Source organism: Suillus discolor (assembly GCF_016758755.1).
Source record: "Suillus discolor strain FC423 chromosome Unknown F5147scaffold_87, whole genome shotgun sequence".
Classification (NCBI taxonomy): Eukaryota; Fungi; Basidiomycota; class Agaricomycetes; order Boletales; family Suillaceae; genus Suillus; species Suillus discolor.
The window spans coordinates 41,814-180,305 of record NW_024541334.1 but is presented as its reverse complement, the minus strand read 5'-3'; the positions used below and the strand labels follow the sequence as shown (position 1 = coordinate 180,305).

Here is a 138,492-nt window from a genome sequence, read left to right as displayed (position 1 = left end):
ACCAGAGGCAAATGCGAGTATCTTTGACGCAAAGTTCAATATATGACCAAAGTCTTGATGCAAACTCAGAATGATAAGTGCAAGAGCAATTTAATTCTCTCCAAAGGTCTTGACTTGGTTGAAGAAGAAGAGCAGATCACACATCAAACTTTCAAGTTTGATCCTAATGATCTGGGGAATGAGAAAGAATACACATCTGTCAAGGCCGAGATTCAAAAGAGCCATCTGGCCATCATTCACTTATGTATAAGATTGAAGTGCACTGTATTTGAGACCTTTCATCATCATGTTGCTCTCCTCTCACTTTTTGAAAGTGCTGTATTGCAGTCTGTATTCAATTCATCTGTTCAGCTGAGGGAAAACATTGCAAGTGACAGGGAACAGTAGACTTGCCTCGCAGATTCACTTCTGAATGCTTTCTTTAAAGATGGATCTAACTGCTGTTGGTCAAACAGTTGCTACAACAGAATCCAAATCTGTTTCAAATCTGTGTGTGTGGGTTCAAAACCTGCTAAAGATGAAATTGCCAGTGATTATCAGAGTCAAAATCTGTTTCTCTTGGACTGTGCAGGTTTGAAACCTGCCAATGATAAAATTCATGTTTTATGAAACTGCACCTTGAGACATGCTCATCAGAGTTGTGTTTAGCCAAGGGGTTGTCCTGACAGAATCAAAATCTGTTTCTATTGAAATACAACAGGTTTGAAACCTGTTGAATGTTGCATTGTTTCCAGTAAGAACATGTCTTGAATATATGATCATAGACAGTATCTCAGACATTGATCTTCATTGGTCTTTAGTTGAGTTGTCACCAGAGTTAAAATCTGTGTCTCTTGGACTTTGCAGGTTTCAAACCTGCCAATGGTAATATTTTTATTCTATGCAATTACACCCTGACATTTCCTGATGTAAGTACAAAATATGAAAGCTCAGCATCCAGTGAATTTACTGCACTCATGATACAGTGGTCTCCATCCATGTCATTGCTCACTGTTACAAGTAACATTGGTCACATGGCTCCCCTATCATTTTCCCTTCATCCTCGCCCTCACCATCTACTGGCTCGTCCTCTTTTACTGACTATCTGTTGACTGGATCCTCACATCGCCCGCCTCTATGCATGTGCACGCACGTTCCTCTTATGACTCGACCACCAATGTGGTCCCGCACCTCTGACTTGGTCTGACTCATTGTAAGACCTATGGTTTTTGTGGCCTTGTATAGGCCTTTTCTGTGTTGTCCCTCTGGTTCTAATGCAGTACACACTACCCTTGGTATAGCGCGCATGTCTTCCATCGTCGGCCGATGGCCGTGGCTCTTGTGCACACTTCGGCTAGTGTCAGCTTCTCTTTGGATCTGTCGCACGTCCTCCATCCATCCTATCCATATCCTCTGCTGGTTCATTGGTGCGTACATCACTTGTTTCCCACTAAAATAACAACAATTCCCAAGCTATTCTGTTTATAATTTCATTAAATGTGTCATGGACCCTACTTACATACGTCTCGCTACCTACTTGGTTCCGAATATTGCTTATGTGCACATACATATATCGGATACTTAGAATTTTCATGTAACTTCTCTCTCCCATCAGAATTCATCACCTGTTTACATGCAAAAACTACAAAGCCTTGACTAAAAATGTAAAACCTTCGGTACTCTCTCAGTGCACGCACTCCTATCGGCAGCATTTGTCTTGTGTTCACGTGTTTATAATATCCAACGCTCTTGGCGCTTGTCATCGCTTGGCTCCGCCCTTGTGTCTTCAGTACCTCTTCGCAACTCACCTTCGGCTAAACCGCACACTTTCGCATTTTGTCACATCGCGGCCGCTCGCACTCGCATTGCATTGCATCTTATTGGCACTTCACCTACGCTATATCGCATCGCATTTTTGGTGGCTCGCTTGCACTCGCATCACGTTGGCTTCAGCTTTCGCATTTCCTTTTAGTCTCAGTCACCCTTATTAGTTTCTACGTTTCCCCTCACACTTTTACTTAGAGGAATCATTCTCAGGAGCAATCCCCTTGGGCCGAATCTATACTCGCATCCAGAGGTCTATTTGAGTTTTTACCCCACTTCCCCCTTTCTCCCCATTTCACCCCTTCTCATCTAGCTATCATTCCTCGCACATATTGTGCCACCAATGTGGCTTTCCTTTCTTGTTCTCTTCTGACTGCACTTCCCGCACAGTTGTATTCTTACTGTTGGATTGTTCCAATGTTTCTCAGTCTCATTCCACATTCAACCATCCACCACTAATCCGGCTATGTTGCCAATGCACCTATACCATTCTCACTTCCCCTTTACCCTTACCTAAAGTGCAGTAACCTTGCCCTTAACCCTCTCCACTTAGTATAAGTAGTCGGTCACTCTGTATTAGATTCTCTAACTTGAATCTACTCAATCTTCCCTGGAACATACTTCTCTCTGAAGCCTCTCAGCTTCAGTCTCTAGTATCTTTTCTTAAGTGCTCTTCGCGCTTAAGTCTACCTCGATCAACACTCATCGTTCGGACAAGACTGTCCTTACTTTGAGCCTGGTGACTTCACAGACATCTGTCTTAGAAGTCACATGACATACATGTCTGTGATTGCTGCTGACTCAATGTCACCAGTCTCACTCGTTACACTGGATCCTTCCGGTTACATTATGAACTATTAGTGGACGACGCCCCTCTTAGGGCTCCGCATAACAGACCTATTTGAGTGCATAACACTCACCAAGTTACATATATTTAACCTCTGTTTCTAGTTTTTGTAACTTAGCTTCCTACAGTGCACTACCACTGTATCGTTCCAAGCACTCCCATAGCACGATGTGACTCATATTGTATTCAGCGCACACTCACTAGCATATGCACTTTTGCTGCACATCAGTGTGTGCACCTTTGGCTCAATCACTTATCCATTGTCTGTCTATTCCATGTATTTTTTGGTTTGTCAGCGCATATTTCTATTCTATTTCTGTGTATTCTGACAACATCTCTGGTGCTATGTGTCTCCTGGACTATGCATGTTCAAAACCTGCTGAATGATACATGTTTTGTCTATTAGAACAAACCTTGACATTGACTCATATGCACTTTTCTGAGAGTTTCATCACATTAGTCAGAGACAAGTAGTTGTTGCAACAGAGTCAAAATCTGTTTCTTTCAAACAATTTTATCCTACTCCATGAGTGGAATCCATAGATAAGAACTGTAGCAATGAAAATGAGACAGATAAGTAATGTGTAATAAGTGCATGCCGCATGCTACATAGAATACTATACTTCCCTTCCCTCAGATGCTACCTTTGTGTTGTGGAGTCACCTTAGATGTTGGACCAGGGCTTCCAAGGCATAGACAGAGAGAAGTCACATGAATGAGAAGCAGTCAGTCCCTCAGCGATCTCTATAGCTTAGTCAGTGACATGAGCATGCAGCTAGCTCTGTTCATAGTGTAGCACATCATCATCCACATACCATCACTTAAAGTTCAACAATTGCATCATTGCACAACAACAGAGCAGTAAGAACATGTCTTGAATATTTACTCACAGACAGTATTGCAGACATTGATCTTCATTGATCTTGGTCAAGTTGTTATCAGATTCAAAATCTGTTTCTCTTGAATTGTGCAGGTTTGAAACCTGCCAATAACAACATTTTTGTTCTATGAAATCACACCTTGACATTTCCTTATCAAGATCAATGTCTGAGATGCTGTCTGTGAGCAGATATTTAAGACATGTTCTAATAGCAAAAATGCACCATTCAACAGATTTCAAACTCCATGAGGAAATGTCAAGGCATATTTTCATAGAAAATAAAATTTATCATCGACAGGTTTCAAACCTGTCATGATTCAGGAGAAACAGATTTTGAGTCTGGCTATCACTTGTGATTTCATCTTTAGCAGGTTTTGAACCTACATAAACAGATTTAGACTCTGTTCTATTAACTGCTTGGCTAATACTAGTTGAATGCACTTCTAATTAACTCGTTCAAAAGTAAATCCTCATGGCACATTTATTTGCATTTTGTCAGTTCTTTCAATACACATCATTATGAACCTGCTTAGTTTAAGAGAAATATATTTTGACTCTGGCAACCACTTGAATAAGCACAATAAAAATATCAGCCTTGACAAATTTGTATTTTTTTTCTCCCTCCCTGGGTCATTAGGATCAAACTTGAAGGTTTGATGTGTAATCTGCTCTTCTTTTTCTTCAACCAAGTCAAGACCTTTAGAAAGAATTGGATTGTTCTTTTACTTATCCCTCCAAGTTTGCATCAAGACTTTGGTCATGAATCAAAATAGTGTTGTTGGGTTTTTTATTTGTTTTGTGCGTGGGAAGGTCTGAATTTGCCATACTGGTACAGAAAGGCAGGGGGTCTGAGTGATAAATCATGCAAAGTCAGCTAATGCTCAAAGGGATTTGCGATCAACAAAGACAGACCTTCTGAGCATGTAGAGTTTAAAAAGTATATAGACCAAATGGTCTGGAAGGGGACACTAATTCAGACCACAAAGAGTGAAACTTACAATAAAAGTGGATCCTGAAGGAATCAAACCACACACTTAAAGCTGAAACAACATATGAGTAACAGTGTGAGATTTGAGACCATCACTTTGGGCCCAGACATTAAATTCTACCTCATCCAACTGGGTTTGACCCTTGCATTTGGATATAACCACCTTGAGTCCAGCTGTGATATTTCATCTCATTACACTAGGTGCAGACATTAATGTTTAACATCTCCCTTGGATTCAACTGTGTGATTCTTTTATTATCAGTTTTCACTCATGGGCCCACTGTGATGGTCTGCCATCAGCACTTTTTCAAGGAAATTGTTAGGTAAACAAGTCTTGAAGTTAAGAGCCCCAGCAGAAGTCCATGTCTTTTGCAATAAGAGCAGTATAGAAGAATCAACAGTGATCATGCTATTGAAAGAGCTGACAAAAATGCAGATAAATGTGTCTTGAGGACTTGCTTCTGAATGGGTTCATTGGAATTGAATTCAACTGCTCTTAGCCAAGCAGTTAATATGACAGAATCCAAATCTGTCTGTGTGGGTTCAAAACCTGCTAAAGATGTCATTGTCAAGTGATCACTAGAGTCAAAATCTGTTTCTCTTAGAATGTGTGGGTTTGAAACCTGCCAATGATAAAATCCATTTTGTATGAAAACACACCTTGATACATGTTGATGGTCGGTTTGCTTGTAAGCTGAGCAAAATTGTGTTTGGCCAAGTGGTGGTCATAACAGAATCAAAATCTGTTTATATCAGAATGCAACAGGTTTGAAATCCGTTGAATGCCACAAGATGAGTTTTTGAGAAAAGTGGGAAACAAGTGATGTACGCACCAATGAACCAGCAGAGGATATGGATAGGATGGATGGAGGACGTGCGACAGATCCAAAGAGAAGCTGACACTAGCCGAAGTGTGCACAAGAGCCACGGCCATCGGCCGACGATGGAAGACATGCGCGCTATACCAAGGGTAGTGTGTACTGCATTAGAACCAGAGGGACAACACAGAAAAGGCCTATACAAGGCCACAAAAACCATAGGTCTTACAATGAGTCAGACCAAGTCAGAGGTGCGGGACCACATTGGTGGTCGAGTCATAAGAGGAACGTGCGTGCACATGCATAGAGGCGGGCGATGTGAGGATCCAGTCAACAGATAGTCAGTAAAAGAGGACGAGCCAGTAGATGGTGAGGGCGAGGATGAAGGGAAAATGATAGGGGAGCCACTGTGACCAATGTTACTTGTAACAGTGAGCAATGACATGGATGGAGACCACTGTATCATGAGTGCATAAATTCACTGGATGCTGAGCTTTCATATTTTGTACTTACATCAGGAAATGTCAGGGTGTAATTGCATAGAATAAAAATATTACCATTGGCAGGTTTGAAACCTGCAAAGTCCAAGAGACACAGATTTTAACTCTGGTGACAACTCAACTAAAGACCAATGAAGATCAATGTCTGAGATACTGTCTATGAGCATATATTCAAGACATGTTCTTATGGAAACAATGCAACATTCAACAGGTTTCAAACCTGTTGTATTTCAATAGAAACAGATTTTGATTCTGTCAGGACAACCCCTTGGCTAAACACAACTCTGATGAGCATGTCTCAAGGTGCAGTTTCATAAAACATGAATTTTATCATTGGCAGGTTTCAAACCTGCACAGTCCAAGAGAAACAGATTTTGACTCTGATAATCACTGGCAATTTCATCTTTAGCAGGTTTTGAACCCACACACACAGATTTGAAACAGATTTGGATTCTGTTGTAGCAACTGTTTGACCAACAGCAGTTAGATCCATCTTTAAAGAAAGCATTCAGAAGTGAATCTGCGAGGCAAGTCTACTGTTCCCTGTCACTTGCAATGTTTTCCCTCAGCTGAACAGATGAATTGAATACAGACTGCAATACAGCACTTTCAAAAAGTGAGAGGAGAGCAACATGATGATGAAAGGTCTCAAATACAGTGCACTTCAATCTTATACATAAGTGAATGATGGCCAGATGGCTCTTTTGAATCTCGGCCTTGACAGATGTGTATTCTTTCTCATTCCCCAGATCATTAGGATCAAACTTGAAAGTTTGATGTGTGATCTGCTCTTCTTCTTCAACCAAGTCAAGACCTTTGGAGAGAATTAAATTGCTCTTGCACTTATCATTCTGAGTTTGCATCAAGACTTTGGTCATATATTGAACTTTGCGTCAAAGATACTCGCATTTGCCTCTGGTAATTTGTCAAGAAAAAAAGCAAAATAAAAGAATCAACAGTGACCATGCTATTGAAAGAATAAATGTGCCTTAAGAATTTACTTCTGAATGAGTTCATTGGAAGTGAATTTCACTGGTCTTAGCTAAGCAGTTGATACATCAAATTGCCAAATGATTACCAGAGTCAAAATCTGTTTGTCTTGGACTGTGCGGGTTTAAAAACATGTCAATGAATCTACCAATGATAACATTTTTATTCTATAAAATCACACCTTGACATCGACTCATGCATACTTTCCTGAGAGCTCCATCTCACTGGTCTTAGCCAAGTAGACATTACAACAGAGTCAAAATCTGTTAGGAGGATAATGATGCATGAACTGAGCCTGAAAGTGAGTTGTAAATATGGATCCTATGAGCCTACAAAGATATGAGTCTCTATAACATTTTTTTTTCGCCAGCTGATAGCTGAGGCACGAGGCTAACCAAGAGTTTAGTCTATGAGCAAATTAGGTGAGGTGATGCATGCTTCTTGCTTCTGGATATTCCTCTCAAAAATTCTCATTTGTGCTCAGGATGTGGAGCCACACCACATGGAGCCCAAAGATGTTCTTGGACACAGAAAAGTGCATCCACAAACACCACATAAAGCAGATGTTTGGGAGCGTGAGCTGCAATGTGAAAGTAGACATGAGTCAATGTCAAGATGTGTTCTCTCAGGAAAAAACATATGTCATTCATGAGGAAATGTCAAGGTCTGATTTAATAAATCATTTTATGTTATCATTGGCAGGTTTCAAACCTGCACAGTCCAAGAGAAACAGATTTTGACTCTGGTGATTACTTGACAATTTCATCTTTTGCAGGTTTTGAACCCACACAGACAGACTTAGATTCTGACATATTAACTGCTCAGCTAAGATCAGTTGAATATACTCGCAATGAATTCATTCAGAAGTGAATCCTCAAGGTACATTTATCAGCATTTTGTCAGTTCTAACATTAATTTCTAACATCCCCCTTGAGTCCAACCATATGTGATCCTTCCATTGTCAGTTGTCACTCATGATCCAGTTGTTAATCCAAAAGACATTACAAACATCATTGGTCCACCATGGTGGTCTGCCATCAGCACATTTTTGAAGCAATTGCTGGATAAATAGGTCTTGAAGTAGAGGCCCAGAAGAAGTCTGATGTCTTTTGTGATAAGAGTAGAATTAAAAAAATCAATTTCAGCGACCATATTATTAAAAGAACTGACAAAATGTAGATAAATATGCTGTCATATCCTGCGTTATGGACCTGGATGACAGTTCACGCACTCATCTCCGGATGTCCAGATCCGACCCGCTTCTTACTTCTGCTTCTTTCCCCTTTCATACATCCCTTTTCGGTTAGCCCCTTTTACTGGTCCTCCGGTTATTTACATATCCGACTGTACTCATTTATCCGGACCTTGTTTCATTTCCGACTTCATTTTATTATGTTCCATGATACTATTGATAAGCTTTCCACATGCTTCGTACATAGCCTCGCACTGTGCTAACTGATCCTCTGTTTTCCGGTAGTATATAAACCCTGTAAATTCTCTGTACATCCTCAGTTCAAATATCATATTAGATTCTGCTCATTCCTGCCTCCGTCCGACTTGAGTTTCTCCTCTTGTCATCCTCCAATAGTCTTAGGATTGATTCCTATTGACTTAACATCTCTGCCTCTACCTTTGGTAGTCTTCCGCTGTTTCTTTCTAGTCCGGACGACATCCAGATTAGTCTTCTCTTTTGTTTCCGAATGTCTGCCAGAATTCCTGTGCATCAGACTTTGTCCTATAGCCTTCAGAAGTTAAGGGCACGTACTCAGGCAAGGGGTGCAGCATATGAGCTGAAGCCAAGCCCTTCAAATCCGAACCCTTGAGCACGTTCTTAACATATGCCTTGAGAATTCACTTGTGAATGGGTCCATTGGGGGTGCATCTAACTGGTCTTAGCCAAGCAGGTGACATGATAGAATATAAATCTGTCTGTGTGGGTTCAAAACCTACAAAAGATGAAATTATCAAGCGATCACCAGAGTCAAAATCTGTTTCTCTTGGAATGTGCGAGTATGAAACCTGCCAATGATAAAATTCATTTTGTCTGAAAACACACCTTGATACATGCTGATGGTCGGTTTGCTTGCAAGCTGATCAAAGTTGTGTTTGGCCAAGTGGTTGTCATAACAGAATCAAAATCTGTTTCTATTGGAATGCAACAGGTTTGAAACCTGCTGAACGTCACATTTTTTTCTATGAGAACATGCCTTGAATGTTTGCTCAAAGACAGTATCTCAGACATTGATCTTCATTGGTCTTAGTCAAGTTGTCACCAGAGTTAAAATCTGTGTCTCTTGGACTTTGCAGATTTGAAACCTGCCGATGATTATATTTTTATTCTATGCAATTACACTCTGATATTTTCTCATGGATAGTTTTCTCTTTTCTATATCATTGCCATGATAGATTCAAAATATGTTTCAATCAAAGCCTACAGGTTTGCAACCAGTCAAATGATGCATTTCTTTTTTATGTTGCAACATGCTCATGGAGGTTTCAAACCTGCTTAGTCCAGGATAATCATATTTTGAATCTATTGTGGCAATAACATGGCTAAGACCATTTAAGATAAGTTTTTGACAAAACTATTCACAAGGAAATGATTCATTATCCTCACTTAGACTGCTATCTTCCTGCACCAGTATGGCAAAGTCAGACATTCTCATGCACAAAACAAATAAAAACCCAACAACACCATTTTGATTCACAACCAAAGTCTTGATGCAAACTTGGAGGGATAAGTAAAAGAACAATCCAATTCTTTCTAAAGGTCTTGACTTGGTTGAAGAAAAAGAAGAGCAGATTACACATCAAACCTTCAAGTTTGATCCTAATGACCCAGGGAGGGAGAAAAAAAATACAAATTTGTCAAGGCTGATATTTTTATTGTGCTTATTCAAGTGGTTGCCAGAGTCAAAATATATTTCTCTTAAACTAAGCAGGTTCATAATGATGTGTATTGAAAGAACTGACAAAATGCAAATAAATGTGCCATGAGGATTTACTTTTGAAGTAGTTAATTAGAAGTGCATTCAACTAGTATTAGCCAAGCAGTTATTAAAACAGAATCTAAATCTGTCTGCATGGGTTCAAAACCTGCTGAAGATGAATCTGCAAGTGATCACTAGACTCAAAATCTGTTTCTCTTGAACCATGACAGGTTTGAAACCTGTCAATGGTAAATTTTATTTTCTATGAAAATATGCCTTGACATTTCCTTACAGAGTTTGAGATACATTGAATGGTAAATTTCATTTTCTATGAAAATATGCCTTGACATTTCCTTGCAGAGTTTGAGATACATTGAATGGTGCATTTTTGCTATTAGAACATGTCTTAAATATCTGCTCACAGACAGCATCTCAGACATTGATCTTGATGAGAAAATGTCAAGGTGTGATTTCATAAAACAAAAATATTATTATTGGCAGGTTTCAAACCTGCACATTTCAAGAGAAACAGATTTTGAATCTGATAACAACTGGACCAAGATCAATAAAGATCAATGTCTGAGATACTGTCTGTGAGCAAATATTCAAGACATATTCTTACAGAAAAAATGCGACATCCCATAAGTTTCACACTTGTTGCACTCCAATAGAAACAGATTTTCATTCTGTGATCACAGTCACTTGGCTAAACACAACTGTGATCAGCTTGCAAGCAAACCAACTGCAAGTAAATTTCAAGGTGTGTTTTCATAGAAAATGAATTGTATCACTGGCAGGTTTCAAACCTGCACAGCAGATGTTGACTCTGGTGATCACTCAGCAAATGAATGCATCTTCAGTAGGTTTTGAACCCATACAGACAGATTTTAATTCTGTTGCATTAACCACTTGGCTAACACTAGTTATATGCACTCCCAATAAATACATTCAGAAGTGAATCCTTAATGTACAATAACTTCTATGAAATCCAAAATGGTGGAATTTGATGAATCACGAGTTAATGCAAAAGACACATCATTATACAGATCACAAACCTGCTTAATTCAAGAGAAATATATTTTGACTCTGGCAATCACTTGAATAAGCACAATGAAAAATCTCAGCCTTAATATATTTGTATTTTTCCTAATTCCCCAGGTTATTAGGATCAAACTTGAAAGTTTGATTTGTAATCTGCTCTTTTTCTTCTTCAACCAAATCAAGACCTTTAAAAAGAATTATATTGTTATTGTATTTATCCTTCCGAGTTTGCATCAAGACTTTGGTCATATATTGAACTCTGTGTCAAAAATACACTGTGTGATCCTTTCATTGTTAGTTTTCACTCATGGACCCACCATGATGAGTAGGATAAAAAGTCAACACTGAGCATGCTATTGAAAGAGCTGACAAAATGCATATAAATATAGCTTGAGTACTCACTTCTGAATGGATTCATTAGAAGTGAATCTAACTAGTCTTAATCAAGCAGTTGATACAACAGAATCTAAATCTGTCTGCGTGGGTTCAAAACCTGCTAAAGATAAAATTGTCAAGTGATCACCAGAGTCAAAATCTGTTTCTCTTGAACTGTGCAGGTTTGAAACCTGCCAATGATAAAAATGTTATTCTTATTCTATGAAGGCACACCTTGACATATGCTTATGGTCGGTCAGCTTGCAAGCCGATCAGAGCTGCATTTAGCCAAGTGGTTGTTATAACAGAATCCAAATCTGTTTCTATTGGAGTGCCACAGATTTGAAACCAGTGAAATATTACATTTTTTTCTATAAGAACATGCCTCAAATATTTGCTCATAGACGGCATCTCAGATATTTATTTTCATTGGTCTTTAGTCAAGTTGTCACCAGAGTCAAAATCTGTTTCTCTTAGACTAAGCAGGTTTCAAACCTGCTAATGATAATATTTTTATTCTATGAAATCACACCCTGACATTTCTTCATGAATCATTTTCTCAAAAACAGTCTTGGCCTTGTTATTGCCACAATAGATTCAAAATCTGATTATCCTAGACTGAGCAGGTTTGAAACCTATATAATTACATTTGTTTTCATTGAAACATACCTTGAACATTTGCTCATGGATGGTTGTCTCAAAAATTCATCATAACCAGTCTTAGCCAAGTGGATTCATTAGGAGTGCATCTAATGGGTCTTAGCCAAGCAGTTGATGCAACAGAATTCAAATCTGTCTGCGTGGGTTCAAAACCTGCTAAAGATGAAATTATAAAGTAATCATCAGAATCAAAATCAAAATCTGTTTCTCTTGGACTGCGTAGGTTTGAAACCTCCCAGTGATAATATTTTTATTTTATGAAAAACTACTTGGCTATGACAAATGAGATGAAACTATCAGGAAAGTGCATATGAGTCAATGTCAAGGTGTCAAGAACTTGCTCAAGGGTCAGATTCAAAGGGCTTGGCTTCAGCTCATGCACTGCACCCCTTACCTGAGTACATGCACTTAACTTTTGAGGGCTAAAGAACAAAGTCCAGAAATCTGTAAGTCCATCAGTCCAGAATCCAGATGCATGGGAATTCCAGCAGACCTTTGGAAACAAGAGGTCAGGCTACTTGGATGAAGTCTGGAGTAGAAACCAACATAGGAGGACTGCCAGAGGTAGAGGCAGACATGTATTGTCAATAGGAATCAATCCTAAGACTTCCAGAGACCAACAAAAGGAGAAACTCAAGTTGGATAGAGACAGGAGTGAGCAGAATCTAAGATAACATTTGAACTGAAGAAATACAGAGAATGTTACAGGGATTATATACTATGGGAAACATAACAGAAGTTCAGTCAGCACAGTCTGAGGCTATGTACAAAGCATGTGGAAAGCTCGCATACTGCTTGCTTTCCCAACAATCACTATCAGTCCTCGCCATAGTTTCCCATAACCTGCAAACCCGACACCCACTGATCTGCTAACCTAAGAATATCAGATCCAACACTTTGGTGTCGGACATCATAGTTATACCTTTGGACATTGCTTCACACTTCTGGATTATTGATCATCCATGATATCACCAACATTTAGACTGCTTCCAAACAGCAAACTCCTTGGGTCAAATGCACTTGTCTCTAAAGTATAGCAGACTAGGCTGTGCAAGATCACAACACTATATTTGGCTGAGTGCTTACTAGTGCTTACTTTGTGTAGTGTCCAGCTATTGTTGTATTCTTACAATGAGTTGGATGCACTCCCAATGAATTCATTCAGAAGTAAATCCTCAAGGTACATTTCTACATACTCATACATAGCCTTACCCCTCTGCTTACCAATCTGCTTGGACTTGTCTCCAGTATATAAACTCCTGTACTTCCTTAGTCTGAATTGTAGTGAGTACACCGGCTCAGTTGTTTATAGCAGTCACTGAGGAAGGAACTTCTACATCGAGTGCAAATAAAAATACACAGGTAGCTTACGTAATGTATAAACAGGTATAGCGAGGTTAGAATGTGCAACACTTCCCCTCAAACCGAGCGGAGTCTGAGAGCAGTAGCAAAGTGTTTAGCCTTGAGGCTAGGAAGGGGCTTGGTGAGAGTGTCTGTGATCATATCATCTGTAGGGCAGTATTCTAGCAAAATGGAACCTTTGTCAATTGAAAAATGAATAAAATGATAACAAATATATATATGCTTGGTGCATGCGTGAAACATGCTGGAGTTTGCAAGTGCAATAGTGGACTGATTGTTGCAGAAAAGGGTGGTTGGCTGCGTGAGCAGGTGGAATACTTCTGAAATGAGGTGCCAAAGTCAAATGGCTTCCTTTGCCATATGCATGGCAGCAACATACTCAGCCTCTGTTGTGATGAGTGTCACCAGCTCCTGCTTCTTCGAGCTCCAGGACACAGCTCCACTGTCTAGCAAGAACATGTAGCCAGAGATGGCATGTCTATGATCCTGCAAGGCACCATCAGCATCCACATAGCCTTCAAGGCCAGGTTTGCCTTGACCAAAGGTGAGGGCCAACTTCTTTGTGCCTGCGAGGTACCAGAAGATCTTTTTGACAGCCTCCCAGTGAGCCATGCTAGTATTGGCGCTGTATTGTGTGATGGTTGAGATGGCGAATACTATGTCTGAATGGGTGCCACCAGCGAGGTGCATAAGTAAGCTGATGGCCTTACAATAAGGGATGTGCTTCATGAGTGTTGACTCAGTGGGAGTCTTGGAAGATTGCGATTGGGTGAGTGGGGAATTAGGATCTATTGGGATGGAGGAAGGTTTAACATCTGAAAAATTGTACTTAGCTAGAATGTTGTGGGAGAAGGAAATGGTCCGCGCGACTCTGTTGCATGTGACCTTCATGCTGAGCAATGATGTGATAGGGCCAAGGTCCATGAGCTTAAAACAAGCTGCTACATCAGACTTGAACTTAGTGATGAGGTTGCTGTTGCTGCCGGTGAGAGTATAGTCGTCAATGTGAGACACGAGAACAAGAATATCTACGCCTATGTGTTTAAAAAACACTCCCCAATCTGTGAAGGTAGGCAACATGGTGTTTGTACTTGTTGTCAACATTGAGTTCAGGTGGGAGTTCCATGTAGATTACCTCATCAGTGTCTAACTTCCCATTTAGGAATGTGCTGTGGAAATCAAAAATGACAATGTCCCAATCTCTCCTGGCCGCAACTGCAAGGATCATGTGAAGGGAGGGGAGACGTGCCACTGGCACATAGGTGTCATAGTAGTCGAGGCCATATACCTGTGAGTACCCTTTTGCCACTAATCTCGCTTTATACTTCTCAACCTTTCCATCACTGTTCCTCTTGATCCTGAAGACCCACTTGCACCCTACGACATTGATGTTGTCCGGCCATTCAACAACAGTCCAGATACATACTTCTTCCAGCATGTCTAACTCCTTGTTGATTGTGCCTTCCCATTTAGGCCAATCAATCCATGCACTGGCTTCCTTGACCGTCATGGTATCAGTCCCTTTTACAGCTGCTACTCCTGCTACCATTGTGAAGACTTCTTCGTCATTCTCCTCCATCTCACCATACTCCCCCACAGGCTGCATCCCATGAGGTAAGTCAGTGTTTCTGCTGTCTGTGGTACCTGTACCATCGTGCAGACTCTTGATGTAGGCTGACTTAATTCTTACCCTTCCAGCTCATTGTGGTGGAGCGGGATGGTTCGAAGTGGTGACCTAGATGGTCTGGAGGTTGGTTGGGGTTTTGAAGTAGTCCTTGGCCAGTGAGTGTTGAACCGCCATCATCGATTCATACCATTTGGTTTACTGATTCTTTAGATGTTGAACTGACATCATCGGTGTGTACCGTGTGGTATGTTGGTTCCTTGCCTGCTCCTATGGGCAACTCAGATAAAGGGTGCAGTGCATGAGCTGAAGCCAAGCCCTTTGAATCTGACCCTTGAGCAAGTTCTTGACACCTTGACATTGACTCATATGCACTTTCCTGATAGTTTCATCTCATTTGTCATAGCCAAGTAGTTTTTCATAAAATAAAAATATTATCACTAGGAGGTTTCAAACCTACGCAGTCCAAGAGAAACAGATTTTGATTTTGATTCTGATGATTACTTTATAATTTCATCTTTAGCAGGTTTTGAACCCACGCAGACAGATTTGAATTCTGTTGCATCAACTGCTTGGCTAAGACCCATTAGATGCACTCCTAATGAATCCACTTGGCTAAGACTGGTTATGATGAATTTTTGAGACAACCATCCATGAGCAAATGTTCAAGGTATGTTTCAATGAAAACAAATGTAATTATATAGGTTTCAAACCTGCTCAGTCTAGGATAATCAGATTTTGAATCTATTGTGGCAATAACAAGGCCAAGACTGTTTTTGAGAAAATGATTCATGAAGAAATGTCAGGGTGTGATTTCATAGAATAAAAATATTATCATTAGCAGGTTTGAAACCTGCTTAGTCTAAGAGAAACAGATTTTGACTCTGGTGACAACTTGACTAAAGACCAATGAAAATAAATATCTGAGATGCCGTCTATGAGCAAATATTTGAGGCATGTTCTTATAGAAAAAAATGTAATATTTCACTGGTTTCAAATCTGTGGCACTCCAATAGAAACAGATTTGGATTCTGTTATAACAACCACTTGGCTAAATGCAGCTCTGATCGGCTTGCAAGCTGACCGACCATAAGCATATGTCAAGGTGTGCCTTCATAGAATAAGAATAACATTTTTATCATTGGCAGGTTTCAAACCTGCACAGTTCAAGAGAAACAGATTTTGACTCTGGTGATCACTTGACAATTTTATCTTTAGCAGGTTTTGAACCCACGCAGACAGATTTAGATTCTGTTGTATCCACTGTTTGTCTAAGACCAGTGAAATGCACTTTCAATGGACCCATTCACAAGTGAATCCTCAAGAAAGTTCTTTCAATAGGATGGTCACCATGATTGATTCTTAGGCCTGTTTATCTAGCAATTGCTCTGAAAAAGTACTGATGACAGACCACCATGGTGGGCTGATGATGTTTGTGATGTCTTTTGGATTCACAACTGGGTCATGAGTGACAACTGATAATGGAAGGATCACACATGATTGGACTTAAGGAGGATGTTAGAAATTGGTGTTAGAACCAACAAAATGCTAATAAATGTACCTTGAGGATCTATCTCTAAATGAATTCATTAGGAGTGCATCCAACTGGTCTTATAGCCAAGCAGTTAATATGACAGAATCCAAATCTGTTTGGCTGGGTTCAAAACCTACTAAAGATAAAATTACAAGTGAACATCAGAGTCAAAATCTGTTTCTCTTGGACTGCCTCCAATCCTGTGGGGTTTCTGTAGCTTTCATCCCACTGCCATGTGGTACAAATGTGTTTTCCATCTTTGATCCACAAGGCTTTGTTGATGCATATTGATAGCTACAACTGCAGCAAATTGTTGCATCAAAATGACAAGGATGCCTGACAGCTGATGAACAAGGTCATGGTGCAGTGGGTGTGGGAGAGTGAGGGCAACAAGCTAGTGAGTGAAAAGTCAATAGAGGATCATAATTGTCTAGGAACAAGTCTGACATCAAGGTAAGTAATGTCAAAGTCAGAATTGACAACAATTCAGAATGGTTCAGTAAGGTTCAAACCAAAATGAAACAGTTCAGGAGGACCTAGAACCAAGAACCAATTTCCAATCTGGTTCTGGCTGATATGAGAACCATGGACCAAACTGTGCAGAACTGGTGTAGGTGAGGAATATGTAGTGATGAATAATGGGTGATGTGAGATGTACTCAGATGGTCCTCTGTGCATGAGCTAATGTTGGCCCAAGGGTATTGCTACTGAGAAGGTTCCTCTATGTATATAATGGAGGGAAACACTGAACCAGGTGCTTAGTCAAGCCTGGTAAGGCACATGATGATGTGCAAATATAGGAAGGTGAAAGCACTACAAAGCGCTACTGAATGGTATGATGTGGTGGTGCACATGTGGGTGGTTGGAGCACAGCGACTCTAAATGAGTTGAAAGACAATTAGAAGAAGTCCTCATAAGAATGCGATGATTGGTGCTGAGGTACATTCAGGTGCTTAGTGTCGGTCAGCAGCTAGGAATGTATACTTAGACTTAGAGTCTAATAGTGTGTGAGAAGATGGTGGTTACTTGTTAAGAGAGAAGAGAATACATGAAAACTATCTAAGTACCACTAAGCACTGTCAAGTGCTGAGGTGAACTGGGAAGTGAAGCAATGTAGCACTTGAGCTTGCACTAGGCTCGCATTCTGCTATTTTCCAATGCATGTCAAACACCTGTCATACACAAATCACTTCCCAATGTTATCTAACACCTATCCGCTCAATCCAACACTTACCCGCTCAATCCAACACTTACCTGCTCAATCCAATGTTTATCTGCTAACCCGATGCTAACCTGACAAAAATGTTCTCCCAATGTCATGTCCTGTCATATCTATCCCCACTAGGTGCACAGTTATTCATTTTCACATCGCTAACATTGTAGACCGTGTTATTACATGTCCACAGTACTGCATGTCTTATTACATAGGACATCAGACCCCAAAATTACCGCTACTACTTTCACCTACAGCACTCCGAAATTCTACATAGACACTATATATTTTGCATACCTCCTACCTATTTACTTACCTTTCTACCTCTGAGTAGGAGGAGGTCATCCGATATTTAGTAGTTCTTTACTGAATTCCAAAACATCATCCTTTCCTTATCCACAACTCCCCAACATTTGCTACATTCCCAACACTAAGCTGACACAACCCGAGGTAACCTGCTAACCCAAAAACATCGGACCTGACATTTTGACATTGGACTCATAATTATACCTTCGTACTTTGCTTCCCACTGTAGAGACTGACATCTCTGTGGCCTTGTAGAGCTAATTCTACAACACCCTAATCACCTTCCAAACACAGCGCGACCCATATCTCATTTCTGCGCACTTGGCGCTTCATTGGCCACTCGCGCATACAGGTGCTTTTGTCGCGCATTGGCGCATGTATCCTCGGTTCCGTTGCTCGTCCTCCATCCATCCATTCCATGTCCATTTGGTTTGTCGGTGCATATTCCTATTTTATTCTCATGTATTCTGACATATCTCTGGCACTTGCACACATATTCCGTATGTTTCGTCATGGACCCTTATTACTTATCATCACGCACTCGCTTCGCTTTCCGGCTCGCTTTAGCGCTTGACAGCGCTTAATGCTACTTAGAATATATATACTCCTGCCTCTATGTATAATGATCATCTTCTTCTTCCCGCACATTGTTGGACTCTAAATCTAAATCTCCGTCATATCCACTGACCAACACTAAGCGCCTGAACTCGTATGAGCGCCAGTCCTCATATTCTCAATACAAACATTGCATTATCCGTCTTCCGACTCACTTAAGAGTCGCTGCACTCCACCACCCGCACGCGCACCTCACATTCACTCAGCGCGCGTTATCGCACTTGTCACTCAGTAGCGCTTCATCGCGCTGTCACTTATCGCACTTTCGCTCATCGTCGCGCGCCTCGCCAGGCTTATCCGACAGTCCGGTTCAGTGTTTCCCTCCACTATTATACATAGAGGAACCTTCTCAGTAGCAATCCCCTTGGGCCAACATTAGATTCGCGCACAGAGGACCATCTGAGTATATCTCATACCACCCACTTTCTATCATTCTACATTCCTCACCTACACCGCATTTCAGACTATCTTCCTTTTTGTATAACTAATTATTCTAATACCAAATAGCAAACCCCTTGGGTTGAACACACTTGTCTTGCAAGTATAGCAGACTAGGCTGTGCAAGACCACAACACATTATATTTGGCTGAGTGCTTACTGCATGTTGTGCTCAGCCAAAGTTGTATACCTACAGCGAGTACATGATAATATGTAATGTAAGGGTCTATGACACAAGATACGGAATGTGTGTGCAAGCACCAGAGATATTGTCAGAATGCATGAGAATAGGATAGGAATATGCACCAATGAACCAAGCAGACATGGAATGGATGGACAGAGGACGAGCAACAGAACCGAGGATGTGTGCACTGATAAAGCTGTTTTTGGAAGGTATTCATGCTATGGCCAACATGGCTATCAAGCGAAGGCTAGAGATCCAGCTAACTTCTCACCATCTGGATGACCCATATGTGCTCTCTGACGTATATGCAGCCATATCTTTCTATTACCTAGCATCATGTCAACTGCAGTTCCACTACAAACCTCAACACCGTGCGCTATGACCTCGTCTCCGGCATACCCACCACAAGCTATGCAGAGCACACCGGTTCAGCAACCTAGTCAAGGTGTGGTAGTCAAACAGGAGTACAACGTCCAACAGCGGAACAATGACTGTTATTTCTGTAGCGGAGAACACTTCGCCCATGAATGTCAGACACGCAAGGACTACGTACACGAAGGCAAGGTAAAATGGAATGAGGACGGAAAACTCGTTATGCCCGACGGCCACGATATCCCATACAGAAGGGAGGATGGTAACTTCCAACAGCGCATTGACTGTTTCATACATGAAGGACCCACTATGGGTGCCAATGCAATGGTTCTAGGGAGTATGTTTATTCACGCCTTACCATCAGTTGAATCCGCGCTGGGTATTGACTCACCCACATTTATGCACACCTGCACAAGCCACCAGGAAGAAGACCAAGATTTGGAAGACGAAGAATTGAAACATTTAGAACATGAGGTAAGCGTGAGAAGTGTTTGCCATGGTCAAGGCAGATCGTGCGGCCCACAAATCTGACAAGGGAAAGAATGTACGGTTCGATGGTGTTGATGTGCCCGCGCACGCTAAGCTGGGGCCATCTTCCAAAACGACTGATGTGGTAGAAGAAGTGGTTTCTCCTCAGGTAAAGGCTTCCATATCAAAGGCAGCCAACCCACCAAACCCAGGCGCTACAATACTGAAACCCACAACCACTACAAATATGCCTAGTACCTCATCTCATCATCGGCAACCACAACTTCATCGGCATCTCAGCCCACCAACCCCTCTTCAACTCAATACTGGTATTCCTTTCCGTTGGAAGACAAGGATGTGGATAAGCATGTGGTAGATCGCATGCTTGATTCGAATATCAGCATACCAATGCATGATCTCATCACTGTGTCCACAGATGTCCGGAAGGTGTTTAAGGACATGACAATGACGAAGCGCGTCACTATTGGTGCGCTCTTGGTCAATGAATTGTCAAGTACGCCAGAGGTGGAGGACATCTTGCGGCGTTACGACAGATGTCTATGAAGGAGCGACGACGGCCATATAGTTGCGGAACACTTTGAGTCCCTGTGGTGCATTAAAGCGGTAACCCATCAAGGTCAGGTTCTTACCTGTGTGCTGGATCAAGGCGTGGAATGCATTGTGATGCTGCAATCGGTTTGGCAATTGCTTGGTGGAATTCCGCTCCGGCCCAACCACAAATTGGTAATGGAATCTGTGAATACCTTGTGCGATGAAACACTAGGTGTTATCGGAAACCTGCCGCTAGATTTTGGCACGGCAAGATGTTATTCCAGGTACAAGTGGTTCCGCGCGCTAATTTCGAGATTCTACTAGGACGCCCATTCTTTACGCTGACCAGTTGCAAGATGGAGGATCTGCCTAGTGGCGATCAGGACATCGCTCTCATGGACCCAAACACAGCAAAGGTAATCTGTATACCCACCAATCGATGGTTGAAGAAATGCCCAGGATGCAAGAGTGGTGCGCATAGTCTGCCGGGTTCATGCAAGAAGGGTTTTAGGTATTGATGATCCGCATAACCCGCGGGGAGATGCAAGGACTAATTCTCTCCTGCCTATCTCTCCGAACATTTTGGACTATATTGTACCTATCCCTAACCCTAGTCTCACGCTATCCACGCATCAACTGCTCTTACAGAGCAATAATTTTTCATTTCACCCTTCCGTCCCGCATTATTCTGCAGATTATACTCGTCTAGTTTCTACTCGCTCCGTTATTAACCGCGCATCCCTTGACGCTTTCTCCAGTGTATATTTTTTTGATGGGACCCAAAGTGCGCTGGCATACAAACCAGTCGCGAAGAAGGTCCGCATGGTACAAACCTCTATGCCCGTGGAATACAGAATAATATGGCTCTTACCCAACGATCCCTTGGCCGGTATTCCTACACTGCTAACCCATCCGCCCGACTTCGTTCTGGGTGTCTGCTTTATTCAAGAATGTGCCAATAACCTAGACCTAGATCCTGCTAATTGGTTATGGCCCAAGAAGCTTAAGCTAGTACACTGGCTTGTTTGGGTTCACGAATTAGTGTTTGTGTGGGACACAACTGAGCATGGCCGTCTAAACGAAACCTATTTCCTGCCGTACAAAATTCCTACCATCCCTCATGTCCCCTGGTCAGAATGCAACATCCCTATTCTGCCAGCAATCCATGGAGAAGTCATCCGCATCATCAGAGAAAGATTCACTCCAGAGTATATGAACCATCAACCGCGGCCTACCATACCAGTTGGTTCTGCGTAGTCAAAAAGGATGGAAAGTCACTGTGCTTAGTGCACAACCTCCAATCGCTAAACAAAGTAACTATCCATGACTCATCTCTTCCCCCTTTAGTCGAGCACCTAGCCTCACTTTTTGCCGGATGCTTGGTATTTGGTCTTATGGATTTGATGGCAGGATACAATCAGCGCGTGCTGCACGAAGAATCGCATGACCTGACAACCTTCAGGATGCCTTTGGGTCCGCATCGGCTAACCACACTCCCTCAGGGTCACGCAAACACGGTTCAAGTATATCAAGGCAATACTGCATTTGTCTTACAGGATGAGATTCGGGATCATACCTTTCCGTTCATTGATGATGTTCCAGTCAAATCAGTTAAAACCCAGTATCAACGAGCTGACAGCTCTTATGAAACCATTCCAGAAAATCCAGGCATCTGCTGATTTATATGGGAACACCTAGGAGTTATTAACCACATTCTACAGAGGCTTGAAAATGTTGGCTTAACTGTATCCGCTAGTAAATTTGTTCTAGCTGCGCCTACCGCTGTCATAGTAGGGCACAAGTGTACCTTCAACGGACACGAACCCGAAGACTCTAAGGTGCAAAAGATCCGCGATTGGCCAGAATGCTGTACTGTTACACAAGTATGCAGGCTTTCTAGGGACATGCGGAATCCTGCAGCATTTTATTTGTGACTTTGCCAAAATAGCATGGCCACTGGTTAACCTCACCTGGAAAGATGTTCCCTTCAAATGGGGCAAAGAACAACAAGTAGCTATGCAGACGCTGAAGGACTTAGTAGCCAAGTCTCCCACACTCCTTCCGATTGATTATACCTGCGAATGTGAGGTCATTCTCACTGTTGACACCTCTAACATCGCTATAGGTTATATTCTCATGCAATTCGGGGAAAACAGAAAGTGCTACCCCAGCCGCTTCGGATCCATATTGCTCATGGAAGTCGAAAGCCTCTACTCCCAAGCCAAATTGGAGCTTTACGGTCCTGGTCCAGAAACCCTTTAGGGTCGCATAGCAGCTAGGTTCTGCAAGACCCAACATTGTTCAGACTCACCATCTGAATTGTTGTACTTTCAACGGTTTGTTCCGCACACTTCGTGCAGTACATGTTTATACCTTTGGCATCACCAACTTTACAGTTGAAATCAATGCGAAGTACATAAAAGGAATGATCAATAACCCAGACCTACAGCTGAATGTGACCATCAATTGGTGGATCGCAGGTATCATTTTGTTCTCCTTTACACCTGTTCACGTACCTGCTACCAAACATACCGGAGCCGACGGACTCTCAAGGAGACCGCATGCTGACCATGACCATGAGGACTGGCTTGACCAATCATACTCTTTCGCCTTTGATATCCTAAATGATAGGATGTACAGAGTGGAATCTGCAGGGGTTGACATTACCCGCGTTCTGAACCTCATACCTGTACCATCCATGCTAACCTGCTCACCTTGTATCATCAAATGTTTATCTTCAGTCCCGCAAACTAATGAGCCACTGCATACCTCGCTCGGATACTGTGCGCACACAAGATGTCAGGATAACGGAAGTACAGCACTTTTTAGAGCATCGGAAAAGACCTGTGGATTTGTCAGACAAGGACTTTGAAACCTTCGTAGCTTTCGCTGTAAGGTTCTTCCTGTTCAAAGAGAACCTATGGCGGAAGCACTCTCAAGGCAAACATCAATTGGTGGTACCGGAAGTGAAGCGCTTTCGCATCCTGAAGGAAGTGCATGATGACCTCGGACATAAGGGAGTATTTAGCATCCGAAACCATCTTTTCCTATGTTTTTGGTGGCCGATGATTACTGACAATATCAAGTGGTACAACCTGCACATGCCATGAATGCCAGATCCAACAGCAGCACAAACTGAAAATACCTCCTACCATACCCATTCCAGGCGGGATATTTAGGAAAGTGCACCTTGACTGCATGATGCCCAAAGTGGGCGGATTCGGTCGCATAATCCAAGCATGCTGTGCGCTCACCAGGTACCCAGAATGGCGCATGCTACGGAAGGAAAATACTAGAACCCTAAGCACATTCATATTTGAGGAAATCCTTTGCAGGTGGGGACCAATTATGGAAATTGTGACTGACAATGGACCCGCATTCGTAGCGGCCGTAGACGAGTTAGCCGCACACTACCAAATTCACCCTATCCACATATCACCATACAATTCCCAAGCCAACGGTATTGTAGAATGCTGCCATTACGATGTCTGGGAGGCCATCATGAAAAGTTGCGAGGGGGACGAGTCGCACTGGTACCAATGTGTGCATATGGTATTTTGGGCCGAGTGCATTACGGTTCACCAGGCTACAGGTCTAACGCCTTATTTTACTGTCCACGGTGTAGAGCTGATCTTTCCGTTCAATCTTGCTGAAGGAACATTTCTAGTAATGCTACCGGGACAAGACAACTATTCTATGACAGACCTAATCGCATGGTGCGCCTGCCAACTCCAGAAGCGGCAGGAAGACCTCAACAATATCAAGGAGAAAGTCCTGAAAGCATGGTATAAGTCGATCCGAAATTTTGAGGAGTGCTTCTGCAACTTGATTAAGGATTATGACTTCGATCCGGGAACCCTAGTTTTAGTGCGCAACTCCAGAGTCGAGTACGAGCTGAATCGAAAGACGAAGCTGTGGTATCTCGGGCCTATGGTTGTTTTGTGTCGTACACAGGGCAAATCATATTTTCTGGCAGAAGTAGACAGATCCGTGTCTAAACTTCGCTATGTGGCCTTCCGCTTGATCCCTTATTTTCCGCGCAGTGAAACTAAACTATTGGTTACACATATTACAGGTCTAGGCAACGAGGCATTGAACAATCTAGCAGCAGAAGACGTAGAAGAACCCGACGAGGAAGAAATCAAGTACAACACTTAAACCCATGCATTCCTTATCACCTGCACACTCATTTGATCACCCATGTTCCTTATCTGCACCATTCACTTATGTTTCCGATTCAAAAAGAGAAAAACGCAAAAACATACCTCAGTATGATAGCTTCAGTTTTACCCCAGGTTTCGATCGGCGCTCTTAGCTTTTCATCTTTCCAATACTCACCTATGGGTATGGTAAAGAAAAGGGAAAAATATCTAGTTGTGGCGGCACCTCTTCTCATCAGGAAACCGACATGAAAATGCTAAAAGATTACAAAGCTTTATCAAAAGTAAAATTCGAACAATATCTATCATAATTGTACTTCAAATGACAAAGCTTTGAATACCTGGACTAAGTTGGATAGAAACTGCCAAATGGACATTTGTGCAGTCTCATTGCAACCATCTGTCAGCTCGTCCACAGATTACAATACCTACCAGCCGTGAGAATATATTATTAAGTTGCTCAAAGTCTCCCCAGGTCACCTAGTTGAGTACTAGTGACAATGCACTATCATCCTGACTGTGACATGTGACCTTAGGCCGTTGCGCAATTTTTAGATGAATGGTAGCATTAGATAAAGTCTTATATGGCCGGACTGCTTCGGATCAAAGCTGCCAACAGCCCAAATTTGTGAGGTGATTATAATGCAGTTTCAATATGTTTGTTACATGTAATGTATGCTTACTAATGCAACCTCGACAAATCCTCCCTGGATGTTGGCATTAGGTAGAGTCTTGTGATGTGAGTTTGTTCTGGATCAAGCTATCTTTGGTACAAGGATGCCAGGTAATGGCGACACGGTACCATCTACTAGCTTACTGACATGGCATGGTCATTCGGTACAAGGTGAGTCAGTTAGTCTATTCTTTACAAACTCTTGATAAATTCTGGCGCTAGATAAGGTCTTACAACATTAGCATATTCTGGATCGAACTCCCTTCATCACAAAAAAGCTGTGTGATGGTGACATGGTACCATCTGCTATCTTACTGCCAAGGTATGGTCATTAGGTGCAAGGTGAGTCATTCCATCTATTCTTCACAAACTCCTGATAGACTCTGGCACTAGATAAGGCCTTACGACGTTAGTTTGTTCTTGATTGAGCTCCTTTCATTACAATGATGCAGAGCCATGACAACAGGGTACCATCTGCTAGCTTGTCACCAAGGTGTGGGCATTACATTCCATCTTGGCTGATTGTTGTCGTTATTGGCTGTAGATTTGTCTTCTGATCACTCGAGTGTTCTAGCTGGTCATAACATACTTGTATTGTATTTTATTTATTATACAGAAACATGCTTGTAGGGATACTATGAAGATATCACGTTCAAATCTGTGGCTTGCTTGGTCGCAAGGCGTTTGAGTCGAATTTTTGATAAAGTGCTGTTGGCGCTGATAGGTCGCTTGGCAGCAGAGGAATTAGGAAACACTTGGCTAGATACATAGCAATACATGAGCCTCAGTGATATAGCGAAGAGCAATAAAAATACCAATTCCACCAAGTGAGCAGATCATCAACTTCCTTAGACTCGTCAGGATCTTTGAAGAGGTCAAGGAGGCTATGGTAGAATGTTTCTGAGTCTGTTGTTGTATTGGTCCATGAGAATATCAAGGAGGAGCTTAAAGCAAATCAGACCTTCGGTTGTACGTATGTAAGAGCCATTCAGCAAGAAAGACATGTGTCGACAAACCTGAGTTGCGATGTAAGCTATGGACACGATGGTGACGGAATTCATGCCATGAAGGCGAGCATTTCTGGACCGCGTGGCTTTCGGTTCTTTGTTGACTGAACTTGGAGATGTAAAGACATGCTTGTAGGCCCAATGTCAAAGCAATTAGTAGTGAAGAATTACTACATGAAAATACCTACTCACACATACCAACAAGCGACTCCTAAGAAGACTGGACCATGGATCTTCAGCATCAAATGTATGGTAGGTGTACAAAAAAATGGGCCACTGATCTCCATGGACCAGCATTTCGCCACTTTGGAGGTTCTCTCTCATCCTGTTGACAATCAAACGCAAAAAGGTTGTCAGGGCTGCCAACACTAGAAAAAAGGAAACATACTCTGCATCCTTCCAGTCCAACCCAGCAGGACAAAGGAGTGATCCAGTAAGTTCATGATTGAATCCTTGATCAATCTTCAAGTTCCTGTGTAAAGGGGGCTGGATTGCTGCCCCCTTCGGAGAAATCCAATCGAGCACTGCAGACTTTAACGTTTTTGTATTGTCGCCTCTCGCGCCTGCAGCTCCCTTACCAATCTATGGATTGTAAGCATGAAATTTAGCCACACAGAAAACAATGCACCAATTCTCCAACATGAATGATTCCCTCCTTGGACCTGGTTTTTAGTCGCTCCAATAGACCAGGATAAGAGTCTAAGAGCTGTTCAAAAACTCAATGTTCTCGTTGTTCACTAACAAACACATCAGACAAACAAGTAAGCCAATAGAGACAATGAATTTCACTCAGCAGAGAATTCCTCCAAAGGAGTATCCTCCATTTGCTCCAATCTGAGGATACCATTGGTGAGTAGAGACAGATAATTGCATAGCGCAAATACTGTTCGACTAAAATGACGCCCGTGCGATATAAGAGGGTCAGATGTAGAGCTAGGCAACAGATCAAGTCTGCAAAACCTGCGTCAAATGAGGGCAGCTTACACTTTTTGCGGGGGCCCATTTGGAGGGCCGAGGTAGCACATTTGCTCGGAATGGTAGATGTAGTCTCTTTGGTGGTCATGAGAGTTCGCAAGTCAAAAGTAGCTCGATCTTGGCAGACACTAGAATCTAGCATTTTATCTCTAGCAGTGCATCATGTGGTATTCCAGTAAGCGACATACCTGATAGCAGCCAAGCAGTGGCCAGGGTGGCTGGCGGCTAGGCAGTGGCTGCAGTAACTATAGGCCAGGGTGGCCTGCTGGAGCTGAATAATCTTTCGTCAAATTGCAATGTACCTGATGGCAGTCAAGCAGTGGCCAGAGTGACTGGCAGCTAGGCAGTAGCTGCAGTGATGGAATGGCCTACTGGAACTGAGTAACCTTTTGTCAAATTGATGGTGATGAGATCCACGGTCCAAAGAAAGTGCTGGTCAAGAATAAAAGCTTTCTTGATGTTGTATCTTCTTGTATACCACCGCTAGACTACGATCACCTACTATGCTGAACCTGGATATGCAAAAATCATCCTATCAGATGTCTGGACATGTTATTACTTTGAACCTCCGGTAAACTTGATGACCCACTTATCAAAGACTGGACTTGCTAATTCTGTACGTTAGGATCGAGTTAGCGCACAATATCACTGACAATCAAAGGGGCGAGCCCAAGCCTGAGGAACTCACCAGCATAAGGTAAATGCCAAACACTGTCATCGATTGTTTTCGAAGCTTATCATAGATCAGAGAGGTAGTTGTCGACAAGAATGACCCTAAAACAGAGAACAATGAAGAGTCCCTGGCCGATGTCAAAGAATGACTGTGATATGCAGAGTTAGGCTGCTCGAGACTTGAAGAGCTGTACAAAAAATACAGATTGCATTGGCTAGAAGAAAATTATCGTGTCAGAATCTTGGAGAAATATGTACCAAATGTAATCAGTACATCTCCTGGTCAGATCACATGGGACGCCCCTTCTCCTATTACATGTATGTTCCATGTGCGCTGCCCTTCGATGAACTAACTGTCTTCCTTAGCGGATGTTGATGAGGAATTCGAGGACCTAATTAGAGAAAAGATACCGTAGTGTTAGCATGTCGCATGATGTTGCCGTGCAGACAACGTTGGTGACTCCTACCTTTGTAGGGCAATTAGTTCTATGTGACTGGTCATTGATATTTGGTGTGGTGATGCAGAATTGACATAACACTTAATCGGAATTGTGTGCTGCATGAGTTCACAGGTCAGTGTCAACCAACCTTTTGAAAATACCCAAAAAATTTGAGCCAGACAAAGAATAACTCAAGTATCTGAGGAACTCGACAATCAGGAAGTGGCATCGTCAAAAGACTCTATGGCCAGGCTAGGACCATAACTAGCAACCACCAATACAATTAAGGAACCCACCACAACACCGAGCGTGGTGAAGCACGCAATCATTAAAGGCGTAGATGGCCTAAAGTTTGAAACAACACCTGCAAAGAATCCAAGGATGGAGGTTATCACACTACCGAAAATTTCATGAGTGACACAAATAACCATGATCAATGTTTGCTTACCTCAGTACACAAAAAGAAGTAGGTATACTTGTAATGACGATGAGCATCGCCGTTCTCTTCTGCAGGTAATATACCTGTCCAGTCAGCAATGTTAGGCATGGTTTGCAGAAAAATGGTGTGAATCGAACCACAAAGTCAATGGATCTCATTTTCTCGCCAAAATGCCATACTATTGTGCCCACAAAGATGCAGTTGACACCAAAAAGTAAAGAGCAAGAACATAATGTTTGTGATGCCATTGTTGCGCCTAGACCTGGAATGGCGAGGATAGTGATGTCCAAGGCCATGGAGACACCCGCCTGTAGGAGAATAAGTGGGTGGATACCCTCACTGATGTAGTACCTACCAGAGTAATTTGATTTTTCATCTGAATGCTAAGGTTGTCGACAAAGCTTTTGACCTCCACTCCATTCACGATACCATCAATGGAAGTCCTCTTGATGCTTTCAATCGTGACCGGCATGCAGAAAACTGTAGCTGCAGTATTGCCCATGGAAAAAAAAAGTTTACCTTTTCTATGCTTTTCTTTCACTGCATGGTTGCGAATAAGCCAAGCTTCTGGTTGGTTGTGGTGGTGAAGATATTGATGGTGCCCTACAACTCCATGTACTTGGCGACACTAGGTTTGTGAGAAAGCAATGTACATATGATATATAAAATTCTACCTGTCAGATGGGATATCAGTAGTGGAATTCAATTGTCCAAGCTCACGTACAACAGAACACAATGCCTGTTTCATGTATAAACCCGTTGTCTGCAAGGTCTTCTGTTTCTTTGCTATAAAGATGTTATGCATGACTAGACAAGAGCACGTACCGATACTGGCTAGATGGCTGATGATCTGATTCATTTGGTCCAGGGTCCAGAATATGGAACTGGCTGTGGATTGACTCAATGTTATCGCCTCTGTGTCTGCTAAGCGATTCTGACCATTCCTGTGATAGAAGACTTACCTCCAAGGTAGCAAATGACTTCTCTCTGTATGCTTCTCACAACCAAAAAATTCATCAATGACTGCTGCAAAAAGAATTCGAAGTGTTTTCTGCGGACAGTGAGAAGTGTTTGGGTCAATCAGCTTAGTACATGCTTTATCGACCACTTACCAATACTGAGCCTCAAGCTCGAGTCCTACATGATTGCAATCAGTCACAAAGAAAAGGTGATCTCAAGGGTGACATTCTTACTTTTATGCTCCCATTGGCTTGGCTGGATACAGTCTCGGAAAAGAAGGTAACTGTTCAGTTCCTCTGTCCAGGCAATGATGTGCAGGTCCAGAACCACGAAGTAGTATTGAAATTTTTCTTCTCCCCTGAATATTATTGGATGGACAACCAGTATCCACCCATCTTCTTGCGCTATGGCTCGTAATGCATGGATAAAGTTGTCGATCTTCTGTAGATCCGTGTAACACCTTAGGTTTACCGAAGTATACATTCTCTAAATTTTCATTCAGTGTATCACTTACATGACTAGCTGTACGGCACTCACCTTATCCCTATTATAGTAGTATGTACCACCTAATGGGTGAACAAATTCCTCCCAATGACCATATGTTGAAGGCCTGTTGATGGTGTCAAAGTGAATACATTAAGAAGAAAGGCGACCAACCTAGGGACATCAGTTTTCTTAATACGAACAGATGTATCTTCACATATATCACCCCTACTTGTAGGTAGAAAGAATCAATTGAATGCAATATTATTCGTACATGCGTAGTACTCACAGCATCATCACTTCAGCGTACCGCGGAAGTTGCATTGGCCAAATACTGACCGCATGATTGAGAATCTGTTGCTGAAGACTGGAAGTTGTCTATACCACGTTAGACTCCAGAGGAGCGCGTTCAGAAGGCACAGTTGAACTCACCATCAGTTTCCAGGAACTTGTGAGGAGGTTGTTTGTGCTGTAGTAATGGTACATACTAAGTACTACATACTCAGGCTAGTACAAAGGCGATATCCTGTGTTCGAACCAAACTTCCTTTTTGGAAATTTTACAGTACTAGTTGTCAGCAGTCGACGAGTAGACAAGAAAGCGACCACAATAACAAGCTTCAAAGGTCTCATAAATAACATATCTTAATACAAGATACACAAATAAATTTATGCTGTGGTCCAGAAGTTCAGATCAGAAACTACTGCCCCTACAGCAGCCCAAGTATCAAAAGAAAGTGTTTGATATCAAAGGATGGCGCCCTATCGCAGCACTGAGCTCAATACCAATGCGATGTGTATGATGTTTAGGTCAAAACACTCACATTTGAATTCAGTCAACCCTAGCATCCCTATACATACGCTATTGAACACCTGTCAGGCTATAGCTGCTGGAGACAATCTGACATGTCCTAACAACCAGTTGGAAGTGACCTGAGACATTCCGCCTCATCTCCAAGTAATGACAGAAGCTGCAACAGGAATGATCATTACCCCAGCCTTGCTCCAATGTATGATCAAAAGTAGGTAGACAGGAGGAAACATTAGAACTCATGTGCATCGCCAGTACACCAGTTGCTGCCAACACAATAATCGGTACTAACATCTAACGGGAGACAGACTTCAGTTTAGCTGAATATAAACGAGCCAATGCCGATGGCCATCTGTGAATCAAATTGTGTAAAAGTTGAAGAACATGATATGTTCTAGATGCACCAAAGAAACACTATACATCCCACTTTGCTGGAATACAGGGGAACACTGAAAAATCAACAGTGGGTATTGGAGCAGGAAAGGGTCTGAGGGATTGAGATAAGTGCAGAAGTAGAGTCTATGCTCAACTTCTTCCATGACAAACGATTCGGACCAGAACACATAATAATGGGTTGCAAGTAGCTCAACATCACTGATATGGCGGCTGAGGATAAGATGGCATTGAACTGTGAAAGCACAAACATTATCAGAACAAAGAAATACAGTAATGAGTTGGGTCGACTGACTGCAATTGCAGGCCCAAAGTAAGCGCGTGATATGATATATCCTATCAAAACACTACTCCATACACCCCAGTATAGTGCTTGGAATCGGTTCAAGGTCACTATCCAATGAAAATGCATTATTTCGTGTGAGCGCAGAGAATAGTCTCGAACTTGTAGTAGATGTCGTGGTTGTAGCCATCACTCGAGAAACCATTATCCCAACCAGATACATTTGTGACAATCGGGGCCCAACTGCATCATAGAAGAGTTGAGTAATCAGAATGGTAAATGTGGTGGCCTAAACAGAAGAGATATCCTGAACTGCGATAAGAAGTGCAAGAAAGTATGCAAGGCCGATCAACCAAGAACCTGCGATGCCACCAACTACAGTGAGCAGAACCAGGATTTCTGCCCGTGCAACTTCTTCCGCTACTTGAGCTGTTATCTTGCACCCCTCGAGCATGTATGCACCCTAGGTTAAGGTTGTACTGTGAGTCATTAGTACAGCATGTAGAGCTGATCCTCACCTAAAAAAACCCAAGAAGCATGCCAAAGCTTTGAGATTACCAGCCAGTGAAGTTAGCTGACCAGTTGATGAATTTTTTAGTCTAAGCTGAGGAATAAGTACAGACCAGTCAGCCAAGCCAGATTGTTCTTCACTGCTGTCTTTATCAACTGTAGCACTCCAACAAATACGCTCCCGATTATAGCATGCAACTGAGCACCACTAACACCTTGTTGTTGATGTACCGTAGGCTGAAAGATACTCCATAATCATCTTCAACTTATTCTGTTTGCTGCACTTGAACATCATGTCGAGAATGCGGTGCATGGTGACTGCACATAAATCGAGGTCATAATGAGGTGTTGCTTTTTCACAGTCTTTGCGATGCCTTTGCTGTTGCATCCTCAAACTGATGTAAGAAGAGGTCACTGAGCCAGTGTTCGAGTAGTGGTATGATGGCTCACATGAAGAAAAGCTAGCCACGCCAGCCAGAAGGAAGTCATTTCCAGGACCCTTGCCAATAGGGCCAGTATTAAATCGGTAGTAGATCAAGTGCTTGAGATCTTTTGTCATACGAACTTGTCTCATGAACTGAATGAGTGAAAATCAACGAAAGAAACTTCATCTATAACAGTAGTTATGCAAACCTTGTACTTGTACCAGGACCAGCACATACTAGTTACTAATGCACCGATGTGTGCTAATATATCTTGTAGTGCGTCTGCGAGCTAGGAAGTATCAATATGTTGCCAAGGCGGAACTGAACATGGACATCAACGACAAGCTTTGTAAGATGCAGAATCTTGCAACACGAGTGGAAGGAGTTTCTGCAGCGAAATTTTTTGTGCTCCTTTGCAGTCAGCGTCTGCACTGGCTTCAAATTCATAGTAAGTATGATGGTCGAGATGCACATAGTTCAAGTTCTGAACATGTAAATCAGCTTCCATGTACCCCTGCGGTCTTTATAAAAGCTTACCTTTCTCTGAATGAGGAGGTTAAGCATGTTATACCCTTGTCTGTACTGCAAACCGGCTTCTACCTGGTCATTTGCCATCTAGAAGGACTTCGTCGCTGTCAACTGCTGGAAGTGATTCTTTTTAGTCATCACCTTCTCAGGTCGACTCTTAAGCTTGTCGGAGATGTAAAATCAATTGATGAAGATGAAAATTTCCTCTGGATCAAGCTCACAGAATCGGCTAAGTGGATGGGTATTTGTGATACTGACATAGCACTTACCAGATTTCTGGTTTTCAGCACCCATCTGCCTTCTTGCATTGTAACTTGTGAAGGTACACTACATGCTGTTGAAAACTTGAAATTGCCCAGAACATGATAGTCTTGAAGGAGTGTCACAGGCCCCATGAATCACTGCGAACAAGAAGGTTGTCAAACCGCTCGCACCATCGCAGTCACAGTGCACATATTGTTCCCTTTTTTGGAAGTGTCAAAATTTCAATTGGCTCAAGCTTGGAATACATATATTTCAAAACATCGATCGGTTCCGATCTTTTGTAATTCAGAATTGAGCAGTGTAAAAACTGTAAGGACAAGGATCTTTTAGTCCAATACAAATAGCAAGATAGTAGCAAAATTTGAGCAAGACGATACAGCTATCCATGTGAGTTGATGAGATTTAGTACTATGTACTGGTAGTATTTGTACTACAGTCTACTGTACACTATGTTCTATTCTGTTACAATATTAAGTGTTGTGCTAAATCTTTTATGTGAGATGGCCAATTATGATACATTCCTGCAGCAATGAGATGGGTAAGATGGGCATGGTAAATCATGGAGTGGTAGTAACATTTGCAGTCCAAGCTTGCACTTCATCTCTGGAGCTCTAAAACATCTTAGAGGAGCTTGAGACTAGTAAATAGCAACATAGTAAAGAACTCACCCTCTGTATGGCTGATCTTATGTGTTGCACCACACGAATGCAACCGCCGGCGAAACGGCACATCAATTGCCTCATACGATCACATAGCAGCGTCCATGGAGTGGCAGCCTCGGGTACAAAAAGTAAGGTAATTCAGTGACACGGTACACAAAATGCATACCAAGTTTGCCAAAAACTCTAATTGTGACTGTTGAATGTGAGATTTTACCGTCCTACTTACATGAGAAACACTTACAATGACATTGTTTCTTGCGTTTTCTGGGCTGTATACGACACAAGACATGTTCTAGCGAGTATGTTAATAGATCCAATCAGAGGAGATTTAGCTTAACAGGCTTACCGTAACTATGCCTTATTGGGCCTTTGACAGTAATTTTTGATCGATGAGCGATAAAACATATCATATACATACTTATACATACCAAAATAATGACAAACAACTTCGTCAGCGACCTTAATTCTTGAAGATCAAATGTGAACTTGAGGCGCAGTGAAAAGTCCTTCAAGGTGGAACAAAGCAAATCGTGAGAGATAGAGCTTGGTGACCATGTCAGACCTCATTCAACTCACCATACTGGTATCACGATTGCATACAATGTCAGTCGAGCGACATCTATGTTCACCAAGGATATTAGTTGACACAAAGATTGTGCTCGATTTTGTTCAAACATAGAATAGTATAGAATCGAGTTCAATTGAAGGGAGTGAAGAAAAGTATTGGATTGTGATACACAGTGACAGATGCAGTAAATTTTTAAACTTACATCCCCCAAGAAGTCTGATGGTGACTTTGTACAATGTTGAGCTGGTGTCGTACGGCCTGAGGTAAGGAAGCATGTACTGAATGGAACACATGGTGTCTCTGGATGGTGCCGGATGTTCACTAGGACCTTGGCATCTGCAAGATGGGACTTTGAAAAAAATCTCAAGTTATAAATCACGTGATGCAGCTGCATCACAAACTCCAAGATCTCGACCACCATTCCCATTGTTCTAGCTTGAAGGACTTTCGCTGAGCTTGAAGCAGTCACATTTTGCACGAGTTTTCATATGATAAGAATCAGCCTACTGATCGTGTCGGATATGTAAATAGAAAAGTAATTCATTGTTGAGATACACATGTACGAGAACATTCAAAAGGCATACCATTCGAATCACAATGAGTACTATATTCAAGTTGATCAAAGTTAAATAGTTGACTTCATGAAGTATGAGATATGTATTGGCGCCATGGTAATAGCCGGAAAGGCAAATTCTGCATTAGGGACTTCAGAATCTATGATGGACTTAACTTCTATGGGCTGGAGGTCTTCAAGGGTCTTCCTCTGGCCGTCTGACATTACTTTAGGAATTATGTGCTTAGGCTCCAAAATTAAGACATTTTCCTCCCTAAATGGATGAGATGGATGAGTAAGATTGAAATCTTGAGGAATACTGACTGTAGAAAAAGAAGTTCATGGGCTTCCCTGAAGAAGATGTCGAAGTCAACTGGACATTTGTACATGTCATTGAGGGCAGCCATGATTATATGATTATAGGAAACAATGCAGGAGCCTTCAAGTGCAAGTTATCCTGTCTGGGTGAAGTTAACCCCTGATATATCTGATGAAGAAGCACAACTTCGGTCATCAATGACCAACGAGCAAACAAGTAAAAGCTCACAAGGGTACTGAGTACACCCACAACGCCTTTTTGTAGATAACTGGACCAAGATTGTACAGCATCAGGGTATAGATCTGCTAATCTGACTTTTCCTTCAGCTAACTCGGCGATGGGTCGTAATAATGAGGCCCAGAGCACTTCCCGGAAGGCCTGCATGATAATAAGCTCCACCAGGGCTCATTGTACCTGACAGACAAAGCCTTGAGTCTCCACTTTATACAGATTTACAGGTTCTTACCAGGCTTTGGTTCCCTGAGTCGAACAGATTAATCAAGGCTTCTGTTTCCGCTGGTTCTTGTAGGCCACGAACCCATCTGTTACATTCATGCTACCTCTGGCAACTTTACATAGCTCAGAAGTAAAGTCATTGTGGCAGTCTACTAACTGCAAATAACATTTATTAGTGAATGAAGGTAAAGCGAGAAACGAGCGTACTCTATTGCGTATATATAACCAATCTATGAGAATCTCCTTCCCAGCTCTGTCATCAATCCTCACTAACTGCAATGTTAGTTGATGGTGTTGAAAATTGGAGGCAGACACTCACATTTCTCATTACTTAATGATTCATATGTTTGATTGTCGAAAACCAGAGCTTTCAAGAAACAGGTTGTTATCAACTGCCTCGACACTTCTGAAGGTATATTGAAGGGGTTGGCAGGCAGGCCGACCAACAAATACCCTATATAAAGGTATCTTGCCAACTTGTATGGGCGCCCCCAAGGTGACTGCGCCAACCAATTTTTATATGTTGTCCTCTGATGACTGTCTAGTGGATCCTCTCGTACAATTTGCCTCCAATGGAGGTCCTTGTGAAAAGGTTGTGTCCCATCGAAGGAATGACCAACAGGCAGGATCACAGCATTTGAGGAACCGTCACCTTCTTCCTCCAAAGCAGGTGTAAGTGCGCCAGAAAAAGTTGACGCCGTAGTTACGTCAAATATGGAAGGATCATAGTCAAAATCCAGCAGCAGGTAGAGCAACGTGTTATGAAACAATGGCTCAGGGAGTGACTGCCGAGTAATCTGACCAGAGTGCTGCCAAGGAAACTCCTCTGAAGGCTTGATGGGAGGAGGGAATCCATATGGGAACATTGCAGGGGAGAACTGAAAGTCGTGCAACTCATGAAGCTATGTATGAGGCGCATTGAGTCCGACAATGTGCTAGGATTCGAGAGGCACTTACCATCCACATGGGCACAAGTTTCATTTGTGTGCTGGCCCCACAATAAGGGGTCCTAGTATTCTCGAGAATTGCGGCACCACCATGCTATAATGTTCATCTGATGAAAATTGAACTCAGCTGCATAGAATATCTCTTACCTCAATAACCTCATAGATTGTGTATCTACTAGTGTCATTTGTGATGCCCAACAATCCCACTTGTCATAGGAGCCCATCTGCAAGACTGCGACATTCTTCAGGCCACTGTAAACAAGTACAATTATATGAAAAGAATTGACTTTGAGAATGACAAACAGACTCATGTAGGTTGGGGACAGATGATAAGCATGCATGACGTAGCCAAGAAAAGAGAATTGACCAGAAAGACCTTGAAATGGCTGAAAACATCGGTCAATTAGAGTGAGGACTGATGGTTGATAGTGAACCTCATCAATCTGCAGAAAGCAACCATCAGTGATAATGCGAATAATGTCCGGCACTGATGTACTCACTTGAAGCGGAACAAGTTGCATGACTTCGCTCATAAAATGCGCCCAGTGTAATGAGATGAAATATCACAGCTGGACTCAAGGTGGTTATTTACAAATGCAAGGGTCAGGCCCAGTTGGATGAGGTAGAATTTAATGTCTGGGCCCAAAGTGATGGTCTCAAATCTCACACTTTTACTCATATGTTGTTTCAGCTTTAAGTGTGTGGTTTGATTTCTTCAGGATCCACTTTTATTGTAAGCTTCACTCTTTTGTGGTCTGGATTAGTGTCCCCTTTTAGACCCTTTGGTCTATATACTTTTTAAACTCTACATGCTCAGAAGGTCTGTCTTTGTTGATCGTAAATCCCTTTGAGCATTAGCTGACTTTGCATGATTCATTATTCTCACTCAGACCCCCTGCCTTCCTGCACCAGTATGGCAAATTCAGACCTTCCCATGCACAAAACAAATAAAAAACCTAACAACATTATTTTGATTCACGACCAAAGTCTTGATGCAAACTTGGAAGGATAAGTAAAAGAACAATCCAATTCTTTCTAAAGGTCTTGACTTGGTTGAAGAAAAAGAAGAGCAGATTACACATCAAACCTTCAAGTCTGATCCTAATGACCCGGGGAAGGAGAAAAAAAATACAAATTTGTCAAGGCTAATATTTTTATTGTGCTTATTCAAGTGGTTGCCAGAGTCAAAATATATTTCTCTTAAACTAAGCAGGTCTGTAATCTGTATGATGATGTGTATTGAAAGAACTGACAAAATGCAAATAAATGTGCCATGAGAATTCACTTTTGAACGAGTTCATTGGAAGTACATTCAACTAGTCTTAGCCAAGCAGTTGATACAACAGAATCTAAATCTGTCTGTGTGGGTTCAAAATATGCTAAAGATGAAATTGCAAGTGATCACCAGACTCAAAATCTGTTTCTCTTGAACCATGACAGGTTTGAAACCTGTCAATGATAAATTCTTTTTTTCTACAAAAATATGTCTTGACATTTCCTCATGGAGTTTGAAATGTGTTGAATGGTGCATTTTTGCTATTAGAACATGTCTTAAATATCTGCTCATGGACAGCATCTCAGACATTGATCTTGATAAGGAAATGTCAAGGTGTGATTTCATAGAACAAAAATGTTGTTAGTGGCAGGTTTCAAACCTGCACAGTTCAAGAGAAACAGATTTTGAATTTGGCGACAACTTGACCAAGATCAATAAAGATCAATGTCTGAGATACCATCTATGAGCAAATATTTAAAATATGTTCTTACAGAAAACATGTGACATCCCACAAGTTTCAAACTTGTTGCGCTCCGATGGAAACAGATTTTGATTCTGTGATCACAGCCATTTGGCTAAACACAACCATGATCAGCTTGCAAGCAAACCGACCATGAGCACATTTCAAGGTGTGTTTTCATAGAAAATGAATTGTATCACTGGTAGGTTTCAAACCTGCGCAGTCCAAGAGAAACAGATTTTGACTCTGGGGATCAGATGGCAAATCCATCTTCAGCAGGTTTTGAACCTGCGCAGACAGATTTATATTCTGTTTCCATTAACCGCTTGGCTAAGATCAGTGAGACACACTCCCAATAATGCATTTGTCTTTAGGTACAGTCAATGTCACATAGCAGTTCTCTTCTGAACTCTGAGCGTTTGTCTTTAGTTCCATTTCCTACAGGTTATGAGCCCTGGCTCGTATCGAGCCCTCAACTGAAACTACTAGATGAAGCTCCTGCATTCATTTGCTGCTCACCTATTCTCTTCCTATCTTGTCATCCCTCATGGCGGTATCATCATGGGGAAATTTGATCACATCCCTGAACTGTTAGGGTCCGAAAACTATGTCGGATGGTCAACCAAAATGCAATATGCCCTCGCATGTGAGGATCTGTGGTGCCATGTTAATATGATTGTTGACCCTGCAGACCTCCTTGGGACACCATCCATGTTACCAGTTCCTGCTGACCCAGTCAATGTCACGGCTGCTGAAAGAGCAGAGATGCGTGAATGGTTATTAAACGATAAAGACCTCATCACACGTTGTCTCAGTGCATCAGTTGGTGTGCTAGTGTCACAATCGCACGCTGTCACAGCCCATAAGGCATGACAGATGCTCACGGAACATTCTAACAGAACTGACACAAGTGCACAATATCAGCTATGTCAACGTCTTGATGTGCTTCGCATGAAGGACTCAGCTGACACCACGAACTATGTCGGTCAACATGCCGTCCTCTGTGAACGTCTCCATGATTCTGGAGCCCCTCTCAGAGACAGTGACACTATCTACAGCCTGCTCATTGGACTGCCTCAAACCGCCATATGGCAACAGTTCAAATTCATGGTGGAACAACGCATGCACGACGAGATCATGACCACAACTGCTGCCAACCCTGTGACATTCACAGTAGACAGCTGTGTATCTCACATCACCACAGAAGCCGTATGCCATGTGCATGCTTAAGCCATTCATTCCGCTTGTCCCAGGTCTGAATATGCAAATGCTGTCACTGCACCCAACACAGGTGGCTCCAATGTCAACTCCATCATGGGTCTATGCAAGCATCGACACAATCCAGACAGCGTGTTCTGTACAACACTGGGTTGCAATAAAGGTAATCACAATCATGCACACTGCTATGGAAAGGGCAGGGGGATGGAAGGCCAAGCCCCTTGGATGTGGGGGAAGAAAGGTAGAGATACTCCCACAGCTGCAGCCGTCATTGCACCTCCCATGCCTATGGCCCCATCTACGGCACCTACTCCTGTCATTGCCGCCGCAGTTACCAGTCTCTACCAGGATGTCTCCTTTGCGTCCATCAGTGAGATCCCAGATGAGGTCTCATGCGCAACCTCACTTCCCTTTTCCACCATCCTTGACTCTGGAACAACCGTGACACTGGTGAAAGATCGACATTTCTTCCATACGTACTCAATGGAAGACTCAGTGCCAGTTTGCATGGCAAACTATGGCATGCTTGAAACCACGGGCAGGGGAATGTGCATCAGCTGGATGACCATCGGGACTCGTAGACTACGTGTCAAGCTCTCAAATTGTCTACATGCACCGAGTGCAATGCTAAACCTGCTCTCTGTGTCCAGCATGAACACCAAAGGCTGGGATGTGAACTTCAAGGCGAATATGACCTGCGAACTCGGCTACAAGGGTGATGTTCTGGGAGCCATCCCAGCGACGGGGAAACTGTATGCAATAGAAGTAGACTTCATTCCCTTCACCGAGTCCCCTGCTCCTCTTCCAATTGTACCCGAGATCACCGCATTTACTCAAACGCCCCTCACACTAGATCTCTGGCATGCATGCTTAGGACACCTCGGCCGAAATGCTGTTACATGTCTCAGTACTGTAGCGAAGAGCGTATCCATTGACTCAAACCTCCCACTATCCACATGTGAATCATGCATCATGGCAAAGCATCCGCACCTCCCATTTCACTCATCTGAGACAGAGCATACATCCAAGTTCCTTGAACTTATTCACTCAGACCTCTGTGGACCAATTCCAGTCCTCACGCCACACTTGAAGCGTTTCTTCATCGTCTTTCTGGATGACCACACTCACGTTCTCAATCTCCAGCTTCTGGCATCCAAAGATCAAGCTCTGACCGCTTGGACGATGGTAAAAGCAAAATGGGAGAACTTGTCGGGTCTGCATGTGAAAATGTTTCGGTCGGACAACGGGGGAGAGTTCACTAATGATGCGTTCACCTTGTCGCTGGAATCTGAAGAAATAAAATGTCAACGTTCAGCGCCCTATGCACATCAGCAGAACGGCAAGGTGGAACACATCATGCAGACGATTGAGGGACGCATGTATGCAATGCTCGACTACGCGTGCCTCCCCAGGACCTTATGGGGAGAAACTGTGCTTACTGCAGTGTACTTGTTTAACCAGTCAGAGTCTCGCGTGTTACCGCTGGGGAAAACTCCATATGAAATGCTTAACGGGACCCAGCCCACACTGACCCACCTCCACATCTTTGGCGCAGGATGCTTTGCTCACATTCCAGCTGAATTGCAGGAAAAGTTGGGTCCTCGCTCTTGTGAGGCAGTATTTATGGGGTATCCTCCAGGCATGAAGGCCTGGCGTTGCAGAGACACTGCCACTGGTGCCTTTTTTAACTCACAGGATGTCATCTTTGACGAATCCTTCACTAATTGGCCTTTCCCCGATAGTGAAGATGACAACAACAACAACCCACCTTCAGCGCGACCTCCCAGTGCGACCACAGTTAACGCACCAGCTGCGTCACAGACTCCAAATGCTCTGCCGCCAACGGCTACAGCTCCACCACCTCATGTTCATTGTTTGTCTTGTATTCCCATCCCCACTGCAAAAGGGGAGTTGTTCAAAAGCCATATCACAGCTGACCAATCACGTCTTGTGCATCAGCGAGACATTCGCACAGCCAAGATCACAGGAACACCTCCACCCCCTGCTCCACTGGCAGAGGTTCTGACAATGCTGCCTGACGATTCAGTGCCTCCACCTGAGCCAGAAGCGGACCCTGATGCCATCAGGATGAGTGATGATGAAATCGGATTCCCCCAGGTGATAGCTAATCTAATTGTTGCTGAACTTGCTTGCCTCTCAGTGTGCAGTGACTCTCGTTATAATTCACTTGCACCTGGCTATAACTTGAAAGTCCCTCCGGCCACTTACAACCAGGTGTTGAGACACCCCGATGCCAACAACTGGCTCGCAGCCATGCACAAAGGGCTTAACCTAATGTCCAAGATGGGGGTATACGAGCTCATGCCTCTACCCCCAGACCGTCGTGTGATTGGCTGTCAATGGGTTCTGGAGTTCAAGGACGACCTTAAGGGAGGTCCAGTCACCAAAGTGAGGTTAGTCGCACAAGGATTCTCACAAATACCAGGCATGGACTTTGGAAAGATGTTCGCTCCTGTCGCAAAAGCGGCCTCAATTCAGGTGCTTGCAGCCTATAGCGCAGCACATGACTGGGAACTTGACTGCTTTGATGTGCGACGCGCGACACACTTTCCTCTGGGGGAAACTCCAAGAGGACGTCTATATGCATCAGCCTCCCGGCTTCGAACCTTTCGGTCCCGACGGAGAATGCCTAGTAGTGCACCTGTTGTCGTCCTTGTATGGCCTGAAGCAGGCCGCCTATGACTGGTATGAGCTTCTTCGTGCAGTGCTCATCAGCTTGGGGTTCTTGTGCTGCGAGGCCGATTACGCCGTGTTCATCTTTGACCACATTGATGAGGAGGGGAAACATATCACATGCATCATCACTTGGCATGTAGACGACGAACTCGCTGGGGCTAACAACCACAAGTTCCTGGATCAGACTAAAGCAAACATAGCCTCATGTTTTGGCATCACCGACTTAGGGCCTGTTACTAAGTACTTAAGGATCCAGTTTGTTTGTGACCGTCAGATGCGCGAACTCTGGATGCATCAAGAAGATTATGTCATTTATCTTCTACAGGAACATGGTATGTCTCAGTGCAACCCTGTTTCGCTCCCCATGGACCCAAACTTCCCCTTCAGCCGTCCCACTGACATTCATGCTCATATTGACAATCTTGAAGCCGAGTATCAAAAGATCGTCAGGGAACTCCTCTACCTCGCCATGTACACGCATCCCAACATAGCTCATACTGTCATGCGCCTTGTGCAACACAATGCATCCCCTGAGCCAGCTCACTACGCGGCTGCCAAACACGTTTTAAGGTATCTTGCAGGGACCATTAACACGTGAACTCACTATGGAGGCATTGGTGCAAACACCGTGCTACACAGCTTCAGCGACTCTGATTGGGCTTCGTGCCCAGAGGACCGCATCTCCATCTCCGGCTACATGTGGTTCATCCAAGAAGGGCTTAGTTGACTAAAATATACTTTGCCTCCCAAGGCATCTCCTTCGCTATTGTTCTTCAGTTCGTTGGGAATGTTCTACCACAAACATGCATCATCAAGACAAGTCTACACAAGGGCCCAAGAACAGTAAAACTTACAGTGAATGCCTTGCCGCTTAGCCAAAACGAACGTATGAGAAGGTAAACAGCCAGGAAGGCATAGACCCTGTACATAATGAGTCAGCTTGAATAGGAAGACCTGACTTATACAAACCGTAGTGTAATTGCATATGCTGTCCATTCACTCTTTGGTCTGTTACCAAGAGCTAGCGCAAACTGTAATGCAAGGAAGGTAAGATAGATCCATTTGAAAGCCAAGTTCACCCAGTGTGTCTGCGAGCACATGCTCAGTGTCAACCTTTCAACGCTATGATCTCTTCGTGCAGTGACGTGTGAGGGCTGAGTGGTGTAGCACTTGAGCTTGTGCTAGGCTCATATTCAGCTATTTTCCCATGCATGTCAAACACACGAATCACTTCCAATGTTATCCAACACTCATCTGCTCAATCTGATGTTTATCCGCTAAATCCGACACTAACCCGATGTTTCCCACGCATCGGACCCGATATTTTCCCGCGCACTTGTCCTCCCTATGTCCTGTCCTGTTGTATCTATCCCCACTAGGTGCGCAGTTATCAGTTTTCATGTCGCTAACACTGTAGAACGTGTTATTACATGTCCACAGTACATCGTGTCTTATTACATAGGACATCAGACCCGAAAATCAGTGCTACTACTTTCGCCTATAGCACTCCGAAATTCTACATAGACACTATATATTTCGCATACCTCCTACCTATTTACTTACCTTTCTACCTCTGAGTAGGAGGAGGTCATCTGATATTCGTAGTTCTTAGTTGGATTCTGCAATATCATCCTTTCTTTATCCGAAACATCTGACAGTAACCCACCATTCGCTATCCCCAACATTTGCTATTGTCGGAGATATTTTTCTGGCATTGTAATGCTCCCGCATTTTAATGTGCCTTGAAGTAATTTTAACCACCATTACAATTGGGTTATGTTGAGATTGTTATGCCTAAGCTGAGTTTCAATGTCATCACAATAAGCATATGCCCTCATATTATGCCATGCAGCACTCACCTTTATCTAAATCCATCACCCACAATACACGCCAATGCCCAAGACTCTACCCACAAAGCGGCAGAGATCATCAGAGACCATGGAGTGTGATCTTTGTGGTACGACAATTCTGGCTCATGGGTTGGCATCTCATTCAAGGAAATGTAAAAAACACGAACGGGAACAACGTGAGGATGAAGAACTTGCTGAGATAGTTCGGACTGCAGAGCAAAAGGGTAAGCTATCAAATGTTCTGACGTGCTAACACTTATCAATTTGAATGGTACAGAGCATTGAAAAGAATGTCAAAGGCTTCGTAAACAACAGAAAGGTCTTGAATGCGCGCAGTTTGGATCTGCTGGTGAGCGCACACCTACTGATTTTTTTCATGTTCTGACCATTATGACTATATAGTGAACCCCCTCACGATCTGGGCCGCACAAGACAAAGGCAGCGCAGCAGGAAATGAGGGCATAGAGAATGACATTGGTATCGTTACCTCACTGTTTGAACTCATAAGACTGACTAACTTTTATCTACATCAGACATGCAAGGGTTGTCGCCGCATAGACACCAATTGGTTGACTCCGATGCTGCCATATTACCTGACTTTGATGCTCCTGATCTTAATGATCGCAATGAGCTCACTTACGAACTCGATGATATCAAAGTCAAGTACCATCCACACAGCGAACTTCCTTCCACTGTACATCACTTTTCCGACTTTTCCTGCAGCTGCTCTTCAGAGGACCAGGTACCTCGTAACAACTCACCATGGGAACCCTTCCGGACGCGACTGGACTTCGAAGTTGCAGAGATCGCGCTTGAAGCTGCAATGACTGAGGAGCAGACAAACCAACTGCTTGATCTCATACATCGATCCGCCAGTGGCAAGGACATATTTATGTTACAAAGTTACGATGAGGTTCACTCGCTGTGGGAAATGGCTTCACAGTGGTATATGCCGGTAATTATTTTCCTTTTTGTGCATTTATTGAAGCTTATAATGTAGTGTACACTAGTTTCAAAAGGATGTAGTATCTGTTAAGCATCAGGACGAGACACATGAGTTTGACATGCACTACCGCCCTCTCTGGGACTGGGCACTTGATTCATTGTGAGACCATCGTCTTGCACCTCACTTTGTATTTGATGCTCAACGTCTTTCCAAATTCAACGGAGAACAGTTTGTTCGCTTCATTGATGAACCATGGACAGCTAACGCCTTCTGGAATGCACAAGTATGTCTCGCAGCTTCTCATTCATCTATCTAACTGTAACACCCCCAACATTACTGTCATAGTCTCAACTTCCATTGGATGCAAAGCTGCTGGTGTTCATTCTATATGCTGACAAAAATAAATTATCTTCTTTTGGAACTGAAAAAGGCTATCCAATCATCGCCCGCATTGCAAACCTGCCTGTTCACATTCGCAATGGTAATACAGCCCTAGGAGGAGGTCGTGTCATTGGTTGGTTGCCGATTGTTAGAATCTTATAATGTGTGTCACTGCTAGTGATATTACTGACTATGTTGTCAGGTTTCTGAGGATCAAAAACATACAAAAAAGAAGGGCTTTGTAGACTTCAAAAATGCAGTGTGGCACACTTCCTTCTACCAGCTTCTCCAGTCAATTGAGCTGCATTTGAAAACTGGCTACTGGTTTGAATGCAGTGTAGGTTTACAATTCAGAGCAGTGCTATAGGCTCCAAACTGATATCTTTATGTTGTAGGTCGTGCACTGCCTATCTGCTATACTTGTGGGACAAGTGTGTTCGACCCTAAAGGGGAAGCTAGTGCAGCAAAGGTCTAGAAATGGACGCAGAAGGTGCCGCTTGTCAGCCGATGTGAAGAGCGGGAATGTAGCGGCGGCCGAAGGCGCAGGAAAGATGCGGCTGCAAAGCGGCCGATGTGCGAGGGTTTCGGATGATAATAGAGATAAAGGACAATAGAATTAGATGTAAAGCAAGGCAATAATGGATACAATGTGAGCAGTAAACAGATACTGATTGCCAATAGCTACCAACTGTAGGCTAATGGGAGTTGCTACTGGAACGTCCGGAAAACAAGCTACTGAACAGTATGTACTGCTAGTGTTTAAGTATAGCACTAAGCGCTGTCACGCGGAACCGAGCCGACACGCTACTGAGCCGATGCACTACCGAGCTATGTATGTAAAGCTATATGTAATAAAGGTGGTCCGATGCGAAAATGGTCTGATATGTAAATATAATTATGAAACAACGTACCATTGGGTTGGTTTTGGACTATGGATGGGTGTGGAACATCGGCTGATGAAGCATGAGAAAAGCGGCCGCTAAGCGCGGCTGTGCGCGCGTGGGAACATTGCGGCCGTTGCGGGAAAGTAGCAGCCGCTATGCGCGACTCGCGGGAAAGCTGCGCGCATGAGGGAAAGTAATAGGGTGCTGAGGGATACCACAAAAATAGCCTCTACGAGGCTACAAGGACTCCAAGTCCTACAGCTGGGATCAGATCCGATGCCGTCTCTGGCCCTTAATACTGATCTTAAGTGGAGATTACGAAGAACAGTAAGTGCTACCATTAGTTTACTACTCTACTGCCAGTCTAAGGTTTACCTACTGGAGATGTGTCATGGCGTTGATTCGTGGTGTGAAAGGCAAATTTCCGTGTCTGGTCTGTCTAGTCCCTCAAGATGAGCAGTCAGTCAATCGTGTCTTCGCATTGCGCACAAGTTGCAATTCCCAACAGGTCCTTTGCAACGTGAGAGGAAAGCATACGGAAAAGGAAAAGGAGGAAGCTCTAAAGGCTTATTCACTCCGAAATGTAGAGGTATGCATTGCTGTGCCCCACTGACAGACTTGGCGCTGACTTCATTAAATTAATAGAACATATTTTGGAATTTTTTTCTTGCAGATGTTCATCGGGTGGTTTCTATTGATCGCCTGCATATGAATTACGAAGGACTATGGGAGGACCATCTGTGGAAGGACCTTTTATTCTGGATTTCTGATCTTGGATGGGACACTGCTACTAAACTCGATGCAAAGTATGTAATCTTGCATAAATAAAATGCTATGCGAGTTCATCGTGGTGCTGACTTACTACCTTAGCTTTGATGCTCTTCCACGATGGCCGAACTTGACGCACTTTAAGACTGTCATGTCAGTTGATTTCAATGATGGCTCGCTTCATGAGGACATATCAAAGGTATGCCATGCACCAACTTCGAACATGATCTTTTGGTACTGATGCAAACTTTAAATTCAAGCTGGTTCTATTTACAGCGCAGGACATCCTTTGTCAATCACAATCTAAGCTAGGATACCTGCTTCTACGCTGCATCCGCTACTATATTGAGTTTGATATCTATGCTTCGTTCGAAGTTCACACCGAGGATACTATTGCAGCTGGAAGGGCAGCCTTGAATAAGTTCTCGGAATTGATGGAGGTGAGTCATTCGGATGCCGTTAATCTTCGAGCATCTGACTCGTCTGACGAACTTTCTTTAGGAATACATCCCTGAGTCACAGCCTGAAACGAGCAAAAATTGGAACTTTCCGAAGAAACACATGATCATGCACATATTCGATGATATTTTGGCTAAAGGTGCAACATGTAACTACAACACCAAACCAAATGAGAAGATGCATGGTGGTTTATGGAAAATTTACCTTCAATGAACAAACTTCAAGGATGTGGCTCCTCAGGTTCATTGCAGTCCATAAGTCTAATGTTTTACTGACAAGCTACAGATCCTGCAATATGACCATTGGCTTCTGACGTCGACCTCTATGCAGACCGAGCTTGATGAGCTTGACAACTACAATCGAAAGGCTACTGATGACCCAGAGACAAACGAAACTCTGGATGAACTCGTAGCAGATCCTATCGTCCATGTGCACTTAGGTTCGAAGCAAGGCAGACATGCTTTTTCAGACATCATGGACACACATGGAACCGACAGAGCCTTTACCGACTTTTGGACAAAATTAAATGGCTTCCCGAACGTGTTCCTACTGCAGAACGGCATTCCCTTGCCAGATGGTCCAGGAAGGGCCCTTCATCTCCGAGCCGAGGATGAGGTATACTACCTTCATTGCAGTTGATCATCCTCACTGATATTTCTGGCAGATTATGGAGTTCCGATTCCTGCGGGTGAACTACAAGTCCATGGTTGATTGGCGCCTGCACCAAGACTTACTTCGGTGCAGCCCAAAATTCTATGGATCACCAAGGTTCGATTGCATCATCGTGAAAACTACAGACAAACCATTCTTCACTCACCTTGTGTACTTGTTTGGCTGCTCAATTGGTGATACTGATCTTGCTCTGGCCCTCATCCATCCTTATGATGTCGGTATTGGTGTTCGCCAAAGGCAGGATGTTGATTTGGGATTGTGGTGTGTACGAGCCAAACCTCGCTCATCATCTGAGATCATTTCTGTCTGGTCAATTATTTGAGGTGCTGCGCTTGCCAGAGATCCGGAAATGGATGGAGATCACTTGGCTATGCACACTATAGATGCGGAGATGTTCCTTCATGTCAAGTCTCTTCAAGCATAATTATATTTGTTTTACGGTTTTCAGTTTTCTGCCTTTGTCTTCCAATACTCGTCGTTGATCTCCTCATTCTTGGCTTGCAGCAAGCCAGTGAAATGGCGGGTCCTCCACAGATGCCTAACAACTTCTTGCAGTACCACGACTTGGCAACAGAGACTTGTCACCCTATCCGCTTGTACTCCCATTATGTTGATCGCTTGCACATCTTCAGCGTGCGGTTTCGAGGTCCGTATCTTGTCCAAGATTAGGACGATGGGTGGTGAACAGTTCTCATTGAAGGATGCCGTGTGAAATCTCACCAACGAGCAGACCAAAGAGAGAACTGCACAGGTGTTCCTCCATGTCTCTGATGACGGTGTCCAGCAATAACCGTATCCATCAGGTCCTTATGAGCTTTGGCTCTACCACTTTCTCAAAGATCATCAACAAGTGGAACACTGCATTGATCGGTTTGATGACCTACTACTGCGAGGCCGTCATCCACACAAATGAGCTCTTGGGCTCTCTTGTCAAAGGCAGAGAACAGTAACATGTAATACATATGCATTGTGCTGCGGTAATTAATGTGCATCTTTACTGTGTTTCTGTTCAGTCTCTCGCTTCTGTCTCACTTACTCATACCACATCAATGTTCAGATGCAACTAAGCAGGCTGTTTCATTATGGCACTTGACTTCGCAAACATATAAAATATCAGCAGCCTGAGATAGTTTTTGCTTGTCCTGCAAGTCATACTCTCAGGTCTCATCCACTTCACATACTCTGTCCTCCTATTGTTGACCGATGTCTGACAAATCTGATTTGGACTCGTCGAGATCCTCAGGTATTCATTCAAGCTCAGATGAGGACAACTATGACCATCCTGTAGCTCCACCAAATGAAGACACTTCCAAGGAACACTACCAAAAGGTAGGCTTCTGTTCATCTGCTGTTCTGTGTTCTAACATGTTCCACCTAGTATATTAAATACCTGCAACTTCAGCATGGCAAGCTTGAGCAGCGCAACGCAAGACTGAATGAGAGCAACAATGTCCTCAATGCGCAACAGCTTAAACGTTCTTGCAAGCGCCCTCTTAAAGTGACATCCTCCAATATGATATCATCAGCATCCCAACCATCTTCCGCAGGTCTATCTGCTGCACCTTCTACTGCGTCTGATTCATCTAAGCTCAATGACATCGAGAAGCTCATTCTTGGCTCAGTGAAGAAATACGCAATTACTACTGAAATGTTCCTTCCCAACAAAGCCATTTTCAAAACTGAATGTCCTGACCCTCCAACTGATATCTCGAATCCAAATCGTTATGCAAAAAAATCGACTGAGAAGGACAAACTTGTAACCGAGCTTTATGCATCCATTGATTTTGTGTTGCACCCTTGGATGCGAACAAACATCTTTTATAATCAGGTTCGTAATACCTTTGCATTGTTAAAATCAATCCGACTTATAAAACCTCACACAGTTTGGAACTGGAATGCAGCAAGCTCGGTCATCATTTATCAATGGGCTACGTTCCGTGGCAGGTAGCATCTTCAACATGCCGAATGAGTATTTCATGTCGAAATACGACTGTATTTCTGTCCTGCAGGTCACAGACTTGATCGGATGGGAAGCAGGCAAGGGGAAAGTGTATGACGTTTTCAAGGCACCAATACTCTACCCTGATAATGTCATCAATGTGAAGAGAGCATTCAAAAACTGGCTGGTGATTGCAAAGGTAAGAGCCAATCAAAAAGTATCCGCAATTGTTCATATTTTGTTTGGAAGATTATCAAGGTTGCGGTCTGCGGCAAAATGTCGTTATATCCAAAAGCATGTGGTGGCCCGCCTCCCTATGCCAAGATTTGGCAGCTAGCAAACTGCACTCCTGGCCTAATTGCATTTGGTGTCACATCGGTAAGGTTTCAGTACTTCAAATACACTCCGAGCAGGCACTTATTATGTTCGGTTCACCATCTTCATCCTGTCTCCCGATCAAGAATTCTCGGGAGATGGTGTTGGAGCCATATCATCAATCCCATATCACTCAGTCTTCTGAACTGTTAAGAAATTCTTTGTTGTCAAATGGACACATGATCGCATCAAAGATATCGTGCAGCAAATCAATACTTATGTCTTTGATGGCATTGTGAAGACACAGTTGAACAATACTCCAGGTACTATGGTAGAGGATGTTACTGATTCACTTGATTGTGTTATGGCCGCACTTGATGACGACAGTGACTCAGATGGTGCTTCGTTGTACGCTCAACCACATGTTCGAATCTAGACACGCCACAAATCTCCTGCAGTTCTTACCATTTCACTTCCCTCTGAACCTCCAGTACCCCAGACTTTCAACAGTTTCACAGCCCCGACCATTCACAATGATCCCGCAATGCCTTCTACATCGTCTATCTCAACTCGGAGTCTCCCCACTGCTGCGACGTCACACGCAGTTGCGTCAGTTGGGATCCAAAGTGTTCAAGAGATTCCCAAGGATTTCCTAGCTGATACTGGTACTAGTAATACCAAGGCGCAGAAGAAGGCAGCAAGGGGCAAGAGGACTAAGGTTCCTGTTGACGATGCTGATATTTGCCGTTCTTCCTGCAATGCTAGTACTGCAAAATGATCATTGTTGTTGAGTCTTCCTACTATGAATCTAGCCATCTTATGTATCAGTCGAGTTTTTTCAGTAGTAATCAATTTGTTGGCAACATATATGCCCTCTGAATCCCTCCTGCATTCACCCTCACCCGAGGATTGGTGCGCTAGGGCTGTATCAACATCTCTATTAAAATGTGACTTGATCATGTGATTGCAATGCTTACTAATGATGACATTAGCATAACGACTATTTTTTTTCCTCTTCTGAATCTGATTCTGACTTATAACACCCACTGGCATTAAATGTCGACGCTCAACACTTATTAGATTCCAGCCTGCTGGTCCATCAAATTATATCTGTGAGCTCTCGGGTCACAAACGACGTCCGAATCATCGGTGAACTAGTGTTCGAAAGTTCCCAGAGGAACAACTCTCTGTGGATGCCTGGACTGCTAGTCCTCATCAAATGCTTATTACTCTTAGACTCAGACTGTCAATTTCCGCCATGCACATCGAGCACCATCGCTTGCAACTCTTTCTCTGGTGGCTCGAAATTTGTAAGGAATGCTTGGTGAGCTCCACCCATCGACTTCTTCCTATGCTCATTCAATGACTTCTAGCTTCGCCCTTTCTTCTGGTACCACCAATAATTCTTCTACATCGTCCGCATTATTCTGATGTACCCACCATGTACATCATTGAGCACCATCGCTCATGACTCTTTCTCTGGTGGCTCGAATTTCCTAAGGAACGCTTGGTGAACTCCACCCATAGACTTTCTCTTCTGGCACCACCGATAATTTTTCTGCATCATCTGCATTTTTTATAGCAAACCTTGCGAAGATCCCAGCAATAGTGCATTTGCAGTCTTTTGATGTTTTACAAGTCTAAGGTTAATTGGAACGCAGTGTTGGAGTGTGGAGACAATCGAGGCCAGCCCACAGAAGACCAGGAACGAGGAGTCATGAGTAACATGGACGAGCATTTCGTTTTTGTTATAAATCTACTGTAATTTATGTGACGTTTATCAATAATAATTGACATTTGACACTCATTGGAATCTTGCTATGGTTTATTGGAATGCAAAATTTGTCATCAAGAAGAGTATTAAAACTGTGTTGGCATCATTAAAATCCGCATTAAGACCTGGGGTTTACCGTTAAAATGTGCATCAAGATAATGTGGATATCATTAAAATAAGCATTAAGACAGAGAGCTACCCATTAAAATGCATATTACGACTAGGTGGACGCCATTAAAATGTGCATTTTGATGTTCATTAAAATGGTGTGACAATCAATAAAATGCTGACTGTTATATCATAATGGGTTATAATTGGCATACATTGTTAGGCCATTTTAATGGATTAAAATGCCATACAAAAACTTCCAACAATATTCCTGATGCAAACCTGATGCTAACCCGACGCAACCCGATGCAAACCTGCTAACCCGAAACCTGAAAACATCAGACCCGACATTTTTGACATAGGACTCGTAATTATACCTTCGGACTTTGTTTCCCATGCTTCGGACTATCTCCCTTTTGTTATAACTGATTATTCTAATACCATACAGCAAACCCCTCGGGTTGAACACACTTGTCTCGCAAGTATAGCAGACTAGGCTGTGCATGACCACAACATTTTTATATTGCTGGCTACTTACTTCGTGTAGTGCCCACCAATTGTTGTATCTCTACAGCGGTCGGCACAAAGGTCGGAAGATAAGCTATTATATCGCCTGTTCTATTTATCAAATCTGAGTTCACAAGGAGAATATGTCAGATGGTGCACCTGAGCAGTCATAGCAGGGTACAAGGTCCCCAAAACTCAGCAGTGGACCCGGCCACATCAGTACCTGGTGCAGGGATTCAGTGAGTCTCAAAGGCCAGACAGAGATGGGACATACCTATAATCATGAGCTTCTCCAGCACATCTGGAACCATTAACAGAGCATATTGGTACCTGGTGCAGGGATTTGGTGAGTCTCAAGGGCCAGAGAGAGACAGCACATACCCATAATCATGAATGGAGCACTCATGAGCTTCTCCAGCGCACCTGTAACCATTAATGGTACCTGGTGTGGGGATTTGGTGAGTCGAGGGCCAGACAGAGACGACACATACCCATAATCATGAATCGAGCGCTCATGAGCTTCTCCAGCGCACCTGAACTTGGCAGCACATTTAGGAGCCTACAAATAAGAACCAGGTCATCCGTGGCCTCAACATAGTGCGCTCAGACGATGAAGAAAAGGTGAGCATGCCTTCGAGAACTTCATACTAACAACACTCACTGATCTACACAACCAGCGAGACCCATGACTCATCTTGTCCGGCGCTGCCCAATTTTTGTCTGGCCAGTGAGTCTTGGATGCCGATTGTGATTGCCAGTGGTCCAGGTCCAGATAGAGTGCAATTGGCAATCGAGCCCATGACAAGGAAGGCAGCGCTATGGCTGAGTCATCACACATCACATGTCATGTTTGCAGTGTTTTATCTCTATGTCAAACACGTAGGTGACACTATGATAGTGTTTCTTTCCAGTGTAAGCCACTCACTCAGGTAATTTTGTGTTCCCAGTCAAGTACCTGGATGGCATCAATACTGATTACTACTACATGTTGCTCCAGAAGAGTCTATGTACATCAAATGAGACTTAACTACTATCAAGCACCGAGCAACATCACATGCCATGGTTTTCAACCATGTTACAGACCTCAATAAGGATTGCGTTTTGGGTACCGATGGCCGCCTCAATTCTACTCACAGCTTCTAACACACCCACAATTTCATCAATTAGGTACCCAAATTTCCTTTTGAGTCTGTCATGTTTCCATGATACTTTCTTCCCTGGATTGGTACCGCCCTGGGGCAAATTGTCCAGAGCCTCCATATGATGGTAAGTGCATGATTTGAAAAATAAAGCTAGGCATACTCACATTATTCAACTCGTACTGTGACCTTTTTCGCTTGAGACACAGCTGCAGCTTATTGGTGTCCTTTACGTAGTCATTCTGAAGTTGGAAAACTCCTTTCTGCAGTCTGGAAACCAATCTGTGAAATGCTCCAGGTATGTGGACAAATGATTCAAAGTTGAAAATCTTACCATAAGCATAACACCCACAGAAATATACTGGACCACTTTGCCCGTGTGACTGACCTGGGCCAGGGCAGGAGTCCTTGTGACTTTGCAGAGTGGAGCTCCTTGAGCGATGAACACCCTTGCTTGCTCTATGAGCTCCAAACGTAGTATTGATCAAGATCACCTCAGCTCCATCATTAAAGTCAGAGGGCCAAGAGTCAGCACTAGTACTGGATTCTGTGTTGGACATCTTTGCTGGTTCCTCCTTCAAGTTGAGTGATGGTATTTAAATTCAAATCGCTCTACATTTCAAACTTACACAAAAATGACCTTGGTCTGATACAGAAATTTCTTTCAATTCTTCTTGACCCTGCATTCCAGCATACCAATCTCTCGGTTACCAGAAACCAGGTTCCTAAGATCCCATTCGCAAGCATATGAACTCAATGTTGAAAACCGGTAACATTAGACGTGGATGGCCCGAATGGGAGGACGTCCATCATGCAAAAAGGGGATGGACCAGGGTTGAGTTCTGGCTGAAAAAATATTTGCAGCTCCTTCCAGGTCACTCGGGCCGCTTGAAATGATCTGGCTGGCATGCTCAAAGGAGTGACAAGCTTCCTGTTACCCTTCCGAAGTACTTCAGCTCCCAAATGTTGACAAGAACAAGGTACATGTAGTGTAATATAATAACATAATGACAAATAAGCACTCCATTTTCCAGATGCAACACAGTTCAAGTAGGGAACAACAGGAGGGTCTTGGGGAGGTCATGCGCTGGCACAGGGGTCCGAGTCAGTGCAAGGTTGCAAGGTTTTGAGGCAGCGCCAAGTGAGCCTAGGGATTAGCATGGGTATCCTCAACCCACATGGGTCGTGGGTGTGGGTATCTCTGGGGTATGGGTGGGGGTCTGTACTTTGGGTACCCATACCCCTACCCATACCCTGGTGGTGGGTATGTAAGCAAACATGACTTATTTTGAAACTTAGTAACACATATTAGACATGAACCTTAAACTCTAAACCTATGGGAATATATCCCCAGATTGATTACCATAGGAGTGATGGATAAGTATAAAATTTTGAAGTTGTACATTTGCCTTTAAATGGTGATATATGTGATTGTAAAAAGTGTTACCCTGGGGTATACCCACCATGGGTGTGGGTAGGGGTATCTATCTCTGGTACCCTTTGAAAAACCCACACCCACATGGTGGGTGGGGGTATATTGGTGGGTAAGGGTAAGGGTATCACCTCAGATACCCCAGGTTATACCCACGCTAATCCCTAAGTGAGCCTAACGTGAGACATGGAAGGGCGCAGGCTGGAGGTTAGGTGTGGTACTAGGAGGCTGTAGTCCAGGCACAGTGGACAGTAGTCACAACCTGAGATGGCAAGGTGCCTAACCTTATTACATGAGCAGAAATTTCCCTACACTGGAAGCATGGATGACTTTTTCGCAGTGAAAAATGTTGAAAAGATCCTAAAAAAGGTTAAAATAAATTTCACCGTTTTGTGACACCCAAAATGTTAGATAAAATTTAGGCTTTTTTTCCACTTCTCCATGATGAAAAATATTGATCTCAGTTAAATATTGTGTTAGCTTTCATTCACAATATTGCAGCAATAGATACTTGAACAATTCAAACAATTTTTCTGCAGCCAAAACCTAGATAAACTTTTGACTTTGTACCCTGACATAAACAAACTTTTTCATGACTTTTATCATCATTTGTCCTGACACAAAAGTTGGTATTTTTGTTACCCTTTTCCCAATGTTTTTGTTACCAAAATATCTTGGTCAAATTTTGACTTTCATGTGAGACAATATTTAAAATAGTGATCAAACTTAGATTATCCTTTGTTCCCTCACCAAAGTCTACCTTTGTTCAAGATTTGAATAGACTGTTTATGGCACTAATATTTTAAAATTTCCAGCAATAAATCTATTAAATTTGTAGTTTCACCTACTTTAAGTTCAGAGCATATCAAAAGTGTGTTGGTATTTACAATGTGGTCAGCACCAGAATTTTGTCTCAGTACATCAATTGAATGTTGCTTGTATTTAAACTTCACTCATCAGAAAAATTGTAATCATATTTAAAATAATGTTCCTAGTACAACACCTAGTCCAAATGTCAAAGTGGTGTGGATTCCAATCTAAACAGAGGTCATTTTGATCCTCATTTAGACCCGATGATCAATCAGGTACATGGAAACTAGCTATAGAGACAGGTTGGATATCTCAGATGAGTTCCAGATATTCCAGGATCAAAATATTTATGGACATCTCAATCCCAGGATATCCATCCAAATGAGTGTGGCAATCCAACTGGCATCTACTATTAATTTGAACATGGATGTTAATTCAAGTGGCTGGATGCCAATGCATACATATTCCTGACAGATGCTGTCCACTGTAACATGTGTTCTTGGCATTCATATTGGCAGGATCACAGCGGCATCAAGCCAAATAGGCGAAGATGAGAATATCCAAGCACCATCAACACCAAGCAGATCTAGACTGTTCGATTGCTTACCCGGAGAAGATGCTGTAGGGGTTGTTCCTAACGTCTTCCACATCTGCAGCATAGGTGCATACTCCGCTGTTAACGATCTCGGGACTGTACAAACAGCTCAGGTCTGCCTTCTGACGCAGCAAAACTTAACCTTACTCTGAACAGGGTGTGCACCGATTGCCTACTGGTACATTGTTCGAGCACCATCAATTTTGACGTACAAAGGGTATGGCCTGTGGTGCTCAAGTGCAGATTCTGCGCTTGTCTTACCGAAGCTATGTTCGTAGTCTATGAGGTATGGATATGCATTCATCTTGACCCAGAAACACAGCAGCTTTGTACAGGCCTCCCAATCTTATCTTGGGGCGCCAGAAATTCATCTGTCCTCGCCTCAGGCGTGAAGTTGAGAAGGTGCAGAAGCCAGAGTAGAGTACTCCTGTGCCAGAGATGCGATGACCTCCTTCAAGGTAGATAACTAAAATGAAATTGGAGCTCAAGATAAGAGCTCCAATAATCACATGCATACATTTCAAATTTCAAGGACACGGTGGGTGTGAGATGGGGGTCCGTTTGCAGTCGACATTGTGCCCCGCCAGTACTAGGACAAGCACGAAGTAGTTAGTCCCATTGACAAGGCTCTGATGTGTCCTTTTGCAACACCAGAGAGTAAATTTGAACCAATCGAAGAGTATCGCAAGCTGTTGATTCACGAGTCAGCCTTGCATGGGCAGTACACTCAAAAAATTGGGCATTTCACTTATGGCATTTTGAAGCATTAACAGGTCTTCTAGTACTTCAAAACAACCTCAATGTGGCTTAGGATAATCAGGGCAGCACCAATGGATCTGCAGTCGGTGGATCGAGATTGATTCCATGATGTTCTGTTCCTTCCGATCCTTGAAGACATGTGTCACAGGTATCAGCGTGTTGTTTGGATGTGAATGTCGTCTCTACCGAAAATGAGAATTGAATTTGCTGCAAGTCAGTAGTGAGTTGGGATCAAAGTACATAGATACATAGAAAAAGACTCAAATAGTGCTAGTTTGCCTTCACAGCCTAATGGTGGAAAGACGATCGTTCCTCCTGCAAGTTCGCTTGATTCAATTGGCCATCATCATGGGTGTCTAAGGATGAGGGATGATGTTAACTTTGTCGCTCATACACACTGGCAGCAGTGCCTCAACTCGATGGCGCAAGGCTTAGCATGGATGCTGAACTTTAGTCTTCAGTGTTCACCTGAGCCATTGATTTGAAGACAATACTCACCAGCAAGATATGGTAGTCTGAGTCCTATACGAGTGGAAACCCAAACTAATGGTCTTCGAGCTCTATATACCGTGTGCTGAAGGAGAAGAGACCCGAAGTTGACATTTATGATATGGCAGCCCAAGCCACTAGCTGCTATGTAGTTGGAGGCGACACAATTATGTAATCTTGACCAAGCGACACGGTGTAAGACCAGCTGTTGGCTATTAATGAAGACCAGCAATTATAGTGGATTTGGGTTCAAACACCCGCTCAGACTTGCTCTAGCCGACACACATTAAGTGGTTGGACTGGTCTCCTGGCTCGGGGATCTGACAGAGGTCCAGATTTGATAAGCTGCAGGTGCACCAAGCTGGAAAGTCTTTGGATGCAACGGAGAAATACACAGGAATAGATCGTATGTTTATATCTTATTTGATTCTCAGAATTTGCTTGAATGATCTCTACCACATGCGATCTCACATGATGCATAGCTCTAGTATCTACTAGCTATAGCACCTGTATGACCTGCGCTGAGATTCTGTTATAACCGTCGGAGGCGAGTCATCTTCACCATAGCAGAACTAGCATGTCACAGGGCTGTTCGAGTGTGTTTACAGTTACTTATCACTTCATTGTGTCAGTTTATATCATTGGCCGCCCGACTCGTTCCGCGTTATCATACATGTAGTCAAGATGATGCTGCGGATGCTTAGTTTACGAATGTGTCAAAAGGAGCAGCAAAGTTCTTAGGACTTTCGCACCTGAAGCCAAGCTCACTAGGACATAGTCAGCAGACATCTCTATTCAATCACGTGTGCTGGCTTCTTGGGACGACAGAGCCATGCAACCAGTATTGACAACACTACAGACTAGAGTCTGTGAGCTTCCACAATGTTTCCAAACAAGGCGTCGATTAACTCGTCTCTTTTCTCTTACTTCACGACTCGCATTTCTATCGCAATTGTGACTACATTATTAAGCATTCTCGAATGTCATTAGGGACCATGAACTCCTCAAGTGACCATGCCTTGATGAAGGCTAAACACGAGGAAGAGTATGAGGTAAAGGTGAGGTGAAGCGGGCGTATATTTGTCGATTCATCCAAGGGAGGTTTGCTGATGTTGAGACATGTCATGAGTGAGTGATACAGGAAACCAACAGTATTTCTTACCGAAGCAACATTCGTAGTCTTGTACTGCAGTGGGGGCCAACAGCTCGGGGTGTCCCTGTAATATATGTGTCATAAGATCTACATGGAAAATACATAGAGAGCTACCATTGTAACCAAATGCATGGGATTGAAAAGTGAGGACTTTGTTAGGGATGATGTCATCCACAACAGGATAGTGAGTTGCAGCCATAAATATATCGTTGCAGGCATTCAAAGTCAGGTTAAAATCATAAAAAGCGAGCTTGGCTGGGTCCCAAAGGAGGTCCAGGATACCCTCACGAATGCCGGTAGTGACCTGGAGATGGTTGCTTGACGCAGTCGCATTCAACATGCTGTAAAGCTCAGCAAGAGGCAATTTGGCCTTGTCTGTCATCCCAAAGTTCCCATCAACTAAAACGCACAACCACAAATTGACATACACAGAATACTGTTAAGACAGATTGAGATGTTGTTCTTCACATTGAACAAGCGCAGGCCAGGGTTGCCAAGGTGAGGGATAGCCTCAACACATGAACTGTAATCCCATCTAGTCTCAGCACCAGATGCAAGCTCACTGTAAAGCTCAGCACCCTGACCATCCATAAGGGGGCGTAGCAAGAGTTGGGTCATGAGCAGTCAGATAATCTAAATATTAGATATTGGCACATTGAGAAAAAAAGTAGGAGACTTGAATTTGCCAGAATAACCCACATGTGAGATATGATTCAGGTCGAGGAGCAGTGTTGGTGACTGCGTAGTGCGCCATCATGTAGGTCCAGTTGGTGTACGGGCTTGTAACTCTAATTGTACAATTATTTGCTGGCCAGGCAAGCTCAGCTTGTACAGATAATCAGAATCCGTACTCTACAAACAGAGTAGACTACTGACATCAGCCAAAGGAAGGGCACATTGTAGAATCGGAGTATCTCCAGTCACATCAACATAGTCATACACCATCTGTATCACGATTTGATGTCATGATCACATTGAAGAAATCTAAATCTCAGCAGAACGCGCATGGATAAAGAGAGGTGGTTGTGACCGGTTTAAAGCTATATCACCAACAATGAGATGCACCGACTCATTCAGGACAGTCTACTCACAATAGATATGACCACCGTTCAGAATGAAACTGAAGTCCTCGATCTCATCCATGAATTTTTGCAAAGTGGCATTGACACATCAGGAAAACATGATTTTACTATTTTTGGTTTTATTTGACTCTATGTACAAATGGTACCACTATGTACACTAATGGAATATAATTGAATATAGATGTCATATAGAAGCTTTTTTTACACTTGGTGTAGGTGAAAAGAACTAATATAGTCACCAATAGCATGTACTACCATAGGGTTTGATACACATACTTACTAGACCAATTGTAAAGCAAAAAAGTGGGGCATGCATTAAGTACACTGTTAGATCTCCACTGCTCAGTCCATCCTACACCAGCTCCCAAGTGTGGTATAAGCTGACAAGACTGTCGTATAGTAGAGAGAGGGACAATATCACCAGGCAAATGTCCAGTAGTGTCCAAAGGGAGAGGCTTGGTAACTGAGTACATGTTGTGATGGGCGCCAGGTGAATGTGACACAGTTAGCCACTCTACATATGCAAAATGGTGCTTTGGCCAGACTGCAGGAGCTTCATTATAAAGGCCGATTACTTCTGAAAGGCAGAATATAAGCCTCAGCCTACCAACTTTCATTCCTAAATACAATAAAGAAATGCTGAGCTTTAGAGCTGTCAAGTATTAGAAACATATGGAGGCACACCATGAAGTCCAGTAGACTCAGCCCCATCCTTGTGAGCAACCACCACCACATCAAACCTCCCTGGACTCTCTCCTCTACCTGGTTGCGCCCTGACTAAATCTATACCTTTCTGGCCATCTATGTCGTTCCCAAGAGTATCTAGTGAGAATTTAAAAGAATACCAAACATCTAGCTGATCAAAAGGAAGAAAAGCATTGCCAAGTTGAGTACAATGTATAGAATCTCCTCTAGTAAGAAATTTGTTGAGGAAAATGCGCAAGTGATATGAAAAAGAGGGACAACCATGCTTGTTTTGGATGTTGGAAAGGGTCTGGGAGGGAGCAGCTGGTCTCTTGGCTGTCACTACCCCAACGTCCTGGTTTCTTCCATCCGCAGCTTCATTGACCTCCTCTTCCCTCTCCTCCTCTGATTGATAGTGAGAGATGTAGCTCTGGAACATGACTATTTTCTCCTGGCAACTCGGCCACTGAGTCATCTGAGGAAGCTTTTTGCAAAAGTTGGATGCTCTCCATGCTTCCTTGGCGTAGTCTATATGAAATTGTTCGAACATTTCAGTATTATAATTATCCGTAGTTCTGAAATTACGTATGCACTCCTCGTAGTGCAGCATGGAGTGAAACTTTGGTATGTTGAAGTTATTGCGTATTCCAAGATCCTGCAGGATGTCCTTGTTTGCATGAAATTCATCCAGGGTGTCGGTGAGATACTGGAGGGTAGAGTCATCATGTGTGGGATACTGGGCCACATAGATAAAGTCTAGTAGAGCTCTATAGCAGACTATCACCTGAAACGCACAGGAAAATTAGTGAATAGCATCATCACCCCAACGTGTCATATAAGGTAGATGTAGGACTCAAGGAAGGTGAAGCTAACTTACCTGGGAACGAGCCTTGCCCATGGTGCATCCAAGAAGGATGCGTGCCATATCTTTCCTCTCCTTTCCTGACACCTGTGATAGCTGAGACCAGCCATTCTTGAAGTGTCATACACCAAAACAAGGCAGAAGTGATCTTATGCGATGGTCCAACTCTGCAGTCATCATTAAACTGGTGCACCAGTGTTCCAGGTGCTTGACAACTCCCTGGTACAGCTGATGAAGAATATCTGAGGTGATACCCATGTGGATATCGCAATGAGGGAAGTCCTCCCAAAAAGGATGACGAACTCCTCCTGATATGTTGTCCGCTTTGCATAGTTCTTGAAAGTTGCTGATAGAGGTTGCTGTGTGCGAGGAATGATAGCTAGATGAGAAGGGGTGAAATGGGAAGAAAGGGGGAAGTGGGGTAAAAACTCAAATAGACCTCTGGACGCGAGTATAGATTCGGCCCGAGGGGATTGCTACTGAGAATGATTCCTCTAAGTAAAAGTGTGAGGGGAAACGTAGAAACTAATAAGGGTAACTGAGACTAAACGAATACGCGAAAGCCGAAAGCTGATGCCGATGCGATGCGAGCACGAGCGAGCCACTGAAAATGCGATGCGATATACGCTTAGACGAAGCGCTAATAAGACGCGATGCAATGCGATACGATGCGAGCATGAGCGGCCGCGATATGATGAAACACGAAAACGCGCGGTTTAGTCGAAGGTGAGTTGCGAGGAGGTGCTGAGGGCACGAGGGCGGAGCTGAGCAATGATGAGTGCCGAGAGTGTTTGGATGTTATAGATACGTGAGCGCAAGGCAATTGCCGCCAATAGAAATGTGCACGCGAGAGAGTACCGAAGATTTTAGACTTTTAGTCACGGCTTATAGCTTTTGCGTGCAAACGGGTGATAAATTCTGATGGGAGAGAGAAGGTACATGGAAATTCTAAGTATCTGATATATGTATGTGCGCATAAGCGATATTCGGATCCGAGTAGGTAGTGAGATGTATGTAAGTAGGGCCCATGACACATTTAATGAAAATATAAATGGAATAGCTTGGGAAACATTGTTAGCTTAGTGGGAATCAAGTAATATACGCACCAATGAACCAGTGGAGGATATGGATAGGATGGACAGAGGACGTGCGACGGATCTGAAGAGAAGCCGACGCTAGCCGAAGCGGGCGCGCGAGCCGCGGCTGTTGGCCAATGATATAAGATATGCGTGCTATACCAATGGTAGCGCATACTACAATTAGAACCAGAGGGATAACACAAAAAGGCCTATATGAGGCCGCAAAGACCATAGGTCTTACATCGCCTTCTCCCTAGCAATACGTCTGAGCTTTGAAGTCCTGTGTTGAGTCCTCCAGCCTGCTGCTTCTCTCTCACCCATCTCATTGTCATTTACTTGGCACTTTGGACATGTCCCATACTTGGCGCATGTTACCAGACACTGTTCTGGATAATCTGCGACATAGCAAGCCAAGATGGGGTACATTATCTGCACCTTGCCATCCCCCCCAGTCACCTCCATCCCTTTCTTTCCTGCCTCTATCAGTGGCTCCAGGACAATTCACATTGAGTCATGGAACAGTTGTTGAATCCTTGTTGACTTCTGCTTCTTAGTGAGCTGCTTGCCTACCATCTTGCTGACGGACAGATAGGCTATGAGTATGCAAGCTTGTTGCAATGGTTTGTGATGGATAGCTCGTGGGAGGTTCCCAAGAGTCAGATACACAGGATATGCAGTGTTGCCACCCGTAAACTGCATGAGTTGAGTCTTATCTGTGGCTACGATTACAGGAGCAACGCATGCTCCAGATAGTAGCCTGTCCTGGAGAGAAAACTAAAGTAAGCATTTAGAATGTGTAGTGAACTCGTTACTCACCTGTACCATATTCCACCAGTCCCCAGTCCACATCTCATTATATATCCTCTCACTCTGAGATGCGTCACTAAATATTTTCTTCAGCCTATAGACCACATGTTCAGCATGCACCGGATTACCCAGTAATGTCTTGATAGCCTCCAGGGGATCACGGTGATAGACTATGTGCTTATCCTCCAGGTCATTCTTGAACCATAGCTCTCACTTCTTCCATGTAGCACAAGGAGGTACTTCATCAATGATCTTGTGTAAGCCGCGTATGTTCTGGTACGACAGACCAAGCTTCTCAGCAACCTGTCATAGAAAGTCAGTAAGATGAACTCAATACCATAACAAACAGCACGCACTCCAGGTATGGCCATAAGTCTGTCAAAAGACTTGTGCCCTATGCCATCCCGAATCGCCCAGCAGGCTACCCTCCAGTCCAGCTCAGAAGCAAAAGGTGCGAACCTATTGACTGCAGCTGATGATCCCTCTCCGAGTCCAACATCCTCCATAGACACATCTCCTTCCTCATCAGTTCCAGAAAACTCCCTCCTCCACCTCTGGTGTACTGTTTCATCCATATGTGTAACTCGTCCAGCTGTGTGGTGGGGGACTTCAATTCTCAGGTCGATATTTTCATCAGGATTGTGTCTGTGATGTTGTAGGTCAGGAGCATGGGATGGTATAGGAACAAGATCGAAGAGACGATCTTGGAAATCCTGCATGACCTGTGTGGGATCGGCTGTGTCAATTGTCTCATCCCCTTGGGAAAGAAGTGGTTCATCCCCTTCAGCAGGAAGCGGTTCATCCACTTCTCCCATCTCTACCTCATCATCCACACCGAATTGTCCTGGAAGGGTCAATGCCCTCATCTTACCCTTCTTGTACCATTGACAGGACCTAGCGGTGGAAAGGTGAGCTGCAACTCCTTGTGAAGAGCCTAACTGTTTATGACAAGCAGGGCAGATTGATGGATCATCATCATGTCTATGAACACATTCAATGTTGACATTCAGAGCATGGAGTGCAGAGCAGAACACAGTCATAGCCAAAACGATCAGGTGGAAGTGAGATAAGAAATGGACGCGTCTTGTGAGTGTGCACCAGATCATTGATATCCTAAAAATGAATCATGTCCAAAGATGGAAATGTGTCGGGTGTCTTGTTCCAGGCCTTGTACTGACCCTTTCCTCACTGTTACAGACAATGACAAACTAGCATACACATTGTTACAACAAAAACACATAAATGGTGTAATCTATGAATAGTCAACATATCACTCCCAAAAAGCACAGCTCAAATTGACCTTAATCAAGACCTGCGACAACATTTGTTCTCATTCTCAGTGTTGGACACTCGAGTGACTCCAGACCACCCAGACCCAGTGTTACGCTGACCATCGGTCGGCATGTGCAAACTAGGATAGGTCTTCTCAGTGACGACTCGAGTGAGTCTACTGAAGCTGAGGGTGGTTCTCGGCTTGACGGAATGTCAAGGATTCCTCCGGTGATCTCGGTAAGACGGCGCTCGTCAAGATACAGGGCTAGCGGATACGGCTAAGAAGCGGGGAGCAACTTAGAAGTGCGGTCTTAGGCAGCTGAGCTGGGAGGCTTAGCTGAACAAGTTCTGGGATGAACCTAGTAGATTAAAGTAAAGTCTAAGTACAATAATCTGTCTACTTATATGTGCTACATGTAAGTATTCTAGCTCAGTCTGTAATCTATAATATATCTAGGATCTATGATAACAAGACATGAGGTTCAGATAAGTACATGAGGCTTAACCTCTGATCAAGCATGCAGCGCCAAGTGCGACTGCGCATAGGTGCATGAGGCGCCAAGGGTGCTCCGGATCTTCATGAAGCGACATGCTATATACATGCACTGATCTAGGGTGACCATGAGGCGTACAGCCTCCATGGATTAGGTACAAGGCCGTCTAGGCCAGGGGTGGGTCATAGCACCAGGGGCGGCGTCACAGCGGTCCAGACCGCTGTCTTTCTAAGTGCAGGCGGCGTGCCGCCGCGTCAGGAGTCTAGCAGAGCGGGGGCTAGTGTAGGCAGAGCAGGGGCTCCTGTAGGTGTTACGGATGCCTGTAACACCCAGACCCAGAAGTATGACCCCCTGTCAATGTACTGCCAACCGAAGGGTCTGTGGAAACATGAGAAGTCCCAGACAGCCCTCCAGACCAATGTGCTGAGTGTGCAGACCGATGCGGTGACTGATGCGGTGATAGCACAGGTGCAGTAGGTGCTGCCCTGCCCCGCTGCGACCCACTCCCAGTGCCCATGCCCACGTGTCCACTGCAGCGCCTGCTAGAAGTGCGCGTTTTAGATGAAGTAGGTGGTTGCATCTGAGGCCCTGGGACATTGAAGTTGGGCATGTAAGGGATAAAAATCAATGGCTCAGAAGTCGATGAAGAAGGTGCAGCCTGCGAAGGGTTTGATGATGGCGGTGGTAATTCCTGACAAGATCCTGAAAGGTATTCAGCCGGATAAACGCTGACAGGTTGGAACTGTCGGATCTTCAATGTCTGCACATTTACCAGCTGATTGATGGAGGCGGTGTAGGACTTGTAGTCCTTGTAGCCTCGTAGAGGCTATTTTTGCAGTGTCCCTCAGGTCCTACCGCAGCGCGCGCTATCACTACCACGGCGCACATCCTTCCTATCGTCGGCCGATGGCCGTGGCTCACGCGCATGCTTCGGTTCGCATCCGCTTTTTGTCAGTTCCGTCATGTGTCCTTCCTCTGTCCTATCCATGTCCTCCGCTTGTCCATTGGTGCGTATTTTATCTCATTCACGTTAGACTGATTATAATTGTGAAGGTGATATCGTGTATATCTCGTTACTTGCATTATAGACCCTTAATATGTATTACTGTTATCTTCTTGGCTCCAAACAGCGCTACGTGCGCTATCATATATACCTTAGACTTATGATTTTTCATGTATCTTCTTTCCCACTATCAAAATTATCATCTGTTTGCATGCAATACTCAGACTCTAAGTCCAAAACCTTCAGCCAACTACATCGTGCGCTATATTAACGGTCATGCTATCGTTCACGCATCGCTCATCGCATCTATTGTCAGAACTTTCTTCCCTCATTATTGTTGCATCGCATCTCCTTCGCATCTCCGCTAGTCGTGCGTTCATATAAACCATCGGCTTTTCCCCCGCGTCTCCACACTCCATCAAACTTTCAGCCGTTCGGTCGCACATCGTATCGTGCCTTTGGTGGTTCGCTCACGCCCGCATCGCTTCAAGCACAACATCGCGCGCTCTTCCACTCTCAGTTACTCTTACCAGTTTTTAAGTTTCCCCTCCATATTTTACTTAGAGGAATCGTTCTCAGTAGCAATCCCCTTGGGCCGAATATATACTCGCATCCAGAGGTCTATTTGAGTTTTACCCCACTTCACCCTTGTCTCCCCCTTTCACCCCTTCTCATCTAGCTATCATTCCTCACACACAGCGGAATACCTCTCCCAAGCATCCAAGACCACCTCCTGGCTTGGTGCACCATCAACAGCAGCTGGTATGGCAGCTATCATCTCTCTTATCACGGCGATGAGCCATGCATGGGTCAATTTTGTGCGCTTCTCCTCCACAGCCCTGCCATCTTTGTCTGTCGGCCACAGCAGGTTGTACAACTTGATCCAGCCATCACAAAGTGTGCCAACCTTCCAATATGGTTGAAGCGCTCCCATGAAATCCGAGGAATCCAGACATAGTTTGTCCATCTTCACAGTCTCTGTCATAAGGTCGTAGGTACCCACTTTTGCCCATGCTGGGACTTTCCTTTGACGAATCCAAAACTCTTTGTCTTCCTCACGCTTGGGAAGAACACGTGTCGTTCCAACCTGTGTAACACCTGTGGAAGGAGGGAAGCGCTTCTCATTGATAGAAGCACAGCCAAATTTCTCGGCAGTGAGCCTGTCTGCCTCCGACATAGACACTGCATTGTTGGGGATGGGTCTTCACTTCTCGACAGGAGGAGGCCAATGTTGGACGTCATTGTAGGGACCCTTGAAGTTTACCCCAATGAGCCATATAAGGTAGATGTAGGCCTCGAGGTCGTGTGTGACACTAGGAGCCTCATTTTCCGCACTGGTGCCAAAAGGGAATGTTCCCTGAGAAAGTGAGTTTACAAAGAAAAAATAGTGGGGTGAGGACACACAGTGGTAACAACTCCATTGGCAGCGCTCTTACTCTCCAACATGTCAAGCGCTAAGCCAAAATCACCAGCCACCCCAGGACGCCTAGGAAACCACTCTGGGTTGACCGCCGCTATTCTGAAGTGCGTTTTGCCATCTTGTTCTTTTATCCACTCAGGAACTGCAAACCGCTCGTCAATTTGAGGAATCCACATCCAAACATTGCTGTCACTGGTGTCTCGGTGTATAATCCCACGCCTGTAAGCTTCAAGATGACCTGGAAAGATTGATCAGTGAGGCAGACTCAGTGGCAAACATATACACTTGCCTAGCAGTGCTCCTAGTATACAATGTAGAAGTTCCCGGCGACACGAGAACCAAGTGCATTTCATGGCAGGGGTGCGAAAAAAGTGCGAAGGTGGACCAAGGGGTCAACTGTGCCAGCCATTCACCACAAGATAGATACCGTGGTGTCTGGGAGCGATTCACCGCTCTTGGGGTCTGTGAATATGACAGGATCCAAGGAGAACTGTTTGTCACATATGGGAAGGTGCAGGGGATACTTGTCGTAGATATCAGCATCCCATCCGGGTGATGCGCTCCAGAGTGTGTACAACGATTTCGTAAGCTCGACTTCATGAGCAGTTTCCTCTATAGTGTCAGGGACATCTAATGACTCATTGAGATCAATATGTGATTATAGGTCTTTGCTCTGCACTCACCGTTCTTCAATTTAGCCTTATCAACGTGTTCACTATCCTCCAGCAACTGGTGAATTTTGGCATCTGAGTAAAGGTTTACATTCTGCCACACGTCTTTGCAAATCAGGTGCTCGACTTGGGGAATTGAATGTTGTGAACTGGGGGGTGCAGGGGGGATGTAAGAAATTCCCATGACCCTGGTAGATCATCCAATGCCGGATTGGCTGTTGTAGATGACTGATACAATCATAGCGGCCAGTTCTTCTGTGTCTGACTCAGCTGCCGGCCACCTCATTTCTATGCCGCCCCCGGGCTTTTCCAAGATGGACATATTGTAACCCAAAAGTTCCAAATCTGCGTACTTGAACCAAGCGATGATCTTCAAGTACTTCTCAATGTCCCGATAGATGTCAATGGGCTCGGTGATGCTCGATCCTCCACGGGTGTGCACGCAGATGGAGAGATTAGAACCCAACAAGGTTAAACCCATGAAGTATTGTCGATTGATTTGGTTGGTCAGAACAAGACATGCAATTTCGCCCATGTAGTTGATCGTATTGCTGTTGAGCTTCGAATTATTGTGGTACTTGATTTCCATCATGGAGATGAAGTTGGCCCACTGAAAGGTGTCCGTGTGAGGTGCCTGCTTCATCAGGACAGCATCAGACTTGCGAGACCCGGACCCATGGCAAGATGTGACGTTGCCACCACTCAAGGGGAAGACAAGTGTGGTGCTAGTGTCGCGCCACTCCTGTGCATCCTTACTGAGTGTTTCGACCATATCATAGCCCTGAACCTCAACGATCATCTTATCCATGGCAACACCGGTCTATGAGACATGCATGAATATCAAGTCAAGCTACAGGATCGGATATTACAAACATTGTTACAAAATTTGACCACATCTTTCTCCCTAAGCTTGTCACCCCCAAGCAAAGCAGGGCAGTATCCGGTTTCCCACCAACTCATCATACCTCCTTGCAGCGACAGCTTATCAAATTCACAACCATTGTTTCTGGAGTAGAGACGACATTCAACAACCTGTCAAAGTAGTAGTTTGCATCAATGGGTTGTGAACTTATTGCCAATGGTAGGTACATACCTCATCATACCACTTTGTTGTCACCACTTGAGTGTCATCTTCGGGGATGTCGTGATGCTCAACAAGGTAATTCACCACAAACTTCTTCCCCTCCTCGACGTTGGCACGAGTTTCCTCGCACAGAGTTTGGTGCCCCTGTCATGCATAATATGAGCTATGTCCCTCAGGTCGGTGTCCGATAGCCTGGCCACAGTACTGCTGACAAGTGCCTCCCTAAGTGCGGAAAACGAATCGTGATACTGGCGCTCCTTGATGAAGGTCAGCTTCGTTTGGTTTATGATATCGTCATTGAGGAATTTGGGATTGGAAAATGGACCATGCAACAGGAGACACAAATCCCAAGGACATCTGTGAGCCCCGTAGCGGCCGAACTGCAGCATGATAGGGTCGGAGACTCGGGGATATATGAAGTTTGTGGCTCCATATCCCCAAATGGAGTTGTGCTGGTGAGCAGAATGTCAGTTACACTGCTAGAAAGATCATAATTTTGGGGCCTACATGATGATAAACTCGATTTTGAATCATCTCTTGGAGGTGGGGTTGGTTGGGCTTGTAAAGAAAAGAAATTTCCCATGCGTGAGTTGCATCACCGCAGTTGAGCTGTTACTCACCATGTTCTACATGTTGTATGCTGTGAAGTTGCAGTGGATTGTACGAAACTTTGCTGATCCGATGGAAAGCTTCAAGTGGGAGGACATAGCCTTGCGCACTTAGCAGCCATCATTTCAGCTGGCACTGATCTCATCGATTGCAAAGATAGATTTCGATTTCGATCAGCGCAGACCAGGTTAGGAAGACTAGCTGGCAAAGACACTGAGCTATGTTGAACTTGGGAATGCATGGTAGAAGCAATCCATGCTACAAGTGTGGGAATTTTGCGCTGGCTGGGGGTGCAAAGGCGCTACAAGGTCTAGAATTCCCAAATTTGGGAACTCCCGCTCAACGTCTACAGCATCCACCCAAAACCCGCCTTTGTAACACAACATCTCCCATGACATTTCCACTGACCAAAGAGGATGTCAATCTCATTGTGAATGCCCTGCAACTGATAAGTAATGATGAGGCCTCCCTGTTGAAGGACCGGCTGTTATCGCATTACTCTTCCTATTTTCCTGCTCACAGATTTGAAGAAGAAGTTCAAGACAGGCAATCACCTATAGATTAGGTGAGTTCTTTTTCAATTTGTAATTTGTAAAAATGGCTGTCACCCATTTACAGCTCCACCTTGCACCCAACCATGCACGCACACATGTTGCATACGATCCATATTGCCCAAGGAGGGGTGGCTGGTTAGTCACAGGAGCACGGTGGACCATTGGAGAGAACACGGCACGTTCCTCCAACATTTTGGCCAAAGCGATCATCGGTTCTATAGCATCCTTCAACACTTCTCATAGAACGGATCTCACCTCATGGATCTCCAGTGTGCTTGGCACCCTCAAAGCCAGGGAGAATGATCCAAAGACTGGAGCCAGACTACTATGTCTGGTGGAATGTTTTCGTACATATTCTGGGATGGGAGTGGGATGGAGCTTCATGACTATGGTGAGCCGACTGCAGCTGTTACGCTGACCGTCGGTCGGCGTGTGCGAACTAGGATAGGTCTTCTCAGCGACGACTCGAGTGAGTCTACTGAAGCTGAGCGTGGTCTAGCCTTGACGGAACGTCAAGGATTCCTCCGGCGATCTCGGTAAGACGGCGCTCGTCGAGATGCAGGGCTAGCGGATACGTGCTAAGTCGTATGGGGGCGACTTAGAAGTGCGGTCTCACACAAGGAAGCTGGTAGGCTTAGATGAGCAAGTTCTGGGGATGAACCTAGTAGATTAAAGTAAAGTCTAAGTATGATAATCCTGTCTACTTATAGGGAAGTACTACAAGTATTCTAGCTCAGTCTGTAATCAATAGTATATCTATGATCTGTGATAACAAGACATGAGGTTCAGATAAGTACATGAGGCTTAACCTCTGATCAAGCATGCTGCACCAAGGGCAGCTGCGCATAGGTACAGGAAGCGCCAGGCGTGCTCCGGATCTTCATGAAGCGACATGTAGCATACATGCACTGATCTAGGGTGTCCATGAGGCGTACAGCCTTCATGGATCAGGTACAAGGCCGTCTAGGCCAGGGGCGGGGTCATAGCGCCAGGGGCGGGGTCACAGCGGTCCAGACCACTGTCTTTCTAGGCACGGGCGGCGCACCGCCGTGCGGGGAGTCTAGCAGAGCGGGGGCAGGCGTAGGGAGAGCTGGGGCTCTAGTAGGTGTTACAGATCCCTGTAACAGCAGCTAGCAGTGAATTGTCTGAGGTATGTGTTTGGCATGCTCTTGCATTACTTGTGCTCATGCAATAAATTTAATTCAAAGTACCATACGATCACACCCATCAATTTCTACAATAACAGAATTCTACGATGCTAGGATAATGCCTTTAGAACCTGGGTTGAGACCAGCGTGGAGTAGCTTCTTTTTCTGGATCTCATCTGGGGTCAAGTTCATGCTTTTGGCAGGTGGTGGTTCCATTTATGCATTAATTCTGATCGCAGCCAAAGACATGCGGTGGAGCATCACCACCGCCCCTGCAGAAGTATCTTGGGAAGTTGGGAAGATGCTGCGTCGTCCAGATAAATGTGCTGGTATGTCATACATGTTATGTTTTGCGTTAAACCTGGAGTCTCACTAGTAACACAAGCTCCGGAGATGCAGTGTCTTATTTAAGGGAAGATCATACCTATTATTGCTGCATTGAGGAAGCGCTTTCCCTTGAGCATGCCCAATGTGATCAATGGGTCCGTCTCTCACCAGCTGGACTGTACATGCATCAGATATATTGACCGCTTCATTGATTCTGTACCAATCAAGTGAGTATCATTGCCAGGAACATTTCAGCATTAGACTCATGTGATAACTCTCTAAAGTAACTATACACTTCCAAAGCGGTCAAGAAAGTACTGGAACACCTGCTACATACCATGTTGGGAGGATACAATCAGCCTGGAGAATGGCATAAGTGGGACTTGCATCATGCAGCAGCCTGAGGCCCTACTCTTCACGTCTTTCACAGCATCACCACCAGCACCCATCATCCCTTGTACAGGGTCTACGGCCTCCTCTGCCATTTGCATTTCAACCACGTTCAATCATAATCACCCTAGCAACCTTCACTTCCCAGGAAGCCACGACAGGGTGAAGAACTTGTTATGGACAATAGAGCAGTGCAGGATAGTGGAGGATGGGGGCATGGTGATGAGGGACATATATGAGCTGAAGGAGAAGATGAGTTTGCTTGTTCTATTGGCGTAGATATGCTCATATAGATTGAGACAGCTGTCTACTTTCTATCCTGGGGGCGTCAAAACGGCTGATACTTTTCTAGTGGTTCCGATATCGATCATTCCAGGGGCCTTGGATATTTCCAACTCAGATGGCAGCCTGATGGCCCTTATCTGCACCAGTATGCCTTCTAGCATGCGATTGTCCTTATTTTTGATGCTCAAGTCGGTTTTTGATGGCCTGGACATTTCAAGGATCAGACTGCTATGTCTGTTTCTGAAGAAAGTCAAGATCTGGAGATCAATTTGCAAGCAGAGGCGAACGAGCCTTTTAGATGCACACACTTCAGTCACTGGAATCGCTATGGACTAACGGTAAGTTAAAACATTATACTTTAGTCCTAGATGCTGATGCTTCTTGTAGGGTCATACTGCGCTGCAGGGTGTCCATCCTCATGACCTAGAGGCTGCTGGAGGGAGAAGAACTAACCTTAGACAGACTTTACCTTATACGTCCAAAGAGACATTTACTCAATAGCAGCTGTACCTGAACATCCAGGCTAATTTGGGTAAAGTATTTGAATGGATCAAAGAAGAGGTGAGTCGGAATTTGACTCCAACAATTATTTGTTGATGGTCAATCAGATCTCACATCACCTTCCCGATGAGTATAAGGTTCTGGTCAAGCTGGTAGACATTCTGCCTAATGCTGAGGGATCTCTAGTCAGACATTTCCTCTCATTGGTGGTGAATATTAATGTGTGCATGGTGGCACATAGGGATGCCAAGGACTTTGAACTATGCCTAGTGCTGGCAGTAGGGGAGTTCACTGGTGGTGGACTAGTGATGAAAGAGCAGGGGCTAGTCGCAGAACTCAGGAATGGGGACTTTGCGATATTCAGGTCAGGAGAAACTACTCATTTCAATTTGGATTATTTGGATGGGAGGGCATCTCTGGTGATGCATACTGATGGTGGGTTTAAAACATGGGAGAAAGATCGAAATGGTTGGAAAAATCACTCCCACTTCACATATTTATGACCTACCCCTACCATTATTTGATACTTTTACATGGATGCATGGGCAGAGAATGATTACTAGTACGTCTGCTGTGGCTGCACTTGGCAAGTTTATATTTAATGAGTTCATTTCACTTCCATTCCAACCTCATCCACCCATGGCACCCAAGAAGATGGCTTCAGCTGGCCCTCGTCCATCTACTCATGCCAGCGCTGGCAGTTCAGGAACAAGCATCAAGCCTACACCTCAGGGTGGCTCCAGAGCAAAAGCTACTCCTGCCTCCAGAGCAAAAGCTGCTTCTGCCTCCCAAGCAAAAGCTACTCCTGCATCAAGTTTGTCAGCTAAAGGGGGCAAAAATGCTGTCAAAGGCTCAGGATTGACTGCAGGAGAAGAGAAGCTTCTTAAGGATTTGGCTCAAAAGAATAAGAAGGTAGCTGAGGATGCAGCTGAGGCTCAGAAAAAAGGTAAGTATCCTAGAATTGAAAGACTATCACTAACTTAAAGTCCCAGCCTCCAGAAAGCGTGCTGCTGATTGTCTCTTGGAGGAGGCAGGAGAAGACAAGGAGAGGTCTGACAAGGACTCAGTATGTGACAGTCCGCCAATCAGCCATTGTCATCGCCGCCTATATTCCCCTGAAAGGAATGATAAAGGTAGTAATATGGTAAGAATGATTCTAGATGGTGGCTTGAGTAGCGAGATAGAGGATGATGGCATTGATGACCAGGTTGGAGAGGGCAGGGATGAGGACCACCAAGATCAGGAAGGGGAGGTGGTGGATGAGGTAGATGAGGTAGATGAGGTAGATGAGGTAGATGAGGGTGTTTAAAATGAAGAGGAGAAAGAGTTTGCTGGAGAGGAGGTAAATGTACCAGCATATTGGAAAGGATTGGACTGACTTTTTGAGGAATGCACCAGACAGTTATAGGCCTGAAGGAAGAAGACCAGGAATCCAACAAGTACTTCAGCATCGCTAGTGTTCCAAGGAGCAAGGTGAAACTCAGTAACCTGAACAGCCCGCGTACCAAGCGCATAGCTATCTCTGCTCACAAGGCAATGCGCCTCCATGTAGCCACAGTTAACAGCTTTCCTTCAGCTTTGGACAGGGAGGAGTTCTGCTGGGACCTACTGGTGTCTAGCACTAGGGACAATGAGGTGTTGTGGGAGAAGATGTCGCTCATTCAAAGTGATGATAACTTGAAAGCTTACTTGATAGACTATGTGAGTATTTTCCTTTGATGCACCTCAGTTGCTCATTCTATACTATAGACTTGGAAGGCTGCCAGCCAACTTAGAGGGGAGTTTGTAGCCAAAGCCTGCATCAGTGTCCCCAGTACCTATGGAATAGGAGAGCTAAAGCATGAGGAGTTGGAGAACACTATCAAGTGGATGTTGGAGGAGGCGAGATTCATACACGGAGGAATTGATATCAAGGTAAGTGTCCTGTCTATTGAAAGGCTTTAGACGTATTGAAGCTTGAAATTGCTGTACAGAATCTCATCTATGATGACACTTCTCCCCTCCAGAACACCATCTTCAGGCTGCTACTATCTGCGCAATAGTGGGGTCCCAAGGAGAAGGAAGAAAGTGGGGGCAGAAGAAAAATTCATTTTTCAACAATATACCCATCCTTGCATTGATATCAAGTGCAGTGAGACCTACATCTACCTTATATCCCTCCCACTTATCACTGATGAAACTTGAATCCACAGGTTGAATGTGTTTTATTAGGTATCATGAGAGGACATCCCATGGACTTTTCTGAAGCGCACTTTAGACCTAGGTTTGATTTTTTTTTACTTGTAACATCAGTCAGCAGCTCATTTTACCGTTGATTTTTTGTTAGATGGGATCACTATGTGAGCCTCCTGGAGAACTTTGAAAAGGAATGTCCTAGCTACCTAGAGATGATTTGGGATGAATTGAAGGAAGGGGTTCAGTGCGTAATATTGTTTTTCCATCTTGATTTTACTCACTGTTTGAAATAGGACTGGTAACATTCCTGGTGCGGCTGAAGACGCTCCTACCACCACTTTCAATTTCTCTGCTCTGGAGACTGCTGGACGTGCAGCAAAGGCTAGGAAATCTGGTACTGAGTAGGAATACATTTTTAGTCATATTTGATCTCTCAATATCATTTGCTTTTGTTGCCTTTTTTTGGCTTTGTTTTGGCTTTTTTTTTTTTCATCTAAAGCCGATTTCCAAGTGAAAAATAATGCATTAAAAGTCAACTATGGATGGTTCAGAGATTGCTCTGATAATGTTGGAGCACATTGCTCTAAGAGCAATAATTGCAATTAGTGTGGAGGCTCATAATAATAGCATTAAATGACTCTATATGTCATTTAGAGTTAGGGGACTTGTCTTTTTTTGCCCTGAGGGATATAGATGCTATATTTGCATAAATAGTGCTCTATTTGCAATTAGTGCAAATACCACTTTTCCTGATGCGGGGGATCTTTCTGAGGAAGACATGGTCCTGGAAGAGGAATGTGCAGATCAGTCAATGGTATGCTATTTCTGTCATCCCCATATAATCCTCCAGACATTTTCCCCAAGGTTGCCAGTGGCCCGGATGTGGATGAACCTCCATGGGCCACCAGAGAGGATATTGAGTGTGTGCTCTGCGCTGTTATGGAAACCCGTGCGGAGGTTGCTACCCTTCAGCGCTCTGCACGGCTCCAAAACAATTTGGCATCCCTACACACATCAGCATCCAGTGGCTCATCTGTTATCAACCGACGGCCTACACCACCTGGACAATGGGCCAATCCTGTTAGCATTCCCCCCTGTAGGCCCAGCCACTATCGGCCAGCTAGGAACATAATTTTGCAGGTATGAGATTAGCTTGGGACCTTATGGTGTAGGTGTTGACATCAGCGTCACTCAGTGTGAAGTCTGTGAGCATGCTATGCATATGCTCGGGCGTGAGACCAAGAATGACCTGCTACCTCTACCTCCTGATGAAGCGGAAATTGCACAATTCGTGCTGGAAAAATGTGGTGGGCCGACTGCCGAGAACTTTTGACTGGAATTCAGTAAAACTGTCATATCCCGCATTTCAGACCTGGACCAATCACGCACCCATATCCAGATGTCCAGATCCGACCCGCTTCTTACTTCTGTTTCCTTCTCCTTTTCGTATGTCCCGTTTTGGTTAGTTCCTACTACCGGTCTACCGGTTATTTACATATCCGACTGTACTGGTTCATCCGGACCTTGTTTCATTTCCGACTGCATTTTATTATGTTCCGTTATACTATTGATAAGCTTTCCACATGCTTCGTACATAGCCTTGCACCGCGCTGACTGAACTTCCATTATGTTTCCGTAGTATATAAACTCTGTAAAAACTCTGTACATCCTCAGTTTGAATATCATATTAGATTCTGCTCATTCCTGCCTCTGTCCGACTTGAGTTTCTCCTCTTGTCGTCTTCCAATAGTCTTAGGATTGATTCCTATTGACTTAAACATCCTCGCCTCTACCTTCAGTAGTCTTCCGCTGTTTCTTTCTAGTTCGGACTTCGTCCGTATTAGTCTTTGATCTTGTTTCCAAATGTCTGCCAGAATTCCCATGCATCAGACATCGTCCTATAGCCTTCAGAGGTTAAGGGCACGTACTCAGGTAAGGGGCGCAGCATACGAGCTGAAGCCAAGCCCTTCGGATCAGAACCCTTGAGCACATTCTTAACAGGTTCCATGGATTTGAACATTTGATTGCATTTTCATGACTACTAAATTTAGCCAAGTAAACCATCCCAGGTGGGGTAATTGGCCCCGGATTAGGGTTCCCACAACCCAACGTAATGTCAAGCATACTGGTAACCCTGTGCCAGGCCTTCCCCACAACTTCTACGATGAAGCTTGGTTGAGTACGTTGGATGTATATGAACTCAAAGACCTCAATATCCAACAACCTATATGTGTCATATCCCATGTTCTGGACCTGGACTTATCACACACATCATTTCCGGACATCCAGATCCGACTGACTTCTACCTATCATCCGGATCCAACCCGCATCTAACTTCCATGCCTTATCCCTTTGAACATTCCTTCTCCAGTTAGACTATAATCATTTTCCGTACCTCGTTTCATTTCCGCCTTTATTTTCCTCCGTTCTCATTTCCGTCTTCATTTACTATTTTCCAATAGACTAGTGTTTGACTTTTCTATATGCTCTGTCCACAGCCTCGCATAGCTTCGGACTGCACTGACTGATTCTCTGTTAAGTCCTCAGTAGTATATAAACCCTGTAGAATCTTTGTACTTCCTCAGTTCGAATATTATCTTAGACTCTGCTCATTCCCTCCTCCGTCCGACTTGAGTTTCTCCTCTCATCGTCCTCCGCTAGTCTTAGGATTGACTCCTATAGACTTCTCACCTCCGCCTCTACCTCTGGTAGTCCTCCGCTGTTTCCTTTCTAGTTCAGACATCGTCCAGATTAGTCTTATCCCTCATTCCCGAACGTCCGCCAGAATTCCCACACATCGGACATCGGACTCCGGACTTGTCCGACAACCTTCGGACATCGTCCAACAGCCCTTGGAAGTTAGGGGCATGTACTTGGGTAAGGGGTGCAGCGCATGAGCTGAAGCCAAGCCCTTCAGATCCGACCATTGAGCACATTCTTAACAATATGCCTTGTTCTTTCAGAAGAGGTTCTCTAGTAAGCCTTTCTTCTCAACTGCCCTATAAGCTTCCATTGCTGATATGGGTCTGGCAGCATTGCTGAAAGATACGCTGCAGTCACTGGTAGAAATACTCCACCAGAAACCTGCTGACCAAACATTGCTCCCCAAAAAAATGTTAACAGCAAATTGTATAAATTGATCGAACGACATAACATTCCATCAACGTGTCCAGTAAAAGCTCAGGACTGTAACATGACTTGGAGGTGTGCACAGTGATCAACATCAGGAGCCAGTGCAACGGTGCACAAATTCGAGGCACACATCGTATCGACTCGTGACCACCAGCCCGTCTATAGTAAACCGTCAAACACACTAAGATTCTGTTCAGTCTGAATTATTGAGTGTCTGAAGGTAATCTGTAGGGAACCATTCTTGGATTAAAGCACGCGCAAACCGATCCAGCGCATCAAGAGAAGTATTGTGAATGGCTTGGATGATGAAAGACTGGTCCATTGCATTTGTAGGTACAGTTTGCGTCGTGCGTCGTGTCAATAGCGAGAAAATTATATTGTTTATTTTGTATTTTATATAACTTCACGAAAAACACTCATTTTCTCATGGGCCAGATGTCATGTTACTCTGGGAATCTGCTCTTGAGGGGACATGTCACTGTCAGCATCCTAAACACCATTGCCTCCTCCTTCCTGAGAACTGCATTGCCAGTACTGGCACGACATGGATTCATGCGGCTCTCTCACTTCAGGTCTTAGTCCATGCAAAACTGAGAACACTGCCTCACATTTCCATTTTGAACCTTTGCAGAACTTGACAGCTGCACTATCCACTGTTATGCCATCGCTACAACATCATCTTCCTACATTGTTATGTTGGCTGGGATATCTTTCCCTCACCACACTGTTAAACAGATCATGTGAGGCTATCGCTCGTCCTCTGCGACACTTACAGGCTGAAGAACACATCATAGCATTATCATCTCTACATACAGCTCCCACCACCTCGTTCTCTCAACAACGTCCTCTTGCTCTCCTTGGAGGCACCAATGCTCTCATCACCAGCATTACTTTTCCAGACTTGCTCGGTGACTTCTGCAGCTGCAACACCTAATAGCCCATTCCGTTTTCACAGATCACAAAAATGCAGTCCACGTCATACACGAAGTACTTCCTAGGGCTCTGCCCCACATCTGGAATAACCAACCAGCACGTTCCTTGTATCGCTGGTTGTGATCACTTCTACACTCTCCAACGCACGCACCCTCGCTCATCTGGACGGCTGCTCACACCAATGGCCTTACACCAGAATGTCTCGCCAATGATTATGCTGACCTTTCATCCTGCGCAAGCCCTGACTGTTGCACTATATGACAGCCATTGCCTGCCCGACTCCCCATACACTCAGGCCTCTAGCTCTTTCTCGCTGGCATACAATTGTATACCCAATCATCACAACTGGATACCGCAGACGTGCGGTATCGGCATTTTTGTGATACACCGCCCTGGTGTCATTTCGGTTGCGATGCATTTGAGAACGTTCACCATGTTTTTGCTCTCTGCCCAGCCTTCTTGGCTATCCGTTGTGTGCATAGTGAGCAGCTATGTGATGAGAGCTTCTCACTTCCTGAGGGCAAGACTGCCTATCATGTTCGAAAGGTCTTGGAACGAGTGGCCCAGCACTTATTTTCTCATAATTAACCCACTCCCTCATGGTAGCAGGAACTTTTTCAAAGTTGATGGTAATGACGCAAACACTATCTGGATGTACCATTTTATGGACTGGTGCTAATGTTTTAATCTTGGCTTGACATCACACCTGAACATTCTGCAGAAGTAAGTAGGGTTGTATATTCATGACTTCATTGACCTCTTCTCTAGAACTGCCATGCTTCAAGTTCTGTCGCTGTTCCTCATTGGTCTCCTGACGTGCTCTGAGTCTAAGTCACCTGACTAGTTTTCCCTTTGTTCTTATTGTATGCGGCTTTGACTAGCTACATACAATGAGTATCCTTCATGATTCACTTCATCCCTTTGTTGGGCGCATGCTTGAGTGCTTTGTGTGGATAATCATAAAAGAGCACAAGGTCTGTTGACCTTTTACTTGTGTGACAACAGCAGACCTACTGAGTCTGAGTCAGGGCTACTGCTATACTTGGACTATTTAACTGTATCAAAGTGCTCATTTGCACTATCCTAGAATGGATAGTCTCTAGAATCAGGGGTGAAAATTTCAGGAGCTCAGTGATTGCCCTGCAGTTCACGCTGATGTTGGCCTTTCCTAGTGTTATGCACCACTGATATAATTGCTCCATCTGCTCTTGATGTTCGACTTGGACGTGCAGTTGTTCTTGCTAATGAGCTTGGCATAACCGACTTAGAAGCACTCAATTGCATACTATCTGATCCCCAACAAATAAGCCTGCAGGTCCAATGCCTGCACAATTTTGCTCGTTTCCTAAACGAGGAGCGCAACACCTTCTCTCTGATTTTCAGGCTTCCAGCTGAACTCCTCCTTAATGTTCTTTCTTTCATGGCTCAAGATGAGGATGGGCTAGAGTCTCTAGTAGCCTGCAGCAGTGTTTGTCGTGTCCTCCAAGCTGTCACTCTCCAATCTCCCTGTTTGTAGTATCATGCTGTGGACATGAGCGCTCCAGCGAGCTGTGTTCTCATGGCCTTAGTACACTCACATCCCCACCACCTTCGAATCTCAGTTAACCTTCCCGACCAGTTCAGCTCCTTTACGCTTTTGAATTATGAACTCAACCTCACACACATCATGAAATCAATGCATCACATAAAGTCATTGAATCTCAGTTCAGCCCCGCCAGAGTTTCTTCATCGTGTCTTGAAATGGTTGCCCAAGTCTTGTCAGGCTTTGGAATACCTAGTAATAGGCACAGTTGCAGGTCACACTGTACATGTCCCAGATGCAGTATTCATATTGGAGGCACCACATCTACAAAGCCTTCAATTAACACATTGCCACTTCTCATGGAATGCTCTCCATTTCCATAATCTTCATAAACTCCGCATATTTGATTTCTCTGACAGCCATTCAATCAAACCATCGCTCAGCACCCTTCTGGAGGTATTAGCTTCATTTCCACTGCTGAAGGTTCTCATCCTGCAAAATGTGTTATTCGACTTGGACTACATCCTTGACACTGATAGGCCATTGGTCCTGCATGCTCTGGAGGCTTTGGAAATTGAAGCACTGTCCCCGGATTGTACAGTCTTTTTGTCTAGTCTCCACACCCATTCGTTGATATCGCTCAAAATCTTGGAAGAAAGCATGCCATTTGCTGATCCGGTACAGGATTCTTTGAATCCATTCACTGCAAGGTCCAGAGTTTCACAATCCACATGCTTCAAGTCTGGTGCCACACTTCTCACTGGGAGATAACTGGGTTTTCACAAGAACCTCACACTTACTCGGATGCACCTCCTCTAGCCGCCTCGTTCCACATCTCATTGGGTGTGTCTGGCACACATGCTTCAACTTTGTTGGATACACTTATGGATATGAGCCATAGCTTGCCAGTCTCTCTAGTGCGCTGTCTGCAGCTTCATTCCTGCAAGACTCTCCATCACAATATTTTGACCTTGACATGGCATACCTTCCTATCCAAGTTCACTGCTGCTGAGCACCTACACCTCATTGGAGTACCATTGCACTACTTTACTGTCTACGATTAAATGCTGATGTACTGGGAGTTGGAATTCCAATGCCTTATCTCACTTTATTGGATACATCCACTACAACATTTCTTTCCAGCTCTCATGTACTTTGACAGTAATCAACATGTCTCAACATCAGCAATCCTCCTTGTGCTCTGGCATTGAATGAATCGACAGATAGGTCACTTGAGGAGTTCATGGTCCCTAATGACATTCGAGAATGCTTAATAATGTAGTCACGATTGCGATAGAAATGCGAGTCGTGAAGTAAGAGAAAAGAGACGAGTTAATCGACGCCTTGTTTGGAAACATTGTGGAAGCTCACAGACTCTAGTCTGTAGTGTTGTCAATACTGGTTGCATGGCTCTGTCGTCCCAAGAAGCCAGCACACGTGATTGAATAGAGATGTCTGCTGACTATGTCCTAGTGAGCTTGGCTTCAGGTGCGAAAGTCCTAAGAACTTTGCTGCTCCTTTTGACACATTCGTAAACTAAGCATCCGCAGCATCATCTTGACTACATGTATGATAACGCGGAACGAGTCGGGCGGCCAATGATATAAACTGACACAATGAAGTGATAAGTAACTGTAAACACACTCGAACAGCCCTGTGACATGCTAGTTCTGCTATGGTGAAGATGACTCGCCTCCGACGGTTATAACAGAATCTCAGCGCAGGTCATACAGGTGCTATAGCTAGTAGATACTAGAGCTATGCATCATGTGAGATCGCATGTGGTAGAGATCATTCAAGCAAATTCTGAGAATCAAATAAGATATAAACATACGATCTATTCCTGTGTATTTCTCCGTTGCATCCAAAGACTTTCCAGCTTGGTGCACCTGCAGCTTATCAAATCTGGACCTCTGTCAGATCCCCGAGCCAGGAGACCAGTCCAACCACTTAATGTGTGTCGGCTAGAGCAAGTCTGAGCGGGTGTTTGAACCCAAATCCACTATAATTGCTGGTCTTCATTAATAGCCAACAGCTGGTCTTACACCGTGTCGCTTGGTCAAGATTACATAATTGTGTCGCCTCCAACTACATAGCAGCTAGTGGCTTGGGCTGCCATATCATAAATGTCAACTTCGGGTCTCTTCTCCTTCAGCACACGGTATATAGAGCTCGAAGACCATTAGTTTGGGTTTCCACTCGTATAGGACTCAGACTACCATATCTTGCTGGTGAGTATTGTCTTCAAATCAATGGCTCAGGTGAACACTGAAGACTAAAGTTCAGCATCCATGCTAAGCCTTGCGCCATCGAGTTGAGGCACTGCTGCCAGTGTGTATGAGCGACAAAGTTAACATCATCCCTCATCCTTAGACACCCATGATGATGGCCAATTGAATCAAGCGAACTTGCAGGAGGAACGATCGTCTTTCCACCATTAGGCTGTGAAGGCAAACTAGCACTATTTGAGTCTTTTTCTATGTATCTATGTACTTTGATCCCAACTCACTACTGACTTGCAGCAAATTCAATTCTCATTTTTGGTAGAGACGACATTCACATCCAAACAACACGCTGATACCTGTGACACATGTCTTCAAGGATCGGAAGGAACAGAACATCATGGAATCAATCTCGATCCACCGACTGCAGATCCATTGGTGCTGCCCTGATTATCCTAAGCCACATTGAGGTTGTTTTGAAGTACTAGAAGACCTGTTAATGCTTCAAAATGCCATAAGTGAAATGCCCAATTTTTTGAGTGTACTGCCCATGCAAGGCTGACTCGTGAATCAACAGCTTGCGATACTCTTCGATTGGTTCAAATTTACTCTCTGGTGTTGCAAAAGGACACATCAGAGCCTTGTCAATGGGACTAACTACTTCGTGCTTGTCCTAGTACTGGCGGGGCACAATGTCGACTGCAAACGGACCCCCATCTCACACCCACCGTGTCCTTGAAATTTGAAATGTATGCATGTGATTATTGGAGCTCTTATCTTGAGCTCCAATTTCATTTTAGTTATCTACCTTGAAGGAGGTCATCGCATCTCTGGCACAGGAGTACTCTACTCTGGCTTCTGCACCTTCTCAACTTCACGCCTGAGGCGAGGACAGATGAATTTCTGGCGCCCCAAGATAAGATTGGGAGGCCTGTACAAAGCTGCTGTGTTTCTGGGTCAAGATGAATGCATATCCATACCTCATAGACTACGAACATAGCTTCGGTAAGACAAGCGCAGAATCTGCACTTGAGCACCACAGGCCATACCCTTTGTACGTCAAAATTGATGGTGCTCGAACAATGTACCAGTAGGCAATCGGTGCACACCCTGTTCAGAGTAAGGTTAAGTTTTGCTGCGTCAGAAGGCAGACCTGAGCTGTTTGTACAGTCCCGAGATCGTTAACAGCGGAGTATGCACCTATGCTGCAGATGTGGAAGACGTTAGGAACAACCCCTACAGCATCTTCTCCGGGTAAGCAATCGAACAGTCTAGATCTGCTTGGTGTTGATGGTGCTTGGATATTCTCATCTTCGCCTATTTGGCTTGATGCCGCTGTGATCCTGCCAATATGAATGCCAAGAACACATGTTACAGTGGACAGCATCTGTCAGGAATATGTATGCATTGGCATCCAGCCACTTGAATTAACATCCATGTTCAAATTAATAGTAGATGCCAGTTGGATTGCCACACTCATTTGGATGGATATCCTGGGATTGAGATGTCCATAAATATTTTGATCCTGGAATATCTGGAACTCATCTGAGATATCCAACCTGTCTCTATAGCTAGTTTCCATGTACCTGATTGATCATCGGGTCTAAATGAGGATCAAAATGACCTCTGTTTAGATTGGAATCCACACCACTTTGACATTTGGACTAGGTGTTGTACTAGGAACATTATTTTAAATATGATTACAATTTTTCTGATGAGTGAAGTTTAAATACAAGCAACATTCAATTGATGTACTGAGACAAAATTCTGGTGCTGACCACATTGTAAATACCAACACACTTTTGATATGCTCTGAACTTAAAGTAGGTGAAACTACAAATTTAATAGATTTATTGCTGGAAATTTTAAAATATTAGTGCCATAAACAGTCTATTCAAATCTTGAACAAAGGTAGACTTTGGTGAGGGAACAAAGGATAATCTAAGTTTGATCACTATTTTAAATATTGTCTCACATGAAAGTCAAAATTTGACCAAGATATTTTGGTAACAAAAACATTGGGAAAAGGGTAACAAAAATACCAACTTTTGTGTCAGGACAAATGATGATAAAAGTCATGAAAAAGTTTGTTTATGTCAGGGTACAAAGTCAAAAGTTTATCTAGGTTTTGGCTGCAGAAAAATTGTTTGAATTGTTCAAGTATCTATTGCTGCAATATTGTGAATGAAAGCTAACACAATATTTAACTGAGATCAATATTTTTCATCATGGAGAAGTGGAAAAAAAGCCTAAATTTTATCTAACATTTTGGGTGTCACAAAACGGTGAAATTTATTTTAACCTTTTTTAGGATCTTTTCAACATTTTTCACTGCGAAAAAGTCATCCATGCTTCCAGTGCTACCGAGTGGTGCTGGACTTGACCTCTGCTAGTATGTACATACCTATAATGTTCCGAGTCTTCGCAACATTTTGATAGCTGAAGAAGTACATCGGAACTGTAACAGAGCACTTATGACTAGCCTTGACTAAAGTCTGTTTGGGTCCTTTACGGAAGCAGGGACTCAGACTTGACTTGATTCAGATGCCGGCTCATCATATGGGCACAGGGATTTCACAAGCAGCCAAGCTTCTTTCTGGAATGTGGGTGCAGCAGAACAAATTTTCGAACGTGAGCACAATTAATACTAATACCATTCAATCAAGAGGTGAGCAAAATAAGAGTTCTTGACATACACCTGACGTAACTTCAGATGGGTCCCCCCCCCACCGTGACAGCATTACAGTCACTGTAATTTAGCCATATATAGTAACTATTTTGATCACAAATGAGAGGTCTGGGAGTAACAACATTGATTGAAAGCGAGTGATACAGAAGCACACAGTGATAACTACGACACAGCAAGACAACTAAACAACCGACGAACTAAGCTGGAGGGATGTACGCGCTCGTTTGGAGGCCCGGGGGAGAGACCCAGCGGACTCAAGGGTAGGACATTTAGGACGAGATCCTGATGCTACAGGTATGTTCTCCTTGTCCTGCTCAGACAAATCTCCATACGAGGGCTGCCAGCAATCCTTCGGGATGCGCGAAGCGCCCTGCTCAAGATCCGTAAGTTTCATCACCCTCCAAATGCTTACTGGCAATGGGACCCCCGCCTCTCTATGTCCAGGTACGGCGAATTCCTCGTGCTGGCCCAGGATATGCGCCGTCATGTTGTAGCGCCATACAGCTTCAACAGGGAGCATGGGAACCTTTCGGGTGCTCTTTCCGGGCTGGGGAGGGAGTACAGGGTGACAAAGTTCGCATTTGAGGGGTAGGTTGTGACAGGGCTTGTTCTTCAATCCCGAATTGACGGACCCATACCTGAATGAGTGCTGGTATATACATCTTGTTTCCCAGGTGGGCGCCCCACTGCTTGGTACCGCAATTCTGATGGTGCACTCAGGCACTCCAGAACGACCGCAGAAGCCACATGGGCATGTAAGATCAACCTGGTTACAACGAGTTAGTAAAGTAAGATAATAGATTTAGAAAAAAACTCATGTCTTGCTTCAAAGGCGGCTCCTCAGGAGTGTTGGTCATTGCATGTAATATATGGCAGCCTATGTGATCCCGCATGTCGAGGACCTTGGCGTCGCAAAGCAGACACATTGTGATGCACTCACCTTCAGATGCTGTGAGTTGGCTGCTGGCCTCAACAGAAATGACTGCTGGAGTGCCTGACAATATAAAATTATGATTAGAAAACAAAGCGCGAACCACAAACACAAAACATACCGTCTGCTAGTCGGTAAGGGAATATATTTGGATCTGATGAAATGACGGCCACAATAGACATCAGGTTGACCTTCAATTTGTTGGCTTTGGCCCAGAGGAGTTCGCAAGCTGCTTGCATTGCATCCCGAGAGATCCCTCAAGTACTTTGGCCACCGTTCACTTGAGTGAACTTGTCAGTATTGACGTCATCCCTCAAGCGAATGAAAATAGCCTCGGGGTTGACTGGTTCGATGAGGGAACCAGGAACAGTGACCATAACGACATGTTTTGTATACTCCGATGTTCCTTGAATGATGGAATGTGCTTTGATGTATCCGCCGTCCCATAAAAATAATTGAGAGCCGTCAGAAGAAGGGTCAGTTGCCACAAGACTGAGTAGTTGACTGGTTATCTTAGCCGTAGTTCGCAATGCCTTCATCATTGTCACGTTGATTGACACGCGGGAAATATTATTGAGGCTGGCAGTGGTAGAACGAAGCACGCCAATCGAAAGAGTGTGACCAGAATGAAGGACAGTGAGAAAAATGTCCCTGACGAGAAAGAGATTGTGATCAGTGATACAACCCGCAGATACGTTGACATGTTTGTTAACTTTAGTATAACCTCCACGGACGCGCTCAAGTCGATTAAGGGACTTGGAAATAAAATCCTTGTTGATCACGAGACAACATATCGTCTGCTTGTGGATCCACTGTCCTTTGTATAGGAGGTAATCTTCTGGGTGTATTCCAGGCCCTTGTGGCAAAGCAGGGGTCGAAGGGTCATGAGAGATGTGCTGAGAAGATGAGGAGGGAGCAGGGACATCAGTGAAGGATTTGTCGATCAACGACTCTTGGAAAGTGAGCATCATTTCTTCATCGTCATCACCTCCAGCCAAGACCCCAAGGCCAGCAACTGCGTGGTCAGTGTGGTCGTGATCCTCGTCTACTAAAACTGTCTCTAGACACTGAGAGGGAGGGGCGATCACAACGGGAGGAGGAATATTAGGAACTTCACTGGTATCCTCAAGGTCATTGTCTATGGTCATTCCAAGGTACCTGTTCTGTCCAAATGGACGAAGCATATCGACACCAGGTACACTGAAAAGCTCCCTGAACGAATAATGAGTTGGCTGGAGCTGGGACATGGTGAGGATGGAAAGGGCTGCGTCATGACTATTGCGCCATGCCAACGGCAGATCACACCGACCAGAGATAATATCATCCTTCCAGACCTCACGATTGATATGATCAACACCTTCCTGGCGCGTTAGTTTGAGGCGCCAGTGGCCTGGATCAAGTTCTGGGTGACGCCTGAAGACAGCGTCGATATCCTTCGCAGCTCCTAAACGATCGAGAGCCTGAGCATATGAAGATGCAGAGTTATGGCCCCCAATCATGCATGTGCGGCTGAAAAGAATCTCGAGGGGATCATCCCCAACATCCCCAAGGAAAAAAGGAGCATGTGGGTCCAGTGCTTGTTGCTTAGCGAGGCAGAATGCAGAATTCTTTACCATCGTCTGTAGGTCGTAATACAATTGATAGGACATGAATGACCGTCGATGTGTGTGGAAGAAGGCAAAAGCAAGATGAGAGTACCGACTGAGCAGCATGAATTGTTCGGACAGGGAGAGAGAAAGATTGGTAAAAGGCAGGAGGATGGACTCTAGAAGAGCACTAAGAAGAGCAATTGATTGGAGATCTGCGCGAGTGTCGATATCGGTCGAAAACGAGTCATTGACAATGGCATGCTGAGATTTGGAGAACTTGATAATGGCAAACATGAGCTCGACTGCACGAGGGACATCTTGAGGATCGTCTGGGTAGAGAAGTTTGGTGACAGCTGCTTCGTCAAAGGCAGGTAGCCACATCGAGTTAATGATGCGACCGTTATTGAGTATGACACCCGCGGGAGATCAAAGGAGAGTGCATATGCCTGCATTTAAGCTGATTATAAAATGTTAAATGTAAGCAAAAGAAGTGACTTATGCTTGAATATGTGTTTGAAGTCGAAATCAAGTGTCACCTCATTATCGCCTGTGAACAGATTCAATCCCGGCATGTTGATGAGTGTACCATACAAATCCGAGCTCTCAGAGAGCAGACTCTTGACGAACAGCCTATGGCCAGCAGCGCGGCAAGTAGCATTGCCGTCAGTGGCAACTGACCAGACTGGTCCGACCTGCGCCGCCACCCCAGTGGCATTCCATCGATCAATTGCTTTAGTGAGGATCTGCTCCATGTCATTGGGGTTCTCGCTCTTGCAAGTGGGAGCAGCTAAGATGGGGAATATCTCGTCCCGGCCAAAACACGAGGCCCCCATAACAGCTAGTTCCTTGCCCAGATGGACATGACTGTCATGGATCTTCTGTGCAATGTTGACTGCAGATTCGTAAGTGCGGAGAACAGGATCGACTAGGTGTGAGTGTTTCCAACATAGACCGCCGACCTTGTTGTACTTGCTGAAATGGACGGCCATCTCCTCAAGTGCAATCTCGTCAATCATAAGACTGACACCACACAAGACAGATTCCGTGCGGCTACTTCGAATGACGGCATGAATGTTGTTGTCGAAATGCTCGTTATGAATGGTCCCAATTGTGGGAGTGATAACGGTGAAGACAGCTCGAGTGCGGAGTGTGCGAAGGGAAGGGATAGCAAGTTTCTGGTTTAGTGTGAAGAGAAGTTGACGACCACCAAGCCTGTAGACAAGGGTGGCAATATCCAGGTCAGTCGCATCATATCCCCGAGGATGGTAAGCACCCTCAAGGGCATCATCTAATTTATTGACTATCTGGCGGATGCTGGCACCGTTGCATAAAGCAACGTTGATGATCTGTTGAAGGCGAGGAATGTCTCATTCAGATACAGCCATGAGGAGTCGATTGTAGTCGTCGAGCTGCATGAGTGCACTCATATACTTGCGCGAATCATTCAGCTGCTAATCAGAGTTAGTATGTACATGAAAAAAAAACATAAAGTGGATGTACCTGCAGCTTCAACTGCTTGATTTGTTCTGCGTAAGTCCTTGCAACGTCCTGCACATGTGCAAGACCTAAAAACTTGTAGTTAGTGTGCGCTTTTGGAGTGCACGCAATGTCTGCCAGACGTTCGACGTGAAGAGGGATCTCAGTGCATTCATCACAGGGAGTACCATATGACAAGCAGTGCTTAGACTGGAGGCGAAGAGCACTGGGATTTCAAGTGTCTATAAAGAAGGGTAGGGCGTCCAGGCCATTGTGATAGCACTCCCAAGGAAAGAGCATAATGAAAGGGCGGAGGTCCTCTGGCCAGACGACGGGAACTCCAGTGCAAACACTATTAAAAATGGGTGCAGGTGAGAGAGCACGATGAGGTCTGCAGGCATAGTATGATGTAAATACGTCTAATGAATTAGAGCCGAAATGAAACATACCTGTGTTCAGACGTAAGGCTCAGGGAACGAGACAAAGGCGCATCAGACATGGTCCGAACAAACATAGGTTTTGCTTTATCAGTCGATGCCTTGATGCACTTATGGCTGCCTCGATGGTTGCTCAATGAGCTAAATTGCCCAGGATGCCAGAGAGGTAGTTGGGATGATACACTTGTCTGGACCCATTCTTTGCAGTCAGGGCATAGCATCCTCCATCATTGTTGGGTACCAATGGTTACCGCTAGCACCTTAGCCATGTATATGTTGTAAAGCGAGTCTGGCGTGTTTAGTAATAGTTGTTCCTCGATATCAATCTCCAAATCAGGGACCGAAGATGAACATTGTGAGTCTGAATCTGATCGGCCCCAGTACGAGCTGGGACCTCGAGAAGGAGGTGATAAGTTGGGGAAGTCTTCTGGGTATGCTGTATGTGTGGTATCATCTGATAATTGTACGTTGAAGTCTATGTCTGGGCTATTAGAGTGTCCAGAAGCCGGTGAATCTGTGTTGGGATCTGATCCGACGAAGTCCGTCGCTTGATACAACGTGGCTATATGCGCCTCGTTTCTGATAGGAGCCGAGGTTTCGTAACTTGCTGGGAAATCGGAGTGAGTGTGTGCGTGAAATTGTGTGATAGAATACATAATGAACAAGTCTTGATGATGTGGGAGGCAACAGAGAGACGAGGCACGTCATATCTATATTCACACGTCTCGTGTTATATTGGTCACATGTTCTTAATTTTTACAACCAGACAAGTTGATTTGGCTAGTAGCATCATTGCACGCTCTTTTCTCGTCGTTCCAACTATCTAGATGTGTTCTTAAGTACTACTTAAGGGGGCCTTCCAGCGTTCAGTTAATCTTTTCACTAAGATCTTACGCCGCTGTCGAGGAACTCAGAACGCTGCTCTCGAAACTTCAAGTGGCTATACATTAAGGTTTTGTAGATTATGTAATGACGAGCCCCATGTTGGGCATTAAGGTTTTGCTCACCTCTTGCATTCAATTGCCGATAGTTTCGCAGATGCAGTCAGATCCCATGACCACTAGGACAATGTACATGTTCTGCAAGCTTTCCCTCTGCTGGTGATACTGGTCAACCAATCTTCATTGTGCTGCTGCCCCCACAATTCTGACCATCAAAAACTCTGACCTTCAAGCAAGATGTGTCCGATATACTTATGCTACTAGTACTTCCGTGCTGTCATTGCCGCTGCGTGTCACTTGTATACACGGAACATGATTTTTGTTTCTCAATAAGACTTGCATCACATCATGCACCACCTGCAATGTCTCCCAAACGTAAGCCATCCTCCGCTACTAGTACCCCTGCATCTGTACTTCAAAAACTGCAGAATTCTGCTGGAGGATTCTATGCTGCTACACCAAGACTTATTCAACATGTTGAATATTTCATAGGTGGACAGGACGGAAACATTCTTATCAGCAAGGGAGGCAGACTCCAACCCACAGAGTTCATCATCCATGGTGTGTTTGAGATCAGTCGCAATGACTTTAATCTCACCCCAGATGGAAATTTTAATCCCTCAAACGTGTTTCATGGTCACTTTGCAGACATGAGATTGAGCTGTCAGCTCACTGCTGGCCATAACGATGCATTCCGATTCTCATCGGAAGACTTTCCGGATATCCTTGAAATCTCGCTCATTTCGAAGGATTAATCCCGAGGCCAGAAGAGTATGATAAACTCAGTGTTATTCATAACTCACTCAGCCAGAGATCAATCAAACTGACGCACAGTCTTTTTGAAGTAAGTGTTCATCATATACTTGTCTGTGCACATTACCGTGACTAATTACTGAATATTGCTGTGGCAAACCAGGCCAATAAAGATCAGCAAGACACTGCCAGCGAAGTTTATGGCGATGAAAACTACTGGCATGGTAAGTCATGAATGATTCTTATGTCCGTCATTAGTACACTAATTGTTTTTACTCAACTGCAGATGGCCTAAACTCCAACTTCGACATTACCACCTGGCCAGTGGCTGTCATATCCCATGTTCCGGACCTGGACCTATCACACACATCATTTCCGGACTTCCAGATCCGGCCGACTTCTATCTATCGTCCGGATCTGACCTGCGTCTCTCTTCCATGCCTTATCCCTTTGTATGTTCCTTCTCCAGTTAGACTATGCTCATTTTCCGTACCTCAATTCATTTCCGCCTTTATTTTCCTATGTTCTCATTTCCGTCTTCATTTACTATTTTCCGATAGACTAGTGTTTGACTTTTCTATACACTCCATCCACAGCCTCACATAGCTTCGGACTGCACTGACTGATTCTCTGTTAAGTCCTCAGTAGTATATAAACCCTGTAGAATCTTTGTACTTCCTCAGTTCGAATATTATCTTAGACTCTGCTCATTCCCTCCTCCGTCCGACTTGAGTTTCTCCTCTCGTCGTCCTCCGCTAGTCTTAGGATTGACTCCTATAGACTTCTCACCTCTGCCTCTACCTCTGGTAGTCCTCCACTGTTTCCTTTCGAGTTCGGACATCGTCCAGATTAGTCTTATCCCTCGTTCCCAAACGTCCGCCGGAATTCCCGCACATCGGACATCGGACTCCGGACTTGTCCAACAACCTTCGGACATCGTCCAACAGCCCTCAGAAGTTAGGGGCACGTACTCGGGTAAGGGGCGCAGTGCACGAGCTGAAGCCAAGCCCTTCAGATCTGACCCTTGAGCACGTTCTTAACAGTGGCCAACCGATGCAAAGGCCATTTGCAGGACCTCGTTTCAACCCATAGCATCTGCCCCTTGCCAGCATATGACTCAGATCATAACCTCATCCTACCGTCTTAGTATGAGTCGAAACTGAAGGGTGCACTGGTCAAAGTGCACATGGCATTTTGTCACCATTGAGTAAAAAGCAGGAAACGTGACATTTTCAGCGCTGTTTGACGAGAACTTACCATCCTGTTGCCACCTGCTGCTATGCCGAGCAGCCCCTTCAAACATCGTCGTCTCAATGCCGGTCCATTGAAGGCATTTTGAATGGTATGTATTAACTCTTACTAGTATTATTGCATTCACAAGCTGATCACCTTCTACAGTAATGTTGAGCACCACACCCAATGGATTGTTGTAGTACTACTTGCGTGTATTTCAAATTGTATATCCAACATATGTAACAGTTCACACTTTCTGCAATCATGGTCGGCTCGATGCAAATTCTAATTCCCATAGACCAGCAGTATTCCATACGTACAGCAGCTTACGACTTCAATCACTCACAATCAGACACCCGCCACTGGTATGCCTCCTCCCCATCTTAGAGCCAGAAAGCATGAGCATGTATAGCATTAGCCAGCCCATTGCAACTCTTGCAAAGAGTATGGGTGAGGGGGTGTCATATAGACTCCATTGTACCAAACTCTTCTACTTCTACTTACTTTAATCCTTAAGATAGGCCTCACTCAAACACCACCAACATCACATGATGTGACAATGGTGTGACCCTCTACTCAAATATTGCAGCGCGTACTAAGTAAAAGCTGAGGGTACAGAATCCACAGATGCCTAATGTAAAGGTATATAGTAACTTAGTAGGTGCTTGTATGTAGGTATATTAGGTGCTTTAATCGAGCTCAGTGAGATCATCGAAAATGGACAATGGGAGAGTGCAGTGACCACGATACTTTTTTGTTGCAAATGCAGCTTGTTTACCATTTAAACCTTTGCAATACGCATCCATAAAACACAATGATCGTGTGGCAAACATGTGCAGCACAGTTTAATTAAGATAACAAAAAGATAAGTGCAAGTTACTCACTTTTGCATTGATATGAGTGGGACAGCATCAAGAGAATCAATGACATTCTGCTTGAGGACCACCTCAGATGAACTTGGTGGCAATTGTCTATATAGGTGCTTGGCAAATCCCCAGCATTGCTCAATGAAGTTGAGTTCACAATGAAATTTCGGCAGGAACAGGACCTTATAACTGTGTTTTTTGCAAGCGAGCTCGAGGTTGGATCTAACATTCAAAAAGTTGTGCTGATTGTATAGCAAACGTCAACAGCAACAATGGCTGATGCCTGGGTTGCATCAGAAATTTGGGCACTCCACATGAAGTTTTTTGCAGCCTTCAAAACCTCGCTCCTTGAGAATTTTGACCATGCCTTTGAATCCACCAGCATGTTCATGACCCTCTGGAAAATAAAAACTCTGTGCGCTCCCATCAGACAGTACACCATCTGCCATACAGACCTTTTCATTGAGCACCTTCCCATCAGCACCATGAACCGGCTTTCCATCGCTATCACCGATCTCTCAACTCCAAATGGGATGTTCCCAGGCTTTGTGGTGAATTTCGGCATGCAACGAGCAGAAAGTGAATCATTGGCCCGTTTCAAGTGGGTGCTTGCATTGTTGAAGATGAGGACATGGCAGTCATGTGGGTAGTGTCGGTCAAGGATGCCCATGGCCAATTCAGCATGTTGGAGAATTGATTCATTGGTGAAGTAGCCATCCCAGGATTTTCCTGCACAGAAAAGTATTCTGGCAGATTCTTCACCGCAACTTGAGCGCAGCCACCCATAATTGGCTGAAACAAAATCCACAACCATCAACAAGGCCCCTTCTCCTTTGGGACAAGGCTTTGCAGTTTCATTTCCATGCACCCAGTAAACTTTGCGACGGTCATTGGCGTAAAATGTTGACTCATCGTGGAACCATAAGACAACACGCTGGGTGTGTGGGCAAGGCTCATCACTAGCCTCTTCAAGACCATCCTTCCATGTATGCATGTGTATGAAGAGTTCGGCAATTGATGGAAGGAATTTTGTTTGACGGTATGTGACGACATCATCACGTTCATGACCATCAATGTATTGACCTGACAGAGACTTCATCCAGCAGAAGTCCATCATGTGCATCCATCGTTGAGTGGTTGCAAGGGAAATTGTCTTCTTCAGACCATGTTTCTGCTGTACCTCAGGTTTTGCAAGGTAATCAACAATGTCCTGTGCTCTGACATATTTTCCAATGCTTTGCAGGTGCATGTGAATGGCTTCAGCAAGGTCCCCTTTGTTGAGCAGGGACACATTCCAACTTCCATAAAGGTTCATTGGGAGGTTGCTACGGTGCTCGACAAATGAACGCACCCATTTACGAAGGAGTCAGGCTGTATGGGTACCTTTTTGGTGAGCTTGTGCTGTGTCATGAGAGGCTTCGGTCCATGTTCAAGGGTTCCATTGATTAACATACATCCATAGGAACATTCACATCATTTCAAGACACTTTCGGAGGACATTATCCCCAGCAAACATTAAGTGGCCGATTCTGTTTTTGTGGAGGGGATTCAAGATTTTGATGAGATCTAAGAGGGCTGATTGACAGGCAGGAATGGTGGGTGAAGTGCGACCATGGCCTTCTTGCAGCTCATTATCTTGCACAGAGTCTGTGTCCCTTCTTCCACGGCCATATTGTCTGAGGCATCAAAATCCTCTTCTGAGTCAGTCTCTGTACTATGTACAAGCTCAGATATCTCCTCCTCTTGAGCCAATGGTAAGTATTGCTCAACCCCTGGCATGGAGTCTAACTGGAGAGACTGCTGCTCAGAGTCGTTGACCAACACTTGCCATAGGTCACAGATGGATGTGGCAGGCGTGTTTGACATGTTCAATACGTGAAGTGGCACGTTTGACGCGTCAGACACATTGGGCATCAAAATTTGTGCTGAATCATTAACCTGTGAAACTTTGCATCAGAAAGCTAATTTTGGCTGGAATTAATGTGAGTATTCACATTCTCCTTGTTCTCATCATTGATTTTCTTCTTCTTGAGGAGTGCCTTTGCAAGATTGGTGTTCCTTGCTGAGTCACTTCAGTCAACCACTTGAAAAGACCTCTTAGGTCTATTGGTTTGTGGCTAGCAAAGGACCTAGTGGGTGTGTTCTAGGATGGTATTCCCAATAATTTACCCTGTATCCTGGGATGGCCCAGACCACACTGAACAAAGTATCTGGGCTATCCCAAGTACCTATTTGTGATCTTTCCCGATCCCATCTGGGATCACTTTAGCATTGCTCTGGGACAGCCCTGTGCACATATTATGTGGGCTTTCCCATCATAAATAAGAGTGACAGGGGTCCATTTTGAAACATTTTTGGCCATTGAAATATGCAATTTGTACATTTATTGGAGCAAGAAGTAGTAGGTATATGTGTGTGTGCATGTCCAACAATTGATATAGATGTAAAATTAATTCAGAAAATTGAATAATAGGATGCCACAATAGCAAAAGAGATACATATCTTTTCTCAACACAATCACATTGAAGGGTTGTCATGATGACATTATACAAAAGTCTACATAGGAAATGAAATAGAGCTCCAAGAGACCACAGAAAGATAATATACATTAAAAAATACCAAAAGTTTCAATTCAGGCACATATTTTATTTCTGTTCAGTAGTGACATCATTATCTGAGTGATGCTGTGTATCCTTAACTATGAACTTAGCCTTCTCACCAATCTACTATATAATTTTGACCTTAGGTTTGTCACACCATCACTAGCCCAATGAACTGAACCTATTTTTTCATAATGGTCACAGCAGTTTTGGGTCGACAAACCTAACTTTGTAGGATAATGTTTTTTTCAAGAAAATCTTCACCCAAACACTTAGTTTTTCCATTATTATCATTTTGGATCCATTCCCTGTGTATAGAGTACACACAGTCCTCCACTGATCTCATATATACAAACTTACTGCAAGTTTGTATCAATGTCTTCAAGCAACAAACATGTCACATAGTCATTGCATAATACAGTGTTAAAATTCCCATAACCTAAGGTCAAAATTATACAGTATTCCACACTATTTGAGCTCTCCTTTGTGTCCCACACCATTAAGGCTCTCTTAGCTCGCTGTCCATCAGCATCTGGGTCTTCCCAGCTACCATGTTGTCACTATCTGGGCTTTCCCACATGCCCTGTCATCATCATCTGGGCTCTCCTGCCCAGCCTTCTAGCAGTATCTGGGCTTGCCCACCTGCCATGTCATCACCATCTGGGCTCTCCCGCCCAGCCTTTCAGCAGTATCTGGGCTTTCTCACATGCCCTGTCATGATCATCCGGGCTCTCCCGCCCCGCCTTCCAGCAGTATCTGGGCTTTCCCACCTGCCCTGTCATCACCATCCGGGCTCTCCTGCCCAACCTTCTAGCAGTATCTGGGCTTTCCCACATGCCCTGTCATGATCATCTGGGCTCTCCCGCCCAGCCTTCTAGCAGTATCTTGGCTTGCCCACCCGCCATGTTATCACCATCTGGGCTCTCCCACTCAGCCTTCCAGTAGTATCTGGGCTTTCCCACCTAGCCTTACTTACGAGTTAGAAGGGAAAGTGAGGATACTCTAGCCAAGCAAAAATAACAGTTGTGCAGTGAAATGCATGTGCGATGAAATGAGGAAGCTTTACTTGTGAGTTAGAAGAGAACCTGGGGATACTCCAGCCAAGCAAATTTAATATTTTTGCTGTGAAATGCACATATAACATGGGGAGGCTGTACTAGAAGAGAAATGTACAAATAATCATAATGACATTTTGGGTGATACCAAGGCAATCATATCAATACTCACTGACACTTGAAATTCTGTTGATATTTTCATGGAATGATGTACACATTTCTTACTTTGGAGTCCTTTCAATTCACATGATGCACACATTCTCACCTATGTTATCAAGTATCAATGCTGTCTTTATTAATCAAATCATCCTTGATATAGTTAGAGTCATTATTTTCCATAAATCAACTAGGTTACTACAAACTAAATCTGACATGTTTTGTTGGGCTGTTTATCAATCGGTCATCAACTACACAGCTATCCTTGATATCATCTACCTCTTCACCCCTATACTGATCTGCTAATGCAATATCTTCTAAAACATCCATAAGCTCCTCATCACCACAGCCAATGTCAGATTCCCAATCATCTCGATCATCCCCTACATCATCTTCATCATCATGATCATTAGGGTACACATGTATCCCATTAGCAAGTTCAGCATGTGACGGCCCCCAGTGATCAGGCATAGGCCATGCGCACAGAATAGGACGAACCTTCATCTGCCAGCCAAGTATGAGCCCAATAAACTGTTGAGCACGATTATCAATGTGATAGAGGATTACTTCATCATCACCTTCGAAAGTCAGCGTGCAATGTTAGTGAGGTGCGAAAAACTTACTTGCATGTGCATGAGCCCTTTGTAGAGCATCTCACTCAACAATGGCCCACTCCTGCAGGGTGCAGCGCTCAACCTTCACGCAAGACTCTTCTTTGTTGCACCGGTCAATCTTGAGCACCAGTTTGATCACAGCACGAGTGACCTCATCAGCTAACCAATCTGGGGGCTCCGGCACGACATCATCCAGTCCGATGTCCTGCCAAATGTCAGCATCAATATCAAGATCGAAAATACCGGTAGGAGAGATAGGGTTGGGTGGTATGGTATTGGGAGGACTGCGGTGTTGTCTGATTAGAGCACTGAGATCAGCACATAGGCTATTGTATGAATAAATGAGCTTTCGTATTGTCAGATTGCGCCACTGGATTGCGACATCGACATGAGAATTAAGCTTGTGCTCTGCAACAAGAAAGTGCAATTAGTTGAAGTCCATGTGTGCAACTTAGAACATAAGTACCATTCACTGCTTGCCTATATGAGTGTTCAAGCTTCTCAATTTCGAACTTGCGCTGTCGAAGTCGTTCGCGGATACACATCTTAAGAGCTTGAGCATCCAAACGGACTTGTAGATATATGTTGCGACGTAGTTGGTCCAAACAGGTGCGCTGACTGATGCCAAGCCTTGTCTTGCAGTGGCTCAAAGCGTTGAAGGTTCAACGATACAGTGAGGCACAAACAATGCTCCTGACTGTATCTATAATTGTTGTAAGGTCGCGCGTTGCCTAGTCTGCTATACTTGAGACGACAAGTGCATTCGACCCTAAAGGGGAAGCGAGTGCAGCAAGGATCTAGAGGTATGCGCTGAAAGTGCTACTGGTTGGCCAATGCGAAGCGCGAGAAAGCGCAGGTGCGCGCAAGGCGCGGGAATGCGCGCGTGTATGGCGCGAAGCGTGGGAAAGTGTGCGCGTGTATACAGATACGAGAGAGAGTAAGAGTGAGTTTGCTTAGGTGATGATATGATGTAAGACAAGAGAAGAGAGATGCGAGGTGTAAACAAATAGATTTCTACTATGTTCTGCTAGGTAAATAGTGGGTAGTAACCAGTAAGTCCTCTGTCGTTCTGGTGGGAGAGTAAGTGAGTAAGTCATAGTATGTACTGCTGGCGCTTAAGTATGGCGCCTAAGCGCTGTCATGCGGAGCCAAAGCGCTACCGAGTAAGGTATGTAAAGATATATGTAAGTAAGGGTCCATGATACAAATAAAGATGGAACGATATGCAAATGTGAGAAATGGAAATATACGCACTAGGGAACTTGGTGGACAGTGGATGGATGCTTCCGGATGGCTGGCGCTATAGGGCGCTACAGCGCGGGAAAGCGCGCGCGCATATACATCGTGAAGCGCGGGAAAGGTACGCGCGCATGGCGCGCGTTGCGCGGGAAAGCTGCGCCTCATATAGAGATAGCTGCGGGTAGCACACAGAGTGATGCTACAAGTTCGTGCCATGTACTCCCCAGTGAAAACTGCCATATTGCACAATGAGAGGCATGAGTCTCTACACCGAATCTCGTATCCCTCGGTACCAGCTGTGCGATACACATGCCTGCAAAGCTACTACCGAGAAGACCATCAAGACAACTATCAAAGAGGCTGGACCTCTTCGTACCAACAGTGAGTCTGCCCTCTCTTCACTTGTCTCGTCCCCAGGAGAACCACAGCCTCGTGCCGTGTCTCCTGCGTACTCCGCCGGACAGCACGCACGCTCATACAGTGACATGCTAATGGTGCATATTCCCCCGATGCCAGGTGCGCTCGGGGAGACACCCGCTCGTCCACCAAGTGAGACAGCGGAGACCGAAGGGCTTAGCCTGGGTGGAAAAACCCCAGTAGACAATCCTACCTCTGTTAGTAGAGATAGTGAGGAAACAGAGAAGAACACTCACTTTGAGACTCCAGCAAATGAAAGGAGCTGGTCCACTGTAAGACCTGAGAATTCTGGCGACGGCCAGAGTGGGAACTGGACCACCATTGAACGAAAGTGCTCTGCAGGTGCCAAGGGTGCGACCCAAAAGAAGGGTGAGCATCAGAACCTAACCCGAGAACAAGAAAACCTGGTGAGAAAGGCCGAAAATAAGTTAACCCCGGCTGAAAGAGAGAGAATTCGGACTAGATGGAACTTACCTAGTCGCCCTGCCTCCGACGGCAGTGAGTCAGAGGAATCCCCAGGTGAGGGACCCTCCAGAAGCAAAGGGAAGGCTCCAGATCCTCGCAACTGGGGACACGCGGACATTGAGGAGGACGACCTGGACTTAGAAGCCCAGAGAGCCGCCCTGGACACATATCGAGCCGCTAGAGACAAGGAAACCCACCACCGGGAGCAGCGCGAGATCCTGGATGATGCCATGGTCTCTAGGGCAGAGGCCGAGACGGCAGTCAGAGCTGCAGAAGAAAGAGTTCAGAAACGTTATGAGGCGCGCCTCCAAGAAATGAGGAACAAATGAACTCACTACCTGCGAGCAACCGAGAGTGACCAAGAGACGTTGGACATCTCGCCGAAAAAGAAAAGAGGTAAAATAAGAACCTCTGGTCGAAACAGAGATCCAGTGGGAGCTCTAGTCGACCAGGCGCTAGATAGATTGTCGGACCCAAGGGAAAGGCAATGGATCCGGTCAGGCAGGTGGCGCCGAAAAGCTACATTGGCCAAGCCTTAGGACGTCTGGATAAGTCATCCAGATGAAACAAAGACAAAAAGGGAAAATGTATCAAGAAAGGTCGGAGGGACCCAGATGACGAGGACTCAAGCGACTTCAGCCCCAGTTCTTCGGACGAGTCCTCCAGCACGTCGTCGACGTCTAGCTCGAGTGGAGGAAGCACCTCCCGACGACGTAGAGCCAGGAAGCGTCGAAACCAGTCTAAGAAAAAGAACACACTTAAACCAATTCCACCGGTCAACTATGACGGCTCACCTGACTGAAGAGCCTACCACCAGTTCCTCACTGAAGGAACAGCATACGTCAAGGATGGGCAAGTCGAACGCAAACGGCGTGTCTTCATCCTGGCCCATTACCTGAAGGGAAGAGCGTGTGAGTTCTATGTAAGGGAAGTGTCTGGGGACCCATACCGTTGGAGGCTCAGAGACTTCTTTACCGAGCTCTTCAATTATTGTTTTCCTGTAAACTTTAGAATGGAGCAAAGAGCCAAATTGAATAAATGTTACCAGAACTAGAAGACAGTGCGAGAGTACATCTATGAGCTGAGTGAACTCTGGAACATGATTGGGGATGTGGAAGACCGGCAGAAGGTCTCTCGATTCTGGACTGGGCTAAACCCCAGCATCCAGGCCAAACTCTGGAAAAAGGAATTAAACCCTGAGTTGTCGAGTTTTCACGAAGTTAGAAACACGGCAGAAATAATAGAAATAGCTCACTCGGTGCCTACCCACCGGCAAGACCACAAGGAGAAGCCTTCCCCAAGTGCCGGAGGAATGAATGGAGGTGGCAATAACACCAATCGCCGGGAAGAAGGACGGCAGCGAAACAGGGACAAAGAGAACTGAAACTCGCATAAAACTGATGGAGGGTCCCGGAGGAGAAACGGCGCTGTCGAAAACGGACAGAATCGAGGTCAGAGGAGGAATAACGGACCAGGAAAAAGCTCACCTCCAGAGAGAAAACCTGACCATCTGAGTCAGGCCGAGAAAGAAAGACATGCGGCGGAGGGGCTGTGTTATGTGTGCCATCAGCCAGGGCACATCTCTAGAAACTGCCCAGACCGTACCACTGTCAAGCGGTCCGGGGCCAACAATGCTCCCCCTGGCGTGCAAAACTTTAGCATACAGGTGGACCTAAGCGAAGCGGATAGAGTAACTCACCAGAATGAGAACGTGACCTCCAACGGGGCCACAGATCTGTCATGCGCTGCAATGGACTTCTGGCACGATGACTTTGACTCCGGGGACGAATTGGATTGGGTTAGCGACTCGGAGGAGCCAGCAATACCCCTGCCATGTGGACGCAGGCCAACCGCCTTGCATGATGGACCCGCGGGGAAGGAAGACTGGGCCTCTAGAGGCACGAAGATCAATGCCATGGGCGAACCATTGGCGATGCGAGCCAAATACGTACTAGAAGGGGGATTTTACCTTTGGGAACGGAGGCCATGGCTGCCCGCTGATACCGAGAGGTTCTTCATCTATAGCGTGTCTGAAAAAGAACATGTCATCATGGATAAAGAAAATAGATGGGAGCATGAAGTAACGGTGCCCACCCGTAAGTTGCTGGACCCGAAGTTCTGCCTGGCAGAATGGTATGCACGAAAGGTTAATGAACTACGGGGAGAGCACCCCCACACATGGGGAAGATGGAGGCGGGAAGAGCCTCGCCCAACGAGGTCCATGGATACTCCTCTGGCTGCCCAAGCGGAGCAGCTATTGAAACTATGGGGCCGTTATGATAACGACCCCCCACGCAACGCGCTAAACCCAGAAAGATTTGAGTGCGTTAGAAGAAGGGACGGGACGCACCTGATAAAGGACTATGTCCGATCGTTCGTAGTGGAGGTGCCATTGCACCTCCTGTTAAATCCTAAGTTCGTGTTAGCATCCTGGTACAATAAGATATTGAGGGAGGCTCACGATGAACTTTGCGACGGACTGGTACAGGACTCTCAAGAGTCCAATATGCTCCGGCTATTGGACCAGGGTCCATTGACAGACCTCGAATGTCAGTTGGATGACGTGGCGAGGAGGATATACACCCTATCCCCAGACGCGAAGTTCCTATACAACGAGTCATACTTGTTTGTATTAGAGTTAAACGGACAGCAAATACTGGCACTTACCCAGTGCTGCAAAGAGGAGCCGCCGTGACCAAGGACTTTAAGCGAATGATACCAAAGCCGGTGGTCGTCGTTGTGAACATTAACGGACGACCGGCTCATGCACTAATTGATTCTGGGTCCCTGTCAGATTTCATGTCAGTGACTCTGGCAGAACAACTTAAAGTACCAAAGGTTGAACTTACCAAGCCATTGGTAGTGCAGCTTGCGGTCCAGGGATCCCGGTCTAAGGTGAATTATGGCACTAGGGTGCAGATGAAGTATCAGAACATTAGCGAACAACGCTACTTTGACGTCATTAACTTACAGAATTATGATCTGGTGCTGGGGACACCATTTCTGTTCCAGCACAAGGTCATGGTGGGGCTGAACCCACCACGCGTGACAATAGGGAGCGCATCGCCGTTACCGATGAAGGGAGTCGAGGTGACGACACTTGAATCGTGTGCAGTCGCTGTAGAGACAGAGGATCTAGAGAAAGTGCGCGAATATCTGCGTCAATTAGCAAAACCGTTGTGTGCTAAGGCGAGCGAGATGAGCTTACCTCCCTTGCACTCTATCAACCACACCATACCTCTCATAGATGAGAGTAAGATCTACCCCTGGAGACCATCCAGGTGTCCAGAACCGCTAAGACCACAATGGGCAGAGAAAAGACAATCCTACCTTGCCAGCGGCAGATGGCAGGTTACCAGCGCTGGCAACACGGTGCCTATGCTATTTATAAGGAAACCCGGGTCAGATCGTCTGAGGACAGTCGTTGATCTGCGGGAGAGAAACAAAAACACTCACAAGCTGATGTCGCCGTTGCCAGACATGGAGGGAATCCTGTGTCGTGTTGCATGTAAGCCTTATCGTTCCCTGATGGATGGTCAGGACGCATACGAGCAGATACGTGTCATACCGGAACACGTACCTCACACGGCGATGACGATGCTGGACGGTAACATGGTGAGCCAGGTGTTACAGCAAGGTGACTGCAACGCGCCGGCCACGTACCAAGCTGTTATGAATCAGTTATTTGGAGAGTACATTGGGAAATGGATGGACATTTACCTGGATGATATAATCATCTACTCTGACACGCTGTCAGAGCACCTAGACCACATTAAGATCGTTTTGAACATATTAGAGCGCGAAAAACTTTACCTTAGTGAAAAGAAGCTGAAGTTCCTTTGCGACGAAGTGAAGATCCTTGGACATGTGGTCGACAGCAGTGGGATCCGCATGGACCCGGAGAAAGTCGACTGTGTCCTCAACTGGAAGACTCCTGCGAACCGGGACCAGTGCCGGGGTTTCATCGGTTCCATGGGGTACCTGGCAGACGACATTTACAAAGTCAGAATCCCGTTGGGAGTCCTGTCCGAGGTGATGGGAGACACAGTACCTTTTCGATGGGACTTCGCGCAGCAGCGCGCGTTTGAGGAAGTCAAGCGATATGTAGCTGTGTGCCGTTGGACTATACTAAGGGCGCGCCTCCTATCTACGTCATGACTGATGCTAGCCTGGGAGGTATAGGCGGGGTTGTATGCCAGGGGACGGACTGGAAAAGTGCGAGAGTCGTGGTGTTCTTCTCCGCGAAATTGAATCCAGCGCAGCGCAATTATGCTGTACATGAGCAGGAAATGTTAGCGGGGGTGGAGACTATGCTGAGGCATAGGGACGTACTGCAAGGGGCCAAGTTCACTTGGCTCATGGACCACAAGGGTCTAATCCATCTCCTGAATCAGAAGAATGTCAGTGGCCGCCAGGCACGCTGGCTTGAGAAGATTGGTGAGTTCGACTTTGATGTGAAGTACATACCTGGGGAGGAGAACTTGCTGCTGGACGCGCTGTCGCGCATGTACGCGTTTGATGGACCTAGTGAGGCCCGCATGCCCAGTGAGTATACTGAGCATGATGAAGATAGTGGGGCCGGGGTGGACATAGCTCACCTGGTGTCGATCCCCATGGTAGCAGTAGGACTGAATGATGGCCCGCCTTTGAGGCGTAGCTCCCGGGTCGCAGTGAAGCCAGTTGTGGTGCCTGATTGGCTGCCCAAGAGACGTTGTGCCGGCCAAAGGTCAATATTGGGCGAATCTAGCGCCCAGGTTGACCCGCAGGGCCAACGATCGATACTGTGCGAATCTACAGCGCAGATTAGCACGGAGAGCCAACAATCAATATTGGGCGAATCTACCGGGCCAGCTCGACGCAGTACTGCAGCGCAACGACGGGTGGTCCCCGCGGAAAGTGGATGGCCAGAGACGTCCAAGGAGTTTGCCAGGAGACTGCAGGATCGTTTCGTTCTGCTTGGACCTGGTGAATGAAAGGAGGGTGAAGAGGAAGGTGACACTCACCTCCCTATACAACCGACACAGCCAGATACACCGCTAGCCCAGTTACCAAGGATGGAACTGGACGATGAGACTCTGTCAGAGATCAGAGGTCAGTATTACCAGGACCCATTCTTCCAAAAGGTGATGAACTCACCAAAGCAATTCCGCAACTTTGACGTTGCGGAAGGGCTCATCCGCATCCGGCTAAACGACAGAACACTGATGTGCATACCGGACATTAAGGTTGACGGTCGAAGACTGCAGGAGAATATAATCAGTCAAGCACATGTATTGCTGGCCCATTTGGGCGCACAAAAGACACTTACATACTTGAGAGATCGCGTCTGGTGGAAGATGATCGTGCGTGACGTGCACGCCTTCTGCGAGTCCTGCGCAACGTGCCAAACGAGTAAGTCCAGCAACCAACGACCATATGGACTGCTGAGACCCTTACCTGTACCCTCCCAACCCTGGGAGGCGATGGGCATTGACTTCCTGGGGCCGCTACCCTTGTCCAAGGACAGGGACGGCGAATACGACTCCATAACTGTGATAATCGACCTCTTTAGTGGGATGGTACATCTGGTACCGAGCAGAATCACTTACACGGCTAAGGAAGTGGCTGAATTAGTCTTCACCGAGGTGTACAAACACCATGGTGTGCCTAAGTACATTGTCAGCGATAGGGACGTGTTGTTCACCAGTGCGTTCTGGACCAATTTCAATAAGTTAATCGGTGCCAAGCTGAAAATGTCAAGTGCTTACCATCCGGAGACTGATGGGTCTACTGAACACGCCAATAGGACCGTAGTTCAAATGCTGAGGGCCTGCATAGCCCCGAACCAGAAAGACTGGGTGCCTAGACTGCCGGCGATCGAGTTCGCTATCAATATCGCGAGCTCGGAATCAATGAAGCACTCACCATTTGAGATGAACACTGGGAGGACTCCTAGAGCGATGGTGTGGGATGACCCTACGGAATCTGAGTACCCAGGAGTTAGGACCTACCTGCAAAAGATTAAACGCACCATCATGGAAGCACACGACAGCATCATTAACGCTCGGGTGAAGCAAACAGTGGACGCCAATAAGACACGGCGCCCGAGTCCATTTGAGCATGGGGACTTGGTGTACATATCCACCAAGAACTTGAACTTTCCTAAGGGGTTAGCGCGCAAATTACTGCCAAAGTACGTTGGACCTTACCGAATAGTTGAAGACTTCGGGAACAATTCCTATCGTATCGAGCTACCTGCCAGGTTGAAGCAGAGGGGAATACACAACGTGTTTCACGCGTTGTAGGGATTCATTTCTGGCTGGGCTTGCAGAGACTGTTTTTACCTTAGTGTTATGTTTGCACTTTTGTAGCTTACATAATCAAGTTACCTTTTCACCAGTTCTACTATGAGTCTGAGTATTCAGCAAGTTTCTATCATATTTCCTCTTCTCTGAGCCTTGAGCCTGGTCCAGAAACCCTTTAGGGTCGAATAGCAGCTAGGTTCTGCAAGACCCAACATTGTTCAGACTCACCATCTGAATTGTTGTACCTTCAGCGTCTTACCTAAGGTTACACGTCCCGAACGAAGGTTCCCAGGATGTTTGGATAATCAGGTTGCTGAGTTTGAAACCCAGGAACGGGAATGGGCCGTCGACCGGATTCTATCGCACAAGGGAAGCCAGGCTGACGCGATGTTCGAAGTCCAATGGAAGGCGGGAGACGTCACGTGGTTACCTTTCAATCAGGTTGACCACCTTGGCGCCCTGCATGACTACCTCGACGTCTTGGGCGTCGACGACATCTCCGACCTAACGGATGGCAATGGGTTGCCTGATCAGCCCTCGGTGAGTCTAGATGTCTCAAACACTGACTCACATGTGTTTTTAGGCGCAATGGGCTTGGGCTGGCCTGACCATATAAGCCAGCCCCACCGCCCTTCTTCCCCATCGACTTCTACCTCACCATCCATTCCCTCCACTCGAACCATATCCTCTATGCCACTACCTACCCCCTTGTTCCGTGCCCAGAACGGGGTCTTCGTCATGGCGGACCATTACCGCCATGGTGTCTCATTGGCCATCACCCTCGACCAACTGCGTCTGTACCTGCAGTACGATGCTGACCTGCACAGCGGGGCTTCTCCCGACACCATCATTACACCCATCGGCTATGACGACTTCGCCATTGCCCTCAACTCGAATGCCGGTGCAGGCATCCAAGTTGCCATGGTGCAAGAGGAAGATGAGGGAGTCCACATCACCGGACGCCCTCCAACCTTAGCTGAACTCGTTGGCCTTGAAGCCACTCGACGAGCAGCACCCGCCCCTCGTGACCCTTGGGAAGACACTGGAGGTAAATGGTTAGACTCGCGCCGCACTGAGCTCATGGACCACACATTGTGGGACAACCTGGAGCGGATTAAGAAACAACGTGCTTGGCGCGACAAGAGTGTGGCCGAACATCAGGCTAAGCGAAAGCAACGGGAGGACGACGAGGCGATGCGCCCTTTCACGCCCTCCACTTCCCTGATCAACGCTCTCGCTGGGCCCTCCGGCCAGAACAATCCCACCACGCCATCCATTCCTCCTCCACCTCCTATCACACCAATCCCAGACCCTCCTGCTCCTCCAGCCAATGACGAGGATGAGGAAATGGACGACGGTAGTACTGAAGAACGTACCCAGGGGAAGGGTAAGGGAAAGGGACTTGGTCGCATCCTGAAGAAGTAAGACGTCGCTGGACGACATCTGGTTGGGGGTATGTGACGTCCGCGTCAGGACTTGACTCTTTCGGGCTTTCGGACTTGGTCAAGGGCCTGGACAGGTCGGTCACTCGTTATCTGAAACCAAGTATCTATCACATGTTTGTCATGAATAATCACAAGCTCCTACTTACAGATAGTATAAAGAGTCGTTGTGTAGCTATCTGTAACATTGGCGTTCTTGAATCTACTTGACTTGTATCTGGTTTTCTTGCGCGTCTTATTAATCTCTCACTGTGCCATATTCGAAAGCACCTGCTTCTCGTATCTGTCACATAGCACTTACGAGGCAGGGGTCTCGTCTGATGATCGACTTGTGATTTCCACTCCTGACGGACATAGGTCTCATCCACTGAAAGCTCACGCAGAGCTTGCATTGCATTAGTCTTCCTCTTGACACAGTTATTCCACCTCCAGCTCAACCAGTTGCCACATGAAACAAGGTTCTTGTTATCCAGATGCCGGACTGGAGTGTCAAGGACAAAAAGTCGCTGATGAAACTGACAAAGCGGTCAGTAAGTAGGAAACATGTACATTGTAGCCAGAGGTGAATCGATAATACAATCACTCGTGTGTAACCATCCTCAAAATAAAGAATACTCACCCCAGAAACACGTAAGGGAGCAATAAGATGTTTGAGTGCGCTCCATAAACACTCGCAACCTTCTCCATCCAAAAGGCCAAAGCCTTCACACTTACGAGGGTGGTATATAATTTGACACGCCCATTGGTGGCCATAAGCATGAAAAACTGATATTGCAAATGTCAACTGGTGAAGAGCGGCGTCATCAAGGAGTTGATACTTGACACAACTTCAATGAAGTTGACAGCCGATGTCATACAGGAGGCCGACGGTCATCTCGGGAGGGAGATTATCAAAAAGCTTCTTGATCAGGGCGAGAGCATAGTACTGCTTTTCTCCAGCTGACATCATGTTAGCGAGCCATAATACACGATCATGGCGACATAACATGGCCATCACCCCTGTATCTGCAAAAAATTGGGTGCTGGCCTTTTCGTGCTTCTCATCAGCTGCAAGAAAAGATTCACCGCAGCTATCCAGTACAGAGATGGGGACTTGCATACCATTCTCATAGCCATCCCCATCCTCTTCTGTAGCTGTAGGTCGCTTTCTCTTGCGACCCTGATCAGTGGGCCTACCGCGACAACTTTGCACATGAGCATCCATTGATGCCACCTCCTCATCCAAAAGGAAAACTGATCTGACTGGGCCCGGAGGATCTGGACCTCCGCCGCGTTGGTCCGCTGAACATTTTTGAGTGAAGCATGCGTCAATGCAATTATGGACGTCAGGTCTATTATGTGCTTTAGAATTTTTTTAGTTGATGATATTCACGCAACTTACTGGAGACTAAGGGTTCCACTTTTTTGCCAGTCATCCAAACCGAAACAAATTAAACAACGAGACCTCAGATAGTCACTTGGATGTGTTAGTCCCTCAGTGGACGGTGCTGGAAGTGGGTGATGAGCTCCAATGAGATTCAATAAGTGATCTTCGGCACTCATACAGAGCACAGAGTACCAATGATAGGTGTTACCAAATCGACAACAAAGATTATCCTATGATAAGATTGAGCTAGATGGCCAAAACCCAACACAGATGCTTGACTAACCTTGGTAGTAAGATGATACCCGCGGCCAGCCAGAAAGACTTCGAGTGTTTCGCACCAAGTGGTCGTGTTGGGAGTGATATGCACGAACAAGGTCTTCACAAGTTCCAGCAGCTGAAGGTCCACAGCGAGGGAAGGGGTGATGGGAGCGCATGCAAAATAACCGCGACCCAGGAGCTGAAGGGGAGCAGGTGCACAAGTGCAGCAATCAATTCGCAATATCTCAATATCTACGATATTATCAGCCAACAATAACTCAGGTAATAAGAGAGACATACAATTGAAAAGTATACAAGTGATATCAAGAGTTCTCCATCAACAAGAGGACCTGCACTGGAAGGCAGCAACTTCTTCTGCATCTGGTCTGATTTGATCGTGAAGAGAAGTTGATTTGCGCAAGTATGCAAAATATGGAGTGATCAACAAAGGAATGACTTCGTTTGTCCAGCACCGCCACTGATTTAACTTCTTTTGGCAGCCATTCAAATGGGAAGGCGGGAGTAAGTCGCCATCAGATATGTAGTGGAGTGAGTTATAAAAAGATGAGCCTTCCTCTTCATGCTCTAAAAGATCCCCAGCGGAAGGAGTATCATGCTGATTAGCAGTGTCGCCATCGCTCAAAGGTTGTTGCTGCTGCGACCTCCCTGTCATATCGAGTGATTGTTGTGTGAGGTGTTTTCTTCTGGGAAGTATGAGTAGTGGGGGGGCTATGGGAAGGTAAAAGTTGTTGCTTTTCTGCGGTCGCCGCCTCCTCTTCACCATGGAAGAAGTGATGAGTATGTGCTGCATATTATGAGGGGATGGAGTTGACGGCCCAGTGATAGGGATGGATGGGGCCATGGCAAGATAATTGGAGGCAAGCACGAAGCCTGCACAAAGGTCAGCATCAATGCGAAGTTGACTATGAGATAGTCAAAGGCAAGCACAAAGCCTGCACTAAGGTCAGCGTCGACATGAAGTCGACTACTGAATGCTAGGAGGAACCCGAAGTCCCAAACTTGCATCGAAAAGGAAGAGGATAAAGTGGGTGAACACATCAATCAACCTTTGGAGTAAACAAGGACTAGGAAACGTGAAGAAAGAAACTCTACCTGTTCATGTGCATGGTGTTGCTGTGTGAAACCAAGATGTTAGCGCATATATGTGGAAAATCAACTTTAATCCCTAGGATACATGTTTGTCCATGACGAAGTCCACTTAGGACCAAAACAGAATAATGGTAACATGTGATGGTATACAAACAATTGACTATTTGGGGTATAGGTTGATTAAATTTGTAAAAGTACACGGTGATTGCGATGGGAAAAGGGCACAGTGTCAATATCTATGCGACCGAATACAGTAGATGAGGTACAATAGGTGGACGGCCAGTATTGTCGAAATACGACTGGACGTAGAAGCAACAGCATTCCTTCATCCCCTTCCACATGTCGTGCTCGCGTCTGGTAGCATCGAGGGGCTGTTTGAGGAACTCAGGAAAGTGCTCCCACGTTGACAACCCTTGCGGAAACTTTCAAAGTATGGTAGAGCAGTGTCAAAAGATGACACATTGAGTCCATTGTTCTCTTCCGGTAAGTCCCTGTTCCAAACCCTCAATGATTTCGACGGGAAAATACTACAAATAAGTTCCGCTTGTAGATGGCACGCATCGCATGCACCCACCCAACAACATCATCAGGGAATTGACTGAACAAAGATAATGTTTTATATTGTATTGTCTAGTCTAAATTCAATCAAATAAGCATCATTATGATAGATCAATAGACAAATCTTTATATACCCGGAGTTACATCGATGAAAGGTGCCACATCTATCTTTCTTATATAGGAGGGAGATGTCATAAAGTCTATCAGCTTGCTGGCTAAATGTCATCTTTATCACTTTCTAAACGAATGGTGAATACTTCCAAATTGTCAATCACACCAACTGTTGGCAACGCATGGTCACCAATTGCAAGGTGTGGCAAACATGCTAAGTTTGATAATCAGCTAGCATCTTGACGTCACTTGACAGTTGCTGGTAAGGCTTGGTTCTGAATTATGAATCTGTCAAATGTACCATGAGGTTCAAAGGTGGCCTTGCATTGCAAGGTAAGTTTCACATCGATGCTACTACCAATATCTCCCCAATGGCTGTAAATTTACAGCGCTCTTGTTAGTTTCCAGCCCACACCACATCCACCAAAGAGTCCATGACTGACAGAGTGCTGTCAGGCATTGACTGGATGTCCGGCACTGACATTTAGCTGCAAGGCGAGTCTCACATGGTGCTACTACTGATCTCTCCCCAATGGCTGTAAATTTAACTGCTGCCTTTCAGGAATGTTCATGTGGCATCGCAACAACATTGTAGGGTAGCCAATTATTATTTGGTATCAAAGATCTCGTCGGCAAAAGATCTCGGCAGCACATAGCAATAGGCATAGCAATAGGCAGCATTTATATTACAAAATTTCACTACCAACTAGCCAGGACGACGCAGATATGCATTACAAAGCACTGGTATTTGCATCTTTGAGAGCTGCATGCTTTTGGCGAATCTTAGAGAGAGCACTGTTAGCTTTGAGAGTTCGTTTAGCTGCTGATGAAGTGGGAAATATCTGACTAAACTAATAGGACTGAGACCTTAAAAACTCGTCAGAAAATTATTGGCTTACCGATTCCACCACACAAAGAGATCTGTTACTTCCCCTCTTTCATCTGGATCTTCCAAAAGGTCAAGAAGAGAGTGATAAAACGTCTCCGAATCAGTTGTATCTGTGCAAGAAAACACTGATTATGAACAAATTGCAAATCGAACCTGTCTCAATCATCAGCCACAAAAATACAATAATCGAAAGTATTTCAATGACCTGCGTTGCGATATATGCGACAGAAGGAATAGTGACGGCAGTCATACCATGAATGCGGGCATTGCCAGCACGCGTAGCCTTGGGCTCCTTTTCCACCGAACTCGGCGATGTAAACACATGCCTGAATGCCTTGTAAGAGGATATACGTTAAGCGATCATGTAATTCAGAAAGACACCAAGCGTACTCACATTGATAAGCAGGCGGCTTCTAAGGAGGCCATTCCAAGGATCGTCTGGATCATAGGTCTCATTGGCGTACAAGAAATGAGGCCATTGGTCTCCACTGACAGCAATTTCACCACTTTGCAGCTGCTGTTTTGTCCTGGTCAGCGTCAAGAAGTGTCAGTGATTGATGTCTGAATAAAAATAAAGCAGCCTACTCTGTGTCATTCCAATCCAATTCAGCAGGACAGAGTAGTCGGCCAGTGAGAGGGTGGTTGAAGCCATGACTGATCTTGGAATTCCATGGCAAAGGAGGCAGGACCACTTCTCCTGCAGGTACTATCCAATTGATCACCACAGGTTTCAACGACTTGGTGTCTTCACCTCGAGCAGCAGATGCCCCCTTACCGATCTGCCAGTTAAGCACTAAGGATGTTTGGTAGATATGAGTGACTCACTAATTCTCCAACGTGAAGAACTTCTTCCTCTGAGCCTTCTCGCAGTCGCTCTAGAAGTCCAGGGTATGAGTCTAAGAGTCTTTCAAAGACTAGGTGCTCTCGCCGCTCTCTAACAACTGTGTCAGATTATTGTGAGTAAGAATTAAGACAGTATTGACTCAGCAGAAAAATCTTCTATAGATGCATCCTCCAGTTGTTCCAATTGTAATATACCATTAGTTAAAAGGGAAGGGTAATTGCAGAGAGCGAAAACTGTCCGGCCAAAATGCCTCCCGTGTGAAACTAAGGGATCAGATTTCAATCTAAAATACAGGGTCAGGCCAGAGAATTCGAGTGATTTGAAAACTCACGCTCTCTTGCGAGGTCCTAGCTGAAGAGCTGATGAACCTCCCTTGCAAGATTCATTTGAAGATGAATTATCATCGTCCATATTGATGACTCACAGGTATACCAGCTAAGATGATTTACTTATACATGATTAGTAGAGGCACAGCCTCATCCCAATAATGAGATATCATGTTGGCGCCATTTAATTATGTCAGCGCGCCAATGGGCATGCCATTGGTATGCTGTAATGTGGCCACAGAGCCTTACATTGATGTCAAACATCTAGATGGCCCGAACAAATTGATCCGATAAGTGAGCATCTGTTGAGATGATTGTAGTTCCTGCGGAGTAGTATAAAGCACACATTTGTGTTGAACTTGAAATCGTTTTCTTGCAATGCAACAATCATTAGCGATAAAAGGCTGCTGTGGAAAGTTGAACCTGCGGTAAGTTTGTCTGAGTCGATATCCCTAAACACACTTGTAAACTCTATCTTCTAAAGGATGGAGATCAACGTGAAGACAGACAATATCCAGAGAGGTGAGGGATCAGAGGTGTCTATGTCCGTCATGTCTGTCCAAAGTTCTTCATAACATACTTAAATAACTCACCCGCACTGGTACAGAAGCTCGTGCACCGACTCAGAGGATACTCATCTACAACCGGAAAAAAACCAGACTCCTGCCAATGACGCAGTTGAACATATTACGTTAACTGGTCTCCAAGAACGTCTGGAGGTAGTAGAGAAGAACTGCAGTCATTATTTCGAACTATACAAAAAATACAGATTGAGGTGGCTAGAAGAGAACCACCGAGCAGGAATTCTAGAGAAATACGCACCTCCCAATGTGGACAGCTACAGTCCAGCCCAGATATAATGGGATGCGCCATCTCCACATGTTCTAGGTAAGATTTAAGATTTAGTACATCATGACGAATCTGAGACAAAGCTCAACAGAAGAAGGGGAAGAGACGCCATAGTGACAAACCAGACCTGTGGAGACAAAGTTTGAGCGTTCAATCTATTTGCACAAACTTCACTTACTGTAGTTATGGAGCATGAATACAGCCCATAAATACACGCAATGCATGGTATGGCCAGCCTCAAGGTACACCAATATTGTAAATTTGTAATGATGAGTGTGACATATCACATAATCATGTGACAAAGAACTTCAATTGACACATAATTCTGTACGTAATAGATACCTGGAAGTAGACGTATTGCCCCCTGATCCAACAATAACAGCACGGTCAAATTAAATGGGCTCCGATGTATTCAGTGAGAACGGAACAATGGGGACCATGCCGAGGACGATCATTGTAAGGACTTTTGTGAAACATGTGCTCGGCTAATGAAATGTAGAATCAAGCTGACTTTTTTTGGGCGATGGTATGTAACTAATTAGTGTAGACCATTAACTTATCAGCATGTAGTCTAATGCCATCGCATCCGCTCCTGCCGTCTCGCCCATCACCACTCCCAATAACACTTCCGCTAACACTCCCGCCGTCAGTGCTAGCATGAGTGCTGGACAGAGATTGAAAACACTTTTGAGAAGGGCGATTCAGGGAGCTATGAGTGCCATGAGAGTGGCCGTGCATGCAGCTTTCCACGCAGCGACAAAATTTGCAGCAATATTCAGATAGGTACGACACACTTTTTTTCAAAAGTTTACCTGAACTCGCTTAAATATTATGATACAGGCCTGAATGATTCCGTTTAGATGATGCTCTACTTTGGTTTACGTCGACTTACTTTCTTAATTATCCTGTCTCATCTCACACTGACATTCTCCGAGTCCTACTACATAATCACATACCTATCCCCCATCTTGTAGTACTCCCCCTGCCCATTCTCATACCCATGCTGTACCTGCTCGCCCTCCTGGGGAAGAATCATCGAGGGATGCAAATAGGTCGCGAAGAGACTCTCTTCCCCTTGCAGAAGCATCATTGGCGGGTGTAGAGAACTACCCTACATAGCAACATAGACCACTGTAGTGTGAACCACTAAAGAAGAAGAAAACATCAAGGATCGTGAAAAAAATATGAAACAAGCACAAGACGTAGAATGTTTAGTACTGCTGCATGTTCCCCATCTCGTAGTACTCCCCCTGCCCATACTCATACCCATGTTGTACCTGCTCGCCCTCCTGGGGAAGAATCATTGGGGGATGTGAATAGGTTGCGAAGAGATTCTCTTCCCCCTGCAAAAGTATCATTGGCGGGTGCAGAGAAGTACAAACACTAGCCATACTCATACCCATGCTGTACCTGCCCGCCCTCCTGGGAAAGAATAATTGGGCGAAGAGAATAAGGTCGCAAAGAGACTCTCTTCCCCCTGCGGAAGTATGATTGGCGGGTGCAGAGAACCAACAAAAAATTAGCATGTGTTGAACAGAACAGAAGACTTATCAGATGGGAACTCCAAGTGATCGCACGGGCAGGAGACTTGAAGTATGAACACTAAGACAAGATATTACAGCGAAAAAAAATACAGATTCTTGTCAAAGCGTAACTGAATGTCTTGCATTACAATCACATTGAAGTGTGAGGAGTTGTGCTACAGAGTGGTGTTAAACTGTCAAGTGCCGTATTGCTGACTTGTATCAGAGCATTGCACTACGGAGTTGCATAACAGCTTGAACAGTGGTTGTAGTTAAAACACAATCAGAAATGAGGGTATTTCAGCACTCACTCAATCAGTGAAAGTGATTGTTGACGGCCCATCCGTTACGCCCCTTCTTCCACTTATCAAAGCCTTTATCAGTATGGAAGACAAATGATGCTCTCTTACCCTCATAGTGAAGGTTAAAATGAGTGGTGTCATCAGAGGGGAAAATGACGAAGTCACCACATCGTAGCTCCAACACTAATCCCTGCTCAAAGTGTACTAAATCCCCAGCCTTGAACTCGCCTATGGGCAGGACAAGACACAGGTCCTTATCAAACCTGTCTCTGTGAGCCTCTGTGGTGACATTGAGATTGATGACAATGGATAGAAACGGAGCCACCGGTGAGCATTCTCCACCTGGGAGATTTTGACTGAGTTCAACAATGACTTCATACTCCTCTGGTAAGTGTGTCTTCATCTGGGACGAAAGTCAATGTCAAGGTAAACACATTCCATCAAGGACGCTCACCACATGTTCTAACCATTCGAAGAGTTCGCTGAATGTAGCCAGTACATTGTTATAGACTTGTTGGTGCTCTAAAATGTCTTTCGAAGCATAGGGCAAACATTGAGTATGATTGGTGCGGCTGACACCAACTCTAGCCATCTCATGTGGGTGAATATGTGTGGGCGCACCAGCTCCCTATAAGATATATCATTCTCATGTCGTATTTTCAAAGGGATAGGTAAAGGACTCACCGTAGTTGAGTATCGATTCCAAAGGGAGAAGTGTAGGCATTGGAAGGGATGGCTAAGGGTTTGCTCTGTCAGCTTCTCTAAGTCACAGTTAGCACAATCCTCCACTTCTGGTACATCATCAGAATCTTAAACATCAAAGTAGTCTTGCTTGTGACACATCTGCAAGACCTCCTTTCCATCAAAGCACGCAAGCAAGTTGCTGGCGAGGCCACAGCAAATGTCCTCAGGTAGTGACAAACATACAAAGGCCATGAGGCTGCCATCGGAATTGCATAGATCAAGTCCACCACTAAAACAGTGAGTTTGCTGTTCTTCATTCTGCGAAGAAGCTCCACTCACCCTTGCAGAATACTCATTGGTATGCGTAAGTACCTGTCTTCAGCTCTACAGCCATCAATATACAGGTTATCTAACTTAATTCACATGTCAGAGTGTCATTGCAAATTTTCAGTCCGCTCACCTTGCTATGCAGGTCATCAATATCCTTGACAACTTCTCCTGCCTCTGCTTTCGCCTGCTCACCTTCGGTCCAAATTATATTCTCCCTTCTGTTGGTCTTCGCAGGGAAATGAACGTTGGATCGGTGTTTCCAGTCATATGAAGTTTGGATGACAGTGACGTCAATGGGTATTTTCGTACCACAACATTCATTTATTGAATCGAGCATAGAAGGTAAGTGGCTGGAGATGCCCTTACCATCAATGACAAGCCGCTGTTCAGTCACAGCTGGGATGCAAATGGCCCAGGCTCCCATTTCCCTAGTGGGAAGAGAAAAATGACTGGAAAAAGTGGGGTAAGAATTATGGGTTACAATCGCCTACATATCATAGAACCCACTGTTGTTTGAATCCATCGAATACCTTATCAGAAAGCGAGAGATCTGTACAGTCCATTGTGTTACCAACCCACATATTACAGTGACCTATCTCCGTATAATACGAGGGAACGGACGTGCATAATATCCCGTATGATACGGGCCAGCGGACCATGGGCCCATGATAAAAATATCCTCGACTATGACGGATGGGCTGGGAGGCAAATTATTCCCAATGGAGGTGGGTGGGCCCATGCAGGGAATATATAGAGTAGATGAGTGGGCCGATGTACATGAATATTAGGTAGACGGGTGGGCCGAGGTAGTTGGATATTATGCAGATGGGTGTATTAAGGTAGATGTGTATGAGATAGATGGGTAGGTACTTGTTATCACATTCATGGGTGGGCCCAGACACATATTAAATTAGACGGGTGGGCCGAGGGTATTATAAAATATTGTATTAGACGGTTGGGCCCAGACGCATATTAATTAGACGGGTGGGCTGAGGGTGTTGTATGGGATGTTGTATTAGACAGGTGGGCCGAGGGTGGTATAAAATATAGATGGGTGGGCCCATGTGTATCATAATTGTAGACATGATGGAGCTGAGGTAGTTGTACATCAACCAAATCAGAGGAGGTAATAAATCAAAGTTACTAAGTTCCCGGAGCAGCAGGTGATCTCCTGACATGGCCTTTGATGGTGCACAGGTTGTCTTGCAGAATTTGGAATCCGGGGTGCAAAGCTTGTGTTGCCCTATGAGATGCCAAGTTCCAACCACCCAAATTTGGGTCAACCATACCAACTTCCAAGTTCCAGGACCCAGGAGTTGACAAATGAATATCTGATAACCAGCACACTTCCAATCAGGTAGTATTTCATTGAGCAATGGATCATCCAAGGGGTCCCTTATCGGACTTGGTAGTCAATATAGGCAAATGATAATGAAAACATGAAAGTTGTTATTATGCTATTTTTCAAACCCGAGACCCTGAAACCCATTGTTCAACATGTCCATTTTTCACTCACTGCACAAATCACTGAGTTTTGAGTGCCAAAACCCAAAACTCGAAACCCAGTGTGCAACATGTCGATTGTTCATTTACATTACACAGATCATCGAGTTCTGAGTGCTGAGTGCTGAAACCTGAAGCCCAAAACCCGAAAATATGTATGGAACATGTCCATTTCTTACTCATTGCACATATCACCGAGTTTTGAGTGCCGAAACCCGAAACTCGAAACCCAGTGTGCATCATGTCCATTGTTCAATTATATTACACAAGTCATCGAGTTCTGAGTTCCAAGAGCCAAAATCCGAACCCCGAAAATATGTGCGCAACATGTCCATTTTTCACTCACTGCACAAATCACCGAGTTTCAAGTGCCAAAGCATGAAACTTGAAACCCAGTGTGCAACATGTTGATTTTTCATTTATATCACACAAATAACCAAGTGCCAAGTGCCAAGTGCCAAGTGCCGAAACCCGAGACCCGAAAATATGTATGCAACATTTCCATTTTTCACTTGTTGTACAAATCACTGAGTTTCAAGTGGCAAAACCCAAAACTCAAAACTGGGTGTGCAAAATGTTCATTGTTCATTTACATTACACAGATCATCGAGTTCCGAATGCTGAGGGCTGAGACCCGAACCCCGAAAATATGTGCACAACATGTCCATTTTTCACTCACTGCACAAATCACCAAGTTTCGAGTGCCAAAACCCAAAACTCAATCCCCAGTGTGCAACATGTCCATTTTTCATTTACATTACAACACGGATCATCGAGTTCCGAGTGCCGAGGGCCGAGACTCAAAGCCCGAAACCCAAAATCATGTACACAACATGTCCATTTTTCACTTGTTGCACAAATCACCAAGTGTCGAGTGTCGAAACCTGAAACCCAGTACTTCACATGGACACAAATTGTATTTGTATGTATTATCCATTGGTGTAGGGTTCAAATAACTTGGTAATTGTATTTGTCAGTACTCGGTACTTGGTACTCAGTGATTGGTGGTCAGTGGTCGGTACTCGAGACTCAGTAGTCAATATAGGCAAATGATAATGAAAAATGACAGTTGTAGTCCACGTCAAGGTGAGTGTCTTGGTAGTCTTTCCTTGTCATTCGGCAAAACATCAGCAATAATGAAAAAATGAAAGTTGTTATTATGCTTAACTTCCTTACCAAAGGTTGTAGTCCAAGTCCAGGTGAGTGTAGTGGTAGTCTTTTCTTGTCAATTGGTTATCTTGTTACTCATTATGCAGTACTCGGTACATGGTAATTGGTACTCAGTATTTGGTTTTGATACTCGGTACCCAGGAATCAGTAGTCAGCTTAATGAAGGTTGTAGTCCGAGTTTATTTGTAGTCTTTTCTCATCCATTGGTTACCATGTGACCGAGATATAAGCTAAAGAAATCCGAAACATCAATAATGACAAATGAAATACATGTGTGCAGTAAGTGAGTGTAAAGATAAATGAATGAATATTAATAGCAAGACTTGCACATTATGTCGAGATATCCAACATAACAAACCTGTGATGTGATGAGAGACCTGGAATAACACCCATATACATCCATTATAATAGCTTAAAAGCCTAGAAAGATTCATGAAGGATTGATGTAATGATAGGCAAAATGACATATGTGTGGAGAGTGACAATAGACATCTTTTATACAAAGTCACATTTATAAATGATTCAGACCAAAAATATCATTACAAATATGTAGGATAGATCGTAAACTACCCAAGGAACCCATACTGCCTACTGCCCTGAGGGTAGGGGGTGGGTAGAAGGGATATAGTGAAAATATGAGTTGACCCAGCATTAAAGTCCTACCACTGCTCAACTAACCATTTTCGATGCTTTGGGTCTTTGAAGTTTCCCACACTCAATTTCTTACCCATTTCACTTCCTCATAATAATAACTTTCATTTTTCATTATCACCGATGTTTCAGATTTCTTTAGCTTATATCTCGGTTAAATGATAACTGATGGACAAGAAAAGACTACCAATACACTCCCCTAGACTCGGACTACAACCTTCGGTAAGGAAGTTAAGCATAATAACAACTTTCATTTTTCATTATCATTTGCCTATATTGACTACCAACCAACTACCAACTACCAACTACCAACTACCGAGCACTGACAAATACAATTCCCAAGTTATTTCAACCCTACACCAATGGATAATACATACAAAGACAGAATTCATGTCCATTTGAAGTACCGCGTTTCGGGTTTCGGCACTCAATGACCTGCACCAAACCGGTTCGGTGCATGGATGACTAATGCTCTCCCACGAGCCCGATACCCTAGAAATCATTATGAACAATCTTCCTTTACTTTATGGTTCAGACTGCAGTTCAGATAGTATTTTCATTTCATTTCTCAGATAGACTCAGATAGGCTGAATATTTTTGTATATTTAATTTTGCGGTAAATTCTGCTTAGTCAGCAGCAACAATGACTCAGACTGAATCCCACACATGTCAAGTAACAGTGAAAAATAGTTCTTGCATAAGTTGCCTTGTGGGAACTTTCTTAAAACCCTAAATACACGGCTCGCATCATTTCTATGGTCAATAAAGTAACATCATAACAAGACACCAACAAATAACATAATCAGTCTGTTACTTAATATTTGTCACATGATACTAAGTCATATGACTCTAACAGTCAGGTGACCTATGATCCTAAACCAAATCATGACAAAGCAACCTTTTGAGATGACTAAAGCTTGATGACACAAATTATAAAGCACATGACTAACAGTACAATAGTATTGGTACAATCTGACTAAGCCTATTTCCCTTAGAATGTGGGAAATAGTAGCACAGCCACCCTAATTTATCTATATAAGACCCCACTTTTTGCCAATAAAAAAATATAGATAGGGAACTTTTAAGCCCCACAAAATAAATTTGAGTGTGAAGTGTGATCAGTATCAACAACAGTGACAAGAGCTGTTAAGCAACCAATTGAGAGGTCATTGTAAGCAACATCCAGCAATACCTTTAGCTCATCGTCAACAACTGTCAAATATCTTGAGCTCACTGTGCTCAACAGTGAGCAAAACTTTTTTCTTTGATTTTCTACTGGTGAACCTCTAGTCTCTTTCTTTTCTTTTCTTTCTTCTTTTTCTCTTTCTTTTCCTGTTTCTTTCTGTCTTTTTTTTCATTTGTCTCTTTTTCTGTTCAGTTCGTTCACGTCTTAGTGTTATTGTCTGAATTTGTTTCAAGATCTTTGTGTTGTCTTTACGTCCATCTAAGCACCGGCTTAGTGGGAAGACTTCAGAAGTTGATAGTGACGCTTGACCTCACTCATCTGAGTAGTGATACTGAGCCAGGGTTTTCTTTGTCTGCTAGACTTTAGTTGTTGAATAGGGGACTTGGTACTGAAATCCAAGGACATCCATTCCTGATTCTGTTTAATACTCATCGTGAGTTCCTTGGCAGCAGGTTCAATAGTGAACTAAGAGTTCTACTGATCACTGATTAGTCCTGACCTTTAATTCTACCTGTTTGTGCTGAGGGGGTGATTGTTATAACTTCGCACAATTTTTCTGTAGTAAATTTATTATGAGAAGCATTGTTACTGAAGGAAGGGTTTCTATCATCAATCTATTTCTTTTTTATCAGGACTGTACTGTTGGGCTGACTTTTCTTTGTTCTCTAATCACTGCCATACCATTGGAGTGATTCATTTTCTTTTTGTCATCACCATACTGTTGGGCTGACTACATTCTGTTTATTTTTTATTATTACATCCATACTGTTGGATTGACTGGTATTGCTACTGACCTCACAGAAGTACTTTTGTCTGACATAGCTTGGGGAAGTGTAAACAGCCACCCACGAACAACCACATTATCAGTCATTGGTATTTGTCTGAATCACTGACCATGGAGATTTTTGATTTTGTAGGTGTTTATCTATAGATCATCTATCTAAGAAGACATCGACACTTGGTGATTTGTGCAATGAGTAGATGGGCATGTGGCATACATGTTTTCGGGCTTCGGGTTTCAGTATTCGGCCCTTGGCACTCAATGATCTGTGTAATGTAAATGAACAATGAACATGTTGCACACTGGGTTTCGAGTTTCAGGTTTCGGCACTTGAAACTCGGTGATTTGTGCAACAAGTGAAAAATGGAAATGTTGCATACATATTTCCGGGTCTCGGCCCTTGGCACTCGGAACTCAATGAATTGTGTAATGTACATAAAAAATGGACATGTTGCACACTGGGTTTCAAGTTTCACGCTTTGGCACTCGAAACTTGGTGATTTGTGCAGTGAGTGAAAAATGGACATGTTGTGTACATATTTTCGGGTCTCGGCACTGGGCACTTGGAACTCGATGATTTGTGTGATATAAATGAAAAATCAACATGTTGCACACTGGGTTTTAATTTTCACGCTTTGGCAGAACTCGAATCTGTTGTGATTTAGATATCACCTGAAACCCGAACACCTGAATGTCAAATTTTCAGTGCCGAACCCCGAGTGCCGGGTGCCAAGTCCCGAAACCTGGAACTCAGGATTTGACATTTGAGATGAACGAAAATTTTCAGACATGTTTGAATTAACCTATGTATATCTATAAACATTTCACTAACCCCTGAACCCCGAAAAATATTTTTGTTGTCTTGCATACCGAGTTCCGAGTTCTGAGACCCCCGAACCCCGAAACCCAGCAGTCCACAATTTCAGGGTTCGGGGGTTGGTAAAATGTGTATGGATATATGAAAGGTTGATTTGAACATTTTTGAAAGATGTCTCATATCAAATGTCAAGTCCCGAGTTTTGTATATCCATAGACATTTTACCAACCCCCGAACCCTGAAATTGTGGACTGCCGGGTCTTGGGGGTCAGCACTCGGGACTTGGGAAATTTGGGGAGATCAATAAAATTTGATCTACAATAAATTTGATTTACAAACAAATTGATTTACAAACTTTTGAAAGATATCTGTGTCGTCTCACATATCGAGTCCCGAGTTCCGGGACCCCCAAACCCCGAAACCCAAGACCCGGCAGTCCACAATTTCGGGGTTTGGGGGTTGGTAAAATGTCTATGGATATACAAAAGGTTGATTCAAACATGTTTGAAAGATGTCTTACCCGGAACACGGGACTCGATTTTTGAGATGAAAGACATCTTTCAAACATGTTTGAATCAACCTTTCGTATATCCATAAACATTTTACCAACCCCCGAACCCTGAAATTGTGGACTGCTGGGTCTCAGGTCTCGGGGGTCCCAGAACTCGGGACTCAATATGTGAGACGACACAGATATCTTTCAAAAGTTTGTAAATCAATTTGTTTGTAAATCAAATTTATTGTAGATCAAATTTTATTGATCTCCCCAAATTTCCCAAGTCCCGAGTGCTGACCCCCAAGACCCGGCAGTCCACAATTTCAGGGTTCGGGAGTTGGTAAAATCTCAGGGTTCAGGGTTTGGCACTGTAAAAATTTGACATTTATATTTTTGCGAGTGTTGTGCTTCTGGTGTCTGTGTGTAGAAATAGGATATATTGCACACCAGGGTTCAGGTGTGGGGTTTTCCCACTTCAGTACTCGATTATTGGTCAATGCCACACATGGTCGATTCATGTTTTCATGCTTATGGGTTTAGATTTTGGTGGTTGATGGTAGGTATATACACTCATAGTGTGCATGTATCCTACATGTTTGATTTGCTGGTGGCTACATCAGCTGTATGTCTTGATGAAACGTATCTAGGCTCACCCATATATGTACCCATCTATGTACAATTCCCCCACGTCGGCCCACCCGTCTATGTAATACATCCTATGTTGGCCCACCTGTCTATATAATTATACCCCACCTCGGCCCACCTGTCTATGTAATAAATATTTTATCACACCCTCAGCCCACCCGTCTAATTAATATCCCTTATGTCGGCCCACCCGTATATGTGATATTCCACCACCTCGGCCCACCTGTCTATGTAATAAATATTTTATTGCACCCTCAGCCCACCCGTATATGTAATACTCCCCACGTCGGCCCACCTGTATATGTAATATGGCCCACGTCAGCCCACCCATTTATGTAATATTCCCCTACCCCGGCCCACCCGTATATGTAATACACCCCTGTTGGCCCACCCATCTATATAACAATATTTGCCTTACATCTCTCTTCAGCCCAGCTGTCTATAATATCCTACTCTACATATTACCCAGATGGGCCCACCCATCTCCATGAATGATCATATTCCCCCGGCCCATCCGTCAACATCAAGGATATATATATCATTGGCATACATGGGCCCACCCGTCTCCATCGGAAATAATATGTTACCTGGCCCATCCATCGTCATCGAGGATATACACAACATGGGCCCATGGTCCGCTGGCCCGTCTGATATGGGATATTATGTAGGTCAGGTGGCCCATATAATACGGAATTTGTCACTGAAGGGGCTCACCAACCCCAATGCTCGTCAGAAACGACAAGCAAAATATGTTTCTCAGACAGATAGGCATGTGACATCTGATCCAAGCAATGGTAGGGATAATACTATTGGTGATCAGCTGTGGCGTCACTTGTGAAGAAGTGATCAGTGTGTGAACAGAGTACCAAAAGGCGACTGACCACTGGACTCAGGTTTGCCTGTAAAGTTTCCAGTATTACAATCAGTCCATAAAGAAGGAGTGCAAAGAGACAACTCACCACTGGTGGTCCCTGGCTGCCTCAACATCTTAGCCACTTGGCGAAGGACTTCAAACCTGATCGTTGTGATTTTCCATCGAATCTCAAGACCTGCTATTATAACAAGAAGGAAGAATGAACCGCCCGCAGCCAGTATGATGAATTTGCAGCCATTTTCATTCCAACGTTGGAAAGTACGCTCCGAGGGTGCATTCTTCAGCTTTGCAACCTGGTCATTGTAAATTCTGCAAATACTATACTTTTCTGTGGCAGTAGACGCATGGATGATGCTACAAGGATGCTTGTCAATAAACAGCCAAAAACACAGTAAGTACAATGCCTTTGACACTGAATAGCCAGCTGCATATACGTGATCATGGCGACCAAACTGGAGCTGGCTGTCTGAATGGAAATCAAGTGACAGCGTGCTACTGTTTGTTCTAATGAGCCCCCGGCTAACTCTACACCGCCTGGATCCTTGAGATAAGAAGTACTGTTGGCAACCCATGATCGAACATTCAAAGAAGATGACCCGGAGTCTACTCGAGCACTTGCGAGCACCGCAATGAGAGCATCACTGGTAATGAAGCTGTTGGATGTGATAGATGTGGCTTGTGCCTGCCATCTTGGAGGTGCATGAAAGCGTCTTCCATTACGAGGGCAGTCTGGCTGAAATAATACCACTCTTGGATTGATGGCGGTTCCAATGGGAGTATAAGGGTGTTGATGAAGTTGTTGAAGTTTCCTAGATGTGACTCGCCGTTGGTGACCATTGAGCATTTCTTCTTCTTCAACATTGAAGTCATCATCTGTATAGTTTTCATAAGCATAGTTATCATCAGAGCAATTATTTTGAGCACCGGCTACATAGTCTTCATCTGCATAATTGTCATCTGCATAACAGCCCATCTCATCATCAAGGATCGAATCATCAACTGGGTCAGTATGTTGGGAATCACTCATTTCCTCATCAAAGCTGAGGCTCTCATGAAAGACACTGCCTGGGGAGGATGTTATATTGTTGCAGTTGGTGGCGCAGGACGGGATCTTGTAGCAGGCAGCATAAGAGTAGGATGGATAGACTTCATCTTCAGAGGATGAGCCGACTTCACTGTCAGAAGAAGGGTGGACTTGGTCTCGGCTGAGTTGACATACTACTAATGAGGTCATTCAATGAAGAGGGCAATTGGCAATATCTCACCTATCTCCGATCAAAGGTGATTCATGAGAGATTAAGTACGGTGGCAGAGACAGCAAATACTGCACTCTATTAAGCAAAGGCAGTGTCTTGATTTTTTTGTCCACCCGCCCTACTAGAGCATGCTCAATGAACATGAGTTCAGTCGCTGTCACTTCCAGATTGAACTTGTCTGCTGATGGCAAAAACTGCCCTTGTGATACGCCATTTGGAAGGGCTGCATATGTTGGTCGAGTCATTGAGAGTGGCGAAGTCTAAGCACTAGTACTAGTAAGTAGTGTCAACTCGGACTCGCCAGACGTCAGACAGTCATGGTCACATAATACGCCAAATCCAAACACTGACTCGGATATGTATGATTAATCAATAATCAATAATCATTAATAATAACATTGTCTCTAAGTGCTGAGCCAAGATGGCGTAAAAGATGCTCAAGTTGCTCCTGTAGAATAGAATATATGTACTACAGAATTTGAAAGTGCCTGAGTCAAACTCTCAGGTACAAAAAGTCCGGCAAAATCCGGGTTGAGTGGCACTTACAATGAGTTAATAACTTAGACGTCATCAACATGAACGTACGGCACCACTTCTGCTCAAAAACCACACCATGCCAAGGGAACCAAAATGCCTGACACCAAGATGAGGCAGCAAGCACATGTAATGAGGGCAACTGTGGAGTGCTCAGTGTCTATGAAGGCACTTGCAAGGAACCAAATGCTGGACCAGACAACACTTTAGTATGTCTTGTGTAAGCAACTACGAGCGAAATGAATATAATCAAACATTTACTTGCCTCATAATACCAAAGAATCTTGGTGCGCTGAACACGCCAAGGACGACTGTCATTCCCTGATCAAGGTAATATGCCTGGTCAGTTGGTAATGTCAGACTTTAGCTGCAGAAGACAGAAATCAAACATACCACAAATCTCAGGGATTTCAATTTCTCTCCAAAGTGTTGTGCAAACATGCCTGTGAACATGCAGCCAACACAAAATATAATGGACCCCTTCAAAATAGACTCAGAAACCGTCCCTGTACCTATACCTTGGACGGCAAGGAAACCAGCATCAACCGCCATGATGACCCCTGCCTGTCGGTGGAGATCTATGTAACGAGTTCTCATTTCCAATCTTGAAATATCCACTTACCAAGGTAATCTGTGCGGTGTTCTGGGAGTTGAAATCATCAAGAAAGGCCTTGATGTCCAGAGAATTGACTACGCCATCAACATAGATTTGGTTGAGTCGTTCGCGAACCAAAATGGGAAGGAAAAACATTGTGATTGTTGCTATGAAGGAAAAGGGATCTCTCTTCCTAGAACGATGGCCCGTTGAATGATTTCGCAAAAGGCGTGCTTCAGGTTGTCCATAGTGGTTCAGGTATTGATGATGCCCTAAAGCATCTGATTAGTAACTATGTCTGGTAGGAGAAAGAGACACATACGTAGCATGTGATATAGTCTGCCTATTACCCATGATATGAGTATCTAAATTGTCTGAATTTCCGAACTCTTGCTCACCAAACAATGCGACACCTGGCTCCGTTATGACTCCATCAGAACTTGAAATATCATCTACTCTTTGATCATAAACATGCGTGCAGGAAAATACAATAGTACCCACCAAGACTAACCAGTCTATCGATGATTTTCTCCATCACATCCTTGTTGGAGAATATGGTTGCTGAAGTTGAAGTTTGTAATGTCAAGGCATCTGTTTGTCGCTCAGGTCATTCTATCCAGTATTGCGACACAAAGAAACTTGCCTATGTGAAACCAATTAAGTTCAGTCAGCAGCTTTCTCACATGACCATGATCTAGCTTGAAGTTTTGGGGGAAGAATTCTGCATGCTTCCTGTGTAATTTTGTGAATCGATGTCAAAATCAACATTCTTTGTACCAACATCTAGAAAACTCACCAGAACTGCGCCTCAAGTTCAAGTCCTGCAAAACGATAAGGGTGTAAGCGTAATGACAGGACATGAAAGGTAACATACTTTTGTGGTTCCATTGCCGAGCGAAATGGCATTCTCGGAAAAGAAGAGTACCATCCAAAGGTTCTAGCCAGCCAATTACTTCCGCCTCCAGCACTACTAGGTAATACAGATAGATGTCTCCATCCACATTCCGAGTCCTTGTTGGCTCGGCAACAATGGTACGATCTCCAATCACTTTGCCTCACATAACTTTTACCCAAGCATCAAAGTTTTCTAGTCGAACAGCTGGACAGTCCTTTATATTCAATCTGGTGTATGTGTTCTATCCTGCCATCAAGTGAGTGTGATATCTACATATAACTGGTGCTCACCCTTGTCTCATTGTAATAGTAAATCGCTCCTGATGGGTGGATGAACTTTTCCCATTCCCCATACACCTCCTTCCTGTTTGAATTGGAGTCAGTTTTGACTGTCAAGGAGGGTGACTAACTGAGAAGAATCGAATTGCATTTCTTGAACCATGAAGTCAGGCCCTGCTGGTGGCATCCTATATATTGTGAATTAAGCTGGAATCCAGTATCATTAGATGTCCTTAGTGATGGGTGCCTCACTTTACTGTCTTTTGGGCATACCGCCCCAGCTGCGTCAGCCAGGCAGGAGTGCTGTGACTGATGATATTATGCTGCACAGCCTGCTAGTCGTCAGATAGTATTCAGTGGCTGTCTGGCACACAATTCATTTTGACGTACCGACATTGAGAATATTTGATTTATTAGAAGACAGGACAAAGACGGATTGGAATAGGGATAAGTCTCTAATAGTACATATATAAAGATATGTACCGAGAACTCAACACATTGTATAGAAGTTTAAGCCTGAAAACTCACGATAACACAATTGCTGACCTAATCATGGACTAACTTTGAATCACATAATACTGGGTACTACGCCTGAGTGCGACAAGAAAAATGGACACTATTATTCAAGTTGTAGAAACAATGACCTGCAGACACTGCACTGGTATATATAATGATAAATCATAAAAATTAGTATCTACGTTGACTATGGCGGTATATATATGAATGTCAAAGGTCATATGGGTGAACTATCTGTCTTATTCATAACGATAGATTAGCATGCAGCAATCGCACGCAGGAAGTTACACTATCTACATGGTTGGATAGTATAGCAGAACAATGGAGATGGTATGGCACACATACCTGAACTTTCAGCATCACATCCTTGCCGCACCACACCTCCTTCAACCAAGATGAAGATTGGAAGCATTGGAAGGCAGGTGCTCATATCAAAAGAATTGAGAGGTGGTGAGACTGGGCGTGACACCATCAATATTTGGTGAGTGTGGATGCAGCGACAAGACAACAATAACGTACCCAAGGACAAGCCAACACCGACCAATTGCCCTAGGCAGCCTATAATCTGGATGCATTAATATAAAGAACAGGTTAATCTCTCACAGTGAAAACCACTCACTGTAAAGTAGACATTATGAATGAGCTCGGTGCTCGTTGTTGTCAGGCGCCTGACAACAATGAGCTCAACCCGGATTTTGCCGGAGTCAAATATTCCCACTGCTGATTTTTATCGAGGGTATTTGTCACCTTTTCCTTGACTTAGTAATTAAAGCTTGCTCTTTACCCTCCGCGCTCAGGCAAGTGGCAACTTGGAGATCTTATGTAAGAAGTTCTTAGATCTGGATTATTGTTCAACCTGTCTTTGCATGGAGGTCGACCGTTCTGCACCTGCGGGCCATGTGCAAGATATATCCGGACTCTGGAGATTCTCCCATGGGAGTAGGTGGTCTCATGGCCAAGTTTGCCAGGTTAGCAATTTTTTTAAATCCGTCTTAGCCTTTAATTCCGATCGTCCTTTCATCAACTCTGTAGAGAAACTGATGAAGTATGCGCAGCCTCGTCCCTTGTAACAGGCCAGTTGCTTCAATATTTAACTACCACTATCACGAGCCTTGTACTGACATTTGTTTGGTCACCGCTCCTCACCCTTGTTATTCCCTCAGCTGCATTAATCATTATCTAGGCATTCTCCTAAGCCCTAGCAGGTCCTATCCTTGTGAGCACGCACCTTTACTGTGAGTGCCACTACCATCGTCAAGCCTACTGTATCTGCAATTGCCACTGTCAAAGCATTCAACGGCCTTGTATGCAGCTCGAGCCAGTTCATCACAATGGTGGTGATGTTCAAGGATTCTTGTTTGGAGCTCACCTTGTCTGCAAAGGCAAGGACACTGCGGTCAAGTTATGAGCGTTTTCTGGGCATGCTTTACCGCAACTTTCAAATGACTGGTTTGGGGGCTGTAGATTCATGAGTCCGAAATTGATTCTCAGTGATTTTTTTTATTTGTCTCTCATATATCTGGTCTCTTATTAATGTCCTTTGTCTCAGATGAAGCAGCATCGACATCAGAAGGCTTTGATCAGACCTGAAGCACGTAGATGACGAATTCGCTTGATACAGGTGGGCTACAATTTCCCTGGGTATTTTGCAGTTGCCTTGATCCTCACAGGCAGAAGATAAGCTCCCAGTTCACGAACAACACATGAGTGTAGCCCTAACATTGGGCGACATATGCCCCATGATGGCAATGCTGGGCAACTGGATGTTTGATGTTGTTCCGTGCCTGCGAAATTGGGTACAGCACCAGCACCTCTTCCTACAGCAGAGAAAGACAAGGACGCATGTGAGTCGATTTTCATTCATTGAAGAAATATCGGAGTTCAAGGGTGGTGCAGTAGGGAGACAATGGAGAGCAAGCAGTATGTTGATTTTCGTCCTACAGGTGCCTCATCGACTTGAGCATGGTGGAGGCATCACAGTGACCTTTCGCTATCTCCCTCCCATCCAGATGGAGCGTGGGAATCCAGTAGACGTATTTCTTCTTCCACTTTTCCTGGCCTTTATCCTGTATGTTGACTATTTCAAGGTCGAATTGATACTACTCGTTTATTAGCAACTTGTATGTCGCATTTGAGTGTTGAGAACTTGTGACGTACTGACTGCCTGACTTTCGCCAATTCTAGTTTTGCAACCTAGTGTGAATAATTAGAAAGTTTTATAAAGAAAAAGAAAAGTACTAACATCACAAAGGGAACAATTTGGGCCAGTAAAGAGAATGAGGCGGGCGACTTGAGGGAGACGGGCAGCCATTGGAGGTGGTGGTATCTGGGGTCCGTTGTAATTCCTATTATGGGTTGTGGGGAATTTGTCTTGGTTCAATAACGGAAGCAAATGTTCTGTACACACTGTCCGTGTCCGAGGTCATTCGATGAATCAGTGGAATGACAGTTCAGGATCCTCCATGGCGCCAGAGAAGTGTGTTCCTACATATATTCTATGGATATATTTTGATTTTTTCTTTTCTAGTGTGGCCGTGTCCATTTTTCTCTCAAGGACGCTGTCTGTTCACGGATTCGTGCAACTTCCTTCATGATATCAAAGTGAAGAGTCCTCTCAATCAGTCGCATTTTGACGTGCACATTGAGCAGCCTATCGTGTCCCGCATTTTTTTCCTCCAAAGACCGTTCTTAATCCTCCTTCAGTTGTGGTCAACTCTGCGAGTCCACACTCTACCCAACATGTCAGCCCGGTGGATGACACTTCTCGTTATTTTGGTTTACTTTCTGTTCTTCAAGATGTAATTGGCCCAACTACTCAGGAGGACGGTGAAACACTCACACCTCGACCTGTTGGCATGAACAATATTTTTTTGCAAAATTCCCAACCCGCAAGCACTTGACGATCGAAACGTGGATGCACACTTGCCAAGTATGGAGGCTACTGATGTGAAACTAGCCCATGAGACGGGGGAATCTCCGAATCTACATCCAGCATCTGTTCTTGAATCAACGACACATGATCATGAGGAGAAACATTCTTCCATGTTAGTCAGGATGGGGTCCCCTGCGACACTTAGAGCTCTATTGAATCTTACAATACACATTCTATCGACCATTGAGGCTCAGCCATCCTCATCGTCTACTGCTCAGAGTCTACCACTCATTCTATCTCTCTCGAATGGACGTGATATGAAGCGATGGTTCTCCTCTCATACAGACGGCTTTTCATCTGCAGCAAATAGTCCCTCTCTCTCTGCTCCAGTAATATCAAATCTTCCGTCACGTGAAGCAGGGAGCACAAAGGTGCCATTGGGTTTTCGATGTTTCAATCCACAGGTAAGCTTCTGAAGTGACATTGTCTGATTGTTACTCATGCCCCTGTAGTTTGCAGCCAGAAGGCTATTGCAACGTACTCAGCCTTCTTCTGTTTCACCTGTCTTTCATCCAGCAGCGAGACTAGAAAGTAATGCCGCCAGTGCGAACGCTGCCCTGCAGCAGCTCAACTTCTTTCCACCGAACCTACCATCATCCGATCGGCTCCTATCTCCCATTGAGCTGCAACAAGAACCATCTGCTACTGGATTAAAACCTCTCAAGCTGGTGAGTCATCAATTGACAGTAATTCATGTACATTGTCACTCAAGTTCTCCTTCAGTCTAGTTTGCTTAATCTGAGGTCGTCTGTATCATCATCCTCGTCCATCATGTCTAATATATTATCCGGTCACTATTTCGAATTCCTTTTCGGTGATTGCAGTACTTATTCTTGAATATAGATCATATCTTCAACTCGTCTTCACCTCATTCACCCAATGTATCATCTAGTACTTTGCTATCGTATAATTCACTGGTGCGTAAGCTAATAATGTTTTTGCACTTGAAACCAGTCTGATCTCTGTGGGCAGCTGCCTTCACCATGTTCAAGCATTCCCAAGCATATTCCTGAGCATATTCACAACACCCTCATGCTGACGGTCCCCTCCCTCTCCATATGGCAGCCATCGTTCCAGCTTACAGTTAACCCCTGCCTCTCCGACACTTTCACACCCGAGCTTTGCTCTGCTGGACCTGCCGAGACCAATTTAATGTTCCACCAGCTACTGGCCTTTTCCAAACTTATCATCCTAGTTTCGGTTGGTGGTCCAGAATGCTAACATGATCAATTCTTACGGTGGTCTTGTCCTTGGAATTGCAGCCCTTGCCTTGGTTCAAAATTCTTCTCTCTGACAACCTCCGTGATGCATTGGGTCACTCACCTTTGTGACATCGCTTTCTCCCATGTTCTCAGTCAGGACAACTTGGAGCCTATTTAATCATCCCAAGAATGGTGCAGCCTAAACTCCTCCAAGTCATTGTGAAGGATGGCGATGATGCTTGTTCGTTGATTGCTGTTGTGGTAGGCCAGATTGTTGTTGTTGGCACGATGATGGTGATCAGCCTCCTCTAGGTGACGGCTGCTGGCAATTGACATTTGTTGGGCTGGTTATTGTGCCTGGGTTTGTTAGAGTCATGGGCTCGTTGAGGAGGTGTACTATGAAGTAAGTTTTTGTCAAGTCTGATGTTTGTCGACCTGATTTGTAGTGCAGTCTGTTCTTAATGTTCGTGGCATTCATGCTATGTCTCTTGAGCCTGAAGAACAGGCTCGGTTCAACAAGGCCACTTCACAGTACCTTGCCACTGGTGTCCTTGGCACTTTCGTCGAGGGGTGCTCTTATTGTGTCTCCAGTGCTCTCATCTACTTAACCAAGGCCCTCGTTGGCGCCGTGCTTATCGTCAAAGGCACATATACATACCTCCAGATGTGTGTCAAGTCTCAAGTATCTTCACGACCGTATTGCTGTTGTCAACCAAACTTCCAACCTCTTTCGATGCCAGCATCCTAGAAAACATTGCCTACCAACGAGTCAGCAAGGACAATGGGATCGCAGACGTCGAGCGCACTGCTTGTGCAGCGAATGTCCATGAATCTGTGATGTCACTTCCACAGGGCTATGACAGCAAGAACGTGTCCCTCATCTCAGGTGGACCTGATTTTGGACGAGCGTACTTTCATTGCTCGATCCTGCCAACTAAACAGTTGTCCTAGCGATGATATGGGCATTGGTAGGACTACTATCATGATGACAGTTTGTAACGAAGATGTGTGACCATATTCTGATTGTTGAGGATGATTTTTGAGAGTCTCATGGACGACAAATGGCCTCTTTGCCGGACTTGCGAATGGTGGAGATTGAGTTCGCGAGTAAAGGCTCGTTGGTTGCTGTATTTGTTTCTTTTTACTATTGGATGTTCTTATGTCCTAACAGCTGTAGCTTACTGCCATGATAGCTATACTTTCAACTTTCACTCCATACTGGCAGCTACCCCATTTCAGCATAATGATCATGTTGTGGGCAACTTTTTTGATGGTTATGAAAATTCACGAAGACCAGCTATGAATGTATTGGCAGTCACCCATGGATAATTCATTTGGGGAAAATCACGCCCGACGATGGTTTTCGTGATCAAGCAATTGCACTTAAGGTGTCTTGGTTTATTCAGAAGGTTTTGGCTTTGATTTTAAATTCATGCTGTATGGCGAACGACTGAAACTCCTTGTTAGGTGCGCCACAGTAACAGCCACAGCCTCAACCGTGACATCATTAATATTGGCTTCTGCCAACTTAAGTAATTAAGGTTAGTTGGCTCGTTATTATTAGCTTGTGGCTCAGTGCTATGAACTTGCTGGCTGATTATGAAACAGGCCAGAGACTCGCCAAGTGATGAATACTACTGCCATTTTGGCATATAAACACCTGCCAGTTGGGCAGGGTTGGCCAGTATTGATGGACCGGCCTTGTTCACCTTCATCTTCATTGGTCATAACTGCGCCCCTACACGATGAAGGCAACAATTGCAGATTAGCCAAGCTTATTACTCAAGCTATGCTATGCACCTGTTCCCTCCTGCACTACGACGCAAAGTCAAAAACTATGATTGATTGGGAATGGTATGATGTCTTTATCATGTATACATTTAAATATCTTGATGTGATGCAGGCCTACTGACGACCAGAATAACATGATTCCTCCAGATCAATTTGAGAACTATAGAACAGAGCGCCATCTCAAATATCCTTGCTGTCTTTGTGCTGATGGAACTCAAAAAACCTATGTCGAGTCTATTGTGTATCCTTGGTGGAATGTGACAACAGGAACTTGGGTATGGACAACTAGGTGTGCTACAGATAGTTGCACATATGAAGGTTCGTTTTTTGCTTGGCATTATATTATTTTACTGACCACTGATGATCACTCAGTTAAAATTGACAGATATTTTCAGCTATTGTCACAAAGTACTCATGTTTATCGCCGCAGAGGTTAGTCTTACTCTACTACACAGATTGAATGTAGTACTGACGAAGTGACAGAATGTCAACTGCCAGTCATCTTGCAGATGTGGTCTTATCGAGAACAAGATGTTCTCTTTTCTAGGCTTAGCTCATTCACTAGCGGTGGAATCAGCAAAGAGGAGTTCCGGATATTGTTCAAAACCTGTGATATTTGTGATAGAGTGGGGACTAGGTGTGCTATGAGGTCCCACTGGTGCCCAAGGACTACTTTCAAATAAGAGTATTATATTGGATGTAGACTCGTGTTTGCTGAGTCGATTGATGCAATTGATATGAAATTGTTTCTTATCAAAGTGAACCCTCAGTCGCACAAATTCCCACATTCAAGCACACCACGTTCTGTACCACTAGCTCTGTACATACATAATGATATCAAATCTCAATAACTGTCTTTCATCTCTCCTTCCACCATCTACAATTTCATGTAAAGGAGCCCTTGCTCTGTCCTCCTCCACTGCAGGGGTAGACGGGCTAAGATGGTGGATTGATTGTCAGTCAAACCCCACGGTTAGCACCCTTTACCATTGAATTATCTTCATCTGATGTTTCATACGCAGCTTCAATTTGAACTCAGATTGCTGCTCTTCCTCCTGCAAGGACATGTCTACTCTGGTGATCTATGGCGCCTTGTCATGGCACGCCAGATAGAAGTTATGCAAGAAGAAAGGTTCAAGCTGTACAAGATACAACCGCAGAATCATACTAGCTCAAATCACCTTGCAATGGAACTAGAGTTCTTGGAAGATAAGAAGGATAGGGCTCAGTTGGAATTATCGCTATACTCTCAGGCCATGGATGTCTTCCAGCCACACTTAGGATGTATGTATGCTAATCAATGTATTCTGCACGGAAATATTAATAATTATTTGGAAGCGTCATGTAGACTCCCTGTCTCTAGGGCTGATGGGTGCTTGTCGGGCAATTTCTCAAGAGTTAGTTCAATGAGTTTGCACTAGCCAGAGTTGGTGCACGCTAAATGTAGCAAGTGGTTAAGTGGCATGGTGACTGGAGTTTCCGGTGATACTGGTCCTGCTATAGGCGATGTGACTGATGAATCAACATCCGTCACATCTAAACTCCTGACGATATACAAGATGCTGGTGTTACCCGAGGTGAGTACAATAACTACCATCATTGGATGTGCTTTCATGATTTCTGGTAGATTGCCTGCCGCCCTTATGGGATGGTCAGTACGTGGGTGGAGGAATGCATAGAGGAATACTACATGGATGATAGGGCTATGGAAGGAGCTTCCTTGCAAATTCTAATATTGCAAGCTAGCGACTTATCCAACCCTGAGGCTGAAGTACGTTTCCTTGAAGCAGAGTTATCTCTAATGCAATCAATACATCGGCGTGCTCAAACAGAGGTCGAACTCCTCTCGGACGCCATACAATACCTCATAGAGAGTGACATGAGTGAGTGCTCTACATAGTATTCACAAGGACAGACTCAAGCTGATTCATGTCGGGCAGTATGCTCCATAGCAGGCACCACACCACGTCGTCGCTCATTTGCTGATCAGTATAAGCACCTATTCAATAGCTCTGACACAAGCGATTGTTGGTCTGACTCCTAAACACATCTCTGCACAGCCCTTTACAGTGTACAGTAATGATTACCCACTTGATGAACTCAGATACTTAACCACACA

General features: G+C 44.6%; 34 protein-coding genes and 1 pseudogene across 35 annotated transcripts; 12 read left to right on the top strand and 23 right to left on the bottom strand.

Annotated features, from left to right (window-relative positions):
• Positions 1-4,317: 4,317 nt before the first annotated feature.
• Positions 4,318-5,188, bottom strand: F5147DRAFT_657569 (uncharacterized protein; the record flags this gene model as incomplete). The annotated part of the gene is made up of 7 exons (XM_041434286.1): positions 4,318-4,378; positions 4,443-4,498; positions 4,529-4,542; positions 4,615-4,692; positions 4,800-4,884; positions 4,974-5,068; positions 5,179-5,188. The coding sequence occupies 7 exons, from the start codon at positions 5,186-5,188 to the stop codon at positions 4,318-4,320; spliced, it is 399 nt and encodes a 132-aa protein (XP_041287051.1).
• A 14,044-nt stretch (positions 5,189-19,232) lies between these two features.
• F5147DRAFT_657568 (uncharacterized protein) lies at positions 19,233-20,097 on the top strand (the record flags this gene model as incomplete). Its single annotated transcript, XM_041434285.1, has 5 exons — positions 19,233-19,409; positions 19,441-19,479; positions 19,526-19,817; positions 19,845-19,954; positions 19,990-20,097. 5 exons carry the CDS (start codon positions 19,233-19,235, stop codon positions 20,095-20,097), a joined length of 726 nt encoding a protein of 241 aa, XP_041287050.1.
• Positions 20,098-25,968: 5,871 nt separating this feature from the next.
• F5147DRAFT_747984 (uncharacterized protein) lies at positions 25,969-27,403 on the bottom strand (the record flags this gene model as incomplete). Its single annotated transcript, XM_041440006.1, has 8 exons — positions 25,969-26,092; positions 26,149-26,277; positions 26,336-26,469; positions 26,539-26,665; positions 26,729-26,922; positions 26,969-27,002; positions 27,130-27,273; positions 27,327-27,403. 8 exons carry the CDS (start codon positions 27,401-27,403, stop codon positions 25,969-25,971), a joined length of 963 nt encoding a protein of 320 aa, XP_041287049.1.
• Positions 27,404-28,642: 1,239 nt separating this feature from the next.
• On the bottom strand, positions 28,643-29,368 carry F5147DRAFT_779520 (uncharacterized protein; the record flags this gene model as incomplete). The annotated part of the gene is made up of 4 exons (XM_041442306.1): positions 28,643-28,823; positions 28,876-28,949; positions 29,004-29,174; positions 29,222-29,368. The coding sequence occupies 4 exons, from the start codon at positions 29,366-29,368 to the stop codon at positions 28,643-28,645; spliced, it is 573 nt and encodes a 190-aa protein (XP_041287048.1).
• Positions 29,369-32,513: 3,145 nt separating this feature from the next.
• On the bottom strand, positions 32,514-33,653 carry F5147DRAFT_657566 (NUC071 domain-containing protein; the record flags this gene model as incomplete). Its single annotated transcript, XM_041434284.1, has 5 exons — positions 32,514-32,719; positions 32,756-32,882; positions 32,939-33,019; positions 33,268-33,345; positions 33,528-33,653. The coding sequence occupies 5 exons, from the start codon at positions 33,651-33,653 to the stop codon at positions 32,514-32,516; spliced, it is 618 nt and encodes a 205-aa protein (XP_041287047.1).
• Positions 33,654-36,122: 2,469 nt separating this feature from the next.
• Positions 36,123-37,560, bottom strand: F5147DRAFT_657564 (uncharacterized protein; the record flags this gene model as incomplete). The annotated part of the gene is made up of 7 exons (XM_041434283.1): positions 36,123-36,236; positions 36,288-36,349; positions 36,400-36,982; positions 37,038-37,121; positions 37,204-37,279; positions 37,331-37,470; positions 37,528-37,560. The coding sequence occupies 7 exons, from the start codon at positions 37,558-37,560 to the stop codon at positions 36,123-36,125; spliced, it is 1,092 nt and encodes a 363-aa protein (XP_041287046.1).
• Positions 37,561-39,030: 1,470 nt separating this feature from the next.
• F5147DRAFT_t114 lies at positions 39,031-39,100 on the bottom strand (annotated as a pseudogene). Its single transcript has one exon. The product of its transcript is annotated as a tRNA-OTHER (tRNA).
• Positions 39,101-45,063: 5,963 nt separating this feature from the next.
• Positions 45,064-48,960, top strand: F5147DRAFT_747983 (uncharacterized protein; the record flags this gene model as incomplete). Its single annotated transcript, XM_041440005.1, is given in 13 exon segments — positions 45,064-45,452; positions 45,472-45,473; positions 45,639-45,757; positions 45,820-46,002; positions 46,058-46,192; positions 46,993-47,066; positions 47,124-47,328; positions 47,385-47,545; positions 47,610-47,706; positions 47,768-47,947; positions 48,009-48,153; positions 48,349-48,581; positions 48,631-48,960. The coding sequence occupies 13 exon segments, from the start codon at positions 45,064-45,066 to the stop codon at positions 48,958-48,960; spliced, it is 2,253 nt and encodes a 750-aa protein (XP_041287045.1).
• An 881-nt stretch (positions 48,961-49,841) lies between these two features.
• On the top strand, positions 49,842-51,670 carry F5147DRAFT_779514 (uncharacterized protein; the record flags this gene model as incomplete). Its single annotated transcript, XM_041442305.1, has 7 exons — positions 49,842-49,967; positions 50,017-50,466; positions 50,522-50,776; positions 50,827-50,955; positions 50,991-51,053; positions 51,107-51,290; positions 51,351-51,670. The coding sequence occupies 7 exons, from the start codon at positions 49,842-49,844 to the stop codon at positions 51,668-51,670; spliced, it is 1,527 nt and encodes a 508-aa protein (XP_041287044.1).
• Positions 51,671-53,448: 1,778 nt separating this feature from the next.
• F5147DRAFT_657560 (uncharacterized protein) lies at positions 53,449-54,980 on the bottom strand (the record flags this gene model as incomplete). The annotated part of the gene is made up of 10 exons (XM_041434282.1): positions 53,449-53,504; positions 53,556-53,611; positions 53,663-53,704; positions 53,815-53,840; positions 53,943-54,103; positions 54,254-54,284; positions 54,365-54,535; positions 54,588-54,690; positions 54,809-54,879; positions 54,915-54,980. 10 exons carry the CDS (start codon positions 54,978-54,980, stop codon positions 53,449-53,451), a joined length of 783 nt encoding a protein of 260 aa, XP_041287043.1.
• A 4,483-nt stretch (positions 54,981-59,463) lies between these two features.
• On the bottom strand, positions 59,464-60,276 carry F5147DRAFT_657559 (uncharacterized protein; the record flags this gene model as incomplete). The annotated part of the gene is made up of 4 exons (XM_041434281.1): positions 59,464-59,534; positions 59,668-59,745; positions 59,773-60,057; positions 60,087-60,276. The coding sequence occupies 4 exons, from the start codon at positions 60,274-60,276 to the stop codon at positions 59,464-59,466; spliced, it is 624 nt and encodes a 207-aa protein (XP_041287042.1).
• A 715-nt stretch (positions 60,277-60,991) lies between these two features.
• F5147DRAFT_585707 (uncharacterized protein) lies at positions 60,992-62,349 on the bottom strand (the record flags this gene model as incomplete). The annotated part of the gene is made up of 3 exons (XM_041431882.1): positions 60,992-61,359; positions 61,425-62,208; positions 62,302-62,349. The coding sequence occupies 3 exons, from the start codon at positions 62,347-62,349 to the stop codon at positions 60,992-60,994; spliced, it is 1,200 nt and encodes a 399-aa protein (XP_041287041.1).
• A 72-nt stretch (positions 62,350-62,421) lies between these two features.
• Positions 62,422-62,589, bottom strand: F5147DRAFT_550192 (uncharacterized protein; the record flags this gene model as incomplete). Its single annotated transcript, XM_041430393.1, has 1 exon — positions 62,422-62,589. A coding segment is annotated over one exon (168 nt), but the record flags the coding sequence as incomplete, so codon positions are not given.
• A 1,936-nt stretch (positions 62,590-64,525) lies between these two features.
• On the bottom strand, positions 64,526-64,810 carry F5147DRAFT_547878 (uncharacterized protein; the record flags this gene model as incomplete). Its single annotated transcript, XM_041430352.1, has 1 exon — positions 64,526-64,810. A coding segment is annotated over one exon (285 nt), but the record flags the coding sequence as incomplete, so codon positions are not given.
• A 39-nt stretch (positions 64,811-64,849) lies between these two features.
• Positions 64,850-65,212, bottom strand: F5147DRAFT_585697 (uncharacterized protein; the record flags this gene model as incomplete). The annotated part of the gene is made up of 1 exon (XM_041431880.1): positions 64,850-65,212. A coding segment is annotated over one exon (363 nt), but the record flags the coding sequence as incomplete, so codon positions are not given.
• Positions 65,213-66,192: 980 nt separating this feature from the next.
• On the bottom strand, positions 66,193-66,926 carry F5147DRAFT_779511 (uncharacterized protein; the record flags this gene model as incomplete). The annotated part of the gene is made up of 3 exons (XM_041442304.1): positions 66,193-66,316; positions 66,376-66,764; positions 66,825-66,926. The coding sequence occupies 3 exons, from the start codon at positions 66,924-66,926 to the stop codon at positions 66,193-66,195; spliced, it is 615 nt and encodes a 204-aa protein (XP_041287037.1).
• A 1,219-nt stretch (positions 66,927-68,145) lies between these two features.
• On the bottom strand, positions 68,146-68,729 carry F5147DRAFT_585685 (uncharacterized protein; the record flags this gene model as incomplete). Its single annotated transcript, XM_041431878.1, has 3 exons — positions 68,146-68,298; positions 68,346-68,587; positions 68,639-68,729. Coding segments are annotated over 3 exons (486 nt in total), but the record flags the coding sequence as incomplete, so codon positions are not given.
• A 3,888-nt stretch (positions 68,730-72,617) lies between these two features.
• Positions 72,618-72,985, top strand: F5147DRAFT_585681 (uncharacterized protein; the record flags this gene model as incomplete). Its single annotated transcript, XM_041431876.1, has 2 exons — positions 72,618-72,774; positions 72,840-72,985. 2 exons carry the CDS (start codon positions 72,618-72,620, stop codon positions 72,983-72,985), a joined length of 303 nt encoding a protein of 100 aa, XP_041287035.1.
• A 459-nt stretch (positions 72,986-73,444) lies between these two features.
• F5147DRAFT_585688 (uncharacterized protein) lies at positions 73,445-74,433 on the top strand (the record flags this gene model as incomplete). Its single annotated transcript, XM_041431879.1, has 4 exons — positions 73,445-73,678; positions 73,720-73,767; positions 73,817-73,905; positions 73,989-74,433. Coding segments are annotated over 4 exons (816 nt in total), but the record flags the coding sequence as incomplete, so codon positions are not given.
• Positions 74,434-75,319: 886 nt separating this feature from the next.
• On the top strand, positions 75,320-76,510 carry F5147DRAFT_585698 (uncharacterized protein; the record flags this gene model as incomplete). Its single annotated transcript, XM_041431881.1, has 6 exons — positions 75,320-75,631; positions 75,680-75,848; positions 75,973-76,061; positions 76,123-76,193; positions 76,257-76,349; positions 76,399-76,510. 6 exons carry the CDS (start codon positions 75,320-75,322, stop codon positions 76,508-76,510), a joined length of 846 nt encoding a protein of 281 aa, XP_041287033.1.
• A 9,928-nt stretch (positions 76,511-86,438) lies between these two features.
• On the bottom strand, positions 86,439-91,692 carry F5147DRAFT_657553 (uncharacterized protein; the record flags this gene model as incomplete). Its single annotated transcript, XM_041434280.1, has 13 exons — positions 86,439-86,510; positions 86,611-86,663; positions 86,802-86,973; positions 87,016-87,150; positions 87,264-87,369; positions 87,540-87,597; positions 87,656-87,763; positions 87,800-89,476; positions 89,503-89,569; positions 89,660-90,469; positions 90,503-90,571; positions 90,624-90,688; positions 91,278-91,692. 13 exons carry the CDS (start codon positions 91,690-91,692, stop codon positions 86,439-86,441), a joined length of 3,807 nt encoding a protein of 1,268 aa, XP_041287032.1.
• Positions 91,693-92,339: 647 nt separating this feature from the next.
• F5147DRAFT_779504 (uncharacterized protein) lies at positions 92,340-92,732 on the top strand (the record flags this gene model as incomplete). Its single annotated transcript, XM_041442303.1, has 1 exon — positions 92,340-92,732. The coding sequence occupies one exon, from the start codon at positions 92,340-92,342 to the stop codon at positions 92,730-92,732; it is 393 nt and encodes a 130-aa protein (XP_041287031.1).
• A 6,562-nt stretch (positions 92,733-99,294) lies between these two features.
• Positions 99,295-99,910, bottom strand: F5147DRAFT_585710 (uncharacterized protein; the record flags this gene model as incomplete). The annotated part of the gene is made up of 2 exons (XM_041431883.1): positions 99,295-99,662; positions 99,721-99,910. Coding segments are annotated over 2 exons (558 nt in total), but the record flags the coding sequence as incomplete, so codon positions are not given.
• Positions 99,911-101,002: 1,092 nt separating this feature from the next.
• On the top strand, positions 101,003-101,704 carry F5147DRAFT_657550 (uncharacterized protein; the record flags this gene model as incomplete). The annotated part of the gene is made up of 1 exon (XM_041434279.1): positions 101,003-101,704. The coding sequence occupies one exon, from the start codon at positions 101,003-101,005 to the stop codon at positions 101,702-101,704; it is 702 nt and encodes a 233-aa protein (XP_041287029.1).
• A 1,679-nt stretch (positions 101,705-103,383) lies between these two features.
• Positions 103,384-103,896, top strand: F5147DRAFT_539554 (uncharacterized protein; the record flags this gene model as incomplete). The annotated part of the gene is made up of 1 exon (XM_041430212.1): positions 103,384-103,896. A coding segment is annotated over one exon (513 nt), but the record flags the coding sequence as incomplete, so codon positions are not given.
• Positions 103,897-108,349: 4,453 nt separating this feature from the next.
• F5147DRAFT_657548 (uncharacterized protein) lies at positions 108,350-109,084 on the top strand (the record flags this gene model as incomplete). The annotated part of the gene is made up of 1 exon (XM_041434278.1): positions 108,350-109,084. One exon carries the CDS (start codon positions 108,350-108,352, stop codon positions 109,082-109,084), a length of 735 nt encoding a protein of 244 aa, XP_041287027.1.
• A 313-nt stretch (positions 109,085-109,397) lies between these two features.
• Positions 109,398-109,930, bottom strand: F5147DRAFT_541870 (uncharacterized protein; the record flags this gene model as incomplete). The annotated part of the gene is made up of 2 exons (XM_041430253.1): positions 109,398-109,616; positions 109,721-109,930. Coding segments are annotated over 2 exons (429 nt in total), but the record flags the coding sequence as incomplete, so codon positions are not given.
• F5147DRAFT_779498 (uncharacterized protein) lies at positions 109,931-111,587 on the bottom strand (the record flags this gene model as incomplete). Its single annotated transcript, XM_041442302.1, has 6 exons — positions 109,931-110,148; positions 110,203-110,432; positions 110,483-110,588; positions 110,646-110,697; positions 110,751-110,977; positions 111,068-111,587. 6 exons carry the CDS (start codon positions 111,585-111,587, stop codon positions 109,931-109,933), a joined length of 1,353 nt encoding a protein of 450 aa, XP_041287025.1.
• A 1,648-nt stretch (positions 111,588-113,235) lies between these two features.
• Positions 113,236-114,648, bottom strand: F5147DRAFT_747980 (uncharacterized protein; the record flags this gene model as incomplete). Its single annotated transcript, XM_041440004.1, has 9 exons — positions 113,236-113,350; positions 113,404-113,503; positions 113,531-113,546; positions 113,599-113,727; positions 113,788-113,920; positions 113,979-114,172; positions 114,219-114,327; positions 114,377-114,520; positions 114,569-114,648. The coding sequence occupies 9 exons, from the start codon at positions 114,646-114,648 to the stop codon at positions 113,236-113,238; spliced, it is 1,020 nt and encodes a 339-aa protein (XP_041287024.1).
• Positions 114,649-114,941: 293 nt separating this feature from the next.
• Positions 114,942-115,423, top strand: F5147DRAFT_657545 (uncharacterized protein; the record flags this gene model as incomplete). Its single annotated transcript, XM_041434277.1, has 3 exons — positions 114,942-114,991; positions 115,048-115,107; positions 115,171-115,423. 3 exons carry the CDS (start codon positions 114,942-114,944, stop codon positions 115,421-115,423), a joined length of 363 nt encoding a protein of 120 aa, XP_041287023.1.
• Positions 115,424-117,250: 1,827 nt separating this feature from the next.
• On the bottom strand, positions 117,251-118,814 carry F5147DRAFT_779496 (uncharacterized protein; the record flags this gene model as incomplete). The annotated part of the gene is made up of 7 exons (XM_041442301.1): positions 117,251-117,640; positions 117,692-117,865; positions 117,922-118,025; positions 118,077-118,210; positions 118,261-118,334; positions 118,382-118,700; positions 118,759-118,814. The coding sequence occupies 7 exons, from the start codon at positions 118,812-118,814 to the stop codon at positions 117,251-117,253; spliced, it is 1,251 nt and encodes a 416-aa protein (XP_041287022.1).
• A 7,532-nt stretch (positions 118,815-126,346) lies between these two features.
• On the bottom strand, positions 126,347-127,875 carry F5147DRAFT_779495 (uncharacterized protein; the record flags this gene model as incomplete). Its single annotated transcript, XM_041442300.1, has 5 exons — positions 126,347-126,399; positions 126,460-126,728; positions 126,774-126,869; positions 126,899-127,579; positions 127,640-127,875. 5 exons carry the CDS (start codon positions 127,873-127,875, stop codon positions 126,347-126,349), a joined length of 1,335 nt encoding a protein of 444 aa, XP_041287021.1.
• Positions 127,876-128,413: 538 nt separating this feature from the next.
• F5147DRAFT_779494 (uncharacterized protein) lies at positions 128,414-128,915 on the bottom strand (the record flags this gene model as incomplete). The annotated part of the gene is made up of 3 exons (XM_041442299.1): positions 128,414-128,503; positions 128,558-128,728; positions 128,787-128,915. 3 exons carry the CDS (start codon positions 128,913-128,915, stop codon positions 128,414-128,416), a joined length of 390 nt encoding a protein of 129 aa, XP_041287020.1.
• Positions 128,916-132,385: 3,470 nt separating this feature from the next.
• F5147DRAFT_821547 (uncharacterized protein) lies at positions 132,386-132,851 on the bottom strand (the record flags this gene model as incomplete). The annotated part of the gene is made up of 3 exons (XM_041443706.1): positions 132,691-132,851; positions 132,606-132,641; positions 132,386-132,547 (listed from the first exon to the last, which is right to left on the bottom strand). The coding sequence occupies exons 1-3, from the start codon at positions 132,757-132,759 to the stop codon at positions 132,386-132,388; spliced, it is 267 nt and encodes an 88-aa protein (XP_041287019.1). The 5' UTR covers positions 132,760-132,851.
• A 2,212-nt stretch (positions 132,852-135,063) lies between these two features.
• On the top strand, positions 135,064-135,249 carry F5147DRAFT_533842 (uncharacterized protein; the record flags this gene model as incomplete). The annotated part of the gene is made up of 1 exon (XM_041430122.1): positions 135,064-135,249. A coding segment is annotated over one exon (186 nt), but the record flags the coding sequence as incomplete, so codon positions are not given.
• Between the last annotated feature and the right edge of the window lie 3,243 nt (positions 135,250-138,492).